The sequence below is a fragment of the Ammospiza nelsoni genome, chromosome 5 (genome assembly GCF_027579445.1).
Source record: "Ammospiza nelsoni isolate bAmmNel1 chromosome 5, bAmmNel1.pri, whole genome shotgun sequence".
NCBI lineage: Eukaryota > Metazoa > Chordata > Aves > Passeriformes > Passerellidae > Ammospiza > Ammospiza nelsoni.
In genome coordinates this window covers 24012582-24156760 of record NC_080637.1, presented here as the reverse complement: position 1 = coordinate 24156760, position 144179 = coordinate 24012582, and the positions used below count along the sequence as shown (strand labels likewise).

The window sequence follows — 144179 nt, the reverse complement described above, 5'->3', positions numbered from 1 at the left end:
GATAGCAATAAAGATCAAGTTTTGAGTAGGAATTCTCAGAAAATGGCTGTAGTGTAGCATACTGTGTTTTAGCCAGTCTATATTAACACTAAGTATTGCATGTCTGATGTTTGCTACTGTTTTATTGTTATAGGTTTAACTACATTTCTTGTTTCATTTGTCTGAGATGATTTGAATCAGGTATGAAGAACAAACTCCCTCTACTGAAGAGATTTGCCCCCCATTCTTGTGGGCCCCACTGGTAGCTAATATTGCTGCAGCACAAGTGTAGCCTCCCTTTTATAAAGTCGTACTGTGAAAGGCATCAGCTACATAGTTCAGCTATATGTCAAGAGATGCAACACAAATTATTGATGGAAGTTATACAAACATTCACAAAAAATTACTACAGCATTTTTTGTGGGCCACAAATAAAAAGAAACACTATTCCTAAACACTAGACCGGGTAGCTCAGAGCCCCATCCAACTTGGTCTTGACTTTTCATGACTTCTCTCAGCATAATCTAATGTAGTATCAGAAGTCATTACTTTTGTAACAATATTTGTGCATTTCCATTTAGCTGCTGTACCAGCAGCATCTTCTTACTCTGCATTGCTGGGTTAGTTGCACTAGAAACAAGGACAAGAGGCTTAGCCTCACTTCAGTTTGTGTTGAAGGAATCACTACTTTCAAGGAATGACATTAAAGTAGAACCAGCAGAACCAAGTCTCTAAAGCTGCTTTCAGCACCTCTACTGAAACTATTTTCTGCTACTTCTATTTTGGTAGGCTCAGGACCAGCCTGTGAAATATAAAATCACCACATGATTCCCCTATTTATCGAGTAGTATCTGTAAAGATGGGGTTTTCTCCAACATTAATTTTCCTTGGTCAAGGTTTGATGTAGTCAAGTTGCCAGTGAAATCACACTGGCTCACAAAGACTTAAAATTAGCTTTTATGAAGTCTAGGCACATGTAATAATCTCAACAGGTCTAATAAAAGGATTGTCTTCTAAATCTTCTAGAAACTACTTAATTTAAAATATTAATTTAAATTTGCTATTTAATTTAAATTTATATACTTTACACTAGACCGGATAGTTTCTTAAAAGTCATAAAGTAGAAGGTAAATTCAGACCAAATTTTATTATTTTGATAATAAATTTACATGAAGATTGCTATGCACTTTCTAAAAGAAAGGAGGGGAAAAGGCATAAATAAAAACAAAAATGACCAGAAATAATCAGAATCACACAAAAAACCCATATGAATTTAATTCAGAAGTTTATCTGTTGATATCTCTACTTCCCCTACTGCTTTCAGGTGATATCTTTCCAATGCATTTGCAAGACTGTTTCAGGCCTGAAGTCTGCTTTTCCATTCCTGTGTCTTTGGTAAAATAATTATGAAGCATTCAAATAAAAATCAGTCTTACTCAACAAAAGAGGAGGGACAGGGCGAAGAAGGAGAAAAAAGGGACATTTGCTTTGTAATATTATTTAACAAAAGAAAAAGAGGAGAAAAAAACCCAATGTAATTTGGCTTTGCCAGCCACAGAAAAAACAAAGGTAGAAGTTCTCCTGCCTCAGTGCCTTAGAGGGTCTCAGGCTTTGCTTCTCTGGGCCATATTTATAGGTACTTTCCTGACATTGCCTTCAACTCAATGTGTACACAGAGGCTGTGTATACACACACAGGCTCCTCTGGATAAGCCACCCTAGTTCCATTAAGTTTACCATCAAGTTTAACCCCAGATTACCACGAGACCACTATGCAGGTAATAACAGTCACAGTTTTTGTCCATGCCCACTGTCTATCAACATCTACTTGCTCTTCTCATTGAGCCTAAAGTAAGCTTTAGAGTGACTCTTGGTACTATTTTTCTATTAAAATCTCCTGTAAGTTAAAATCTTACACCTCCCAGAAAAGAAAAAAACCCTTCAAATTAATTCATTTTCTAATTGCTTCACTTCCTAAGGTTTAGGCTACATAAAGTAATCCATGGCCAGGCTCATCTCTCAGTTCCCCATAACCTTTATAAACCAAACTACATTACCAGATCAGTAGATAAGCCAGCATTTGGTTCTGTATCCACAGCTCCTTTTGCCCATACTGACTGGAAATGCCAGCACTCAGAAGGAGCAAGATGGGCTGTTCCTGGACTACTACTGCTTTTCAAGAGTATTTTGATTTTACAAAAAATGTTACAATGAAGTCTTTATTTCAATGATTATATACTATTTATTTTCACAGGCATTCTGACACATCCAGTGCATGGCGTCCGTGTTGTCCTACGTCAAATGAAGGGTATGAACCCGAGGAAAATATTGCCTTCCCCAACACCTGCCTCTTTCATTCCAAATCTGAGTATTAGCATCCAGAGCTGGGATTGTGTCCCTGCATCTCTCCTCAAGCTCTGCCTGGTGCTGAGAAGGTCATCCAAACCACAGTTTTCAAAAAGTGGCCACAAGTTATGCTTTCTTCATTTTCTGGGTATCTAATATGAAACAGCTGTGGATGAATTTGCAGGCATAGTGAATAGTCACAGCTCCAGGTGGGGGTGGTTCCCACTGCATAAAACTTCATAAAATGGTTTCTTCGCTAAAAAAGTACCCTGGAACATAATTTTCTAGGTGGCTTTCTAAAAGCAGCAGACATCTCTTACAATGGGATTTTAGCACAAACCATTTCTTCAGGAATGCAGTGAAGACAAGTTCACTAACAGTTGTGAATCACTGCAAGTTTGCAGAGATTCTGGCAGTGGAACAGATAACCGTCACAGTATATAAAGGACTCACAACTCTGTTTTAGTTGTCTGCAAGAAACCAGAAGGTTTTGCATAAAACCAGTGCCAAAACTGAACCACATCTTCCCTACATTTATATATAGTGTTACATGCACAAGCACACAAGCAAGGACAGTTGAAGAAAGCAAGAGGAATAAACAAACTTTCCAGGATAAACTATCTGTAGGTATTTTTAAATTAAAACAGTTGTGGCAACACTGCAAGACTCTTTCCAAAGGGTTAGCTTCTACAACATAAGGAAAGAGAGGCATCTCCCAGAAATTCCAGTATGTCAGGTTATTTAATGACAGCATCCAGACCAAGTAAAGAGTGACCACTTTCACATTTCTCAGTCTGAGTACATATCTATGCTGCTTCGGTAGGGCTGGAGTCTCAGCTCTGTGCACACTGTTTCCACAGAGAGGAAGCCCAGCCATGCATCACAGAGACTCTCATATTTGTTTCACAAATGACCAATATTATTTAAGGGATCAAGAGTTACACATAGACACAAGCTAAGCCAAGATAACCAAAAAGATATAGCAAAGAAAAGCTTGGATCAAAATACCCACCTGTCCTAGCAAGGCTTTGGGAGGCTTGGGTTAAATTTCTTTTGCTGCCTGAGGGAAGCTGACCTGGTATCTCCCACTTGGAGGTGAATATGCTGATCACAAAAGGTCGGCTATTTTAAGGCACAAGGGTGAGGCATCCCATTATTTCTGTTCAAACTGTTCCACTTTGCATGGAATGAATATTCATTGGGTTCCTGAGAGAATGGAAGTGAAGAAATGTCTATAACTGGGCTGTTAGGCAGCCTAGTGGGGAAGGTGGGTGAGAGGAACACATCCTTTTGAAATATGTGAGCATTTCTGGCTAAGCAGCAGCATGGACATGGTGTTAATGATATGTGTTTGGGACTGGAATGTTGATACTGGAGACAAAATGGAATTTGAATGTTCAAGTATGATTGTGGCAGCAGCCCTCAGACACCCTACTGAAAAGGCTACCTGGAAATTAATAGTTGTCTATTTAGTGCTGGATAACGTGAGAAAAATATAGTGTGAAACTACTCACAGAATGATGAAAAGACCTCTCCTAGAGCTGCAGGAATAAAATTTCTCTCTCTAAACCAGCCTTATATAGAGATCTAGGAGTACAAATGATGCTGGCAGAGAAGTAATTAAGTAGAATGAGTGCAAAGCCCTGATAATAGAATGTCCTATATTAGGCAAAAAAGTCATTCATCTAGATAGTCTAAAAAGCAGATTAAATAACTGTTCATATGAACTCTTCTATGAAGGTATTTTCCCCTTTAGACTGTTGCTTTAATGACTGTGTAATTATTGGAATTAATTTGGTTTGAAAGAACACTAGTATTTTTAACATAGGCTTTATCAGGTAGTGACAGTATTTTTATCTTATAATAAGTTTGCATTTTCATTCTCAGCTGCCTTACTATTGGATCAAACTGTTCAGCTGCGGAGTTGGTGACAAATTCATCTGTGGTAAAAAAGGCACTCATATAAGTCTGTTTATACTGACTTTGCTGTCTTTCCTCAGGAATGAATCTGCCCCACAAAGCTTATTATTAAATTATTTAGAGAGATGTTGATGAAGTTACACTGTATGAGTAAAGAAATTTCTGCATATTGCCCTGAAATGACTTTGCTATAGAGAAAGGCACTTAGGGATGGCTTCTTTTAGGGACAAAAATCTAAAGAACTTAACAAAAGAGAGCAACACTGTTTTAAGATTCAGCAACAAAAATGCTTTATGGGATTGGTATGTCCTATATATTAGGCCATTTGGAATTATACTTTTAAAAAAATCAAGAAAATATTATATTCCTAGATTGTTTTAGTTCTAATGAGAACAACACAGCATCCAAAAGAATGAGTGCCAGTTAACACTGACTGAGATCAGTGACTGCTCCACTAAGGAGAGGGATCTTCCTGCTCTGAGTGCAGCCCATCCAACTGGAAAGAGAGCAAGGTTTTAGCTAAGGAACACCCAGAGGTGCCTGTGCCTTTTCAGTTTAGTCAAAGTTCATTTCAGATCGTCTGGCTGACAAAAAGCAGTAGGTTTGCTTCTGTATGCATGTATGCAGCTGGTTTGGCACTGCAACTGCATTTTCTGGGGAAGAGCAGTAGCAGCCATTTCCTTCACAAGAGTTTTGCTGTGTAATTAAGTTTTACTAATAAAGACTGAATGTACCAGATTAATAACCTTGTCTTTACACTGCAGACTGGTAAATTAGAGTTGGATTTCTGTCTTTATAAGAATTGTTGCCAGATTCAGAACACAGCTTTGATACCTCTAATTTAATTACCTACAAAAATTTGATGCCATTCATCTTCCACAAAGTGCACACTCTAGCCAATGGAGACACTGATTTACACCAGGTCTGGGGTCTGTGTAGGAAAAAATTAGGTTCTATTTTTTCCGGACACTTGAGAAAAAATATCTGGGGCTTTTGTTCCTGCTTATCCTATCTATAGACTGTGATAATGTGAACCTTTGCCCTCCAAGGTGTGTTCTTTGTTGGAGCCAGAATTTACATTTGCCTGTTAACTCACTTAGAGACTCATTGTCCTAAAACTACAGAGATGCAGATCTGGGAAGGACAACAGGATGCTGTCCTGTGTCCATCCTGTGCACTGTCCCCACCAGGTGATGGTGTGAACTGTCCTTAAACACATCCACACATATTCTTAAATACTTCAGTATTAAATACTTCAACAGTCAAAATACTCCTTCTTAAACGACTGCAGTAATTATGGAATTTAGAAATTACAATACTTAGTTGCAATAGGTTTTTTTGTCCTTCCTTTCTGGTCTTACATAACAAGTGACCATTATTCTATTTACAATTATCTTTTTCAGATACTAGAAGATTTAAACATCCCCTTTTAATGTTCCCTTTTGTGGCCTAAAGGAATGGGATTACCTTTCTTTATGGATTATATTTGCTAAATTCTTTAGCTTTCCTTGCATCATACCGTGGATTTTTTTCCAAGTCATCTTTTTTAAAATGTGGTGCCTAAAAGTGGACACCTGGTCTGAGATCCAGTTCACTCCCAAGTAGAGCAAAACAGTTACTTCCCAAGGGTTGAATACAATATTCCTAGGAATGTATTTCTGACCAAGACTTTTTCTTGGAAAAAATACTGTGTTGTTACTCATAGTTAATTTGTGATTCACCACTATCCTCAGATCCTTCTCTGTGTAAAGTCACTTCTGTTACATGTCTATTTTCACATCTTTGTTGAAGCTCATCTGCTTTTAATTTCAGAGGATGTCTGATCTTTTAGACTCATTATTTTTCAGTTTTGATGCTATCAAAATCAGAGCAACTTCACCATTCATATTGACTGTAGATTTTCTAAACATAATACTTCAATTTCATCATTCAATCATAATTAAAATTATTTAGAAGAAATGGTGTTGCAACATAGGTCATAGCACATGCTGCACCTGAGACAGGTCACAATACACAGAGTATCATCATACAATAATACTTTTTTCATCAGAAAGCTTCAACCCATCAGAGTAACACCAAAACACATCAGAAGGCTTCAGGTGTCTGCCCATACAGAGCAGCATCACACCACTTCAGAAGGCTGCAAGCATTTGCCCTCCTTGTTCTTTAGCCCAACCTTTTATACCCCTCATGTTCATGCAATGGCCCTGTGTGCCCTCTGCTCCCTTTGGTGTTTGGTCAGTGCCCCTGGGCACTCCATGGCTCATGGCTGTCAGTGCTGCTCACCTGCTTTTCACAGCTGTGCCCATTGGGGATGAGGCTGGGCAGCAGCCCCACTCCCAACTACCACAAACTGTGTCTCTACAAAATGGGACTCCACATGAAGCTTCACATTCTTAATGTGAATCACTGAAAATTATTTTTGACAGTCACACCTCAACCACAAAGAGGGGGCTCAGCACTCACTTTACCTGGATTTGGGTAAACCACAACCCCAGCTGTGGCAGTGCCTAGCATTATAGCCTGTTATGATACCTTTGCCCAATATCCACCTTTCCAGAAAAGCTATGCACTGGGAGGAAGTAACAAAGATGGACCCAGACCCTTCTCAGTCATCTCCCAACAGGCTGAGGCAATGACAGCAAGCTGAAATGTAGGAAATTGTACTCAGACACACAAGAATGTTACTCTTTTTTTACCATGTGTGTGGCTGAACACTTTAACAAGTTTCCCAGAAAGTTTGTGGAGTGTTCAGCTTGATGACACTCAAAACCAGAACTGACATAGACCTAAGCAACTTGTGTACTGGCTCTGCATGAGCTGGGGCATGGATTACAGACCTCCTGAGATCTCTTTGAACCTCAAACATTCTGCAATTCTATGAATTTATGAGATAGTACTATTTGTTTTACATCCCCTTCCTTGAATTCAGAAAGTGTTTTACAAGCAGCTTTAACTTTTCATAACAGTAATGTTAAATAACCTGAAGTCATGGTCTGATCTGCAGCTGAAGGTCAGTCTGGGAACCAGGTTAGACATTTTGGTAGTCTCTGCAATATGACATGAATAACATGTAACATTTCAAACAGTATTTGAAATTCTGTAGTTGGCTCCTCTGGATACTGAGACTGCATCTTTTTAACCCTAGATCAAAGTGCTTCTCCCAGCTTGAGCACTGGTAACAAACAGTTTCCCTGTTACAGTATCCCTCTTCCCACCATTCCACCTTTAAAAGGCAGTATGTTATTTTTAAGGAAGTAGAAGCCCAGTGCTGACATTATTAGTAAAGATCTGCATCCAAATTCATGACTCATATGACCCAGGGTAGGCCTCTGCAGTCGAATGGGAGTATTGGCAAGCATCACTTGTGACCTGGACTCCATCCCCTGTGTTCCCAGAACCTCACAGTCACTTCATTAGTGCCCACATGGATGAGTAACATGAATAGCATGAGTCACAGTCAGGGACTGGATATGCCTCAACAGTCTTTCCACTGTGCCTAAGGTTTTTGAATTAGTCAAGAAGCCCATGTCCCAGCAGGATGGTCAGACAGGCAGATGGATGTCTCTGGCCCCAAGACAGAGTCTCTAATCACAGTCATGCACTGAGAAGTTTGTCACTGAAGCAGCACAGCAAATAACAGGATTGTACCTTACTGAAAAGCTGAGCCAAAATGTATTTGTCTTGAAGCAGGAAATTTTCAACATTTATCCTTCCTAAAAGAGTTTACCTTTCTTTTCTGCTGCAGAGGGGAATCTCTGGCATCTGAATTCACTGGGCATGGGACCTGACTCTTAAAAGAACCTACAGCTTTTACCAATTACTGACTTGGAAACTGATGGGGTGGACTAAATACTCTCAGCTAGTCTCGTAACCTGATTTTGATACTTGGCAGGATTTTTTACAGTATTCACTCTCCTTTTTGTTCTCTTATTTAACAGATTGTTTTTAAGCAGTTTTCTACTTTCATGAAAGTTTTTGGTTGTGAAATAATGTAAAATAATACAGGGTTTTAAACTATCTGTTCAGACAGTGTACAAAAACATAGTACAAGCACATGTCCTGAACAAGAGTGCAATAGCAGAGTGAGAAAAACCCCAAGCATTTAATACAACTGTTTCTATGCATATTTCTTAGTTATATTGTTAAAATCCACACTATTTCAGGTATAATTCTGTAATAGTGGCTTTTTTTTTATGTTATGAACACAAGGGTTTTTTTTTTAATTATTGGTAAACCTGCTGATAATTTCTTTAAAAGGCTAAAGGGGACTATTCTGTTAAATCTTCCCTTGGAATTTAGGTGTCCATAAAGGTGTCTCTTCTACTGAGAGACCTTCACATTTCCTTGCTCCAAATGGATGACTCTCCCCAGAAAAGAATTACATATAAAAGACATGAGCACTTTTATCTATGGGTGAGATACAGACAGGAAAGGCCAAGTCGTGCCACAGCAGGAGGTATGAGGTGGACACTGGGTAGTCGAGTATTCCTTGTTTCTGCAGAAATGTAAGAATTTGGGGCAACTTACTACTGGAAACTGAGGTGTCAAGGGATTGTGGATACAAAGTAGCTCAAGAGGGGTTTGTGAAACTCAGTAATATGTGATTTAGGCACCCTGAAAGGCAGCTAGGTAAAAAGCCCTGCAGCAAATCTGGCCTCTTGACCCAGGTATTTTATCATCTTAGCCAGTCTTGAGCTGGATGGGGAAATGGTGAAGCATTACAGCCTGACTGCTGAGGGGAAGCAGTATCCACACAGTATTCAAACCTGTCACTGTTTGTGCCTTCTAAAAATTAATTTTGATCCTATGATCTCACACTTCTACAACTCCTGCGTTCCCTAACAAAGGTTATTGAAATGCCAGTTTTTCAAAAACTGGCTGCCAAGAGCTTGTTTTACTAGCAGCATGACCCTCTAGGGAAGCTAATTCACATGATTTTTACCTGACTTGAGGACATATAGATTCACGTTGTTAATTAATATCATCCACATAGCTAGTTTAGGAGCTTGAAAATGAAACACAAAAGCTTGAGTATTTTTCCCCCTTTACCTAACAAAGCTCTCAGTAACTGTGAAGATAGAAGGGTGTGTGTGGACTAGCAAAAAAAATTAAACTCTAAGAGTAATTCCTATGAATATTTTTTTGTCAAGATGCTTCCGTCTTACTGCAATAAACTCTACAGCTAACTCCTTCTCAGTTCCAAAAAAAAGCAAGCAATCTTGCACATTTCTAACTGCAACTCAAGATTTCCATGAGGCATGTCCTTAAGTGCTCATACACCATTGGTTTCTTGTAAGCTATATTGGGCCAAAGCAACTGCGCATTTCTAAGATAAATCTACTGCTACAGCATTGAAGGCAGAGCCCCCCTATCACACAGACTTCACTTCTTTCAGGAATCAAGAGTTTTTAAGAGCTCCCCAAGGTTAAATACAGCATCCTGTGTGCAAGCCAAGTTGCTATGGTGACATTGCTTTATACTGCACTACTTACTTGTTAACATAGATCTTTGGCCCTCTATTTTCTAATTGCTGATGGATGAACTACCCAAATGTCTTGCATTAATGGTACAAAGGTGATGTGAATCATATTTCAAAACATCAAATTAAACGTGGTGCCATTAAACTTGAGAAAAATGCATCATCTCAAATACAAATCTGTTAAGAGAGATTTTTGATTAAAGCATCACCTTTTAATTTGAAGCAATCGTGTTTCAACCTATTAGACTCAAAATATGTTCCAGGAGGTAAAGATGGAAGAAGGACTTACAGTCAGAAAAGCAAGACATCAAATGTCAGGAAAGTATATTATTGTCATCCAAAAACAACAGCAGGAGAAACTAAATCTTTCTAAAGTTCTGGTCTCAGTCCTGTGCGTTGTCTTGGTCTCCACCCACTGGGAGTTGAATCTCATTGCCTCCTACTGGTAGGCATAAATAAAAATAGTATGTTCCACCAGATGCATTAAATAATAATATTTTTCATTTGCACATTGTTTATATCTTTATTTACAGTTTGAACAATATGATGCTCTAGCAGAAAGCTTTCCAAGAAAGCAATATATTCCTTGTCTATGGCTCTAATAATGATGTTGTGAGAGACAGCAACATTTAATGCCTAATTCTTTAGGCATTAAATAAGTATAAAACTTCTGGATAGGGATCTTAACAGAGATCTCAGCTCTTTTCACAGAGGTGGTTTGGGGTTTTTTTCATGTCTACTAGAAACAATCAAAGATATGTGAAAAGTTAATATATTCAAAAACCATTAGGCCTTTTGTTTTAGAATTTGTATATAGGCAGATGGAGCAATTAAGTAGTCCTAGTGCATTTTTAAGAAGCAAAATATAATCAGAGTAGAAATGCTTCTCAAACATCCTTTTATCCACAGTGAAGGAAGTCTCTGATTGCATTTTTACAAGCTCCAGAACATGCTGCAAGTGAAGGTTTCTCTTCTGCCTCTTTTCAGCGTTTGGGCTTTTCCCTTAAGATTCTCTGTCACTCAGCATCTTTTGATACCCAGTGACTTCTGACTAAATGTACACCAAAAGAGAAAATCTGAGATACATATTTCATTCCTTATCATTTGACAAAAAGTATCCTGAGGCAACACGTTTTTTTCCTTTTTTTCTGACATTCAGCATGTTGAAGTGTCACCATCAGCATTTTGTGTACAACTATGTTTCACCTGATTATATGCATCTAGGCATATTTTTCATTTGTAACAACAAGTACAATGTTCTAAATATTTTTCAAAAACTTTATAATTACCTTTCTTCTGAGGAAGCCAGAACTTAGGCCTAGAACAGTAAGTGCTAATCCTTGGAAGAGGAACAAAATGAGATAATTCATAGAGAAATCTCTTGACTATTCTGCCAAGCTCATTCAGGTGACAAGTTGCCTTAAATGCTGACGAGGTCAATATATTCTTATACTCAGAATACTGTTCATTATTTTTGCTGGGAATACCAAGCTGAAGGTAAGATTTTTAGATTTTTCTTAATTTCAAAGTTTCTGTAGTTAATGGTTATAAGAAAGTAACTTGATATTGTCTATGCTGTTGTGTTGTTGAAGAAGTCTCTAATACTTTTGAAATATTTGGGGGATTTTTATTCATGCATTAAGTAGGAAGTGGATAGACTGAGATAGCTGATTCACAATAGATCAAGAGGCACATTTTTAGGAACGAAATCTTTCAAATACTGCAGATTTCAGCTTTCACAAGAACATCCAGTTTCATTCTTTAGTATATGTTCCTATGGAGACCTGATGAATTTGCAGTTCAAAGACCAGCAAAACATTTTCTGTGAAAAACGTGAGTACATAGATACTAAACAGGAATAAATTTATCCTTTCTCTTCCTTTCCTTGAGAAAGGAAAAGTAATTATGATAGCTACAACTTTCAGCTGCTGTTTTGAGTGTCTGATGCTTGTGTCACATGCTTCAATCTAACACTCAGACATCTGAAAGCTTCATAACCTTGGCTGCATGTACCTTGTATCAGCAAATTGAAAGGGATGCTCAAAGAAGTTGAGGCTAGTTAACTAAGAAAAATGTCAGGCAGTGAATGAGCTATTTCCTGGGCAGGGAACGAGCATGTGTATGCAGATGCAGTAGTATCACTGTACCATTAAGGACAAGGTTTGGAAATTAGCCATCCCAAAGTGATCATCAAACCCTCTAGTCTCTAGAGTCATAGCAATGAGATGCTGCTCAAATCCCATGTTGATCCATGTCCAGAGTAAATTTTAGGTGCTCTGTACACCATGGCTTCAGGATGAATTCTAGAGAATGCCAGGGTAGGAAGAGCATTTTACCTCTCACTACAGTAAAGATTTGCTAGCAGATTAGACAAGCCATGATAAACAAGCCATGTTTACCATAAGAGAGGAGATGACTGTAAAAGGGGTATTAACATTTCCACACAAGGAAAAGCAGGCTATGAGGATCAGGCTCCATATTGAAAAAGTTTAGGATCACTAGTGACAAAGGAGGTAGAAATCTCAGTGGAAACACAGTCCCAGTACCTTGCTGCTCCCTTGTAGGTATCATCAAAAAGAGTAAAAAGAAAGAAATGTTTACCCACTCTTTTACAGTCCAACATTAATATACCATCTCCCAGGAATGCAATATTCGCAGATACTGTGTACAAATTTGATTAATATGGATCATATGGACTTGGCAACTATAAGTGTTTATGGCTTGTGAGCTAAATGACTTCCAGATAGATACAAGCTTAGGATCAATTGATTGTTTTCTTTAACATTTGTAGCTAGGCTGTTATTAAATATTTACAATAGTAAATAGTATTTCTTTGGGTGTTTTTAAATTTAGTACTTTTGTTTATTTGAAATTTTACCTCTCTTGTATTACAAATTCAGAATATCTAGGTAAAACTGAAATATACCAACGTATAAGAATATGTGGCTCATTAGTATCAGTGTCCTGGACAATACTCAGGGAAATACAAATACATTGCTCCAGAATATTAAAAAAGTACCAAGGCATTCCTCTGTTGAAGTATTTTGGGAACTGGATACAAAAAAGTACATTCTCAAGATCATATATTATCCACATAACTTTTATCTTGTACAGTGTTTCCTGGGTAGAGAACTGGAACCTTGTGAGTTAGAATCCTAGATTCATAGAATCATTTGGAAAAGACCTTTAAGAATCCAACCATTACTGTAATACCTCCAGGTCCCACTAAACCATGTTCCTAATTACCACATCTATCTTACAGGAAGGACACATCTGTTGGGCTGAGTCCTGAGAAAGGCCTCCAAGGTGTTAGAGGGATAGAGCAGCCCTCTTATGAAGGGAGGCTGAGAAACTTGGGATGGTCCAGTCTGGAGAAGAGAAGGCTCTGGCAAGACCTTTTTGCAGCCTTCGGGGGCTTGAAGTGGGCCTACAACAAAGATGGGAACAAACTTTTTAGGTTTTCAACTAAAAGATGGTTAATTTCAATTCGATATAAGGAAGACTTTTTCACAATGAGGTGGTAAAACTCTGGTTGCCCAGTGAGGTGGTAGATGCCCCACCCCTGGAAGCATTCAAATTGGATGGGGCTCTGGGAAACCTGATCTCGTTGAAGAAGCCCTGCTCATGCCCGAGGGGTTGGATTAGATGACCTTTAAAGATTCCTTCCAAATCAATCTATTACACAGTTTGAAATACCCCCAGGAATGGTGACTCAACCACTTCCCTGTGCAGCCTGTTCCAGGGCTGGCTGTGAAATCCTGTCACTGCTTCTAGTGAAAATTCTTTCCCAATATCTAATCTAAACCTCCTCTAGTTTGAGGCTACTTCCTCTATTCTATCAACAATTTCTTGGGAAAAGAGACCAACTCCCATCTCAGTACAATCTCCTTTCAGGTAGATTAGGAGAATGCCTAAAGGTAATCACTTTCAGAGTTTGTAGGGAGACTGGTGGGTTGAGCTCTAAGTCTTTTGTAGGGATATCAACCTTTTTCAATTTGATGGGGAGTGTGATGTTAGAGGTTTGCTGTCCCTAAATTTAGGATCTGAATTTTACTTTGGCAGAATTCACCTCTATATTGATTTTACAATTACTAAGGAGAAAATATTTTATTTCAATGGACTTAACAATCTTCAACTCATATCGGTCAAGACAGATATAAATAAACATGGTAGTGTGAGTGTCATTCCAACAAAAGATTACAGCATTTAGGAGCCCTGCAGAACTGTTACTGTTTTTCAATATGAAGTCATGAAGGTTGTCTCTCCTTTTTATGGGTGTGCCTTCTACATCTGCCTGGAGAAGATGGGAATAGAACAATGCAGGACAGCTTGAGCAGTCACTGCCAGCGTTGTACCCATCCAACAGATAAAAACAGGATGCCAGTCTTCAGAGTTGTCAGCTTGGTAACTTTCAAAGGCATTTCAACTCCTGGCCTTTTTCAGATTAATGCCAGAAATCTTGCATTGTGGTGAATAGGTAGTACTAAAATAAGACTCCCTGCTGCCTTCCAATGTAAAAATAACTCAGTATGTCTGAGTACGTTACAGAAGACAAAGCACCCTAACAGTTTTTTTGTATTAACTAGGTAATTACTAGATGTTAGACAAAGATGGTTTTTTAATAGTGTACTTAGAGGAAATGTCATGGGATGGATGTGTACCTGCTCTACATTTTATCTCCCAAAACAACTATTTTTAAAAATTACATGGACTTAACTGATATTCACGTAAGCTCCTTCTCAGTCACACTAACTAGACAGATGCATCTAAAACAAATGAAAATGCCATTTAAAAGCTACAATTAAATAATCACAGTTACACTGCATTAAAATTTTATAGTGGACACCTTATTACCTTGCACTTTGAAAGACATTTCCATGCTTTCTACTTTCTTACTTGCAAGACCTTAAGTAACAGAGGACCCTTCTAACCTGGTTATGTTAGGAAAAGCTCCCGAGACCCATTACTGACTCAAAGGCAACGTGACACATATTTGAAGAATACTATCAGCACAGCAGGACTTTGAAGTCATTCTCATGTACAGTGATAGTCCTTGATCAAAATAATTCTTCTCTAGATAAAAAAAAACACAGGAAAAGAAAATAAGAGATTTACACAGATTTTCTAAGATCACCAAGGAAGACTGGTAAAGACCTTGGAAAAAGACTTCATTAGTCATTACCCCATCCCTCCTCTCTGATTATGACTTTCTGCTGATAAAGTCCTGCTCTAAATTGAATTATGAGTTAATTAGCTTTCAGAAGGCTGGCTGAGAAGCTGCAGCCTACTAATTTGAAATAGAGCTCTTAAACAGAGCATATTAATGACAATACAGAAAGAAAGAAGGAATAAAGATTTTAAAAAACAGCCAAGAGTCTTTGAAATTTCTTTTTTCAAAAAGACTAGCAATTTACAAATGAAGACACGTACCTAGCTTCCAAAGTAACAGGAACTAAGAGAGACCAGTCATAGTTTTTGTTTGCTGTTTGACAACAGGGCTAATAAAGAGAAGCATGAAATACTTTATCCAAACCCACAGCAGGATTGTCATTGATAATTAATAGTGACAATTATTAAGATAATTTCATTAATTTTAAGGTAATTTCATAGTGTCAATTGATATTTGACACTATGAAAGGGGTTGCAAGGATATCGTTAAATTAAAAAAATGTTTGATGCAAATCACTGCTTGGTTCACGTAAGTGTTACAAAAAGATAATGTGTGCTTTACTTCGTTGCTGATATAAATGGTGAAGTTGAGGATCAATTACAGCTTAATATTGACAGGAGCATCTTGGTCATGAACTGCAAATAGTTTCTTATTGATGCTCTGGGAGATCAGGCAAGAGGAGAGTTAAGAGCTGGAAGCAGATCTCCCAGGTATTGCCTGGGAGTAAAAGCTTTCAGTGGAGTTCAAGGGACTCATATCTTGCATGAAAACAAATTTCTGCTGGAGCCTGTCTTGTGTCTTTAGGATGTATGCAAATGTCTAAGAATCCACACTCATTTTTCAAATTCAGAGCAAAGCACTATATCAGCAGGGGGGCTCATGCTTTTAACAGCTTGATGAAAATATTTCTACTGAAGCAGTCTTTTCGCAGAAAGTGATGGCTTCGGTTAATTTTCCAAGGCCCGTTTTTCATGTTCCATTGATTTTTCTATGAAATATGAAAACCTGAAAGACAAAACACTTCTCTGAACCTCAAAATTTTATGTTTGGAAATAAATCAGGTGTCTTGTGAGTTTCATTATCCCTTGTCCTTTCTTGAAATGCTGTCCTGAGAACACCTTCACTAGTGCATTGTTGTCAGGAACTGCAGTGATCAGCATTATTTACCAGTAGGTAGATCACCAGAGAAAGGATAAATGGAAAAACTGGACAAAAAAGAAAATTAATTATTACCTGCAAAATTAAATAATAAGCCACTGAAAAACTCTCACAGATTATTTGTGTGCATGTGTCTGTGTATGGTTCTTTTGAAAAAGTGACTAGCTGTACTTATACCCAACTAGCTATAAAGATCATTATCTATGATATCTATCACTGTCATTACCACTATCCTATGTAGCCACCTAATGTACTGGGCACACAGCTTTTCAAATACGCATGATTTACAGTGGTGATGCAAACTTCTATAAAGAATACTTAAATCACAGAAACTAAAGAAACACTTTCCCCCAGACAACTTGGGAAATTTCATCCACTGCAGAGTCAAGCCAGATAATGGTGCCATACCCCGCTTATTACAGATCTAGCTCCTTGGAAAAATATTAGCTGTGTGTCTATCCATCAAATGAATTACTCAGTCCTACAGAAGCCTTCCAAAACCAAGGGGCTCCTCTGGGGTTTGTGCCAGCTTCTAAGAGCTGTCTGGTCCCTAGTGCCACTAATACCCCATGAGGCACTGCATTCACTACTTGCAGAGTTCCATTAGCAACTGAGGATCTCTCAGGACTTCATAAAGAAGAGTCCCTTGGATGGGATCCCCTTCCCCCTCTTGGATCATAAGCATGATGCTTCTGTTTGCATCCCTTGCCTGCGCCTCTGATGGCTCCACTTTTACCAACAGATTAGCTATCAGAGGGATCAACAGCAAGAGAAAAGATAAACAGGACAAATAACATCTGCACAGCCCACTTTGTCCTAAAAGGAAGTGTCTGACTTTTCACTCCCACTTCAACAGTCCATCATTTTGTTTCCCCAAGCCCCAGGGATGTCATCTTCATAGGAAAGGGGTCTCATGCAACTCTCCTAGTAGGTGTTGTTGCTATGTCTGTGCTGTGCAGGAACTGGTTGGCCCTCAAGGCTCAGTTCTGGAGCTCCTCTGAGACCTGAGCTGTGCAGAAGAAGGGCAGACCTCTCAGCTGGATTTGTGTCAACAGGATCTGCCCATGAGGACCTATCAGACACAAGTCTACTTCTTTTGAGCCTGACACACCAGGTTTGGGGTTTAAAGGGTGTTGATATAGGGACAGGCAGGAGTTACAAGCCCACTCTGTCATGCAAGAAGAGCTCAAAGTTTTAGGGTGTTCCACTAGGAAGCCTCCAAAAACTTTGTTGAAAGTGTTGATGCAGGGGTCCCCCTGATGCAGGTGTGATTAGCACTGACTCCAAGATGCAGAAGACTGAACCATTGCTTTATTCTTCTATACTATATTCATCCTATATTTTTAAGAAACCCATAACACCTTCCAGCCTGTCCAATACAGCTTTGACCTCATTGGTCAACCAACCAAAACACCACCACCCTTTGGTAAACAAATCTCCACAACACATTCCACATTTGCCTAGCAACAGGTGCAGCAAGTGGAGATAAGAATTGTTTTAATTCTTTCTCTGAGCTTTCTCACAGCTTCTCATAGCCTTCCCCAGGGAAAAAGCCTGGGAAGGCCTGTACCTGCTCTCTGTGGCCTGAGAGCTGCTGTCACAGAAAGTCTTATTTTTTCTTAAGCTTAATGCACAATTCTTGCTGGAGGAAACCCCTTTAGTATATCAACATGCTGTATGCCTCATGAAGCCTGTTTAGAGACTTGTAAAGCAAAGAATATTGTTTAAGTGTAACAAAAGCGTTATCGCAGCTATGTACACTTGTGGGACGAAATTAGAGGGAAAAGGCTCCAGGTTGAGGGCACAATAACTTGGTAATTGAGATGTTATGCACAGCATCCTTTAAATAATGAGCCAAATGCTAAAGACTTTATAATAAACACTGCTTATTATTTCCTTTGAAGCAGTGTTTAGAATAAAATACCAGCTGGTAATGTAGGATTTTTCCAACTATTTGTATACAATTTTCTTTTTGAAATACAAGAAGAAAAGGAAACAAAGGTTTCCTGATGGGAACAAACTGAAATACAAGAACTTCTGCAGGGAACCGAAGGAGTAACAGGATTAAAAGCAAAAAATACATGCATCCCACAGACTCCCTTCTTGCCTCTGAGGCCTCTCATTCAAGCACTGACCAGGATCACTGTGGCTTTGTTTATGGCATCTAACAAGCTCTAAGCCTCTGGCTGTAGGACTGCATTATGTACCTTTTAAAGCACTTTTTGAAGCTCTAGGGAACAATAAAATAGGAATCAAATTCAGCTTTTTCATGTTTGTCAGCACTCCATCTATACTGTTAGTGTAGAGGTAAATGTATCTGTAGGCATGGATAGATGTGTGTGTATATATATAGTACGTATGTTGAAATATCTTATTTACCTATAACAGAATTGCTAAGATCTGTCATTTATTTACATTAGAAAACTCCAGACAATTTAAGAAGGACATGTGATGTGATGGCTGTATATTCTTGTTTTATAAAACTGATCCACAATATATGTATATATATTTTTTAAAATTACATTTACAGTCATTCATAGCATCTTAGCTTAAATGAAATAGCTTATTTTCCATATTTAAGGGCTTTAGGGAAGATTTTAAGAATTTGAGGAAGCTAATGGATTTTTAAGCTTTATTTTAGTACCACTAGAGCTAATAATTTCTTATCAACCTTAGCATCTGGAGGACTGAAGTCCCAAAATTCAGATGGCTTACAGCTGTCAGCTTGCCCTCTAGTGGTATTTCTTTAAAGCCACCACTGATGAAGAAAACAGATGGACAACAGTAATTTAAATTTATGAAAAACATAAACTGGCTTATGTTGCTGCTGGAGAAGAAAATAGCTATAGAAATGCCTAACTATTCTAATTTCCCCTAGCACAGCAGGCAAAATAAAGCTGCTACACAAACTCTGAAAACTTCACACGGAAGTTTGGAATTGTAGGTTGGACAACTCAGGTAGCTTGATTTATTTCATTGTTACACAATTCCCCCATTTTTTTCAACTTCTCCAGTATTTCATTGTCCTTCATCCCTGCTAAGAATAGACTACCATTTCATTTCCTGGGTAGGGGCTATGGACTTGTTGGATCACTAAATAGCATGTAGTTTAGCAATGACTGAGAGCGAAAGTTAAAAAAACCATCTTGACTGCAGGAATTTCTGCCTTTGATTTTGTGCAGGTAACTCTCTGGCTTGCTTACAGTATCCATAGAGGCTTAGATTCAAAACCTCCAGTAGAGTGGAGAAGACAGAGGTCTTCCCAGGCTGATGGGGGAAGAGGTGGCCAGGTACTCATAAAGAACTTCTTAGGCTGACCTGAAGCTGATTCACAGCAAACAAAAGGGATGCAGCATTAATCTAACTTATTTCTTACATCACTTCTGCAGTATGTTGCATGCTTATTCTTTTATGGTCTCTACTTGCACTGTTCTGCAGGTAAAAACCAAACCAGGCTGGAGGCAAAATCAAGAGAAGGACAAGTTGCTCTTAGGCACAGAAGACACTAGCCTATAGCCACCTAGGAGTTAAATATCTTTCTTAAGCCTTGTCACATGTTTCTACCTGGTTTTACACTAGAGTAGCATGATCAGGCAGGGTTTTGGAGAGCTGATCTAACTGCAGCCCAACCCAGCACAAGAGCAGATAATTTATTTATAACTAAATCAAGCCTTCAATTCAGGTAAATCACATGATTGATTTAAGAGAGGGAAGAGCTTCCCTGAAAATCCAGACTTTAAACAGCTTCATCTGCAAAGCTGCTGACTGCAAAATCTAGCAGGTCTGTGAGAACTAAACTTGCAAGTGTCTACTGGCATAAGGTATTCTCACTTTTATTGATTGAACTTAAGATAATTAAAGAGTCTGATATTGACAGTGTACTAAGCATACATGCTTAGCAATTCTCAAGCTGGCAACTTAAACCCATTGAGCAATTCCTTAAAATACTTTTACAGTTTTGTCTGGACCACAGTTGAAGTATATTACTGTTGGACACAATGCCAGTGTATGCACTTCATATATATGTGGATGTACATGCATGCCTATTTTATGCCTGAGGTATACATGTAGGTATTATATATGATATAGATAGATATATATTTAGAGAGAGAGAGATATGAACAATTTGTTATGGTCAAAGACATTTCAGTTGTTAGAAAGTTTACTTTTGTTTCCAAGTAATGTAGAATAGTTAAAACATTTTCAAGGACCTGTCCCACAGTGAAGATGGGTCTAGTAATATAAATGGAGAAGAACAGTTCCCAGCATAAGAATTTGCCACCTGGCAGTCTAGCCACTGACTTGATCACAAAGTTTCTTGTTCATACTCTCACCTAACTTGAGCAGCACTAGTACCACTTAAGTAGTACTGGTAGTATTTAAGTATTACCACTAAGAGACAGGAAGTTATCATGCAGTTATCTACAGGCTCTGAATAACAAATATTCTTGAACATACAAATGTAGACACAATTATATATTAACAAAGAAAGAAAAGGAAGGAATGGAAGTACTATGCCTAACATGTTAGAATCAAAAAGGAGAGCTGTAAAAGTCTGGGGTTATGCATAGCTGACTTTAAGAGGCACCCTACAGATGGATGGGTGATCTCTGCAATGAGCTGGATTTCATCAAAAGTGCTTAATATGCTTCCTTTTACCTGAACTGGTAGTGTAGGACTACCTCAATGCCAGGAGGACACTGGCAAAGTCACTTTGGTCAGATGGAACTCAAAGCTCCATGAGTTCAGTGACTCTGAAGGGGAAAGCCTACACAAAATGGAATAATGGTCTTGCTTGGTCTTTGCTGTAGAATAGAAAGGGCAGCAGACTTTATTAATTACCACCTAGCCTTTGGCTTGATTTAAAACTGAGAAGACACCACTGGTCAATCTCATGTCCTGGCCTGAGAGGTGGAGACAGATCTAACCTTTGGCAAAGTGAAGTCTTTAGAGACCTTTGTTTCAATTTTGAGGGCTGTGTTTCCATGGGTAGAAGTACCCATTATATAGCACAGAAGCACAGAATATATGATTACTGTGTGTCAAATCTGTGGTGAGAGGGTGGGAAATGTTCATCTGCATATGCTGTAAGAGTTCATTAAACACAGTAAAATGCCTGAAAAATTTGCATAATGAAAAGTCACCATTTCATTTTCTCCTCTCCATTTAAGACAGACAGAGAACACCAAACATATCTCAGCAGTCATCATATCAAAGGATTCTGTTCATAATAGTACCTGGTAACACTTCAGTGGGGCGCGGTTTTAGCCTTGTGCTTGTCAGCTGCTTTCAGGTCCTTAATTCCAGAAACCAAAAAAAATATGTTCCTAAACTAGAAGAAAATTTCTTTCAAGATTTTATGCAAAAAAATCTTCACCCCTATGTTTGTTTTATATAACTTATGCACTTGTAGAGTCATGTAAATGCAAGAGAAAATATCAGAACAGCAACCCTCAAAATCACTGTGGAAAAAAATTCAATTGTCAAGAAGCAGGATTTCATTAACAGCATCATATGACAAAGCTTTGCTTCCTGTTTGGGTGATCTCAGGTTACCTGTCATTTAACATTTGAACTCTGTCAGGAAACTGACAGTCATTCATATTCTCACTAAGTTACTTCCTCCAAGACAAGTCCTTAAGCGACTGCCTTCTCCTGCATGTATTTGCAGTATATCATGTATTTGAAGTATATAATTATTTTAAACCAGAAAAAAACAGATGCATCCAGTCATCTTGGATTTCAGTGAAAATTACTCAGATTGAAAGGGATGCATTACTGTAACTCAGTCCTGTTTACATGCCCCAAAATATCAGCCATTGTGGGTGGCGGGGGAACCTCCACCATCATGCTGATTTGTTCTGTTACTACATGTTCTTTGAGATTATCAACAGCCTGCAAAAATGAATTGCCATATGTCTATACTCAGCCATTCTCCATTTGGTTGAATGGACAATTCCTATTTTATAGAGATCTAGATTTTACTCTCTTGAATCATGCTGAATGGAGAGACTTAGTACCCAAGTAAATTCAGTGATCTAAAGCCAAGCAGGACAATTACGATCATGTGTCTGACCGTCTGCACCACATAAAATTCTATGTAGTCGTAGCTCAGTCAATTTGTGTTTGAGTCAGGCTATTTTAAGAAGCTATCTGCCCTTTTAGTCAGCTGCAGAGAGCCTGAAAGTAAGGGGCAGAGCATCAAACATTTTTCTAAAGGAACTGGAACAAGCAGAAGACATAGCTATGCAGTCTCACCCATAGAAAATTACATTTTTAGCAATGCTGAGAGAAATCAGGGTTTTTGCGATATTGGATCAAGTTTAGAATACATCCTTAGCTACTGTGCAATGCTGCTGAAGAATTTCAGGTTCTCTGTGTATCCTCTTCTTTTGTCTCCTGCAGTTACACGAAGACATAACATTTTCTATAAAGTAATGACAGGTCCAAAAATGTTTGGCATGTCAATTGAGGGCAGTCAGATCAACTGCCTGCAGGAATACTTCTGGTTCCTTCACTAATTTGTTGGGGAGCAGACTCCCTACAGTCACTGTGAATACTTTTTGTAAAGTACTTCCTGTAACAATGTTACAGGATACACCACATTAACTCTTATTTCCTACCAGATAAGAAAAGCAATAGCCAAATAGGATTGACCAGATCTTAAACACCACCACAGTAGGAAGTCCAGGTTCTGGCACTTTTTCTCAGGGTTTTGTGGCTATCTTTGATGAGATGGGGATCTCCTTTTCTTTTGTTTTTTCCTCTTTTCTTATACCACATCCATCACTGAATGCAATGCAGAATTAGTTTCTTCTCTCAAATCAGGAGAATATCAGAGTCTGCCACAGACAACTATTGTCATTGTGCAATCCCTCCTGGTCACCATGGTGCTAAGACCTGCTTCACTCCAGTCAATATTATCACTAGTCTATTTTCAAGGCAAGTAGTATTCTCTTTTGTGATTCTCTTTGTTCCACACTCATGAAATTCCTTAGGCATCAATATTAACTTGAATGACAATGCCTGCCCTTGACCCTACAAACTGCTTTTGTGACTCACAACGTGCTGCAAAGCCTTTGAGGAACCTCCACCTAGACCAACAGAGATGTGAACAGCAGGCTGCACCTTGGTATGGGCCATGGCCTGTGAGAACAGTGTGTGCTATTTAATGGTGCAAGGCTTAGCTTCAATCTCACCATACAAGGGTGAGCCAGCTAGAAGGAAAAGCTGCACCAGCAGAGCTTCCTCATGGCTGCTGGGGGAGCCAGGGGCAGGGGAAGAGAGATGCTATTTCACTAGGGGACGCTCCATGCACACCAAGCACAGAAGCAAGGATCCACAGGAGAGGGGAAATGGCACCTGTAATACAGGAAACTTGTGGGAGGAGGAGTGTGGTTGCAAGGACTTGGTTAACGAGGGATATGAATAAGCAAGGAAAAGCCAGTATGATATTCTGGAGGTGAAAAGTAGGACACTGCACATGTGGCTTGACTGGAGTGGAAGTCATTTCTGAGGGGAAGAGGGACAGAAAGCATTTTGGCAGAGAGGTGGAACACAGAGACTGAAGATCTGGCACAGGCCAAAGCATATGTCCATTTAAACTATCACAGCAAGGAAACTTGGGAATTGCTACTTTAATAAAGTGACCAAAAAGTAAGAATGACCTCTAATCTTAGTTTAAATACTGATTCAATGTAGTGCCCTCAGCAAGGAATTGGTTAGATAGAATTAATTACATCTATCTACCTATTTCAAAGCACTGCTGCAAGGATTAATTAGTCATTGTTTGCAGATTTCTTTGAAGATGAAAATGCAAAACTGTATAATGAATTGAAATCATTAATCATAAAGTTATGTGACTTTGATGTTTTCAAAAAATACATAAATTAATACCATAACATGTACTTCCATTTCATTCTAAGGCATATTTGTAATCCTGGATAAGAATTAATAGTGCCTGTAAAACATTACTACACAGTGGTAACATGAATGAATTCCATTTTCAAAATAAGGCTAGATTAAATTAAAAAGTTTAAAGCCACAAGACTTAGGTTCATATATAAAGCTTCCTGTTGATATTCAAAGACTTAGTGAATCTGCTGTTTTAAACTATTGTTTCATCTATAGAAATCAAATTTCTGGTTGCTTTCCAACAGTCAGGAATTGTAGCTGATATTCCTCCCAATAGCAGTGAAACCCCACTGAAGAAAGGGAATTACTGATATACATGTGATAAGGATTACAGTCTAGCTTTGGAGTTGTGCCTCCTGGGGTGACACAACAGCCAATGTGCACACATCTCACTGTCTTCTCCTGGACAAGCTGGGGCCACAGCACACAGGGAAGGGTGATAGGTCTCCCCCATCTGACACTTTGAATGAACTGAAAGACAGTGACACTCTGGCACACAGCTTCAGAAAGCATCAACTATGAAAGACCTACTAAGTTAAGCTGCACAATTTTATGTCATCATCTCAGGCTAGATGGGGTAATACCTTTGACATTCAGTGAGGTTTTTTTGGGTTCTGCACACCTATTCACACAAGTATAACAGAAGTTCCTGTGTTTTTTCACCATAGTATCACAGTTCTATCATTGTGATATCACACTGGTCACTTTACACCTATGAAGTCACAGTTTCTGCTGATATTTGAATTTTTTCAACATAAATTACACTGAAACCATCATGGAAAGCTGCTGTGGAAAGTTTCTAGGCTAGACTTGTTACCAAAGAAATTTTACTTTTTTATAATGAAACTCTATGAAATGTTTCTGAAAGGGCACACCAGCTTCTCCACTGTTTGCTTCACTGTAGGTGTTACTTAGCATTCATATAACTACAATGACACACCAAGTTTTGTTTTGAATTGGCTGTTTTCCAAACAGCCAGTGTTTTTGTGCACTGGTTTATTGAAGTTGACAGGCAGGAAGAAGTGAAAGGGAGTGTTAAGACTCCTTCAGGGTCCAATCATCCTACCTAACTTTTCACATCTTCTGGTATCCATACCAGCCCCCAGAGGGCCCATCTGCTGGTAGGAGATTATGCCTAGGGCACTATACTTCTCACTTAACATTGCTGAATAGAAACAGAAGTTACCAAAATGACTGAACACAAACAAAAGATGACTGTTTTTACTTACCTATCTTTAGATCACATGCAGCCAGCTTCCTTTATTATGTCAAACCAGTGCCTTGACCACGAAGCTCAGAATTACGTCCTTGTTTAATTCCATCGTATCCTATGGAAGCAAATCTAAAGAAGATCTCAGCCAGAGAGAAAGTACTTCCTCCTTACCTTAGGACCTGTAGGGATTAACTCTCACCTCTATTGTTTTGTCCTTCTCACCTTGACTCCTGCTCTCCATCAAGAAACGTATTGATTCTTAATTTATTCAGGAGATAACATCAGTACTCACTCCTCTTAAAACTTCATTGCTTTCACCTCATCAAACACACCTTTATAACACAATTGTGTCATGTTTGTATTTCAAGACTTTCAGAAAGTCTTGAAATGTGTTTTAAAAATCACTGTCTGGCAGATTCTTGGAACAAAATTTTCTTAACCAATGGCAATGTGCTGTTTTTCCATACCAAATGCATTTTGGATATTAACAATATGATGAAGTTTTATTAAAAGATCCCCATTATTTATGGAAGTTGCTATTCAAACAACACTGCTCATTTAATCTAAGTAATCACAGCTCCTAGAGTGAAATTGGGAAGTCATGTTGTACAACATCTGAACTAGATGAGACCATATACGTGCAAGAACTTTGCAATTTAATAGCATGCTTGCATTTCTGACAGTGATAATGCTTCCGAGGTACAGAACAGAAATCAGACTCAAATCATCATGGGTATGTACATGAACATAATTAACACTGAGTATGTTCTTTGAGAAATAAACATAACATCCTCTTGCCAAAAAATAGCAACGCTTTTTTAAATGATTTCCTCTTTAACACAGCCCATTTTCCATGTGCAGAACAGATCATCTCCTGTTTAAATACCGCAATCGTGACTACAAAATACCAGAGTCAGCCAAAACTAAAAACACTTACATTCTGTATATGTTCATAATAAAGAGCAAAAACACGAAAGCACTTGCAGAAACAGATTGTGCACATTAGCTTCAGGGCAGCAGAGACCTGCACAGTGACAGCCTTATCTTGCTGCTGATTTAATTTGCAGTGGCCTTCTTTGCCTAAGAATGGTACCTGCCCCATCACTTATTTGGCATTAAGAAATCGCAAACCATTTTGAAAGATTTATAAAGACCCTAAAATGTCATGCCAGTATCACCAGGAATGGCAATGAATATTCTTTCCATTCTAATTATTTCTTTCAGATGCCTGTAATTATCTTTTTGTTTGTTTAATTATTTAAAGTCACACGAGTAGGTGAAGCAGATGATAATAGTTACTAATGTCACATGTAGCATCCACATTCCACTCTGAAACTTCTCTTTGAGGCTGAAAGAGGATGAAGGTGATTAGCAAAGTCCTGAAGTCTCTGGAAAGGACACGAGAAGGGGCAAGATGGGAAATGATCTTACATATTCTGTATCAAATTACATGTTGAGGGAGAAGCAGAAGAGCCTTCATCAAAAGACCATAAGGGTGTTGTAAAATAAACTACTAGAAATTGCCTAGAACATAGTTCAGAAATTTGATTTGTTTTCTATGGGTAGAACAGAGCAGCCCTAGGCAAATTATTTGCTTTGCATTCTCTCTGTAAAATACTATAGAATAAACCAGAAGAGATTATTTTCAGGTGGAAGGGAGTTTTAATGATCATGTAGTCTGTCTAACTACTCCTGGGCCAAACAAAAGTTAAGGCTTAAAAATGGAGACATTAACACCTTCTTCCCTTTCTCTTGACTATTCACTATGCAAAGTACTCGTAGCCAGAACTTTTTCTCTCTTTTCACATGCCTATGTAGAGAGTTTACTGTTATCATCGTAATGCAAAGCTCTCCTACCTTCTTGGTGATTTCTCATGGGCATCTCATCACAGCACTGACTCCTCCCTCTTCACAACCCAACCAACAAACCCCATCCCTCCCCTCACCCAGCTACCCCACTCTTTTGCAGCACTCATCTTCTCATTGGACACAGCTGTGCCCCATTAAGGGCAGGCCTGTTCCTAATCCTTGGTGATTGGTACAGCTGCAACTCCTCAGGTGTGAGACTGCCTTCTGCACTATTTTTATGTTCTTACATTCTATCCCTCCATAGTTTACCGTAATGAGGCCCTAATATTGACTGATGCCTTCTGGAGTCATTGTAATACCAATATTTCAAAAATAGCTAATTTCTATTTATAGTTCCACCACTGAATTCAAGAGAAATTCTGCTATTTCAGTGAACATCTATGTAGTTCAACTTGCAGATTAGTACATGATTAGAATAATATTTACTAATCATTTTGAGATATGGTAATGCTCAAATAAATGGAAAGAATAATTTTACCCTCTACAATAAATGAAGCATGTGAGTCTTCAGAACATTAATAGCAGCACCATATCCAGCAGAAATTGAGTAAAAATACATAAAAAAACCCATTCTATTTGGAAATTTTATGCTTTCAGGATGGGTTCAACATTCAGTAACATATATATTTTTGTCAATGACTATAAAGGGAGTGCTTATGAATTGTATTTCACTCATTCCTCTTGCTATTCAATTAGATGTGGCTGATATATTAAGTGTTTTTCAGTAAAAACATGAGAGACCAGCATGGATGGCTTTCAACAGCATTAATCAATAATGCAATAGCACAGTGGAGGATAATGAAAAGGCAGAAGTTACCAGTGGTTAGCACTGTGCTCTCTGGGACACTGCTCTTCTCTCATGTGAGACACTGTGCAGTGATGGTAACCCCTCTACACCAGAGCCAGGCAAGCAGGTGAGACTCCAACAGAAGGACACTTCTCAAAGCCTTTTGTCATTGCCCCCCTCAGCTCTAACAGCACTACAGAGCTGCAAAACTTGAGTAGTACTTTCAGGTCAGGTGTATGTGTACCAATTCAAATAGCCCAAAAATTTCACAGAGTTTATCTGTGCCACCCATCACTCCAGAGTTACAATCAGGCCTTGGACATGTGATCATGGTAATCTAAGAACAATTTTTTTCCTGCAATTAAAAGGGGGAAAAATCCTTAGCAGTGTGCAACTTGCCATGAAGCTGATCTGCCTCAAACAAAAAGCTTTACCCATGACAATATTTCTTCAAACAAGAAGTTACAACAAAATTCCATCTTGTTCATGATCCCAAGCCCCGGTTTGTTTTTTTGGGATTTTTTTGTTTATTTACAAAGGTGTTCCCCAATTTAGACCAACTGTACAAACAGAAAGCCAACCAAAAGGAGTTTTTCTGCTGTCACTTGCTTTTACATCTATTAATCTCTGCAATCACAGCTCCTCCTTCCCCTCCAGATCCCCCTGTGCTGGCTGCAGCACAGTGTCCAAGGTGCAGCACGTAGAGTTCTCTTTCTCCCACCAAAGGCCTCAGTGCTGAGCCTGCCATTGGTGTCAGCTGCCCACCTGAGTGAATCATGAGCTACCACAGCTGGGACAAGCAAGGTCCTCAGTAAAGCTCAAATATCTCACTGAAGCTGCTTTTTCTCCCCATCCATTAACCAACCTCAGTATCTCAACAATAGTAGCTAAAAAGACTCATCACTAGAAGGTGTCTCAGGTGCCAGCTGAAACATGAACCAGAGGACATGAAGAGAGTGCCTAAAAGTACAAGCACCTACTCTGGCAGTGAACAAGGATGCCAGCTGTGATCACCATGGAGATCATGGAAGTAATAAGAGAAAATACCCATCTGAAGCAGGAGCTTGTAAAATCCTAGGCTAGAAATAATGACAAAACAGACAGCCTGCCTCAAGGCTCTGAAGAAAGAATAGCATCTGCCATCCTTGTGTGCCACCTCTCTTCATTCTGTTGGTGAAATTCTGTTTCTTGTTCTTCAAGGTTTGCTTTTCACAGCATAGCCTACTGATAAGAAAAATAGCCTTCTGCTGCCCTCTGGCCTTATGCCTTTTATCAGAAAAAACACAGTGCCTATTAAAGGAGAGCATCTAGTCCTATTTATCTTCTGCTCCTGTTGATCATTTTTCATTGGGGTTTCCGACAAGGATTCCAACACAGCTTCTAGGCAGGACAAAATCTGCAGTATAATCTTTCTCCACTTTCACAATTGGTTCAAAGGTCCTGGTGCCAAAAGACTGCTCTGTGGTACAATGGATAACCTACTTCAAAAAATAATGATGCTATATAAATTACAAAGCAGAAATATATCGATTTTTTAGTGCAATCTACATTATATCTGGCAGCAGGCAAAATGTAAGTCACCTCTGAACAGAGCCCTTTGACAATGTGCTGTTCCTTTTACATGGTGATTATGTGCCACAGAGCATATGAAACAAGAAGTGGAATGGGGTCAAATGGGCATCTCTGCAGAGTATTAAGATAAAGGGCTTTATAATTAAAACTGGAAGATCTAGTCATCTTAACGCAGACTAAAGATTAGGATCAGTGCTTGTACAGGAAGATGAATTGTACTCTGAGAAACAGGGAATCTATCAGAAGGAAAAGCCTGCTTCATGAAAGCAATTTAGCAAATGCAATTTCAGCTGTAACTGTAAAAATGATTCTATGACATGCTAGTAAATGTTAGTGACTTGAAGCTTATTATTTATTCTAAGTTCAACAGAATTGTCTTTATGTTCTGCTTAGAGCAACTGAAAACAAGAATCCATTAGCTCTGTTATTTTGTAGTAGGTACACAACCCATTACCAATGGCATTTTTCCTACCACTAGTTTGTAACATCCCCTAAAATGATTAGCTAAGAGGATAATGGTACTGAACTTCTACAGCTGCTATCCATTTCTTCAGTTAAAAAAAAAAAAAGGAGGAAAATGGAAAAGAGTTTGTTTTCCTGCCAACAGAAACATGCAAAGTTATTTTTTATGCTAACACATAAAGTAGGGATATTCTCATTAAGATTGCTATGGTATTTTGAATATTTTAGCAAAAATTGTTGGGGAAAATATGCACTTTCTCATATAAAGGAGCACTTGGAATAAATTTTTCTAATGTTTCCCATAGCAGCAGTTGCTATCATAACAAAATTTAGATCAGGTGTTTGTTAATGAATTTCTAAAGATAAATAAAAAGTACTTTGAGACCTCATGCTACAGATTTGTTTCTAATGCATTGTAACATATTCAGTCTACCAACCCTTTTCAGACTGCTAACTTTCTATATTTTCCAGTTGTTTAATTGCAAACCCGTCATTTGATGTAATAATATACATAAAACACATCTCAGCTTAGATTGCAGCTAGTCATGCATGAGATGAGTGAGATTGCTACTTTTCTCCAGCTACCAGAAAAAACCAAATCTATGTCCTCGCATTGCTGATAATGGGCTCTAAAGTATCTACAGATTCAGAGGAATAAAGTGGAGGTGAAGGGATGTTCCTGTTTTTCCTGAACACATAACCAATCATGTTTGCCAGCTTGGGTGTGTATAAACTAAAGACAAGCTAAAGGGTTAAGCTCTTTCTATGAAGTGATATTCTAGGCATCTGTAAGTGAAAACCAGAGATTTAAAACTTTGAGTCTCAGAAAGTACTAGAAAGGTTATCAGATTAAGTAAATTAAATATGTGGGCTTTGGGGATGCTTAGTTTTCTTGTGGAGTACATGCTGCCTGATTCTTCTTCTTCAGTATGCACCACTCCATTATTTCCTACCTTGGGATGCTATTTTTCTCTTGAGCAGCAATCAAGGGATGCAATTCTTGTTGAGCAAGCTGACAGATGTTACTAATTTGGGGAGTTTTGTTAAATTAAATTCTTTAAACCTCCTATTCCCACAGTCATGAGGTGATTATACTAGATTTTCAGATTCCAAGGAAGCTGGAGGAATAAGTCTTGCATCTTTCTCAATCTGATTTGACAGGGACATGGTTTGACATGCCATAGCACAGCAGTGGCAGTCAGGGCCACTCTTCTCCTGAGGCCATCACAAAGCCATTTCACCCTTCAGCATGGCAGGCTCTATAAAACCTGGCTGCTTCTGAGCAACTAGCAGCTAGCATGGTTTAAAACATGTAAAACTGATAAGCATTATAGTGACTAGCAACAAAACTTTTACTGAGGCATTCTACCAGCCTTAGGCTAGATAACAATTCTGCACACAGCTGCTTGCACACACACCTTACAAGTACAATTGCAGGGCTTCCTCCCTGCCCTGGCAGACTTCAAGGAAAGTGTGGAAAGCGGAAAGTGTGCAGGCACTACAGGCCATGATTAGTTGGTCACATATTCTGCAGAAAGCATAACATGGAGCAATCACTTGCCATAGCAACCTTAACGTTTGGAGAAACAACTGCAGAAATAAACTGATTCTAATTACTGGAGCAAATGTAATTAGCAAGTAAGCTATATCTAAACAATGTAAGAGAAAAGGAAGCTTTTTTAAAAGGGTCTTTTGTTTCTTCAACTGAGAGCTTAATGGGCATTATTATTACTTAGTATGTCCCCAAGGCCAGTTCTGCAGCAACTGAAGAGAAGGAAGGGCAAAGCGTCGCTAGTTAGTTTTCTGATCCCAAATATTGCTAATGTTACATAGTCACCAGAAATAAAATGTGTCTGGTCTAATGCAAGCTTGAACCTGTGAAACGTCCCTATGTGAGTTACTCACAGTAGGCTCGCTATGGAAGCACCGGAGAAACACAGGCATCTTTAGTGGGAAACGCAGCTCATTCTCGGGCAGAGCAGGATTTTTCGGCGTGGAGAAGGCGGAGGTGCCTTGCCCAGGCTGAAGCCGGTGGATCCGAGGCGCGGGGCCGCTCGCTGCCCGCCCTCCCCTCAGCGCACGGGCCGCGCGCGGGGCGCCCCCTGCTGGGCACGAGGCCGAACCACAGCCTCGGGCCGTCCCTCATGGATCCGCGCGCTCCCCGCACCGGCCACAACTTCGGCAAAATTACGCAACTTGTGCCTCCAAGTCGTAATTTAGCCTGCCAAACCTTGCTCCTGAAGGGGAGAGGCAGTATATTTTTTTCCCTCCCCAAAAGATACGGGTTTAAATTAGAGCTCTCCATCTCCTCTGTGTGTGGGAGTGTTTTATAAGAAGAGAATAAGAGTGATGGTGGCTTCAAACAGAGGACAGAACCTCAGTCACGGCTGTGGGAAGAAGGGCCGAGCCGCCTGTCTTCAGGGAGAGCCTAAGAGTAAACGAAGCCAGGAATTCTCTTTTCAGAGTTCCTTTATACTGAGGGTGCTAACTGCTTTTAAGCACCTGGTTTGGCAAAGCCTGGGCACCAGACTTCAGGAGTCTGGCCTTACTCTTTGGATTTTAATATTCCTTTGTAAAATAAAAACAGTTTTTTAAAAAGCTCTTCTCTGGTTTTCAGGGACACTTGTAATATAAACAGGTGGATCAGAGATCCTTGACATCAGGTCTTGTGGCAATGTTCTGCAAGTATTTTAAAATTTCATCCTACATCCTTGTATCCCAATGATCTCATGCTCTTGGCCTTTGAGAATGTCTCTTGACAGAGAGAAAGAAGAGTATGAAAAGGAAAATGTCAATCTCCCCCAAAAAAACCCTTTACATGAAATACAGAATAATTATTGCAATCCTGGTCTAACCATTAGTGGAAATTGTTAAGCTTCTTATAATAAAAGCTTAAGAGGATGAGAATTATGTAATGCCCAATTCCAAAAGTATTTTGTTCTCTGACATCTCTTGTCATGTTTCTGATAAAGGCTGAGCCATTGGACAAATTCTTCAGAGACTACTTTGGTGTAGGTACCTTCATAGGTGCCAAAGAACTTCTTTTTTTTTTTTTTTTTTTTCTGGCTAATTTACCTTAAAAAAAATTTTGCTTTCCCTGTGGTTCAGATGGCTAAAGAATGCAAGAAAAAAATTGGCATGTTAGGAGAACAGACAGAATTCTGTTCCCTGCAGAATTAAACCACGGGCTGGACACCAAGTCCTATTTTGGACCTCTTGCCAATTTGTCTCTTTTACTGAAATAAAAGGAAGTGGGACTACTGACAGGGACAATCTAAACTGCGAGGTTGGGAGGAGACACAGCTGGGACAGGTGACCCAAACTGACCAAAGGTATATTCTGTACCATGACATCAAGCTCTGTACATAAAGTGGGGAGGAGGAGAAAGGGGGGATGTTCAGAGTGATGGCATTTGACATCCCAAGTCACCATTAGGTGTGATGGGGCTCTCCTGGAGATGGTGGAATACCTGCCTGCCCATAGGAAGCAGTGACTTAATTCCTTGTTTTGCTTTGCTTGTGTGCATGGCTTTTGCTTTCCCTATTAAACTGTCTTTATCTTAACCCAAGAGTTTTCCAGCTTTTGTCCTTACAATTCCTTCCCCCATCCCACTGACTGGGAAATGAGCAAGCAGCTGTGGGGGACTTGGTCAGGCCTCCTTCCTGCCTACCTCACACCAGCAGCCCACAGGAAACCAAGGAGGATTACATGGCTCCCACACTAGCAAGACTCATATGAATTTACAGGTTGGAAGGGATTTTAATGATCATCTAATCCCAACCTCTCCTGCAATGAGTGGGGACACCCTCCACTAGATCAGGCTGCTAAAGGCCTCACCCAGCCTGACCTTGAAGGCTGCCAGGGCTGGGGTATTCACAGCCTCCCTGGGCAACCTGTTCCAGTATCTCACCACCCTCACAGTAAAGAATTTCTTCCTAATACCTAACTTAAATTTATCCTCTTTCAGTTTGTCCTGTCATTAAAGTTCCTGAAAAGCAGTCCCTCTCTGGCTTCCCTGTAGAACCCCTTTGGATACTGGAAGGCTGCCATGAGGCCTCCATGCACCCTTCTCTTCTCCAGGCTGAACGTTCCCAACTGTTACCCTGTCTTCATAAGGAAGGTGCTCCAGTCCTCTTATCAACTTCATGGCCCCCCCTCTGGACTTGCTCCAACAGTTCCATGTCTTCCTTTTGTTGGTAGAGCCTGTGACACAGGTAGGGTCTCACAAGAGGAGAGGGGAACAATCTGCCCACACTGCTTTTGAGGCAGCCCAGGGTATGGCTGGCTTTCTGGGCCGCAGACGCACTCTGCTGGCCCATGTTGAGTTTTTCATCAACCATGATCCCCCAAGTCTTTCTCTGCAGGGCTGTTCTCAATGAAGTCTCCACTCAGCCTGTAGGTGTGTCTGGGATTGCCCCGAATAGGTGCAGGACCTTGCACTTGTCCTTGTTGAACTTCGTGAGATTCACATGGGATTTCTCTCAAGCCTATCCAGATCCCTCTGGATGGCATCATTTCGATGGCACCACACAGCTTGGTATCATCAGCTATTTTGATGAGAGCAAACTCAGTCTCACTATCCATGTCGCCTATGAAGATGAACAGAGTTGCCCCCAGCACTAGCCCCTGGAAGGACATCACTAGTCACTGATCTCCACGTGGAGAAAGACCGCCTGACCTCAGCTCTTTGCCTGCGGCCACTGAGAGGTCAGTTGCTGCACCAGGCGCTGAAGCCGGGCTCGGCTGCAGGGATGAACCTTCCCGCCCCACACCACACCAAACCCCGCTCCAGCCACTCGGTTGCAGGGATGAACCTTCCCGCCCCACACCACACCAAACCCCGCTCCAGCCACTCGGTTGCAGGGATGAACCTTCCCGCCCCACACCACACCAAACCCCGCTCCAGCCACTCGGTTGCAGTGATGAACCTTCCCGCCCCACACCACACCAAACCCCGCTCCAGCCGCTCGGCTGCAGGGATGAACGGCACCGCACCACGCCACACCACACCCCGCCCCGGCCGCGCCTCCCGGCGTCCCTGCGGGCGGTGCCATGTGCCGCGGAGGGGGCGCCACAGCCCCCCGGCGCGGCTCGTTCCTTGGTACGGCCCTCTCCCACCTCCTGGCCGCCTCCTGCCCCCAGCGCTTGCGCGCTCTCCGCGCTCGCGGCCGGCCCCGCCCCCGGGCTGTGCGCCTGCGCGGCGGGCCGTACGTCAGCGTCGCGCGCCGGCCGTGCGGCGCCCCGCGGAGAGAGTCGGCCGCCATGACCTCCGCGCTGGAGAACTACATCAACCGTATCCTCCGCCGCGGGCCCCGTGCGCCACAGCGCGGCTCTGCTGCTCGGGCCCGACACTGTGCGCGGTGCCGGGTTCCCTCACGGGAGGTTGGCCTGGCAGGCCGGAGGTTCCGCGGAGAATGAGGTCCCCTGCAGGCAGCCAGTGCTGCCGGGCTGAGCTATGCCCGTGAGGAGCGGGGGTCGCGGTGGGCCTGCTCCCTTAAAGGGCTGTTGGATAACAGCTGGGCAGCACTTGCTCAAAACCTGCCAGCTGGGGGTCTTGCAGCGCTTTTGGTGTTAATTTTTCTGTGCTTTTTGTAACCCGTGGACATTTTCAGTTTTATTCACTAACAGTCAGCTAGTAACCCAGAATTAGTCAAGATGATGAATATGTGATCGTCGAATGGGGATAGTCAGATCTTCAGGAAGAAGGGATGCAGAATACTAGCCTCGAGATAACCACTGCAGAGCTTTTTAAGGACTTTTAAAGTTTTTTAAGGCCTTAAAGTGTTTATGAAACGGTTGTTTCCATTTTGAGGCAGTGTAGTTAGTAATGGGAGGAGAGGTGAGCTCAAATCTGTATTCTGTTTGTAAGGCTTTTTCATGTTTGTGTGACTGTCCATATTTGGGTGAAGAAAGACTTTCAAGGAGGTGTTAATGAAAAATACTGCATTGTCACATGTTATTGTCAACCATGCTGCTTTAAAAAAATTGCTGATAGGCTTTTGGGGCTCTGAATGGCTCATAAAACCTGTATTCCATATGAATGCTTCAAAAAATGTTAATGGTTCTATTCCAGATATGACTAAATGTTTCCTTAATGAAATATCAGGTACTGTTGCAGTAATTACTTCTGATGGAAGAATGATTGTGGTAAGACTTGTTTTTTTTAACATTTTATTTTCCCCCATAAAGACTTCCCATTGTGGCAATAAAGAACCTCTGTTAGGATAGTCTCACATATTCACACAACCAAACTATATAGTATAGAATAATTGCCATAAAGCTTAAAAAAATAATTTTATGACTACTTACTGTTTCTTGCATGTCATGTCAGCTTTTTGCCATTGATAAATTTGTGTCTGCAGATGCTCTGGCCTTTTTATCAAATGGCTTTTCCTGTGGGAATGCACCAGAAAACGCATTCCTCTTCTGTTCAGTAATTTAGTTTCTGTCTAAAATGCCCACTTTTTTCTGTATGCTCTTCAACTTTCCTGCTAAAACCATTTCTTCCCTATGGTAGAAAAACATCATCTGGAGAAGTGTTGTGGGCTTCTGTTTGTACCTGAAAACCTAAGGATAGGCTAACTTAATACATTAGACTGTATAATATTTTTGGGTTTACTGCTTCTGTGTTCTGGGGCTTTTTTTCTTGCATTGCTTCCCCCATCTTTTATTCTTTTGTGTTTTGAGTGTAACTCAGTATGATTGTTGCAGCAGGATTGTATCTTTCTGTCTGCACTTAGCTTTGTGCAGCCTCTGGAAAGAGAGAGCAGAAATCTGTTGGCTTCACCAAATCTGCTTGGCTGAAGTGAGTCTGGTAAACTTTGTGTGTGTGCTACAAGATACTTCCTATCAATAAAGATTTGAATGGAGTTGGTGTTTAGGACTCACTGTTAGATGATAGAAATGCAGATTATGGCTGTTTGAAGGGCTGTTTTATGGGAGTTTGAGTTTCTTAAGTAGTGATGGCAAATTTATGTTAAGAATTTTCAAAACATGTACTTAAGTGCCACAAAATACCGTATTTTTAAAATTATTTTTTATATAATTTAGTAAACACAAGGTAATCTTTTTCAAAGAGATACCACTTTAAATTGCTTGTTAGGAATGGTTTCAATATTGTTGACCACAAGAATCCAACTTTTTTGTTCTTTGTTTATTTAATATTTTTTTTTAATTTCTGGAAACATCCATACAAAAAACCAGTGTAGAAATGTTAAAATTGGTTGTCTTGAGGATCATTGATAAAATGAAAATTTATTTTTTTAATAATAAAGCTTAAGCGTATTGTCTTTTAGCATGAACACGCAGTAACACATGGGTGCTTTTCTTAAATTGGTTATTGCTTTTAAAATTTCATTCTTTAGCTTTTGTGTTTAAGCCCAAGAGTAAAACCTGAATAGAACATCTGTTCTCCAGTACCTTTATTTTGCCACTCTGTTTATGATATCCTTGGCAGCAAAGAGGCAGTTTTTAAGGGCAATGGCAGTGTGCTTTTTTGTGGTTTTTTTTTCAGGGAACACTCAAAGGTTTTGACCAGACCATAAACTTGATTTTGGATGAAAGCCATGAACGAGTATTCAGTTCTTCACAAGGAGTTGAGCAAGTGGTGCTGGGCTTGTACATTGTGAGAGGTGATAACGTGTGAGTATGGCATGCTCTTGTTTAAATCTTTCCATGCAGACTTTGTCTGTGGGTGCACATGTGTTTGTGTATATTTATATATCCATAATCTATATAAATTGTGATTGCCCTGCACACCTTGCATCTTTGTGGGTGGCACTGAAAGTATTGTCAAAGCTGAAGGTACTAAAAGGATGTATGGAGGTGACACTTGGGGACATGGCTTAGTGGTGGACTTGGCAGTGTTAGGGCAATGGTTGGACCTGATCTTTCCTAACACACAGCTGTGATTCTGTATTAAATAGCAAATGTCTACACTTCTTTTACAGTAGTGATTGCCTTGCAGTGTTGAGATTGAAGATGATCTCAGTGCTGGAGCATCTCCCCTACAAGGACAGGCTGGGAGATGATGAAGGAAAAGACAGAATAATCACTAAAAAATGAGCTAGAACTTGTGTCTGCAAAAAGTCAGCAATCTGGTATACAAAGTTGACTTGCAACAGTTTTGTTTTCGTTTTTTTTTTTTTTTTTTTTTACTTTAGAGCAGATGTTCACAGAGAGGACTTTATAATCTGGAAAATCCTTGAAGGTTCTGACTTGGCAGTGTAGCAAGTGTTGAAGTCAATGTAGTGATGTGTCAAGTGTATGAGTTGGTGTTTGATGCAAAATTCCTTTACAAAATGAGGGTGAAAGCTCAGTGAATGCAGAGGGAAGTAGCTGCTATGCCAAACCCATGGGAGGGTTACAGGAGAAGTGGAAGAAGGCCTGGTAAGTGGGCCAGCTAGAAGATTACTTTTGCAGCAGCATTGTGAAACCAATGGCAAAAGTAAGGTTATTTTTTTATCACAGCTGGAAAAAGAGTATGTTGCAGTGACCAACACATGAGCCTGGATAGGAATTTTCATCTTTAATTCTAATGAATACTTCTGTACAACAAAATGCCAAGGCTTAAATTGATATCTAGGTGCATTTATCTAATATTGAGAAATTGGATCATTCTGAATGCTTTCATCACTTTGGACTTAAAATTTTAAGAAAAACTAATTGGACACATTGTATGCCACTCTACCAGTAGCTTTTCATTCAGATACTAAAAATGTGTCTAAAACAGCAGATAATGGTTTATTACTTCACTGTGTGATCATACAATTGAAATGTATGATGAAAGATATCATCATACAGCCACATTACTGAAATATATTCAGAATATGCTTCTGTGATGCAGAATTGTTTTTGCAGTCTTAACAAATTCAAGCATATTTAATACAAGTAATAATTATGTATTCATGCAGCTCTTCAACATGCTGAAATTCAGTGTCCTTATAGGAAGAAGTAAAAGGAATCAACAGCTAAGTAACAGTAACTTCAAAATAGGGGATTCTCATGAAATAGGGAAGCTGTTGAAAAATAGAAGGAAAGAAAGAGTACATGGTACAAAGTACTTTGAGCATTCCAGTGTGCATCACTAGAGGCTTTCATGGGATAAACAGCATCTATCAGAAGTTGGTATAGTTCAACAGGATGTAGGGCTTGTTAGAAGATAAAATACAGCTTCTGTTTTAAAACTGTGTGATTTGATTTCTACAATAATAACCTGATTTTTTTTTTAATTGCAGTGCTGTGATTGGTGAAATTGATGAAGAGACAGATTCTGCTCTTGACTTGGGGAATATTCGAGCAGAACCTTTAAACTCAGTTGTGCACTGAAAAGATAAAAATGCACTGGGACTTTGTAAATCTTTGGTTGTACAGACCTATTTAGCAATGTGGACAGTTTTTACAAATTGTGTTTAATTTGTTTAGTCATCAGTTTTTTTATTATGAACATGTTGTAGTTTTGCATGTAAATTAAAGTTTCTACATTTTGCTAAAGATACTTTCATTGCATTTCTTTTGAATTTCAGGCTGCGTAATTTCACTGGGAAATGCAATCAGTATCAGTGATGGTCCTGGTACTGTGTATATATACCTTGTTCTTAAAATAAGATCTCATTCCTAAAGGTAAACCAAGGTTTTTTTCAAGTTAACCCAGGATTATTTGAAGGTAGATGTGTGCCAGTCAGTTTAACCATCTCTAAATGCAGTTGTGGCTGTATGTAGAAAGGTGTTCTTTGTAATTTTTTTTTTGTCTATGTGTGTAGTGCAGAAAGGAAGAATGTTAAAAGCTTTCACAGTCTAATTAATGGCATATGCACATAGTACTTTTTTTTTTTGTGGTGTCAGACCTTGACTCCACTGGAGGTGCAGGAGTTTGTAATGCCTTAATCCTTGCAGACAAATTGGAGAAACAGACTTTTGAGCAGGAACAAAAAACCCAAATGCATGACTTATTTGAAGCCCATTAAATTCCAGACCAACTAATTCTCTATCTTTACCTTTCAGCAGCTGTTGTGTTGCTCAAAATTTGGGTAAGACCTACAGAAAGAGAATTGTGTGTTTGCTAATGTGTAACCATTGTCTTAAAATGTAGTTTAGAAGATACAGAAGTGCTTTTGGTAGGAAAATTACTTATTTTGAAAGAAATTTGGCTTAATATTGGATCTAAGGATCCCGAGTAACAATGGTCACATACAGACCTCTTATACCAAGCTGAGTGGGACAAGCTCTGTGCAGCATAGTGTGTTTGATGCCATATCAGCATGAAGTCTGTACTCTTGAACAAAGCTCTTGTATTCCCCAGTGTCCCACAGGTCCAGTATTTTCCCCTGTCTATAAATGTGCTGTCAAAACAAACAAAAAGGAATTTTAATGTGCATATTAGGGGGTTTTATACTAATTTTACTATTAGATGGGATTTATTTCATTGCAAGTTCACTGTTTGGAAACCAAATACATTGAAGATATTTGTTTTCCATAAAATGTCTCTCAAGTCTTGTAGTTTCCACCTTGTTTTCTAAGATTGTTCTTGGTGGAGCATGTGAAGCCCAGCAAACCTTTTTTTGCCTTTATTCATCTGGTGATCTACTACTGTGTTGTGTTCTGTCCACATTTTTTCTTGGAACTGCCAAGCAAACATTGAATAAGTCAAATAATGTTTTTCCTGTGATTACCAGAAGTCAGTACTAATCCTGGCCATAATTGATTATGTCGAGAGAATCGAGTTTCATTTAACAGGCAAGAAAAAAGCCTTTTTGCTACTGAATTGCTGATACCTTCACAAGAGAAAAGAAAGTATAGGAACTGAATTGTATGGATAAAGAAAAAGCAGATTATTAATTTAGGTGTTTTAGAGCTCAGCAAAAAGTGCAGAGGCAAAGAGTGGAGTCAGGATGCACTAATGCACTACTTATTGTTGGATGTATTAGGAGAGTTATAGTTGAAGCACATGGGTTGAATACTTGTAGTAGCACTGGAAAAACTATGGAAATATGTTGTCTTATAGCTGAGAAATTATGTTTGAAGATTAGTTATGGAATGCTAATGCATTATGGGGACCATTTACCTCAAACACATCATTTGTAATGGTGAAGGGATCAAAGCCAGGAGACCTAGTCAGAAGGTATTTATTAAAATCAAATGTAGGACTTGATAATTCTTTAAAAATTTTAAGATGCAATTAAAGCTTTTTGAACTTTCAGGGACTCTAAGCTATAGTGGCTAACTAGGTACCTGTAAGTATAGAGAAATCACTCAGTAAAATAGTATTTAATGTATGAAGTTGAATTATAACCAGTCTGAAAGAGTATTTTCATTTAATCAAGACTGTAGCACAGTAGGCTAAAAAACAGGTCACCAATGAGAGTAATTTATGTCATTGTTTTCATAAATGAAAAAAGATGGGAGAAATCAGTGCAATTGAAACCACAAAGTGGCCATAGACTGATGGCCTAGTAGTAGTGATTCTGAAGAGAGTGTTAGTCCCCAGAGGAAGAGTGGGGTGGAAGCTCAGCACAGGTAAAGCCTGTGTATGTGTTTCACACTAGGGGAACTCTGCAGTCAGTGTTGCAAGCACATTGAAAGTACTAAAAAGGTACAACAGAGCAAATAAAGCAGAGTTGAATTTTTGAGAGCAAAACCCAGATGCTGAAGAGGTGTGAAAGAACTGGATGGAATGAGAAAAGAGCACCACAGGTTCTCCTGTGTTGAGAAGGGGTATGTTTGCTGTGTGCAGCTGGCTGGGTTGAAGGTTCTCCTGTTTAACACTGATTGCAGAGATGCAGCAAAGCAAATTTCTCCTGGGAGATAAGTAGTATTGTCTGCAAAAAGCCTTTGATTTATTCTTCCTGGAGAGAAAAGTACTCTCAACAAAGAAGAGTAACTCTCTTTCTGGAACTGAAGGTGCTCCCTAAGAGTTCTGACTGCTGGTGCCTTATGGCTGTCAGCTGGTTGCATGGGGTACATGAAGAGCCCTGCTGAGATCATGAATACTTTCTTCCTGAAACTGTCTCCCTGCAGTGAGCCTAGATTAAATATTCAGTAAATAACAAGGATATTCAATAAAATCTAGTGAGTCCTTGCAGAGTAATAAACATGCTATACAAAAATGAGAAGGGCAGAAAAAGGTGATACTAAGGCCAAAAGGAAGTAATGCGGAATTGGAGGTAATTGTCATATGCCATTGAATTTCCTGCATTGTCATAGGTTGGTCACTTCCTCCTTTTGTTTGGTTAATCGAGATCTTGGAGTGAAAGGACAACTCTTGACTAGTGGAAAAATCTTCCAGTGAAATGAATGAGCTGGTTTATGAGGAGATTAAGTAAATTAATTTGGTGTGCATGAAGAAACAGAGAAACTACCTTCTGTGGTCCAATGGCAATTTCTCTAACTGCAATCCACATCAAAGTGCTTCACATATTGCATGGCCTACAAGTGGGTTACTGGCTGTACTGGATTGAACACGGGTACTGGTTTCAGGTTATAATCCCACAGTGGACAATTTCTGTATAACTTGACCTTTCCTATCAACTATAGCCTGTTGTCCTTAGCCCTGGAGGTAGTGTTTATTCTCCACTCCATTTTATAAGTAAACAGCTGAGGTACACATCAAACACTCAGTGCTAGAACTGAAGGTGAAAGTGCAGGTCAGTGGTATTTATCTCATGGCCACTACTACTTTTGTAGCAGATGTACCAAATCTGTGTGCCTGAGTAGGTGTTTTGTACCCATGGCAACATAATTCCACCAATTAGCCTCTGCTGCACTCTGCTAAGAATTTTATTCTGCAGATGGATATAGAAATTATCCTTAAATACCAGAGTTGTATTCTCCATGCATTGGCATGAAAGGATTTAATTTATTCCATTGTTAATATGACAAATAGTAAGTAATTTGCTGTTGCTCCTTTAGGAATTAAATTACCATGACCACAACAGCACTTCTGAAGGAGAAGCCTCAGTTGAAGAGACTTGGAAACTGTGAGTGTGAGTTATGCCAGTTAGAACACCAAGGTGTGTTTGCTAGTTATATTTGATCTATGATACATTTGTGGCACCAGTGTATGCTACTCTACTGATTTTTACTAATGGATTCTTATTTCTACTTTCCATTTGATGGAACTGCAGCTTATTGATAAGAATAATGAAAATTATTTAGTGGATTAAGTGGCACTTGAAGTAGCCAGGAAAACTGTGTCCTATCAATCAGTTTGAACTTCTGTGTTGCTTAAATAATAAGGCATTATAACTTCAAGTATCAGGTATTCATGGACAAATAACTATGAAACCCAGATGTGCCAGAAGTTCAAGATTGTTGAGGTGAGGGAGGGAAAGCTTGTACAACACCTAGGTTGAAAATACATGACAGAAGATAGTAAAGAGCCAGGTATTTGTTCTGGAAATCCTGTTCCTGATGGCCTCTCTCAGAGTGCTGTATTTTGCCTTCAGGTCCTTTTCAGGGGCCTTTTTTTTCTGTAACTTTTACAGTAGTGGCAGAAATGCTGACATTTCTTACATCAGTAGCATTTTCCCTGAAGGAAACAAAAGCTTCACTGACGCAGGTGAAAACCAAAGCTAAAAACGCAATAGCATTCAGACTTTTGCCAAAACCTGCTTACTAGCCATAAAAGCAGGACTTACCTACTTGTTAATGTTCCTTCCTGGAGCATTGCAGCACGTTCCAGGAGCTCTGGAACTTGCTTGGAACAATGTGCTGCTGCCGGTCAGCCTTACATCAGTAACAGTGCCACCGGATGCCAAAAAATTTCACTCCGTGTTCAACTTCTTTCCGGCTCCTTGCACTTTTAGATGAAAGGCTTTCATTGCTTTAGAGAGGACAAGCACATGTGCTGCTTTTGTCTGCTAAAACCTCTTTAATAGCTTTCCTGCCATACTGTTTTATACTCTTGGTTTATTTTATCTGTAGTGTCGAATCCAGTGATGATTACAGTGCATAGAAATGGGAGTGGAAATTATTCAGTGGAGAAATTGAAGAAGTTGGACCTGAAGTACTCTAATGCATAAAAAATAGAAATAACTAGGATGGAAACTTGTTGAATGTGAACAATGTTGGGCTTTACAACAGTGGTCATTGTAGTGAAATTCTCTTAAACACAGGTACAGTTATTGTATCTGTATAAATAATTCATCTTATAAGAAATACTGAGAAATTGTGAGAAACCATTTTCTACTCAGAAGTATTTTAAGGCACTGGAATTTTATATGGAAGCTTCCTATTCTAAAATGGTACTTTTTAGTTATGGTTATTGCTTTTTATTTTTGTGCTTAAATTTTTGGTAATTCTCACTTGTGTAATTTTCAGACTTCAACTCTGTTGGTGATGCAGATGTGTGCACATAAATGCTGTCATGTTTCTGCAAATTGGCCAGAGCTGCAGGGGGTGTATGGCTGGGATCTGCAGCATTCACACTGATGAACATGTGTGATGTAGAGACCTTGGATACAGGGGACAGGCTGTCAAGCTTGTATTCACAGCAGCATGCATGCAAAAGACCAAGAATAAACATGCAGCATTAACCCCCCCCCAAGCTATCTATAAAAGTTTCAAATTTGGTTTGTAGCATTTCCCATTAATAAAACCATTTCTTGCCAAGTGCCACGTAAATACCACCTCATCTGTACCATTTCATGCATACAGACCTAATGTACAACTCTGTTTTGCACTGAGTTACAAGACTGAACAGAAGCCAAGGCAGGAAGTGATTATGGCTAAGGAGCTGAGGCTGATTGAAAATGTGTGATGCTGTGGAGGAAACATCAGACAATAGAACTTCAGTCAGTTTGGAAACAGATTTAAAAACCAGCACTTAGGATGTAAGCAGTCAATAGGACGGGGGCCAGCCTTTCTCCTAACAATCAGATCATTAGCAGTAGGAGCGTGCAGAATGATTTCCATGATTAAAGTGCAAGTGCAAAATCCATGAAGGTGTGTGCTCATCAATGCTGAAGGGAAGCAGCCTTCTTGCTTTTTGCTGTGTTTCTTCTACAGGTTATCCTAACTCATCCTGGATACAAGAGTCAGGCGTGAGGTTTAAATCCAGGAAGGGCAAATGGTCAAGGACTTGAAAAAGAAAGGTTTAAGATTATTTTGTGTAACTGTAGTAAGGTAGGATCCCTCTGGAATTGTGCTTCTGATTTTCAAGACAGCTTCTGTGAAAAGTCATCAGCTCACATTCAGTTAAAATTGTCAGGATCCAAGTGGAAACAGTCTCTGATAAGAATGGAACAGAGCAATTGTTATAATTTAAGTGAAGATCATTACGTGGCTGAATGGGACAGCTTCCTCATTTGTCTAGAGACTAGGTTAACTTCTTGCATTATTTATAATAGCCATGAAGTAATTTTGAGTTTTATGCTAGTAACTTCTGATTTCACCATTTTACAAAAGTCCAGCCAATGCAGAAAGGAGTAAGAAAAGCAAACAATATGTTTGTATTAATTTCATTGATGGATAAGACATGTACAGTGTTTTATAACTACACTGTACATCTCAATAATTTTGAGTGTGGTTCTAATTATGCTATTTCTGAGTTTCAATGGCAAAGTGCAGATGGCAGCAAAATGGCCCTTAGCTAAAAGGGAATTACCAGGCTACCCTACTGTTAATGCCACTCTTCAACACACAGGTGTGCCTGAGCAATGCCCTGTATTGTCTTGGGTCTTTAAGCAGCAGAACATTAGTTATGAAAGTACTGAAAGGACTGAAGTTCCTATGCTCTCTGCCATGGGCCACCTGAGCCTCAGTAATTTAATAAAGTGAGAAACTTCTAAGAAGCTTCTACCACAGGACACATTTGCCTGGCCTGTGGCTGTTAAGTTCTGACCAGTTATTAAAATTATTAGAGACAAGCCTCTGTCTGACTAAATGTGCTGGCGAGACCATATGCCAAAGGCATTAGTACAGATTTTTATTTATCAGTAAATGTGAGGTAGAGAGAGATAGGAAAAAGACAAGTGGAGGAGGAGAGGGAGAGAAGAGAAACTGAAAAACAGAATAAACATCAGAAGTATCACCAACCCGCAGGTTCCAATGACAGCCTCTTGGTTCTCTTGTCTCATTGGCAGCTGCAGTCCTGTTGATGTGGTGGTTGCAGACTGTACCCATCAAGTGGGCAGCAAAGAGCCCCCATAACACCAGGTCCATGGGGTTTATATTAGCTGAGGCTAGGTAGAAAGGCCCCTCTGCTTCCCCTGGATGATGCAGTACTGGATCATGGGACACTCCCTGAGTCATTGACATCTTCTAAGGTGTTGCAGCAGTCTCTTACCCATTGTAGCTCAATAATCATGGCCCACCAGCTGAGATAAATACCTTCATGTTATAGTACTTCAGAGGGGAGTTCTCACAGCTGAGCCATTATGTAAGGGAAGATCTGGCATGGTAAGAAGGACTATCCCACTTTGCAGGATTTGCCTGTTATCAGCCTCTTCCGTTATGTGGAATGCCAGTTTGCAGCCTCAGGTGTGCACACCCACCTGCACTGGGGAGGCCACTCTGTGCACCAGTGGCCAAGCACCCAGCTGACTGTTTGAGCCAGTCCAGTCTCCTGCAGCACCTGGGCAGTTACTGCACATGGTCCAGTGTTTGAGTCACTCATCTGTAGCAGGCCAGTCTCTTATAGAGGGACAGGCAAGGTGCATCTGTGAGCACAGGAGAGTTCTAGAGAGTTCTATGAGCAGGGAAGGGGTGGAAAGCAGTGTCAAGAAAAAGGAACAATAAAACAAAGCCATGCTCTAGACTGCAAAGTTTATTAAATATCAAGTTCAATTAAATACAGTGTAATAACTTCACAAAAATGTATTCATATAAAAAGGAAGTGTTACAGCAGCATTTAATGCTTTTCTCACTATCTGTTAACTCAAGTCCTCAAAATAGTGGGTAAAATCCTAAAATTATTTCAGTCTTGATTCATCTCAGTACAATTATTCTTTCTTTTCCAGACCTGTGACTTTTGCAGATGGGAAATGACAACGCACATCTTAATTTAAAATAACTCTCTGAAATAAGTAAAACTGCGTATATGGTTGCTATCAATTTTCCATCACATCTGTGCTACAGACACCACATCATTAGCTGCTAGCAGCAACAAAAAGATTGGGTATGCTATCACACAAGTTCTGGACAGTACTGAGGAGTGTTGATGATATTAATGTTCCTTTTTTATCCCTCCCACTGAAAGTGTTTTCAGGTATACCGTGTTTAAGCAAGAGTTGCAAAAGTCTGAAGCTGCAGCAATTTTTCATACAGAAATCAACACCAATACCATGAGAGGTACTGAGTTTGAATACCCCTCATGATATTCAAGTGTATTGTGACAGTGACTCATCATGAGGCCAGGTTGCCTATGGAGGCTTTGGAGTCTCCATTTTTTAATTAAAAAACTAACACAGATCTGGGAAACTAGCTAAAGGTGGTCCTCCTGGAGCAGGAGGGCTAGAAAACATAGCCTCCAGAGGTCCCTTCCAACCTCACTCATTCTGTGATACAAAATAAAAATACCAAAAAGACCATAAAACAAGTCTTGGCACTACTACACACTCGGTCATTTTAAACTTATGTTGCATAAAGTGACAACAATGTAAAGTGCCCTTTTCTCCAGCTTGAACACCACTATAAGTTAATTAGCAGAACTTAGTACTGCATCAGGATTGAAGCACTGTACTCAAAGAACATCAAATGATGTCCTAAGCATTGAAATAACACTGGAGAACTTACAAACACATTGGGTGAAAGGAATAAACAGAACAAAGGGAATGCTTTTGTTAAAACACAGAACACAAATAATGCAACATAATGAAACTACTGTAAGAGGAAACATTTCTGACAGTTTTGTCAAGCTCAAGGATCCAGATCAGTCAATCTCCTGGTCAGAAAAAAAAAAAAGATGTGGTTCTTATTGTGAGTGCAAAAGAAACCAGCTATGCAGAAAAACCGAACAGATGGGTGCACCGTGCTTGACATCCACTTAATAGAGTTTATATTCAGTCTGCAATGAAAAAGTTTTCACATCTGAACTGGGGAGAAGGGAAACCATAGATGTGCTTTCTATAAAAGCAAAGTGTTCAGAGCCTTTCCACAGCACTTCATTCAAATCATGTAATTTTTGGTTAAAACATCACGGTACTCCTCTATTGCTCTGGAAAGGGGATCCTGGTCCACATGAAGGTTTTTGGAAGATCCAGCAAATCCAGTTTCAAGTTCAGCAGTGGCTGAGGAGAAAAGAGACAAGATGGGTTATGTTACTTCTACAGGAGACATGGAGAAATAAGAGTCGAGGGCCCTGCATAACTCGAGAGTCTGCAAATCTGAACGAGACTTTAAAATTTCCAAGGACACCTAATAAGGGAAGAGCTGGGCACAAAGGAAGAAACACATTTTGTGCACATGTGGTTATCAGTCAACAGCATTTCTAAAGCTACTGACAGACATTCCAGAGGCTACACCCTGAACATCTTGTGGGACTCCACACGACTCCAGTGGCCCTTAACAGGGCTTCTTAATGGAGCCCCTGCAGAGCTCTTCAACCTGAAGTCTTCGCTTTCCTTAAGTGTTCAGAGCTGTGCTTGATTACAACACTACAACTGCACAGCTGCAGTCCCTGCAAAGCAGTGACTCTGGAGGACCAGCCATCATGAAGCAAGTGGATTTCCTCTTTGGATGCCTGGCCTCAAGTTACAGAGGGTGTTTTAGGCTCCATGTTGCAAGCATTGAACTCATGTTTGCCTAAACACTACTGAACCATCTCTTCCTAAAGAAATGTTGTCTTTTATCCCTGATCAAGTTCTTCTTAATTATTCAAAACAAGACTGCAACACCTAAGCTACAAAGACAAGCCATGAATCATAGCAAAAAAAAAAAAAAAAAAACCAAGATCTAAGAGCAGAGAATATGTAAGGTATGGTTTAGTACTGAATGCAATCCATGTACAGGGAAGAAAGGGAAGGCTGAAGCCTATAAAGATCTGTAAAAGTCTGGGTGCTTCTTTGATGTCTTTGCTGGAGATTAACTCTAGTGAATAGCAGCTTCATCCTAAGCTCAGTGTTTCTGAGTGAAGCAGTGGATGAATTTTCTTTTTGCTTGTGCATGTTATGTTATGCACTCCAAGGCAAGTGCATAACATTCTATGCAATGTTTTGGAAAGCAGGAATTTTTTGCATTCAAGTCTAAACTGGAGAGCTTGCAGAAAAAAATCTCTGTGCTTAGCAGAAGTTGAAAATAATGGCTTGAAAGCTGTTAGAAATAGACACCTTTTCCCTTAATAACCCTCTAAATTGAATGACACATTACCTTCTTTCAGTTCCTTAGTGATTTTTTCATCCAGTTCCTGTCGTACCTAGAATTATACATCAAAAATATAGTTAAGACATAGTATCACCCAAACGTAACTGCTAAAACTTCTAAAACATTCTTAAACCCCATGGACAACATGATTAAACCTAAAAATAGGTTTAATCACCAAATGGAGGTGATGGCCTGTGATGGCCAAGAAGATGCTGAAGGCCACATGAACTATGTGGAAAGGCTGAGAGAGCTGTGACTGTTTCTTTCCTGGAGCAGACAAAGCTCAGGTGACCCTGTCTGTGTGTATTAACTACCAGGGGCGGAGTAACAGAGATGGAGCCAAACTCTTCTCAGTGGTACCAAAAATCCAACTGCCTCCAAGCGGCAATTTTTTTTTTCATGTGCGGAAATATAGCAAACACATGGATTCCTCTGAAAAGGAAGGAAAAGGCCTTTGAATGAAAATACACCTTGAGGACTGACAATGTCTCCACTGTCCTCCTGCCCCCTCTGGAAAAGTCATGAAGTACCAAGGACTGAACAACAGGCCCTAATGAGGCCTCAACAATAGACCTGGAGGCAAAGTTGACCTTAGATGAACCTTCCAACCAAATGTTATCTATATATATATCTGCTCATTAACAAACTATTGTTATATGTGTACATTTACTGGCAGAACATGTATTTACCTTTCCGCTTCTAGAAACTCATCTGGCCTAACCTCCTAAGGGGGTACAGGATCTAAGACTTGATTCCTCCTTGAGCCCTGGCCAGGCTTTGGGAGAAAGCCAACAGGTGAATGAAATTACACATTATGTCAGCTTGTTTGTTTAACAGTATAAAAGCTGGGCTATTTTCACAGCAAAGCTGGGGGAGCCTGGTGGCCTGCAAGGTGGATGCACCACAGGAGTTCCCAGTTACCTCAGTTCTCCAGTCCTTCACTGTGACATCTTTCCCTGACAGCTGAGGTGTCCCAGACTTGGATTATAGCAAAGTACTGGAGTAACTGGTGATGTATCTTTCTTTATCACTATAGGCATTCTTTTGTAGTAATCATTAGCAGCATTACTTAGCTTGTCCTTTATAATTATTTGCTAATGATTATATGCTTTGCTTAGCTTAGCATATCCTTCCAGAATTCAATGCAGTTTTACATTACAGTAAATTCCACTGTTCCTCAAGTCGGTGTCTGTCTCACTGTTTAGCTCTTCAGGCAGTAACATACTGGGTCACTTGCAGCAGTCACCATCTCAGTAATTCTGTTTCAGGAGGTGATATTGACTTACTACTTACCTATGGGGCTTCTTGAGCACAGAGTAAGTTGGACCCTCCAAGACTCTATGAGATGATACTCAGGGTCTAGGAACTCAACTTCACAGCAGCACTGCTACTGCACACACAACTGCTGTTGCTACCCAGAACTTCCTGACTGTCAGAACAGGCAAGGGCAGTAAAGAGCCTTCTCCTCTAGTTTAACCAAGTTCCATCAGCAGAGGTGAAATCCATACATACGGTGTCATCTCACAGAAGCTGAGCTACCACAGAAGCCATAACTTCACAAAGACATAAAGCACAGAACTACTGGGCAGGAGTCACTCTTCTACTCAAGAGAAACCAGCAAGTTCAAAGTGTCCCCAGCTTTAGACCAATGTGAATGCATCAGTAAGTTTGAATCAAACCCAGCAGCATAAATAGACAAAACATTTGCAATAGCAGCCAAGGTTAAATAGTACAGGCTACAAACCTTGTCATATATCTGGCTGCAAAGAAGAGAAAGAAGATTTTTGATTAAGGATCTGAAGAAAGAAAAACAGCCTGAAGTTCAAAGGTCTTCAGTAAGACACAAGAACAAGGCCTACATATACATGAAGCAAGGAAAAAGTGTCAACAGAAAGACCTCTAAAAGTAAAAGGAGGCATTTGGAAAATAAAACCAGAAAAGGAACAGAAGTTGAGAGAGAGTGTAGGGAGCTGACATTCCCTCTCTCACATCATGTAGGGAAACTGGTTTCATAAATCCACCAATTCACACTGGTTGCAGCTAGCAGAGTTCACCATTCTTTTCTACACACCCACATTCATTTGCAGCAGCCTTTGGCATAGCTGTTAGGATGGAAGCTTGACAGTTTGTAAGTATAACAAGTGGCCTCGTGTCCCAGAATCTTCTTGCAATACTTGCAGCAAGTAGTCAGACATTCTCTGCCTTGGGCTATGCACTACATTTCCAAATTCTGGTACACAGACCACTGACAGTACTTCCTATTTATGACTCAGAGAGGGAAGACCAAGTTTTAAGACTTCCCTGAACACACTGAACATTGAGGTACTTGAGGCTACAGGTGATGCCATGACAGTCTCAGTTGTTCCCTAATTGATGATTTCAGGAAGACTTATCACAATAGAATGTGCAGCTCAATTTAGTATGAAGGCAGATAAATTCACAGCAGGAAATCTGAGTCCCAGACACCACCCTTTTGCTTTAATTGAGAGAAATCTGCCATGCTGAGATTTCCATCTTTCTCTTAAAAGAACCTGGTGGAAATGGTAAGAAATAGGTATGTTTTCTGTGGGTATAGCAGTTGCTTGTCTCACCTTTATTCAAGGGAGAAAAGCTTCAGAATTTGATACAATATTAGAGTTCAAAGGGAATCCTAAGAAGACAAACTGTGTATAGTGAGAGTAAATTATCTTCAGCTCCTCTGGTGACAACAACCATAGGTTGTGATCAAGAGCAGAGAGACTTCAGGGGACTAAGTCCTATCAACAAAACTGTACTAGGAAGGAAAAATGTTACTATAAAAGAAAGCCCCCAAATTAAGAAGAAAATACTGGACATCAGTAATTGAAGACTGGGGAAATGTCATACATAATTGTTCAACAACTTCCTTGAGAGTATGCTCAAAGCTGTGAGACACACATGCTCTGGAAAGAAACTCTATGGGTGCTCTTGAAGTCAGGACACAGAGGGAACCGTCTCACCATTCTCAGATCTAATGCAGACTTGTCTTGGAATCAGCTCGAATATTTTTCATAAGTGGATTTGGAAGCATGTTTCAAAAAACACTGAAAAGGCCTGTACAGCAGTTTGAACTATACATCTGTATTTATTAGCAGCTGTATAAAACAATGCCTGAAGAAATTTTTAATTTCTGTAATTAAATTTCCCTACTTAGGGGAAGGCAGAAACCCGTGAAGGTGTCTATCTTGATACTGACAAAACTTTGAGATTCTCAGAGAGTTCCAATGTGTTCTGGAAAATGAAAATGGAAAGCACTACCTGAACACTGTTGCTGTAGTTGAGTTTTAAGAAGCACTGAGTACTTCCACTTTCTTTCCCTTCACTATCTGTTTTCCTCATTCTTCTCCAAAAAAGCCACAACTGTTAAGCTTTTCCTTGTAACCTAGGGCAGCTTTTTTTTGCCAAGAAGAGGAATGATTTCCTCTTTTGCCTTTTTTAATTGTCTTGTTTCCATCTCTCTGTCCTTTCTTTCCCTCTTTTGTTCTGTGCTCCCTACCCTCCTGGTCTTCTCTTTATTTCCCTTTCGCAGTGAGTCCCTGTATTTTCCTTTCTTTCTAGTGCTTGTATGCAGAACAGCCCCTGCAGATGATACAGTATGAATGACTTCATGAGTGCTTCCAGTAATGTCTGTCCACCTCTGCCCTCAAAAGAGTGTTCACAGCTACACAGGCAAGTTCATCTCTGTAACTGCCACAGCTACACATTTCCAATGCTGCTTTGGTTCCATCTGTTGTCTTGGCTTGTTTTTGTAGAACAGGTGCTCTGTGTAGACACATGGTTTAAATGGGTTCTTTCCAATGAGGGGGGACCATCAAGCTGAGATGGACTTAAAAAATGAAGAAATACTTGTCACATTTCCTTCACAGCAGAATACAATAGCTCAACAGAGAAACTCAGCCATGTTAAGTGAGTCTCTCACTGATTACAACTATTGGCGTGGGGTTTCCATGGCATAATGTTCAGCCTTCTGTGAGGGATGTGCTATCACAGGGACTGCTAATTACATGGCATACTTAGACCAGAGGCATTGCAGAGGTTGCAGCACTGCTGTAAAATAAAAAAAGCTGTGAAGACTTGCCAAAGAGCAGGTAATTTTACCATTTCATGAAATAACACATGGCAGAACTACAAGAACAAATGTCTCCTAAGCATAGTATGTATTCTGCAATGAAGTGTGAGAGCAAAGTTATGCCATCCCATTCATATCATCCTATTTTTGAAGCATCCTTTTGTTGGTAGTAACATACTAATGCAAGTTCTGTGAACAAACTGCTGGAGTGAAGATCAAGGAAGAAGAAAAAAGTGTTTCAGAGATGTCTGATTGGATTTGTCACTCAATGTGATGTTAGCCACTTTAAATAGGTTGGCCAAACCATACACTGGAATTTCATGATGAGCTTAGCTGGGAGCTCCATATGCCACAGTAATCCTTGTCACAGTTTTTCTTGTAAAAGAATGTCATGGCACAGTTCACTGCTTTGACTTAAATATTTTATGGCCTTTACCCTCTTGAAAATTTTTACAATCCTGATGGCCAAAAGTCTTCAGCCTTCCAATGTACAGCTGTGCACTGTTCTAATGATTAGCAGTTGCTTTGGCCTATTATGCAATATGGCATGGAACAATAAATGGACTCTAACTTCAGGCTAAAAGGGAGAACCTTGCATATGGCTGCTCTTCAGCAGGAGTTGAGGAGTATTTCAAAATGCTTACCTTGGCCACAAAGGCTGCAACCCTGTTTCTTGAGGATAACGTGTTCTCAGCTGGGGTGAGGAAGCTTCCTCCTAGACTGAGACTTCTGCTCAGTCCCAAATTGTTGCCAAGCTGTCCCAGTGCAGTTGAATACAGAACTGGAGTTGCAGCCAGACCTCCGCTGACAATGCTGCTTGTGATTAACGATTTGCTTTTATGGCGCTCCCGGAGGAGCTTCGCATTGGCTTCCTCAAGTCTCTCATTGGCTCTGAAACATTTGCAAGCACACAAACAGTTACCTTCAGTAGCAACACCGTCCCAAAGTTACTCTCTGGGTCCTCAACTATTATTTCACTTCTGAGATGAAGAGCCTCCCAAAGTAGTACATCATTTGACCTGAGCTTGTTTGGAGGGCCTGTTTCTAGGACGTCACACTCGGTGCAAGGAGCAGTGTCACCAATGCTTAGGAGTGCTCAGCATGAGGGCTTCAAAGCCTGCTGTGAAAGCCAAGTGTTCACAGAGCTTCTTCTGGAAGGTACATCACCTCTGTCACAACTCTGGGCTGATCCCCTTCCCAAGGAAGGCTCAAAGCTCAGAGCCACTGCTTAAACAGAAGCCAAAAAAGATAATTCCTATATTTCCTTCACAGAACAGAAATCTGTTCTCTGAGAGGCCTACTCTTATTCAAACAATAAAGGACATGAAATTATTTTTTTCTGTTGTACAGAGGATGAGATTATAGAAACTGGCAAACAAAGCTGCCAGTTAAAACAACATCAACTTGACAAGTCTCCTGTTCATGCTATGATCAGCTGTATTCCTGTTGAAACACTAGAGAAATGACAGCCTGCTAAATGGGAAGGGTCTTAAGGTACTTTTCCTACAAACATGTCATCATAGGCTTTCAGTGCTGGCCAGGTGCAGAAGATGAATTAACGAGAAATATGCATGAGGAAAAAGGAGTCTCTTATTACCAGTCCAAAGAAAGCACAGACTTACCTTTCCAGCTTCTTTGCTAAGGATCGTCTAGTTTTCACTTCTTCCAGATACAGCTCCTTGTACTTTTCCACTTCTGCCTGTACACATTCTTTTGGAAAAGTACTCTCTTGTTGAGTATTTTTTATCTTGTCCAATTCACATTCAAGATCTCTAATTCTGTCTTTTAGCTGGTTTCTCAGAGAAGCATGATGACTTGCTCTGATGTGTTCTAGTCTGTCCTGGGAGGCTGCCTGTGCCTGAAAGAGACAGTGCACCTTCAACCACCACGAAGACCAAGAGAACTCTCCCCACCTGTCAGTTGCATGCACCCAAGATCATGGGCTCAGCTGAGCTTAGAGAGGCAGCTGTGTCTCTTCATTACCATCAGCAATCAAGGCAGAACCCTGGAGCTACCACCAGGGTAAATAATTCTTTTCACTCAGGATGAAGTCCAAATCAGCACCACTGTTCAAAGCTACTAATGAAAGGGCATTATCTCTGTAGGACAGGGCATGGAGAACAGGATTCCTCAAAGACCTCAGCAGGATGCCTCACCTCCTTCCACACCTGCAACTTCAGTCACTTATTTTCTGAGCACTGTCCCTTGTACAAGGAGAAAACTGGACCTGTAGGTCTGGCTGTGACAGCTGGAAGGTGCACCACCTCTTCTTCAAGCATGAACAGTGAGAAGGAGCAGTGGACAGACACAGCCCAAGCACTGCAAAAAGGAAACCTACCTTGGGCAAGCTTTTGATTCAGGGACCTGCCTTCAGGGACATTGCTCTTATGGTGATAAGAACACTCCTGCCCAGCCATATCCCCTTCTCTCACTGCCCTTTGGCACAGACACAAGTACAGCACTGACACACAGAATCAGGCACCCAAAGCAAAACACTAAAAAATGGTGACCACAACCAAAGTCTGTACAGAGTGCCTACAGACACACATCAGAAAGTCACTCACTTGCAAAAACAGATTGACTTCTTGTAGTTTTTGTCTTATTTCTTGGCCTGCTCGTTCATCAACCTCTCTTTTATACTGCTCTATTTGGCTGTGCTCCACCATGTTAGTCTCTAAGTGATGTTGGAGTTTTGCCACTTCTTCTTTGAGCTGGCATTTGCTCTTCTCCAGTTTTTCACAGTTCCCATGCAGGGTAGATAGCTCTTCTCGCAAATCCCGGTTTTGGGCTTCTAGCTGCATGCTTTTTTTAGACTCCATGTCCAGCTGCTGGGAAAGTTCAGCAACCTGTATGTGGGGGAAAAAAAAAAAAGAAACTCAGAGGCAACTAAAGGCAGTGAATTCTGTTAAAATTGCTAAAGGGGTTGTCCATGGAGACTATTTATCATCTGCACACTCAGCCTTGACCCTCATCCTGGTAGGACAGCAGAACTGCCCATCTCTAAGGCCCTCCCTGAGTATCTGCACTCTTGGCTGACCCTGCCCTGTCCTGTTCTTCTTAGTGAGTGCCTGTGGGACGGCTCCCTGGCCCATGAGGTCATGGACCCTGCCAGCCTTGCTGCCACTCTTGGCTTGCCCTTCCTCTGCATGACAGTCTGCCCTTCTGGTGCCATTGCAGATGCTGCTTTGCACTTTCAGATTGCATCTTTACCCATACTGAACTACATCACTATTAGTTAATAGTCACCTGCTTCTCTAACTGTAGAAAAACCACTGAGAGAGACCAATCAAATCAAACCAAAAATACAGCCAAGGAAAGCAAATCATCAACATGGCAAGAAAAACTGGCAAAGCTTCACACAGGGTTGAAAAGTAGTAACACCACAACCAAACAAATTAAGCAGAGCTCACCTTTGTTCTCAATCTATCAACTTCACTGACCATTTCAGAGTATCTACTCTTCATTTCTCCCTTCAACTTAAGCTCTGATTCCATTTCTCTCTCCTCATACACCTTTATTTTCTTCGTAGCTCTACTGAGAAGTCTCTTCAACCTAAATAGCAAATCAGTTCAGGAAACAACGAAACACAGGAATAAGCAACCTGCTTATATGCTCTCCAGTAAGGCATGGAGAAATAGCTTTCTTCATCTTTAACATACTTGAAAGTACCAAGAATTGATGATGAAAACCTGGTCTTCCTGTGCCACAAATCATCTGGCACATCTAAATTTCAGCTGAAAAGATGAATTGAAGACTATGTTCCCCACCCCCGGAGAACTGCAGGGCCACCTGGATTGGCAATTCTTCTTGCAGCTATAAGTACAGGCTCATGCACAGAGGTACCTTGCAGGAACTAACACAAGACTTCAGTTTGCTTGCAGAGTATGTGTACTTGTTCTTACTTTGCATTGTGATTTCAGGATTTACCTCATAACCTCGGGTTCCTCCCATGACAATTCCCTGCCAGGTGTGTCAGTCACCTCTCCTTCCCCCTCTCTTGCCCCCTGCCAAGTACTGTCTGGAAATCCTGGCATTCCAGAAGGGCATGGAGTGATTGGCAGAATTCAAAAGATGCCATCTACCCCTGGGGGTACACTGGGCCATCCAGGTGTCCTTTGTCCCTTGAGACCTCCTATCATGTACCTGGTTGGTGGGATCCCGACCCCTTCCCTCCCCCTCTGCCCGGGGTTAAAAGAGCCAGCAACCGCATGGTTCAGGGAATTCTGTTGGAGCTGGATTCAGAGGCCTGCGGGCCAGAACAAAGCTTTGGATTGAAACCCTCCATCAGAACCGACTCCTTTCCTTCACCATTGCCTTAAAGCTTCTCCACCAGAGGTAAACCTGAGCTCCTGCATGCCTGGACTTGTCTCCAGGTGCCCAGCTGCAGCATCCACCCAGCCAAAGGCGTCTCTGAGGTGAAACCACCACAGTTGCCACTATTCGGTCAAGCAGCAAGGACCAGACAAGCTCAGGCACGTCCTGTCCGGCTATATTGCTAATTACTCCAATATTCTTACATTACAGTTCACTAAAACTGCACTTCTATTCAGGGATATCTCTCCACCAGATCAAAAAGCCATACCTCTTTAAGTCTTTCTGCAATTCTACATTTCGTCTCATTTCTTGGTCCAGACGGAGTTCAACTGGGCGTTTTAACTCTATCAGTTTCTTCACTTTCTTTCTTTCACTCTCACACTTCCAAAACAGAAAAGACACACAACATACACAAAATGTAAAAACAACAGCTATGTGCAATATGTGTCTCTAGCATTCTCCATGGAGAAGCTGCAGTCCATCTCCATTAGCCCAGTTACATGTTAGGTTTCACAGCAAACTGGGCCAATATCGAAGAACAAAAATAGAAGCCTCCACTGAAGCAAAGGTGGAGAAGATGCTGGACTACTTCTAAGAGTTCTCAACTCATAGTAAGGATTATTTAGGTATGCTTATCATGGGAGAATACAAACTAATCTAAAGCTTTTACAGAATCTTTATTGATAAGCAGGCAGAGGAATTTGATCTTTTGGAATTTTTTCAATAAACTATTCCCTTCCACCCCTTCTTTGTGGCTACTTATGTGCTAGTTGCTTTTTACTTCCTTTATTCCTCTACAGACAAAGAGGGAAAGACTGCCCCATTGCAACTGTCAGTCATTTCTGATTTCCCAAGCACTAGTTCATTCCCCCAGAATTCCTTCACTATGTTTTTCTGCAAGGCTTTTAAACGTCCACTACCCTGAAAACACACTGCTACTACTCCCTGCACTGCACTGGAAAAATGAAATACTTCAACCCTGCCCAGAAAACAAGGGGTCAGAAGATAGCCAGAAGGAATCCAAGAAAGACCTGGGGAACTGAAGCCCTGCTTGATGTGTTCAACTGAGGCAAACCATACTGGGAACTCTTTCAAAGAGAATCACTCCAAAACTTACACAAGATACCCAGATAACTTTCATTTGCTTCCTGGATGATCCACAAATCATGACATATCCAGAGCCTGAATGGCAGGGGTAATAAAAAAATGCTCTTCACCTAAGAACTCGACCAAAAGGTTAATGTGGTACTCTCAGGTACTGGCTCAGGTCTCTGGAGAATTTTCTGGATTTACCTGTTCAAAGAGGTCTGCCTTTTCCCTGTCAAGTTGAGCAACACGCTCTTCAAGGTTAGATCTTGACTTAAACTGCTCTTCCCACATGTTCTGCAAGTCCTTTGATGTCAGAGCCAGCATATTCTGCTTTTGCACCTGTAAAAGCAACAATAGCAGAAGAAGAAACTAAGAATACACTGGAACAGAAAGCTGTAACTTAAATGGAAACTCTCTCCTTCCCATGTCTGTGGTTAATGTTAATGTGGGATGTAGAACACAGCTTGGGAAACATAACCAAGAAGAGAAACTGAAGATGGTAAAAAGAATGAATGCTATAGGGGTGGTTAGATGAGGTGAACTTTGGGGAATAACAAACACACACACAAAATCACCCTGTAGCTTTCTTCCAAAGGTTCTCCAGAGTTCATTACATATTTTCTAATGCAGTCTTTTCTAGTGCCCACCACAGAATATACCCTACCCTCATGGCTTCTGTGACAGATGTACATCTCCTCACAGCAAGAAAACATTTTGAAATTGACAATGGTATTGATGGTTCTATCTGAAGGGACAAAGATTTGCCCAACAGATACATTTGAGTTGAACGCAACTTGCTGATTCAGTTCAAGTATAAAGACTGGAAGTTTACTAGAGGCTTTTAGTGGCATTTTTTAAGAAAAAAAAAAGAAAATTAAAAAAGCAAAAAAGGAAAAAACAAGAGATGCTTACTGGCTACAGAAAGTGACAAAATACTTAACACAAAGTCTCAGGTAAAAAAAAAAATCCTTAGGGTGAATGGCTTTCACAAGTCCTCACAGAGGAGGTAAAACACTGGGGTCTCACGACAAAAACTAACATGGCCTCAAGACAAGCTCTGACAAACTCACAAAGAAAATATGGATCTGTAAAGTCTGCTCTCCTCTCTCAGCTTTCAACCACAGATCCCCATGCTATCCACAACACGCACTCTATCAGTCATCTGCTATGGCTTAACCCTGCTAGGCAGCTAAGCACTTCACAGCCACTGGCTCACTCCCTGCAGGTGGCATGGGGAAGGGAATTCATCAGATAAATCACAGTGATGAACACAACTATCTTGCACACCACAACACATATAAAACACAGCAGTAGGAAAATGAGGAAATTTACAGTCTTTTCCCTTGAGGGTGCCTTGCCCTAAAACCAGGACATTTAACAGCTGTGTGCTTACACAACCCACATGATCTTTTCATCAATTACCTATACACAAAAAATTCAAAGACTGAAACAGTTGTTCACAGAAGCCCATCATGTACCTGCTTGTGGTGGTCCTCTGCAGCTGCCTGTGCTGTCTGTAAGCTCATTATCAAGTCTTCCAGGCGGTTATGAACCTACAGAAGCATTACAAGAAGCAAGAAGGTACACTATTACTTTCTAGATTGAAGTTACACCTCACTGACAAAAGTATTACACAAAACCTCTTAAGCTCTTTATTCCTACACTATTTACACCCAGCAACAATGATCAGAATGGCCTTAGTCTGATGCCACTGTAAAACTGTTAGCAACCATCACCTCTGGCATTTGATGCAGAGTGAGAGAGAGAAAAGACCATGTGGGATATAAAGAATCTTCAGTGAAAACTAGCAGGAGTAGCTTTTCTCATCCCCAGTACACTTCAAAATCATGCCCTATTAATCAAAGTAGAAGGATTTGCCCTTGCTTTCCCACTGGTAGTCACAGTATCAGTACATCACAAAGTTTGATTATCACATGTAATGATTTTCAAAATACCTTCAGCTATAATTGATAACTACAGTCGTAACAAGAACCCTAGTTCAGTGGCTACAATACAAAAAAACAACAATAACAATAAAACAAATCTCTTAATTCAGGCCACAGATGTTAGCACCTTATTGTCGCAGACATTTCTCCACAGAAATCCTTTCTTTCGGATTTCTGTGTCTTCGGGAGGCCAGAGGCCTCCGAAGACAAGGTAAACAATTATTATCAGCTGCTGGGGAATGCAACAGGGACACCTATTTTGATTGGTGATTGGTTCATGTTTTATGTTTATAATTAAGGGCCAATCACCCGTGCAAGCCAGGGGACTGAGTCCTTGGCCACAGCTTTGTTGTGGATTCTTTTCTATCTCTTCCTAGCTAGCCTAGCTGCTCTGCAAACCTCTCTCCTTATTCTTTTTAGTATAACTATAATGTATTATATCATATATTAATAAATCAAGCCTTCTGATTCAAGAAACAAGATTCACCGTCTCTCTCTCACCAGCCGCGCCCACTCAGGCACGGTAATACCTTATCAAAGCTAAAATTAACCACTCTGTAGAAGCTGTGGTAAATTCCAAGGCTGAAACTGAGTTTTGCAGATACCACAAGCAGTCCGCTTCACTGTTTCATGAGAACAGACAAACAGCAAGTAGCCAAAGAAAAAGCAATTCTGCACAGCAAAAGCTCTGGGACATGTAATTCTTGTTTCAGTCTTATGATGTCAGCCAGATCTCAGGCATAAAGGGCTTGGCATCAATATACCCTGTGGAATTTCTACCAGTAAACTTGACGAATACCTTAAATGGAACACACTGCAGTCCCCAAAGCAGCATCTGATGTTACAAAGGGTCTAAAGCAGACAATAGTTACACCAGATATTGCTGTCAAATCCTTACCTTTTTGAGTGTTATGTTTGACTTGCTATAGCATGGAAAAATTTTCAAAGCTGGATGGCTGGAAAGTAGAGCAGGCTGCTTTCTGAGCAGCCTCTATTCAGAAAAAGCAGGCACTGAGCTCCCCTTGGCACTCCAGGAAAACCTCACCATAAAATTTCCCCACAGAAATAGGTAACCAGGCTCAGGAGACACCAAAAGAGAAATTTATGAGCAGCTTACTGAGGCAGAGGCTTGCAGGTCTCTCTGCAGGGCTTCAATCCTATTGCTTTGTTGCTGGACAGTGGCTTCCAACTTGGTGTTTTCAATTTCAAGGCTTAAAAAAAAATACAGGTCGTATTATAAAAAACTGCCAGAGCACAAATTCCCAAAGAACAGTGCAAAATAATAAAAAAGAAGAACACTCTTCATAATCTTCATAAATTGCTGTGACACAACAAAGCTACCTATCTATGCTGTGGTTTCCAGCCAATCCCTGCAAGTGACATATACCTCGCCCCACTGTGTTCTCTTACTGTTGCACGTGTTCTTCCAGTTGTTTTATAGTAGTGTTAGTCTCAGAAGATGCCAACAGCTGGTCCTGCAGCTTCTGGGCAGAAGCTGTTGCTTCTCTTTCCTTACCATCCAAGGCAGCCTTCAAGTCACGAACACAATGCTCAGACTGAAGATACTTTTCTTCCATCTCCCGCAGCTGTAAAATGACAGAAAGAGTCCACAGTCTTCAGTGAGCTTTTATACAGGGCAGTCAGCTGCTGCCCAAGGACTCACCTGCTGCAGATATTGCTCATGCACACTGCTCAAAGAACTGCAATCATCTCAACTTTCAAAGCTTCTACTAGCAAATGAACACAAGCTGTGTTACTTCCTAATCTTCTACAGCAGCCTCTCCCATCCCTCCATGGACTTCCAAGAGCACAGCTCTAAGCACTGACACTGCTGCCCTGACCCTTTTAGGGACTAAGGATGCTCTTTGTAGTCACTCATTTGCTTCTCTGTGAAAACATGAATCAAAAAGTTCACCTGTCTGTAGTGACTTCACAAGTCCCTCATAAGGATCAGATTTTAAATTATTTTCCTTTCAGAACTCCAAGGCCTCTCTACGTCCACACCTTGAAAAAACACTGTGAAAGGTAGTCCCTAACTCAGAAAGAGCTTACACTTCCCTTGCAGGAAAACCACTTAAGGATGGCAAATTATAGCAAGGCCAAAGGGGAAAAATGCAGAATAAGTATAAAAGCATTCAAAATTTGACATGTTACCTGGGGGCAGGGCAGGGTGGGGGAGTGGGGGCAAGGGGAAAGCAAGAGCATAAAAATGTCCAAATACAGCAGTCCAATATTTCTACTGAATATTGTAGGAATTCAGAAATCAGACAATCTGCTTGGCTAAACCAAAGGTAACAAGGCATAAATACAGACACAAATTTATTGTGAAAAGCACCTTTGCAAAAAAAAAATTTGTCCAAGTTAGGGCATAATGTCTGCATGTCAAAGACGTGGACACAAAGTTTATAAAACAATGCAATTGATTCTCACATCATTAAATCTATCCTGTTTAATTTTTTCCTGGGGTTTTAGGATGACATCCAATCCTACTTTTAACAGCCACCATAAGATTTATTCATATAATTACAGACATGATGTACCTTGGTTTTAGCCTTTTCCAATTCCTTTTGCAAGCGCAGCTTGTCTTCCTCCAGGTCACTGCGGTAGCGCGCAGTAACTTCGAGTGAAGCTTCTGACATCGATTGCTTTTTAAGTGCATCAGCAAGCTCCTGCTGCAGCTGTCTGACCGTGCCCTAATGAAACAGTTAAATGAGCATGAATAAAGTTGTAAGAGCATGAAAAATGCCTTTACTTTGACTTATTTCATTACAGAGTTAGACTTGTCTTTGGATTGAACTCAAGTGAAATTGTCTGTCACCAGCAGGCATGTGCACAGACAATCACCTCTCCATCTTCTCAGCTGAGCACCCCCAAACTGTCAGCAGCTGTTCATGAGGATTTTTGTTTCCTAATACATAAAAAAGATCCAGATATTGTTCTTCTTGAAACCACGCATAAGCACACACTGCAATCATGGGAATTTTACTAACATAATCCAAACAAATCTGTTGTGATGCAAGAGCCATAATCTGACTGCAGATACTATATTGTTGACCAAAGCCAGGACTTGATATCACATCATTCTTTGCTCTATTCCTACATTTTACAAATATAATTAAATGAATACCTATATATAAAAGTTCTTTTTTAGATATACTCTAAGAATATGTTGAATCACAACCTCTTACAGCCGTCTTAATAAATATGGTTTATAATAACAACTGCCTTTATACTGACATATTAAGTTTGCTAAAACCTGGTACAGTTAGACAGATCTAGTATTTTCAGAGGGAACCCATTGTTTTTGTATGAAGAATACACAGCAATTCACAGATTAAAATGACTGATAGTATTCCTGGAGTTCTCTCCCCACACACATCTTACAGTAACTGATAAATGAAGAATAAAGCAGTTATCTCACACACGCCTGTATTTATCTCACTCAAAGATTCTGGACTTGTTAGGAATAAGGAAGTGTAATTTTAAACCACTGTTCAAATCATCAAAGGCAACAAACCATACATCAGTGTGTCTAAATACTGACTTTTATTAGTTCCTATTTCTAGAAAGTAAGGGAGATTAAACAAAATGGGTAAGGCACTTTTTAAGTCATTACTCTACCTGAAATTGGCCAGAACAGTCTATCACAGAGTACCCTACCTACTCCTGGGAACATGGATATTGATGCAGTCTCTAGGCAGACCCCTTAGAGCCCCCAGAATATTCATAAATACCTGGACACTAAAATACTCTTCAATTTTGATAGCAACTTAGGGAGAAGCAATGTTTTTCCTCTGTAGGAACTCAATATAAGTCCATCTCACACAATTCACTCATCTGTATTTTCATTTCTCAACTGTCATATATTAGATCATTCTTCCTTTTACATCACTTACTTGTGTCACCAGTGCAATACTAAAAAAAAAAATAAATCATCAAATACCTAAACCAATTCTATAGGGCAAAAAATGGACTAAGGAAAAGAGATGAAGTTCTAGAGAAGAATCACCTTTCTTGATCAAAGCAGACTTGGATACCTTTTTTCTGTTCTCTGCTCAGATCTGAGCAGTAACACCCCATTTACCAAACCCTTCCAGTTTCAAGAGAAACAAACCAGAACAAATCATCATTATTTGGTCCCATGCATATGGCTTATATCTGATACACTTTAGAAACACAAAATAATTTCAAGAACAGCAAAACTTTAAATTGCTGTAAGTCTGTATTTTACCTCTCTCTCTATTTTGTCAGTCTCATATTTGAAGACTTGTTCTCTTAAATCAATACATTTGGCATTTAATTCCTTGTTTCTCTCTTCCACTAGGTAAACTTGCTTTTCAGTATCAGCTCTGAGTTTGTTGAAAATATCATTAAACCGATCTTGCACATCAGTAACTACTTTTTCTTTGATGATCCCCTTGTTCTGCAGATCTTCCAGTTGCTGACGGAGCAAGAGGTTTTCACTCTGGAGCTGGGCCAATCGCTCCTGCATGGATTCCTGCTTTATTATAAGTTTGTTTACTTGGTCTTTTTCAAGCTGTCGAGCATGATCGTATTCCTTTGCCTGACACTGGCTTTGACTTAATTCTTTTTGTGTCATTTCTAAAAGCAATGTTTTCTCTCTGAGCGTCTGTCCTAACTGGTGAACCTCATTTTCTAGACTATTAGCTTTGCTTTCAGCTTTACTCAGCTGCTGGGACAAGCTCTTGTTGGCTTCTCGCACATCTGCGAGGTCGTGATGGAGCTTGTCTTGCAGGCGAAGCCATTCATCACGCTCTCTCTGAAACGCTCGCTCAACGTCGCTTCTCGATGACTGCTGACGTTCAAGCTCCTGAACAGTAGTGTTCAAGCGGGAACGAAATGATTCAATTTCTGTCTCTAGCCTGTCTTTGCTTTCTTTTGTCTGCTCAAGTTTGGAAGTTAGCATTGCAGATTCTGTCTTTAGTAAGTTCAGCTGTCCGTTGTACTGAAAAACTGTTTGCGTTAAGGCTTCCTCATTCAGCTTAAGTTCTTTTTTGAGATCTTCATTTTTTTCTTTCAAGGTCTCATTTTCCTCTAAATATTTTCCTTCTTCCTCCTGGTGTCTAATTCTTATTTGATCAAGTTCTAGTCTTAGCCTGGCAATCTCATCTTGCAGTAACTGATTTTTATACAACAGATCCTTTTCTCTCTCACTGTCGGATTCCTGAAGACAGAGAACATGAATAAATATCCAGAAGGAAAATAAATCTACAAAACCACTTCAGCAATAAACTGCATTTTAATGTTTCTAACACTGCAACATGACTGCAAAGATGAGAATGAAATTTCAGATAAGACATAAGCTACTCTATAAACCAGTGCATGTGTCCAAAGCAGGCATAGAATGAAGGCGTAACACATCCATAAATATACAAGCCAAATACATAATGCCTTTTTTCCTGTAAACTAGCAGCTAAATAATAAAATTATATAAAATACTTCAGGTATAAAGGTTATAAAATAACATTGCTTTCTTATGTGTGCATGCCTTTAAAATATTCCCTTTTAGATTAATTTAGCTGTGTTACTGATCTGATAAAATCTCTGCTTACCAGGCTAAAATGGGTATTTTCCTTTTTAAATGTTTAGTTCTTGACACTTTTTCTGGCATTACTGAAAGCTTGCTATATAGCTGAACCATCCCTGGAATGCAAGAGTCTTGTATAGTGCCTGTTTATTATACAAATTATTTTCCATGTAAACATAATCACCCTCTATTTATTGGGCAGTACAGCCAAGAACAAATAATTCTTCCAAGAATTTCACATTCTTAGTAAATTCATTAAACTTTTCAAGACTTCTTTATTTTTTTTTTTAGTGTCCATGATTCCTTATTCTCCTTCAATTATTTTAACTAGTATTGAGAGTTTTATTGCTGATCTTCCTTCATAAAACTTTAATATGTGGAGGTGGAACAGAACTTCATACTTCAAGCTTGACAAGGGAATAAATAATTTAAAAAACCCCAAGTAATGGGAACACAGAGTGTCAACTTCCTTCCTGGCCAGTCTGGATGTAGGTAGCTAGGTGTTTCACTGCTAGAAATGTTAAAAAGTGGTGATAACATGCCAAGGAAATAAATGTTTTCTTTTAGCTTTCTACTTGCACATACAGCACTGATACTGCTTCCCAAAACTTTTAAAGACATAAGGGAAAACAGAAGAGATGTTTGCACAATAAAATCACACTGTAAATAATCCATCAAGTAGCAAAAAAAAAAAATAAGTTTTATTATAACTTTAGAACAAACACGGTGAAAATGAATCAATTAGAAAAAAAAAATATCTCCTTACATCTGAACTTTTTCCTATAGTTCTTCTTGTCTCTTCTTCTAGTTCCTTTTGTCTCCAAAGGTGGTTGTTTAAAATGCCTTCTTGCAGGGCTCTGGCACTCTTTTCCTGAGAGAGCTGTCTCTGTGTTTCATCACGCTCGTCTTCAACCTACAATAATACAATTAAATACCCTGCACCTTCAGAAAAATCAAAGCTAGCAATATTGTTCCACTCTCCCTTTTATTCTTTTAAATATTTTTGCTTTCCAGAGTTACAATAATCCATCTTTTTTCTTCTGAAAATTAAGAAGAAATACAGAATAATTTAGTTATTTTAATTATTATTTTGTAATAATTCTGAAAAATAACTCAAAGTTAGGCTTTGAAATTCAAACAAAAAAAAGGGAACACACTACTTGGAAACCAGCTGTTTGCAAAATCTGGCAATGGTTACCCAATGCCTCTTCCAGGAACAAAGTACCTCTTCTCTAGGCATACTGGAATACAACATCAATTAAAAAGAAGTAGAAAATAAGAAGACAAGTGTTTAAGTCATTATCTAACATACCTGTTTGAAGAGCTTTCTCAGTGTTACTAACTCCATTTCTAAATTCCTTGATTGTAACTCAAGTTGCTGTTTCTCCTCCATCTCTTTACAATATTGCTCTTCTTTCCTTCTGAGTTTTTCTTTTGTTTTCTCATATAGTGTTTCTAGTCTGAGTCTCTTTTCTTCTTCTTGTTTCAAAGTAAACCTGGGAATTAACAGTATAGTTGAGAAACTAAAGCACTAATAAAAAAATTAGATATTCTACACTATGAACTTGCAGAAACAACTCAAACCATAAAAAATGTTAAATATTTTCAGATTTTATATTTTTACTCTAATTTTTAACTTTTTAAAGAATTCTATCATCATTCCATTATCTATGGTATCACATTTACAGTATATGGAAATAAACTATTGACTGTTTTATCACTTGTAAGTTTATCTAAGTAAATATACTGTTACAAGCTAACACATTATCAGAACACAAGATTACATACTTAAGGCTTTGGATATCACTTTTCCATTCCACTTCTTGATGAGCCAATATGGATTTCAAATCTTGAGTCTCTTCTGCTATTAATTTTGATTCCTCCTTTTCACTTTTCAGTTTTTTTACTTCTCTCCAGACTGCTGCATACCGATTTTTCTCATGCTCTATTATTTGTTCATATTTAAGAAGTATGTTTTGAATTTTCAGTAAAATAGCAGAACCTATTTTGAGATAGAGAAGACAAAGTTGCACATATGCATTAAATACTTTCTAATGTGTAAATTATTTGATTTGGTGCAGGTGATAAAAGTTCTGGTAGTGGGAAGATTGAAGGAAGGCAGTGGGAGTTCTCCATGAGAAGAGGCCAGGGCTTGCCCCATTCCAGACACAAGACAATGGATCAAATGCAAGGGCACAACTGAGCCTTTCAGCCATGCTGGTGACACCTCATAAAAATATATTTAGGAGAAGACAAAACCACCACTGAGGCAAAGGCAAAAAATAGGAAAAACAGCTGCCCTGTACACACATGTCAGCGATGAAGGGGGTGGTGGGGAGGTGCTAACCTAAATATAAATGAACCAAGATATCTAGGAGTGCACACAAAGAAACTTGTAACATCTGAGGAAAAAGTGACTTTAGAACATACCTGTATGATCCACAGTAAGCTGTTCTAAGAGCAACACAGCCTCTTTGTAGGTGGATGTTGGCAATTTGACATCCTCTGATGTTGTGTCAGATGAGTGAGTTAAATCGAGGTCATCAGTTACATCCATGTGTATGCTGACCTACAACAATACAGTATTTTCTGTATACAACTATGTAATATTACAGATGCATGAATGACTGATTCTTTCATTCACAGTCCATATCTGATCAGTCCCATATGAGTGATTAAAAGCTGATAAAACTATTTATCAAGAAACTAATTTTGCAATACCTTGTTCTTTTCATTCGCTGTCTTTGCTGCAGGTCTGGAAAACAGAAATGTATTTCAGTTCTGGAATGTTTATCTTGCATTAAGAACAATAGCTAAAGTTGCTTTGAAAACGTGATTTCAGTAGGGAATTAAAGTAAAATTTAATACAAGAGTATTTTTAGACGTAGGTGAATACTGGAAAAAATTATAATCCTTATTGGAAGATTTTTTTTTTACAAATATTAAGCAAATGGTTGAAATAACTGTTCACTCAAAGTGACAGGAATCATATAGCTACAGACATGGAGATATACAGATACATAGTTATGTGCATTCTCTGTTTAATACTAGAGGTTTCGTTCCTTTCAGTATTTAGACTCTTTCCCTTAAGGTCAAAGAACTGTAATTTTTAGATTCTCTAGTGTACTTAGGCTGACTGGAGTGGAGTTATTTTTCTTCAGAGCAGCCCACACAATACTGTGTGTTACATTTCTGACCAAAACAGCGCTGACAACACACCAGTGTTTTAGCTATTTCTGAACAGTGCTTGTACCCTGTTGACAATTTCTGTTTCTCATTTTGCCCCTCACTGTTAAGTCTGGACAGGCAAGAAGTCAAGAGGATATACAGGTGAAGAAAAAAAAATTAAAAGAAAAAACTCAAACCCTAAGATGCATGTGATGAAATAGCAACTTTGTTCTAGCCTAAGTCTCTCTTCTCCCTTTTAAAAAATATATGTTCACATATGCAGTGACCTTCAGGTAATTTCTCAGCACTTGTGCACATTTGTCTTTATAATGAACTTGGGTAAGATGTTCAAAGCACATAAAGCAAAATGGTTGTGTTTTGGAACACAAAAGATATCAAGCCATATTGTCACATGAAGGAACAAAAACCACTGTGCACATCATGTTTATAAAATACTTACCTTTAGCCTTAGGTCAATTTTTATCACTAAGTAAGTTTTAGTCATAACAGTTCTTATATTCAGTACCTTCCTTCCTCTTGAGATGTTTCACTGGAAGTGCTATCATCTGGTACTCGAAAATGATTCCCACTGGAAGAGCTCATCTGCTGATTGGCCTTCAGCTTTGAAGTCTGTCCTTTATTATTCTTTGCAACATCATGATTCAGGGAAAGTTCACTGCATTAAACAGAAAAAAAATACCACTTGAGTAACTTTACAGAAAATATTTCTTTGAAACAGATGTAAGATGATGTCAGAAACTCAGACCTGTCAGATCTCAGAAATAACTGAGATTAAAAATATCTCTGATAAAAAACAGACTTAACTCCAAGGATTGTGGAGTATTTAAAAAACCTTGCCCTAGGAATGAGGGGGGAATGTGGAACCTGAACGAGATTCAGGCAGTATATTATATTCACATTAGAAGAAGTATTAAGAGCAGAGATCTTTGAAGGACAAACAGAAAAACCCTCCTGCTTAGGACTTCATAAAAATATCAATGCCTCCGTCAAACTTTTAATATTCATTTGGTAATATCTTTTCCCTCTTCCTAAAAAATAGTGTTTTTCTTAAATGTTTGTGAAGCAGTGGTCTGCTCAATATTGCTTTCAGCATCAAAGAAACTGCTTCAACTAGTACAATATTAGAAAATCTGAAATATACTTAAGCATTCCTACAGATATGAATTAGAGATCATGTCTTTAGTTTCTACTTTCATTGGCATTTTAATAATTTCTGACCTTTCCTCAGGTGAAAAATTCTTGTTGGCTTTTTCTTCTGTAGTGTTTTCATCCTCCATTTTCAAAGAGTCATTCTTCTTTAGTGTAAGCTTTTCTTTCATTTGCTGATTAGTAATGTTGGCTGGTGGTGTATTTAATTTATCAACATTTTCCTCTTTCCCCACTGTCTGTGTATTGAAACTTCTTTCTTTGTTTTTTTCCTTCTCAACCTACAAAAATAAAAGTTTCAAGTATTAATCGGTCTTTCCATAAAAGAGAAACACAACATCCAAGACTGAATAATTCAGGGTTTACCTCTGAAGAAGTGTAAAATGAAAAAAAATACAGACAAGTATTTTCACAAAAATTACATTACAAAATGTATTGCTATTGAAAGTCCTTCAAATTCACTCATGATTCTATGATGTAACAGAAACATGGTCCTTAGAAAGAAAACAACAATGTATCTTAAACCATGAACAACAAAAATACAAAAGCATTACTGATGGATTAAAGAGTTAGAAGGACTGCACAATGTTTGTTATAAAAATAGAAATTAAAAAAAAATCAAATGGAAGTGTGCTTGGTTACTGCTTCCCCCATGGAGGGTAGGCAGGGTAGCAGGGAAAAAGATGCCAAACCCACAAGTAGAAACAACTCCACTCACAGCAAACAGGAATTTAAGTGAAGGGCAATGAAGACACACCATGCAGAAATCACAGCAAATGAGAAGTTCAGTCAAGACCCTGTTCAGAAGCTATTTTCATTCTTTGTTTCAGAAACAAAACTGATTTAACTGTGTGCATTTCTTTTAATGTCAATGAAGTGATAACTTCTTACACTGGAACTGAGTGCCACATAGTGTTAAAGTGGAACAACAGTGCATTCTGTGTTTTCTGAAAAAGGGGAAAAGGCAACTCTCCACTGCTGTCTTTATTCATAAGTATTGTATTTTCATTCAAACAACTAATTTGCACAAAGCTTCTTCATTTAATGATGAATAGCTAAAGTGAACAGGACCATTGATATGGAGAAAGACAAAGAATAAGGAGTAGCAGGTGAACTACCTCTTTTTGCAGCTGTACCTTCTCTTTCTCCAAAGCCAGGAATACTGCTTGCAGTATTCCTACCTTACTCTTAAATCTTTCCATATCTCTTTTTAGCTCTTCATCAAGACTCCTTTCCAGCACGTCACACGATTCCTGAGCACTAACGAAAAGACTTTTAGTTTCTCCTATATTACTATTGATACAGCAGTCCTTGGGAGCATCATCATTAAATCCAGAATACTTTTTAAGTTTCGTTTCTGTTATAGAATGTACACTTTCATCACTTGCACAAACAGGTCTTTTCTGAGGAAGAATATTAGAAATGTCACCCAAAATACTTGATTCTAAGCTATGTCTCAGGCAGTAAGCAGGACCTTCCTCTGCACTTTTACTATTTCCATTATCATTCTCTTCTGTTTCCACAGTAGGCATTTTCTTTTTCTCTCCTTTAGCTAGGGACACCTTTCTGTTATTTACATTGTTAATACCAGCTTCTTCATCTGTATTCCAGGTATCTTCTACATTTGTCTTTAAGCTATTTTGATCAGGAAGAACATCATGACTTGGAAATACAATTTCCATTTTGGGTATTTTTCCACCTAGTGTAGTTTTAATATCCCCAAATTCACCTTGGCTTTCTAAATTATTGCTTGATTCTGTCACAGGAGATGAAAAAATGTGAGAACTTCTCAATTCTTCACCAATGTCATCTTCTGGTATTTCTTCCACAAGTGAAGCTGTTTCCCCAGCTTCATTTTCACCAAACAACTGCTTCAGCTCTGCTGTAATGTTTTTGAAATTTGTTTTCAATTCCCTTTTCTCATTTTCAACCCACATTCTTTCATATCTTTCTTCCCAAGGTTTTAGATTTAACTCCTTGTCAGCACTGTGCGATTCCTCATTTTTTGTTAGGGCTTCCTGATGTGAAACTTCTGCTTTGTCAGTCTGATTTTCACATGCTGTTTTTTCTATCAAGTTAGCAGATACTAAAATATATTTATCCTTAAGTAAACAGGTACAGACAAAAAGATTACCAAGAAAAAGGAAGTTAATCTAGGTAATTTCCATTGCAAACTCATCCTGTCACGTAACAGAAATAACAGCATCAAGATATTCTGAAAGCAATTTTTATAATACAAATCAAAGGATACTAAATTAAAGGTTCACTGACTCACCTTTTCCTTAAAAATAAAGGACTTACTAGCTACTAGGACTTATTAGAGATAACAGCTTTTCCAGGATTGGAGTTGTCTAGACGAGGGTTACTTTCACCTTTAGGCCCGCTTGCTTTCTGTAACCAGCAGCCTTTGTTAGCAAGCAATTCATTTTTTCATGTTTGCTGCTTTACTACCACTTTTCTTTGGAACTGCCCATGTTTCCTCACCTTCCTTCCTCCATACTGTCTGACATTTTACAATCCCCTGCCAGCTAAGCTAATACAGTGTAAATGAACATGACAACCTTTTTACTGTCCACAACATGAACAACTGGGCCTATTTCTTCACCCAAGGCACAGATATGTTAAATTTCATTCCAAGATCCAAAGAAAAGCATTTATGAGGGAAACCTGTCCATTCTTTCCCTCATCCCAAAAGTCAGGAACCCAAACTTATGTAAAAACCATACCATGGCTCACTCAACCCCCTCCAGTCTCTGATCCCACACCCTGGTCCTCACAGGCTCCTTCCCCATTGCTTCCTAGTGCCTTCCATACAGGCCTGTGCCTCAGGCCCCAGGGGCTAAAACCATCCACCTCCTCTCTCTCGTTAGCCAAGACTTTCTCTGTGCCAAATTGCTGCTTTCAAGACAGGGAAGGAGCACCTCAGCCAGCTCCCATCTGTCTCAGCCTCACCATCCCCCAGGTTCACTGCCCAGCCACTGCCACTTTCAGTAGGCCTCAGTTCCATGCTCTGCCTGTCAATATTAAGCATATTCCTTTGTCATCATACATGGGTGTGGGGTAGAAGTAATTTGTTCCACTGTCCCTTGAGGTGCTACAGAAGACTCCAGACCCCTCTATCCAGCCCTGTCCCTCTCCTGTTGTAGGCCCAACACAAACAGGATGTCTGCCTTATTCCTGTCTGAAATGCCCTCTGAAGAAAAACATTTCGAACACTTACTAACATGGCCAAACAAGCACATATTTTGCAGAGACAGGGAAAGCATTGGTCACAAAATTTAACTTTTTTATGTTTCTTCTTCTGTTATGAAGTGGAAGGCCAGGCATACTTAATCAAATTGATCAGCATACTGTAGACAAATTCCCTTCTTTACTTGAATGTGCATGTTGCATAGGGAAACAAATAATTTGACTGCGCTTTTTCTCAGCACTGTGCAAAACGAAAAACACTGAACAAAATCTAAGCAAACCAATCTTGAATGTGCATGTTGCATAGGGAAAAAAAAGAATTTGACTGCATTATTTCTCAGCATTGTGCAAAAGGAAGAACACTGAATAAGGTCTAAGCAAACCAGCTGGAAACAAATTAGTGTAACAGCAAGTATACAATATAACAATAAGGATTTTTCCTCATTATAAGAAGACTATTCCATTTTACTTCAGGCTGTTATACAACCTTTATCTACAGAATTCTCCAGAATTACTTACTCCTTGACTGCTAAGTTTCCTCCACTTTACATGTATATAACATAAAATTCTTTGCTTTACAGTGTATAATACAATTTACTGTTTCAGGCTCCTAATTCAAAACCTTTGGTGTTACATACCCACACTCCATAGTTTTCAATGGCATCCTTATCTTCTTTTTCAGCTGCTGATGACATATGAAAAGTAGATCCTGAGTACTCACCTACAATGAGAAAACTACATTTTGATAACCAGCATGACCTAATACTACTTATATTTAGAGTGCATCTTGAATCATATTTGTGAGAAAAATCTTAACACAAAATAATGCATTGCCTCTAATTTGTGAGCTCTTAAAGACAAAAATTACCCTAAAACAGACTGAAGATGTATCTGTGTACATTGCTTTCTTACAGGGCATTTAAAGGAAATTTGCTGAAAATTGCTGCAAGTGGTGACAAATTAACCAATCCTCTTTCTTAAAGGTGCATTATCTTGATCTTTCTCTTTGAAACACTGTGAGCCATACAGTAAATAGTTACATGGCTCCAGCAGCTGTAATTCCCCTATGTGTATATGTGCAGTACACAAAAAATCATGAAAAAAAATATCACAGCTTTGAAATATTTTAAGGCCCTAGCTTTACTCTGTCCATGAAACAAATCTGTTTCTAGACATGGATCTGGACTGAGTATTTCAAACTGCTACCTTATCTGTTGCCAAATGGAAAACTGAAAGACGGACTTGTGTAATGCTGAGAAACAATCCATGATCTGAACACTTTGCTTATATTGTTGAAAACTGGATTCCACTCTTCCCTCTCTCAGAATTTCTATATAATATGGGCAGGTCACAAACTTCTCAGATATATTCACTCAGTCTGGCAGCCTACCCTGAATCTCTGTTACACCAGAGAGCTGCACTCCAGATAATCCCAGACACAATCAAGAAAGAGCACCTCACTGTCATTGTTCTTGTGGAAGTCATATTGTACACTTTCAAGTGACAAGCTTTCAGAAAGAAATGAGTCTTAGCAACTCAACTGGGGAATCTAAAAACAAGAGATGGAGGATTTCACCCATATCACTCTGCACCTCCTGTCTTGCTCCATAAGGTCATGGATTCTACACAATAGCATTTCTATATCCAAAGCTTCACTGCTAAAGAAGGACACAATATCCTTCCTACAAAAAAATGAGCAAGACTGAGAAAAATACATAGGTGTCATCATAAAAACACAAAAGGGCACAACCTCACTTCTTGGCATCTTTGCTTTAGGTGAATACTTTTGCAAGCCTTCCTTAAAGAGTTCCTCACATTTAATACAAGCTCAGAGTTACAACTTTATGTCCAAACTCCTCAGTCAGCCAAAGGTCTCCAGAGGTCAATTCTGACCCCAAGTTACACAGTGTGAAGTAACAACCTTTTCCTCCCATCTCACTGCTAGGTAAAAATTCTGAGATTTTTTGTAGATTTGATTGTTGGATATTTCAGTACAAGGCATTACACAACAGTCATTAGTGGACTGACAGCACTTCTTCCACAGGGTTGCTATGATGATCTCTTGGTGACTGATGCATTTCAGATAGTCTGATAAATACTAAGGACAATAATAACAGCAATAATTAGGGATCATGTTCTACAAAGAACACAGGCATTTCCCCTTTTCCTTGTTTTTCAGCAAGAGGAGCTTTAGACTTTACTCATGCTTATAGATATCCCAGTACCAAGCTATTTGCTGGTACAGATGAAGGCTCCAGCCATCAGTAAAACCAGACAGATGCTGGTGGTCAAGGAACATCTGCAGGTAGCCCCACAGAAATTACTGTGCAGAGGGTATTCTAAGTTACCACTATCAAGACTGCTGTAATCAAAAGCAACTCTAACTCCCATTTAGTCTTGCTCATCAGAGAAGTTTTCAACAGCAACTATGTTGAGTTTGAAGTCTCAGTCTTCAAGAAAGATTTTAGGATCTTTGGAGCCCATAAGATCTGTTTCACATAGTGTTTAACCAATCTTGAAATTTCTGCGTAACTGGCAGAGAACAAGGGAAAAGGCAGGAAAGACACAAGGCATCAATGTTCCTCCATCTTCAGGACTGCCTGAAAAGGGGAATGACAACATGTATGCTGGAGGAAGCCATGTACAGGTGCATATTTCACTAGTCCTTCTGCTTCCAGAACACCTTGTTAGCACCATTCATTTAAAATTAAGAAAAGATTTGCGATTACAATGTGTCTGTCCATGAAAGAACACGACAAAGAGACGGTCATGAATACCTTCAATATCCTCAACATCTTCTACATCAAATTCCTGCAATAGATCTGCAAAACATAAAACAGACGCCTTATTAAATACTCCTAAAAGATTATGAAGCTAAATCCAGAACCACTTAAGGCAAATATTACCTGATTTCTGCTGCCTGTTTTCATGAGAAGTTTTGTTCATTTCCAAAGAAGAAATGGGAGTCTTCAGCTATGAAAGAGAATTCAGTGTTAAAACATCAAATTCAAAGCAACTACTAACTATTTAATGAGCAGAATAAGTAGTCAGTCTTACATGAAGAAATACTTACCTGTGAATTGTTGGGTTTCTCCAAAAAGCCTGGAAGTGAAAAATATTTTGTGAAATGTTATTTTCTTAAATTGTGGGTACATTTTAATCCATTCAATATCAGTAGTTTCTACAACTAAGTATTAGTCACAAGCATCATTTCATCAAGAGTACAATACTGAACATTCCATTTACCTCATCATGCAGCATGTGTCTTAGTATACAAGAAAAGAACAATGCATACTTCCCATCATACACCTTGGATTTAAAAAATTATTATCACAGAACTAGGACAATATAGGTGAAGCAGTAAGGTTATGCTTGTTAACAGAACAAGATTAAAATATTTAGTCCTTTTGAGGAGCTGAATCCTGCTTTCTAAAAGGATTATTTCAAAAGCCAAAGCTGGTCTGCTGCAATAAATGATCAAACAGCCCTATGACTGTGATTATTCTACAAGTGCTTAATATTGAGGAGCATTTTCTTTTCCGTTGATGGAACTAAGAAAGCATGGGTGCAGACAGAGAAACCTCATATATGTCTAACAAGGTAAAATCAAGGCAGTGCTCATCAGATTGTTGTGGTTTAGCTTGCAGGGGAACAACAGAAACAAATGTTGTCTGGTTTTAATCTACATTTATAGTATCGTTCCAAATATTTTTTAAAATTTTGTTCAACATTAAATAATTTCCAAACCCACACAATCCCACCTATACTTCTCAAATCCTCCGCTTAAGTCATGTTATGGTTTGAGTCCTCTCACTAAAGAAGTATATGAAAGGATACTTAGAATTATTAAGAATGGCTCCATGGCAAGAATTCTATATTTAAATAGAATTGTTTATACTTTATATTTTAAAAAATCCAAACCAGCATTAAAAAACAAACAGTATTCAATTTCAGTAAACCTGGTGGTCCAGCAGTGTGGAAAGACCTTAGAAAGATTACCATAACCACCTTTCACCATCTTTTCACACTGATCCTAAACCTGTCTTAGTAGAATTCTTGTCTAAGCAGAATTCCATGACAAATAGTTAACTACATTTGAAACTTCTGGAAGCTTGTAAAGTTTTGCTCAAGACACTCAAGAGACAGTGTCATGAACTTCAGGCAGAAATCCTCAGCAAAAATCCCTGTACTTGTAGTCCTACTTTAGCTCCTAGGCAAAGCACAACATAAAGTTATCAAAATGCTATCAAAGGTTAAGCTAGGGGCAACAAAAATGCTAAGCCAGATCACAGCTGTCTTCTGCTGCATTATCATCTAAGAATGGTCAGTCCTAATAGACATACACTGTCATCACTATGAAACAAGAACCTGAACTAGATACTCACTGGAGGAACACAAGTAATGCAAAGAATTTCCTTTACAAACTGGCCAACAAGTGCTGTGATTACTGGCATTAGTTAACAAACAATAAGAACTTCATACACAATAAGAAGTGTATGGTTCACACTCATATTGTGACAGCATTTCTAGGGCAGACACTGATAAAAGTTTACTTTAAGCTTATAAATGCTTACAGACAAACATTAGCCCACCAGGAAGTTACCATTGTCACTTTCCCCTGAAACAAATTGGGAGCATGTTCCATGTCTCTCTGCAGCTGGGAGCAGCACACCACATGGTATCTTATCTGGCATTTCGGAATCCGCCTGCGTAACCTAAAACACATGAATGAAAATTAGTACAAATGCATTTTCAATGCTTTTCTATATAATAAGTTCCTGCTAAACCAATTCATGTAGCATGGTATGTAAGTATATTCTAGATACAAAAATGTTTTTTAAGGCCCTTGGCAAATATCCATCAGAACACAGTATATTGGAAAATCACAGCAATTGTATTTGTTTTCAGATCTTAAGCAAAAACTTCATGCCACTATTCTGCCACGCTGACAAACCTGGACAGACTGGATAACCACAAACAAGAATTAACATGGTAACTCAAGATACAGGTTGTGAACCAACAGCTACATGTCTGCAGTGGTCCAACATTAGTACTGAACTTGTATATGACATTCAAGCTGGTACTGACATTCCCTGCAGCAGTGAATGAACACAGTGCTGCTCTCAATTGCAAGAGCCATTTAGATTGAACAAAGATTAGCAAGGCAGAGCTTAAAATTACCTTGAAACTAACAATGTTTGAGCCTTGTATTTTTAAGAAGGGGATGGGAAGAGTTCTTTTTTTTAAAAGAAGAACCAGAAGGATTTAGCTACAGACCTTGCTGATTGTCATGGACAGAAAAAAAGAAAAAGGCAAATGGGGCTAGCATGTGCAGTGTGCCTCTGTTAAACATGATTTTAAAGAGGGCCAGAGTAACCTACAAAAGGTGGAGAGGATCTGTTCAGAAGCAGCAAACCATCTAGCTTCTAGAGCCCAAGGGCAACAGCTAACCAGGTCAGCAGACTGGGGCAGTATGATGAAAAAGCAATAATCCTGCCAACCTCTGCAAAAAGGTCAGAATATTTTAAGCAGCAAGGAAATTCACTGTTTCAGGACTATACTAGAAACCAAACTCAGCCAGTTGCTGTGACCCAAGCCATCAGCTCACCCTAACTTCATCCCAATCCTAACCGAGTAGCTGGCCTAGAGCAGAATTATTTCAAGGGCCCCCAGTTACAAATATACAGCAAAAGGAAGAAAAGAGGAAATAAGCCTTATCAACAGTAGTGTCCAAATGAAAAGGAAGCTCTCAAGTGATTCTGGATCTTTCTTCTACTTCCTGCAGTGGAAACCCTTGTGTCCTTCACAAAAAGTACCTCGGAATCCCAGGGAGATTCAGCATCTTCCTCTTGCTCTGCTCCCACTGTTGGAAGGGCACCTACAAATAAGGTAAGAAGTGAGATGCTTGATTGCTTGTACATCCAAAGATGCAGGTTCCACTGATGAGGACAAACTAAGAAGCAAGTTTTATTCAAGTGCTTCTTCCCACCCAGACACATCATGTTATCTCCTCTACACTTCCAGTTTCTTTTGCTTCCTTTCTATCAGAAGATAGCTATGCACAACAGCTAGCAAAGCTACAGGCAATATCCAACATACTTGGGTAACATTCAGGAAGATACTTCAGTATCCTGCAGTTCTGCTGTATACAGAGTTAAGGTCTCCAGCCTACAGCTCCAAAATTTGGCATTTGCTATCACTTTCCATTGTACAGGGGGTACCACAGAAACACTATCCAAAACCTCCTCACACTAACATGCACAAAGTCACCAAGAAACAATCCTCCCTTGGTTGTGCTACTAGGAAAGATCTTCCCTGACAAAGCTGTTACCTGGCCCCTTCCCAGAAGCTACACACCTAAGCATTGCCATTTAAAAATAGAGGCTCACACCTCAAACACTTAACCTAAACACACAAAAGCCATTTCTGTCTTGGGGGGGTGGAATTAAAATCCAAACCTCTTCCCTACAATTTTAAGGGTCAGTCTCAGGAGGTTACTAGCCAGATTTTACTAAAGTATTTCTATTTGAAGCTACTCCATTAGGAAAAATTGATTCAGGATTTAGGATTCAATTGTGTAGACACATACACACAAAGCAGGAGCAAGGACCTGGATGTCTGTGAGGGCACCCAGTCCAGAAGAGGCAACTGCTGGTTCCAATCTGACCTCTGACTACTTACACTATGCCAGATACATACTTACAGTAAACACATAAAGGCAGATGAGCAGGTACAGGCACAGCACGACAGCAGGTTCTGCCAGTGCCCCCTGTGCAGCATCTGAGCAGCAGCTACACATGCTCTAGTAACATCTCTGGAGACAGACAACGGAAATGGTGCTTTGTCTTCCTACTGTCAGACCTCAGGTAAGTACCAAAGTGCTCTACTCTGTCTAGGCTGGTAATGTTTTCAAGCACACACATGTGGTGCTGGAGAGACCTTCTACATTTTGAAACTGGACAAGGTGAGGCACTAAACAGCTTTGTCTCAGCTTGACTCAAATCCTTCCCTGGCTTCAGCCAAGAGCAATTACAGCCATTCAATGTGACAGTACTCGTGATAAAAGGGAATACTGTTGTCACTCAAGACCTTTTAGTCCTCCTTCTCTTTGTTATCTGTGCATTTTGTTCACATCACTTCAGGAAGAACATAGCAACAAATCAAGAATGGCACTTGCTTTGTATTGCATTGCTTCATGCCCAATGCTTCAATTTCAGTTCTTTAAGAATGAATGAAAAGCAACACAATCTGCTTTCCTTTTCTGCCAATGCCCGCTTGAACTCACAGGAAAAAGAAAATTTTGCTATTGTAGGAGACAATCACCATTTTAGCTCATTTACGATGCATTAATATTTGTAGAGGAAGAACTTGGGTCAGGATTTACAAAGTCATTTCTCTCACCAGAATTGTCCACTGAAGCTTTGTGGACTTCGTGCCTATCATTACAAACAGAATTTTTCACATCCTCAGCAACTGTAATTTGTAGCTTTTTGCCAGCACCCTCCTTCTCTTCATGTTCAGATGATTCTTCCTAAAAGAGACCAACCAAAACAGCTGAAAAGAACAGTAACACACATTATCTTTGCTGTTCCTCCATAAGCAATTCCTCATGTCAGTCTAACTCCAGCTACATTTAAGTTCCAACATTCCAGAGCATATTTCTTTTTTTCCTCTACTTTGCTCCATGAAAAATCATTAGTTTCCTGCTCTCAATCTTATACAAAATTCTTTTTGTTTCCTCACTTTCAGCTATCATAACATGAATTTTCCTAAATGGTAGTAAAACTTCATAGATAAAAGCTGTAACATAGAACTTAGAAAAATCTAACTGATTCCAGAGTGTACTGCCTATTCTTTTTCCATACTATAATGTATTACCACACCATAGCAAAGAAACTGTTTTGACTCCAAGTAAGACACTAACATCAAAAATGGATGATCAAAAGACGGATATATGTGAAAAATAAGTATTAAGAGAATTCTGGTTTAGTATGTGTTTCTTACTTATCTGACCCTTAGAAAATACCCTTGTGATTGAATCATCCTTATAAACTTACTTCGCTGCTTGAATGAAATGCTGCTCTCAAATTTTCTTCTTGCTTATTTAAGTGCAAAATTTCACCTTCTTTTTTCAGTGGTTTATAGACTTTATTGTCTACTCCTTCATATTCCTCTTCTTCAGTATCTTCACCATCCACATGTTCAAGTATGACAGACGTTGGTCTTCCCCTTTCAGGTCCCGGGGTTTTTTCTGCTAACCAAGAATTATTGTCACTTTCAGAGCCATCACTGAAGTTTGGCCTTTTCTCCTTAACAGCACAACTATCTGAGAGAGGCTGAGGTATCTCTTTTTTCCAGTCTGTCCTTTCAGAGTTTGGAAAACAGGAGTCAGTGTTTCTGTGAAATTTCTCCTCAATCATGCTTTTTCTGTTGCAGCTTTCTTGCATATCTTGCAGATTATTTAGATTTTGAAAGACAGCTTGTTTAGGCACTGACTTGCAAGATATTTCATTATTCATGACCTTTGGAGAAACTGCTGCTATATTTTCTTGAAACCTTTCACAAGACCCAGCTATGAAAGACACAGGAGTATCAACAGATTCCTCCAGTTTTTCATCATGCTCTTTATTTATTTCATCATCATCACAGACATTTCCTGTTCCACATAGAGCATCCCCTTCATACTTGGCTTTTCTCAAATACTCTAATTTCTGATTAATTTCCCCTTTAGGTTCTGTTTTCTCCTCTTTCAGTATTTCATTAGACTGAGTTTCTTCATCCTTCAACTCCTCCTCCTCCTCCTTTTCATCTTCAGTAAAATCTTCATCATCAACTTCTTCCTCCTCCTCCTCTTCCTCCTCATAATCTTCATCATCATCTTCATTGTCATTTTCATCCTCTTCTTCTTCCTCCTCCTCCTCCTCCAATTCTTCTTCATCCAGGTTGCTTGCAGCTGAGACATCTTGATTAAACAATTCTTCACTGTCCCCTTTGTTCACATTTGCACCTGATGGGATTCTTTGTTTGAGACTTTTCTTTGGTGACTCAGGACTTTCAACTCTAGAACCACCACCATCATCTTAAAGTACAAAAAAAAAGAAAAATGCATGTGATCAGAAAGAATTAGGTAAACAGTAATAGGATGTCGGGAGTTTAGTTCAAGCATGGCTTAAAGGAAAAAGCCATGAAGCCATGCAATTGAGAGAAAAGTAACAGGTAGCTGTGAAGCAGTTCCCAGCCTGACTTCTATAAACAATTAGTCTCTCTCAAGCATCATTGTATAAACAATAAGGTTCTCAAGCAGTCTTCCCATAAAAAGTGTAACACCCTCTCTAAGAAAAGATAGCACCCTGAGAACAGATGTAGAAGTTTTAAGAACCGTTCATATCACAGTGAAAACACTAGTTTTATTTTGTGTAAACAATCAACGGTATTGTAAAACAAAAAGAGTAGTTAGAGTTTTCTCTGTTAACCTATCGTAAACCTAAATTTTAAAATATGCATGAAGTTAATTAACACTGTTATTTAAAGTAACTGATCGATCAATAAATTCAGAGTTCAATGCACAATAGTCATTCTCCCCCTCACTTCAACAATAGGGATGTTCTCAGATTAATGTACAAGAGAGGAGACATTTGGGAATGTCTAGAAATAGAGAGGTTGGGCAGGATGGAGGATGAACTTGACGAAGGAAAGGGGCTTAAGAGGTAATTAACATCTTCATTTTAATGACTTATTTTATTCTGAATTATTCAGTGCCATGTTTACAAAACGCTACTTTTCTCATTTACTATTAAAAAAAACCAAAACACCAAACTAACAAAAAAATCTACTTAGCAAGTCCACGTTATGTATCAATATATCATTCAACCTTTTGCAAATTAACTTACTGTTTTTCCTGAACTGCTGTGATGCATTCATTAACAGTGTGAGGTTTGGCTTCTGCAGCTTCTGTAAATGAAGATTTAAGATTTTTTTTAACAGTAACAACAACAAATCCTTTGTTCACATCAAATCTTGAACAGTAAATACAATCACTGTCCTTATGATAGTGCTGGCTCCATCCTACATTTCTAACTACACAAACACTCCTCTCATATCTAATTCAGTAAGTAAGTGCAGGCACACTTCTGCAAATTGTTTCCAAAAATGCTTATGTGCATAACTGTTCTAAAAATCTGTTTCTAACATGTGCAATACTTAAGTAAAATTCAATTATATTTAAAAGTGCATTTTCAGGATGCTTACTTGCAAATGTACACAAGGTAACTATTAATATCCCCATACTTAATGCATAAATTTAGTCCCTGCAAGTACACTTAAAAAATACCCCTAAATTTCAAAATCATGGCAGAAAAATGTATCATTTCTATTTAAATCAGTGCAAGAAAATAAAATCAAGTTAAAACTAAACATGCTTGCATCTCCAGCATTACAGAGTGGGTTGAACTACCACACTCTGGTTCTGCATCACAGCACAATGCCAATGCAACAGACGATGCTCCAGACATCACTCAGTAGTTGATAATTCTACAGATCATTAGTAAAAACAGTAGGCATAAGAGCTTGTAACTAACAAAAAAAGAGTACTACCCAAGCATTAAAAAAATGAGGAAAAACATGCAGTGTGAGATCACATGCAAGAACTGAATGTCATCTTATAGAAGAAAATAGATGACCCATTTGAGTAACTCATCTGCTCATTGAGTACTCTTGAGGAACCTGCTGAGGAAAGGAGAACTAGGTGATGAGGATTTTTACAGATCTTGATAAATAAATGTCCTTTATCACTTAGGAATCTATCCCCAAATTTACAGAAAACAGTAACAATGATTGGACAAGAACAGGATAGGTTATAATAATAAATTACAAATTTTTGAAGTCTGCAAATATGACTCACATGAACAAGAAAAAATATAAAACTATGTGGTTATCTTGTCATCTACTGCTTTTTGGCTTCAAATTACAAATCTACTACATATTCTGTCACAGCTACAGGTCCTTTAGGAAAAACAGCAGAAGGAAGGCTGGCAGGCCAAAGATTACTTTAAAGAGAAAATAATATTGGCTAGAGCTGCAGTTTCTTTCAGTTCCAAAGAATTTGCCTTCAAACCCCTTATTTTTACAGGATATTTTTCCTGTAAATGCACCATACCTTGGGGGTAAAATCAAGTTCCTCTTCCTCAGAGGTATGCCAACTGTCATCGCTCCCCTCTTTCTCAGAGCTTCTTTAAAAGCAAAGCAAAATGAGTACCGTGTCTCTCAAGTCATTCCTCAGGTAAGTGTTATTATTTTTAAAGTCTCACCTTATTGAGTCTCCTTGGGAGAAGTCATCTATTGCTGTTCAAACATTAATCAACATGTTGAAATTAAATTTAGCATGCTAAAAATTAACCATTTAAAAATTAAATATTTTACATGGACAACTTTGCACATCATAATAGAACAATGCTTTGGGTAGTAAATTCAGTACAAGGTGGTATAAATGACTGCATTTCCAAAACAAAATTGCATCTCAAACAACACTGAATTTTAAAAAAATAAAAAAGGAAATAAGAAGACCAGAGCTATATCTCTTTTGGAGTCTTATACCTAGAAGTTTAAAAAGCATAGAAATACCCCTAAATTAAAAAAAAAAAAAAGCATAACATTAATATCCTACATTAGTAAACAATTAACAAAATGGTGGTGGTTTAGGAAGACATTAAGACTTCCAAAGTCCTCATCTTACACACAATTACACACCACATACAGAGATTTATTATTTTATGCAGCATTATGTCTAACATTATGCTAACATTACACTATCCGCTGCTCTACCCAGATACAGATTGTTTTGCAAAGGTAATGAAAATCAAACTCTAAAGCTCAAGTAGAAGAATCACCAACAGTTCTGTACACTGCAGCAAAAAAGGAATTCAGCAGACAAAAGTGGCAAACCCAGGGCACTCTATAGGACACTCCAAGCTTTCATCAGTGTTACAAACACGAACTTGCATGTAGGATAATAGGATAAATCAGGTCAGAAGGAACCTCAGGAAGTCTCTTAGCCAGCCTTCTCAAAGCAGGCTCAGTTATGAGGTCAGAGAAGGTTGTTCAGGGCTTTATCCAGTCTGGTCTTAAACACTTCCAAGGAGGGAGACCGTACAGCCTCTCTGTTTTACTGTTCCCACATCCAATTTGAAACTATTTTGTTGCCATTTATGCCTCTTATATCTCTGCCTCCTGTCAATGTACCACTGGGAAGCACCTGGCTTTGTCTTCTCACATATACTAGAAGCTGCTGCTAGGTCCCCTGCAAATTCACTTCTCTAGGCTGAAAAATTCCAGTTTCTTCAACCTGTCCTCAAAGGGCAAATACTCCTGTCCCTGATGAATCTGATGGCTTTCCACTGAGCTTGCTCAATTTTGAAAGACAAATCTCTCTTGAACTGGAGGCTCAAATTACACCCAGAGCACTGGACATAATCCAGAGTACCAAGCAGAGGTGGATAATTACCTTCCTCAATCTCTTGGCTATGCTGCTCTTAATACAACTCAGGACACTGTTGTCAGGGCACCCTGCTGCTGGGTCATTCCCAGCTCACTCTGCCAAGACCCATCAGGCTTCCTCAGCAAGGCATCTCTCCTGCCAGGAAGTGCCAGTATGCTTTTAGCAAGGGGTTGTTCTTTTCCATGTGCAGATTTTCCATTTGCCCAGGCTGAATTTTGCTAGAAAGGCCTGAGAGTTCATTTACACAGTATGTCAGAGTAAATGCCTCTCCATGACAGCATTGCCCTGAAGTGCATCCACTGATCCTCCCAACTCAGGGCTATTTGCAAACTTGTTCAAAGTGCACTCCAGCATATCACTGATCCACTAAAGAAACCTGACCTCTAGGAATCCAGCTTCAAGAGTCCTAGAACCTTCTCAACTATCAACAGCTCAGATCATATAAAAGGGCTCTTCAATTCCCAAAACAGAAGGGGAAAACAAACACAATTTCCACAACTTCCAATAGTACCTATTTCGGCGTTTCTCAATTCTTAAGAATTAATTCTTGTCAACTATCAGAACAACCAATCCAAGGTCTTAGGCAGAATCATTAAAGGGAAAAGAAAACAAAGGCATATCATATGCCTGAAGACATTTCCTCCACTAGCAGTAAACACAAAAGAGCATGGGAATTTTGTCTGTTTTAAAGACAGAGTACGTGTAGAAATGCTCATGAATACATCTCCAGACCTGCACTGGGCTTTTGGACAATGAAATACCAGTGTGCATGTCATGTAGAGAAAGCCTAGAAGCTGAAACAAGGACAAGCTAACAGTTACAAATACCAACACAGTCTCTAATTTTTACTGTTTCCTTTTGTAAACACACAATATTTAAATAATATTAATTAGTTGTGCATACCACAGTTCCTGTTAACTCAATCAGTACCAGCAGTCTAACCTACCTCCTAATTTCCCAAGCTGAGTAAAAATGCCTCCACCAGTGTGGAGCAGTGAGTTATCATGCCTGATGGGTGACTTCAATTATATTTTCAATTAGTACTCAAGTAATCAAACAAGCTGAGTAAGTTTTCTGAAATTTTGCTGCCAATGAATAGATTAGCTCAGTTGGGTAGAGCTAGTCACTTAACAGCTGGACTTGATGATCTTTGTGGGTCCCTTCTAACTCCAAATATTCTGTCATTCTGTAAAGTGACTTTAAGCAGTGATCAAGAACAAGTTACATTGTCCTTTAGAAGGCAAGAGAGAAAGTTCATGAGCCACCTCTCAGACAGAACTCTGATTACAGCAGAAATGGGATCTAGAAAAGCAGTCTCTGGGGATTGCTTGTTTCCACTTTAATTCAAGCCCATTTCCATTTCAGAGTAAAAGAAGGGCGTACTGAAAAAAAGATTTACTGTCACGAATGACACAAAGCAAACACTAAATTCAATAATAAAGAACAGGCAAAACATGCAAACAAACAAAAACCACACAAAGCCTGCTCTCAAACGTAGTTCATAAAACCAGAACCATCAAAATAGGAGCCTCCAGGATAATAAACATCATAGATGTGTTGATATCTGTATACTGTACAACAGATTTCATATTCTAAATGCTACTGCACAAAATACCTTTCCTTGATTTTCGTGTTCTTGATGTCTGGTTAGGAGATTGTTGCATTTCTATATCCATTTAGGAAAAGGCATGGAAAGGACAGATGGAACAATGACATCAGAATAAAATGAAATTTCCAGAAACTTGGAAAACATAAGCAGTACATCAAAACAGCTACAGCAATGGGAGAACACACTGTGACTATCAGCCTATTCTACAGTTAGAAGTGCTGGAAACAACCCAACCAGAGTCTAAAGAACTCTGCTCTCAAGGGACAGCGTCAAACAGTAACTTAATGTACTTGCTCCATGTAAAACATCCATATTTCAGTATTTTGAAACACTGAAACATATTTTCAGAAGTATACTCTCCTGACAACTTTGTATTTCCCTCAATTTGACTACTTGTCTAGCAGAGATGCTAATTCAATTCCTTCATGGTTGTAGAGTGCCTTACACATACAGCACACAAAAGTCCTTTTTCTAAGCATCTCAAAAATCCTATGTGTCAAGAACCAAACTTTGGAGACTATCCAGAAGTTTCAAGGAAATCTTGGCTCCCTGTACTCAGACCAGCATGCAACTTTGAGACAGTATGTTATTTACACACACTCATCTTAAGTTACAGTTTTAGCATGTTTATATCCCTTGCTGAAAAAGAAACCCAGTAACTTGTTGCCTTAAACCAGCTTATCTTAAAAGTTGTGTCAGTTGGTGCCTGATACAAACATAGGCCACTTCTACCTCAGTTTGAAGAGTCCTGCTTACATTCATTTGACCATGCTGAACCACTCAGACATGACAAGAGAGCAGCATGCTCCCCCAGGGCTATAGAGCAGGCCATAATTGGACTGAAATGGGTGCATTGACTGGTGTATCACACATGTGTTTGTGTGTGTACATGTCTGTGTGTTGTGGAACACAAGCTCAGAATATAAATCACTATGCATCTGCTCTACTCATCCCACCTAATAAAATGGAAGAATTCATTCTGTGATTGCAGCTAACTGACACCAAATTCCTTCATGATGCAGTATTTGTGTCAGAACAGAAGGGAGACCTGCTTCTATCAATTTTACCACAGGGAAGGAATGTACTTGTATCAAAACAAGATACATTTAAAGAGTTAAGAAAGGACTGCATCATGGTTTCTCATGTGTTCTACATTTCTCAGCTTTCTGAAGGGATAATACAGGACAGCTTTTACTGAACTTGGGAGACAGAAATCACTGAATTCTTTTCAAAGAGCTCTATGATGGAAACCCAACAGTTTCCATAGGGACCCAGGAACACGAAAGGAACAACACATCACACAGTAAGTATCCATATAAACAAAAGCCAACTTTTGAAGTAGGCTGAATTACTCACTAGAGGAGAGTATTTTGAAAAATATTCAACAAGTGCAAAATCAGCAAAAGGAACAAAGACAACACTGAAGATCCCAGAAAAATTGTATAGAAGGGCAACAGAAACAAAATTGATTCCAAAATAGGTTTCTCTGTTCTCCTGAGATCATTCCAAGTTCTCCTCTAAGAGAGGCTTCAAAGTCTGTTACTGCAGCATATGAGAAGAACTCTCATGGTACAGGACCTGTACCTTTTGTGGGCAAGTTAGAGACTGCAGAATTAATGCAGGTTAATATTTTCTTTATGTTACTAATATCTAAGAGACAGTCACAGTGTGCGCTGTTTGGGCAAAAGCAACAAACCACCTGTATCAAAATCTTTAAAGAAGAAAAAGATCTCTGCAAACTATCAAGAAACTTTCCAAATCTCTGACTAGGTCAAAACAAGTGTTCCTAAGTGAAAGCAACAAAACCTGACTCTAAATTAAATTCCTGTATCTAGGAAAGGTCAGTGAGGAAGAATAGCCCATATTTTGCTCTTTTTTCTAGACATATTTAAATATGGAGTAAGGAAGTGTATTTAAAGGAATAATGAATTGTGCTTGAGCAGTGTCTTCTGTCCATTTGCCACACAGTACCAAAGTAACGCCCTTAAAAATTCGGAAAGAATAAAATCTCCCACTTGTAGGGCTTGAAATGTAAAGAACAAGACACTATTTCATTTATACTAAGGCATTCATTTTCTAAGATTCCTCTAGGACTCTGAGCTCATAACCATTGACTGAATTTTTAAAACTCACTGATAATAACTATTTTCTTTTAAAAAATTCATAAAAATTACTGAAAGTGGAAGAAAAGCATTATTTTTATTGTAAATCAAACTATGCTCTACCCAATGCAGCATTCACAGACACTGCAATGTTACTGCCAACAAAGTTACTTTTCCAATATAATATTTGCTAAGTAAGTCTCTACAGCACCTACATGGAAACAGCTATAACTGATTTTGAGAAATAGGCCAAGCAAAAAGGACCTTAGTGCAGATGGAACTATTAACATTAAAATGAAGACACAAACTCCATGAAAATCAACAAGACACATACCTTTCTGCTCATTTCTCTGTTGCTTCCCAAGTACAGAAAGAGGAACAACTACTCAGGTGGAACCCACTGCTTTTGTAACTGGATTTTCACAATCTGAGTTGCCATGTATAGGTAAAAGTATACACTTGAAAAGTAAACACTTTTGCCTAGTTCCTTCCCTATCCTCCTCTCTCTCTTAAGGAAAACCCAAATAGGTGGACAGTCTCACAGACGGAAAGTAACAGCACTAAGAAGTGAATACAGAGTGCAAACCAAATGCTTTCACAGCCTGACAAGCAGCACTTCCAACTATCATCAAATAAGCACATTGACAAAGCTAGTGCTACTCCATCTGATGCCTCCACTAAAGCCAATGGTGAACACAGTAAGCACTAAGAACACAAACCCCTAAGAAAAAGCCACACTGATTATCCTTGTGAGCTACTCCCTGGTGAAGGGTCTTACCTCCTCTGTCCACAGCAGGTGCACCCAAGGTGAAGCCAGCAGCTGCTGCCCTGTGTGGAGTGCCAAGTGCTGTGATGCCTCGTGCACCACCACCTGCAGAAGCTTCTCCTGTGTTTTCCCAGTCTGCATATTCTGCCAGTTGTTTGCTAAGACTGTACAGTAAAGAGAGGAAATGCATTAGGTAAAAAATAATCCCATACCTGCATATACCATTTAATAGAAGAGTTAACAGCCAGTACTTATCCAACCTATTCTTATCCTATCCACAGCCATTTATATTTATATACTCATATGCATTTACTGTGTGACTATTACACACATCAATATTCACTACAGTCATGTTCACTCTACAGCCATATTCAAACCAAAGAAGGTATTAACTCCTGCTTGGTACCTGTCAAGATTCACCTCTGGAAAACTGTGGGATACAGATATATTTTAAAGTTCATATTGCGCAAATGTGAGCTTGGTAATAAAACTTGAAATCTAACAGAGAACTCTGGATAAAAATTTTCCTCAACTTCCAAGTTCACACTAGACACTGGAATGACACATATTAGAAGACAGAAGGACATGACCACAAGTTGTGCTGGGGAAGGTTAAACTGGATATTAGAAAAAATGATTTCAGGGAAAGGGTTATCAGGCATTATAACAGACTGATCAGTGAAGCTGGTGAGTCACTAGCCCTGGAGGTATTTGAAAGATATTGTAGATTGGCACTTAGGGATGTGGTTTAGTGGTGGACTTGGCAGTGTTAGGTTGATTCTTAGGGGCCTTTTCCAATTTAAATGATTCTATGAAGACATCACTGAGAGCAGCTTCGACACAAGTCTCAGCACACTATTAAACCTTGGTGCTGTTATCAAAAATTATCAAAAACCGCACTAATAAATGACAACTTACTCTAATGATAGAGTTTAAAATTTACCTAGAATATCCATGAATAACAGCATAATCCTCAGCTGTCCATCCATTAGTGTCTTTATGGGAAACATCAGCACCATACCGAAGAAGAACCTTTATCACATTAAGCTCTCCACCAGAAGCAGCAGTCATAAGTGGGGTTCTGAAGGATCCAAGAAATATGATATGAAATAGATTGATTTACAGTCACCATAAATATTTTTGTTTCCGTTTGCCCTCAAAAAAGTTTACTTTAAAATGAACAAAAGAAAAAGCATTTTTCATTAAGATAAACAATAAAATGGGAGAGGTCTCAAAACAATTAAATGTTTAATCTTAAAACAAAGCTTTCACACAGACAATACTTAGAAATTCTACTACTATGCAGGAGATGGCTTTTCAATGTGAGGGAATGCCACTGAGCCAGTGGCAGGCTTCCTTCCTGCCAGAAAGGCCATCACACAGAGTAACATTTTGCAATAGTCAATGTGGAAAGCATCGAATGAGATACAACAGATACAACAGCAATCGCTGAAGTACAACAATCTTTCACAAGTCACGCAGAAGGAACTGCTCCTGTGGGGCTCCTTGTTCTGTATTTTTTCAAACCTCACTCCCATGTCTCTCTCCAGCCAAGCTGAAGAATATTAAAGAGACCCATGTAAAGTTTTGACAGCCCCTCACCTTTCACATTGATCTCGAGCATGCACGTCAGCTCCTTTTTTAAGGAGAAACTCCATTATTTCTCCATGATGTTCGGAGATAGCAAGAATAAGAGGGGTACATCCCTCCTGAAAGGGCAGATAAAAGTTAAAAATCAAAGTTAAAAAAACAAAGAAACAAAAAAACCCAACCAAACAAAACTTTATTGTGAATGCAACTTTTGGAAAGCACTTCACTAACAAATATAAAATGTACCTTATTTTGGGCATCAATATTGGCATCATGCTGAAGTAACAGCCCTGCTACAGCAGTATTGCCAGACAGAACAGCCAGGTGAAGGGCAGTGTTGCCATCAGCATCTGCCAGATTGGGGTCAGCACCATGTTCTAGCAGAATAGCCACACATTTTTCCTGCTGGCATTGTACTGCCTGGAAACAAAACACAAAAAACTTCCAGCATTTACAGTTTCACTTTGTAACAATTCCTCCATCTTCCCAATACAGGGAATTAAGAGCACCTTCAACGATAGCTAACATATGCCCATTCCACAACAATCACAATATGCGTGATTTTACAAAAGTTCACATAAAGAATACTGAAAAATACATCATTTAGTTCAAAATCAGTGAGTCTGAACTAAATGAGAATCTCTTGCAAGTGAGATTCTTCAAAATCTCACTTGCAAGAACATACCATAGTCAACGTACCTTCATCAGTGGTGATCTGTTATCATTGTCAAAAAGATTTAGCTTGCACTTGTTTTCTACTAGAAATGTAACTACATCCACGTGGCCATTTGCACAAGCAAGATGCAGAGCCGTCCTAAAAATTAAATAAATTGAATTAGCACAGACAGGGATAATTTCAGGTTTTTTTGATAAACAGACATGACCACAAGTTTGACTTTGCAAATCTCAAGCTTAAGAACCCACTCCATTAGCTGCACAATAGCTGCACACCAAATGCTTGGGAGTTGCTAGCAAATACCTTCCACAGCATCTGCTTAGTAAGGGGACATTTCCTTCAGTGTAGAATATAATCTGCAGAGATTCCTGTGCCCAGGGACTGGGTATTGTCCTCTGTAGTGTGGGACTACATACGTGGCACAGCAACAGAGACCAAAGCCAGGGAATCTGAGCTGGAAAATCAACTTCTAAGTTTTTCTTTGATCATTCATGGGCCAGAAGTGTACTGGAGATGTTAGAGATGGGTTGAATTGCAAGAATATTAGAGCTTCCCCTCACTTTGAGAACTTTTCCTTTTTCTGTAGCTTTTTTACTACTGAAGCAAAACCAAGAACATGTTTTCACCAAAGTGCCTCTAACAACATGTAGCAAATCAGAGAGCAGAACACTCTGATCCTGACTACAGGAAAGTTGTTTTTTACTTTCCTGTAATGTTTAACTATCATAGTCATAAAAAGCCTACTACAGATTAAGTCCTCTCCAAGGAGGCAATGCTGTGTTTCCACAATATATAACCAGCACAGGAAAGCTGAACTTTCTTCTTCAATTTAAAGCCTTGCCAGAAGGAAAAGCAGTCCTTCAAACCACATCTTAGGTCTGATGTCAATTAACCAGTCCACCTGTACATAAAGACACAATCACCGTGGAAGTCCCTGCATGTGATTCCTCCTACAAATCTAGCAGGTGTTTTTAGGGAAATAAAACTAGATGAGCTTTATTGCTGCCAGAAGTCCAGCCTGGAAGCTGAGCTACTCTGCTAAAACCAGACCCTCTTCAGAACATCACAAAGGATTTGGCTCTGAGTCTTTTGAAAAAAGGTGATTCCCTTTCACTTATGATAGATCACCAGGAACTATGCTGCAGCCCAGAGCTTCTCCTGAAGGTAGAACTGTGAAGTGCTTGCTGTGCTTGACTCAAACCCACACACAACACCTGCCTGAAAGCAACAGCTTCTCCTGCAAGTCACTGACCAGATATTCCAGTCCAAGGCACTGATCAGCTGTACCAAAGCCTCAGAGCAAAAAACTAACTGCCACCTAAAACCACACTGTGGCTTAGGCTGCCATATCACACTCAAAAAAGGCTACTATGCGTGCACCATCAATAAACAACATGTTTATTTTGCGTTATAAATCCTTCCTAACTGCAGCATCCACCTTTCTTTAAGTTGCTCCCAGCTGAAGCAGCACATCCTTCGGGCTCAGCTACTGAACCTGCAGGCTGAGCCCTCAGAGGTGCACAGAGATGGAAGTGATTGCACTCAGACTTCAAAGCCTGGCTAGAGAATGGCCACAAGACTTCTCTTACAACTCTTGTTTGCCAGGCTAAGAGCTCGCTTCCACCCCCGCGCCCCTGGGCAAGGACACAGGAGTTCGGGAATAAGAGCACTGAAGAAGCCGGGTCAAAAACTGGCAAGACCGAATTCAAGGGGTTTTTGGCACCTCCAGCTGATTCCCACAGCCAACCAAGGGCTGCGGCGCTCGCACTCCCACTCCTCACAGCGCCGCTGCCGCTCCTCCTGCGCCGGGGAACCCCCGGGGCTCCTACAGCTGCCCCCGGGGCTGCCGAGACCTGGGGCTACCGAGACCCGCAGCTCCCGCCCTTACCGCTCCGCCTTGTCCCGCCCGTCGATGCCGTATTTCTTCAGTCCCTGCCGCACCTGGGCCAGGTCGCCGCTGGCGGCCGCGCGGTGTAGCTTGCCCAGGTCCTTCTGCCGAAGCTCGTAGGCACCGCCGGGGGAGGGAAGGGAGGCGCTGCCGGCCGGCGGCTGCCCCTTCCTCTTCCTCCCGAACCCGAAGATCCTCTTCATCTTGCAGCGGGAACGCAGGCACAGTCCCGTCTAAGGAGAGCGACGGCGGGAAGCACGGGCGGGCTGTATCGTGCCTCAAGCAGGGGCATGGGAGAGGAGCTCCCGGGACCGAGCTCGACTCGATGCGGCTCCCGCGGAGCGACCCCCGGGCGGGGCGGGGCGGGGCGGGACCCCCGGGCAGAGCCCGCACCCACCGCCCCCGGCAGCCCCGTCCCACCACCCGCGCACCGCGAGCTCCGCGCAGGCGCGAGCGGGCCCGCGCAGGCGCGGCTGCGGGAGGCGGGGCGTTAGGGAGGGAATAGTGCTCGGCCGGAATTAATGTCCCGGAGCACTCAGTGCTCTGTGGGCGCCGCTCTCAGGCTTGGGTCAATGGGTGACGAAACAGACAGCAAGGATTAATGAAAGAAGAAAGGGGATGGAGCTGAGCTTCAGACATCATCTGCTTACGTGCCAGATGCTGAGGAATACGTCTGGTCCCGGTAGCTGAGATCGCAAGCTGCTGACTGAGATTAAGCAGGTTAAGCTTTGGGTGGGAGTCCGAGACCAGAGACCGTGAGCTGCCAACCTTCGGGATATCCAAGGGCGCGAAGATGGGTGACGCTAGTCATGTGAACAGACTGGGAGACCCAGCAGGAGCCTGGAATTGCCGACTTTTTGGGTAGCAAAGGAGATGAAGAGCGCCAGCTAAGTCGTTGAACATGGAGAGTGGGACAAGAGCCGAAGACTCGAGCAGGACCGGCTCAGGGAAAGACTGAGGCTGTAGAAACCCGGAGGTTCTTTATGTAGGTGCTCTCCTCAGAGGCACCAGCTCGAGCTGTTTCTGTGTTACTGCACAGGAATAAATTGCTTTATGGAACGAGATATCTGGGACTCTGCTGTGGGAAAGCGGGGTCGAACGGTAAGGAAAGCTGGTGTGACCGTGTGAGAGTCGGGCTGCGGGGAGTTGTGTCCGGCGAGGCGCCCTCACCGCGCTGGAGCCGTGCGGGGCCTTTGGCGCTGTGACACCTTCGGGCTGTGACTGTCAGAGCTTTGTGAATGGTCAGACTGGGAAGCTTCCCTAACATCCATGACAGGCTCAGAAAGTTACTTTCTGATAACTTCCCTAACATCCATGACAGGCTCAGAAAGTTACTTTCTGATAGGTGGGGCTAAGTTGGCACCGACACAGAGGTATACAAATATGCATACAGACGGTCTGTATGAAACTGTAGTAGAGAAAGCAAAATATTTGGTAAGTTTGGAATAATTATTAATATTGTACTGCTACAGTGATGCCACTGGGTAGTTCAGATACCATACGATTTGGGGATGATGCCATGGTACAGTATACCCTAGGGTATATGGCTAATGGAACGCCTTGCCAAAACAATTCTTCATATTTTTAGAAACTACTTTTTGCATATGAATTTCTGAAAAACAGATGGCAAACAAAACCTAATTCAAACAGAGAAATGCATTTCACTATGATAAACAGTAAAAATATTTATTGGCAACTGGACAGGAATATAGTACCACTTTGTAGGGAGGTGATTCAACCCTTAGAAATAGTTTCTTTTCCTTCATCACTAAGAATGGTACATACACTAAAATCTTTATTTTCCTTTCCAGAATGAATCTTCACAGCTTTATCAAATGTTTGCTTCTGGCAATATTCTCTTCTACTGCGGTGACTGATGTACAGAAACTTTCATTAGTTGATTTTCAGTGTATTAGCAGTGTTCTGACTCTAGAAAGAAGACCCAAAATAATAATAACAATAATTTTAAAAAGATGTAAAAATACTCTTTTGCTGAAACCTCAGCTAAGTAGATTCAGGCTGCAAAACCTAACTTTCTATGAGTATTAGGAAATAACTATTAGTAACCATTTTGAGAGTGTCTCTATAATCAATCTGACCATTTAATGGAAAAATGGGGAGCAAAATGCATTTTCTAACTGGATATACTTGTTTTCTTCCAGCCATCTTAGAAGAAAGGCAAGTTTTTATTTACAAGATGGCAACATGGGATAAACATGAGTCATCTCTCTGCTCTTCAGGAGGAAGTATTTAATCTCAACTTTTCAAGTGGACACATGCTCAGCCACAGATAGTTTTATTTTTACAGGTTACTCCCCAGCTAAGACCAGGAAACCCTAATTCTATGTCAAATATTTCAGAATGGTATTAATAAAAAACCCTGTGATTACAATGTCAGTTTCAGTTGGTGACTTTGATAGCTGAATGGGCTAAAATTTGGTTTCGTGCTTTTGAAGATAAGGGGATGCAGATGGGGTCATAGAGTCATATGCGTACAACAGGAGCTGTTCATTCCTTACTAGCCAAGAAAGATGCAAAAGAAATAGCTAGTCTCTGTCACTAAAGCAACTGCCAACTGTTTTATCAATACTACTTCTTTAATTGTGTTGGCTCAGGGTGCTGTTGAAGATACCAAAATATATGTTTTTAGTTTTGATCCATTTCTATTTTAAATTTCATTTTTATAGTTATTTTTTGGATTTAGGTTTGGGGTGTTTTTTTGTTGGTTTTTTTTTTTTTTTTGTTTTTTGGGTTTTTTTTTAATTTTGGTATTTCCTATTCTGTTCAGTGTTCTCTATGCTTATCTGTAGTTTTCTCAGTATCATCTAATAGCAGCTGTTTCTTTTCCTGTCTGCATGAAATGTTTTATTCCTGTTCCTGAATTCTTGTTTCATTACAAGACTTGTGTAGCACAGGGAGATTTCCAAATAGGGCTTAAGTGTGACTTAAGTGTTGCATAAGCACTGGTATTTGGATTAGTCTGCTGTAGGTACACCTTTCCTTCAACATGATTCACTGTAGGTGGGTAATTTAGCTGACAATCTTTGTACAGCTGAGGTATAAAATGACAGTCTGAAACTCCCCTTTGCCAATATGGCTAATTCCCCTATTAGACCACCTGGTGCATTTTGTCTACCAGGAAGGAAAAGTGTCAGTAAGGACTTGGGCTGATAACAATATGCTGCTAAGAATCTGGTTTAGTACACCTGCTTTGCAACTGCTGTATTTATAGAAGAGTGGTACAGCTTAGAAAAGCTGCCTGGGAGGATTGCATGTCTCAGTAATACTGACTCTGAGGCTTTGAAGGGGATGGGGTAGTTAGAACACATCCTGCAGCTAGCTTTCCATTCAGAATGTAGAAGGGATTTCTTTTGGCTTTGTCTAACTGATGAGCAAGAAAATTTATTTTTTTTTTCTATACAGTAGAGGAGTTACTATATGGTGCTAACACCACCAAGGTTATGGGTTCAATCCTTTTATGGGCCATTCACTTAAAAGTTGTACTTGATGATCCATCCTTGTAGGTCCCTTCCAATCCAGAATCTTCTCTGATACTATGATTCAGAAGAGGCTTATTAGAGTATTCAGAACCACAGAAATTCACTGGCTCACACTTTCTGGGCTACCAATATACAGTTATCAATGAATGAACTCTGTGTTATTGTGGCGTCAGGTAGGTCGCAATTGGATTTGTTAGGTTTGGTTCATTTTAGTTGAGAAAAATGCAAAGTAGACCTTTGTCTTCCTTCTTTTTATTAAACTACTTGGAAATTATAAACCACAAGAAAGGGAGAAATGTCTGCTGACAGTAGGACTGCAATGCATTGAGAACTTATTCCAATTCCTAAATGCTGTGGCTTAACCCTAGACCCAAACTGAGGTACCACACAGCTGCATGATCACTATCCCCTGCATACACACCACCATCCCCCCAACCCAGTGGGATGGGGAATAGAATTAGAAAAGGTATCAAAAGAACCCTGACTTGTGGGTTCAGATAAGAACAGTTTAATAATTGATACAAACAAAAAGGTAAGAATTGTAATTTCTAAAAGAGGAAAAATTAAACCCATAAGGAACAAGTGATCCACAATACAGTTACTCACCACCCACTGATTGTTGCCCATCCTGTCTAACTTGACCCAGTTTCTATGGTGTGGAATATGCCTTGGGCCAGTTTGGGTAAGCTGTCCTAGCTTACTCCTCCCAGCTTTTTGTGCATCTCCCCACTGGCTGAGACATGAGACATTGAAAACTCCCTGACTTCTGGTAAGCACTGCTCAGCAACAGCCAAAACAGTGTGTTATTGTGCTGGTGGGGCTGTGGTAGAGTTAATTTTCTTCTCAGTGACTGGTATGGGGCTGTGTTTTGGATTTGTTCTGAACACAGTGATGATGATGATGATGTAGAGGTGTTTTTGCCATTGTTGAGCAGTGCTGTTGGGTCCTAAGAGTGCAGTCCTGGGCCACCTGCTCTGAGACAGACACAAAATGTCAGGTCCTGAGAGCATAGTCACAGACCACCTACCCAGGTAGAAGATATTTGGGATATCCCTGGGCTAAATTAGGTAGAAAAATGCCAAACAATCAAGTAGAAAGCTTTATTCATGGCAGCAATGATGGCAGAACTAATCTTAATTTCCAGCCTTACTCATTCTGAAAAGTGCTGAATGTTCAGAATCCAACTGCATTAAGGCTGTACATTCCTCTTCAGTGGAGAATCTATCAGTGATTCCAGTAATGGCAATGAAATAATTTGAGCTGAAATGCTTTGTAGGGTTAGACCTATGTTTGGGTTTGGTGCATCCAGACAGTGAACTTAACACATCAATTATTCTGAGTCTTCAGTGCAAATATCAGCCCTGCCCAGAGCTGTGCTTGAGTACAGAGACTGTGTGAGAAACATTTTGATGGAGAGGTATGGGAGCCTTCATCCTTCCAGCAGTGAACAACTAATAAGAGAGTAGGCAGAAAGTTAATGATGACATTATTCACTTTGTTGTCTGATGAAATGTTTTGTTGTCCTTACAGTTTGTGCCAGCTGTGTTTAAGATACTGATAAATTCGAGTTTAGAATAGGCTTAGACATGGTTTTCAACAGACACTGAGGGAAGAGAACCATGATTGTTCCCAGAAAAGTCCCCTGAAAACTTCAGTTGGTAAATGATTTTTCTGTGACCCTCACATACTGATTATTAGGCTTTTTTTCAAGTTCAAGTTAGTTTCAATTTCTTGAAAGACTGAGACTTTCTGAAATAATTATGCATACTTGGTGTTTAAAATCAAGCCAGCATCAAACAAAAAGAAATTAGTGCTAAATCAAAACACACATGCAGTGATCAAACTGCTAAATAGCCAGATTTCATCAGCTTACATGGCATCACAGAGTTTACTGCTGCTTCTTACATCATGTGCCTTTACTTAAAGTTTACAGTACGGTTGCTGCTCTCCTCCTCTGAGCAGAGGTCTCATTCTCAATTATGTGAAGAACTCATGCAATGTACTGTTTAATTAAAATTGTTAGCCTCCAAAGGGCATTTGGGATTTACAACTCATACATTTGCTAATAAATGTAACTTTCACAGGGATCATGTGGAGAGGAGGTGGAACATTATTTTAATGCACATTTTGCCAAGTGTACTTTGGTGTATGTTTGGAGAGTGATGTCTCAGAGTTCTAATGCCTGCCTTCATGAATTTGAGGATATGAGGAGTGGTGAGGTGGACTTCCATAGATGTCTACTTCCCAGCAAGACCTGGGAATGGTTTTTCTTCTTGACTTCCAGGTCTCAAACATGTCTCTAAGCATGAAAATAACACTGGAAACATTCCAAACACATTAAGGGAAAGGATGAGAAAGAATAAAGGGAAACTTTGGTTTAACTTTTGTTTAAAAAAAAACAGAACACGAATAATGCAATATAATGAAGCTACTGTAAGAGGAAACATTTCTGACAGGTTTGTCAAGCTCAAGGATCTAGATCAGTCAATCTCCTGGTCAGAAGAAACAGATGTGGTTCTTATTGTGAGTGCAAAAGAAACCAGCTATGCAGAAAAACCCAACAGATGGGTGCACCGTGCTTGACATCCACTTCATAGAGTTTATATTCAGTCTGCAATGAACAAGTTTTCAAATCTGAACTGGGGAGAACGGAAACCATAGATGCTCTATAAAAGCAAAAAGTCTTCAGAGCCTTTCCACAGCATTTCATTTAATTAGGTAATTAATTCATTTAATTAGGTAATTTTCGGTTAAAACATCATGGTACTCCTCTATTGCTCTGCAAAGGGGATTCTGGTCCACATGGAGGTTTTTGGAAGATCCAGCAAATCCAGTTTCAAGTTCAGCAGTGGCTGGGGGGAAATGACAAGATTCCTTATGTTACTTCTACAGCAGACATGGAGAAATAAGGCACTGTAAGAAGATTTTACATTACTTGACAGTCTGCAACACTGAACAAGACTTTAACATTTCCAAGGACACCTAATAAGGGAAGAGCTGGGCACAAAGGAAGAAACTCATTTTGTGCACATGTGGTTATCAGTCAACAGCATTTCTAAAGCTACTGACAGACATTCCAGAGGCTACACCCTGAACATCTTGTGGGACTCCACACGACTCCAGTGGCCCTTAACAGGGCTTCTTAATGGAGCCCCTGCAGAGCTCTTCAACCTGAAGTCTTCGCTTTCCTTAAGTGTTCAGAGCTGTGCTTGATTACAACACTACAACTGCACAGCTGCAGTCCCTGCAAAGCAGTGACTCTGGAGGACCAGCCATCATGAAGCAAGTGGATTTCCTCTTTGGATGCCTGGCCTCAAGTTACAGAGGGTGTTTTAGGCTCCATGTTGCAAGCATTGAACTCATGTTTGCCTAAACACTACTGAACCATCTCTTCCTAAAGAAATGTTGTCTTTTATCCCTGATCAAGTTCTTCTTAATTATTCAAAACAAGACTGCAACACCTAAGCTACAAAGACAAGCCATGAATCATAGCAAAAAAAAAAAAAAAAAAAAACAAGATCTAAGAGCAGAGAATATGTAAGGTATGGTTTAGTACTGAATGCAATCCATGTACAGGGAAGAAAGGGAAGGCTGAAGCCTATAAAGATCTATAAAAATCTGGGGGCTTCTTTGATGTTTTTGCTGGAGATTAACTCTAGTGAGTAGCAGCTTCATCCTAAGCTCAGTGTTTCTGAGTGGAGCAGTGGATGAATTTTCTTTTTGCTTGTTTTTTCCTAGGCAAGTGCATAACTTTCTATGCAGTATTTTGGGAAGCAGGAGTTTTTCACATTCATGTCTATACTGGAGAGCTTTCAGAAAAAAATCTCTGTGCTTAGCAGAAGTTGAAAATAATGGCTTGAAAGATGTCAAGACTTAGAAATAACTCCTTTTTCCTTAATAACCCTCTAAATTGAATGACACATTACCTTCTTTCAGTTCCTTAGTGATTTTTTCATCCAGTTCCTGTTGTGCCTAGAATTATGCATCAAATGTAGTTAAGACATAGTATCACCCAAACGTAACTGCTAAAACTTCTAAAACATTCTTAAACCCCATGGACAACATGATTAAACCTAAAAATATCATCCCAAATGGAGGTGATGGCCTGTGATGGCCAAGAAGATGCTGAAGGCCACATGAACTATGTGGAAAGGCTGAGAGAGCTGTGACTGTTTCTTTCATGGAATAGACAAAGCTCAGATGACCCTGTCTGTGTGTATTAACTACCAGGGGTGGAGTAACAGAGATGGAGCCAAACTCTTCTCAGTGGTACCAAAAATCCAACTGCCTTAGAGCTGCACATGTTTTTCAAGCATGGACAATAAAATCCTGGGGAAGAGGGATCCCTCCAGAACATGAAATTAGACATGGGTAGTGGAAGGAAGTAGGAAATCTCAGGCCTAGACCAAAAGATGACCTAAACAGGCCTAATCCTAAGCAAAGCCATAGTAGTTGAGCTGTTGGAAGAAAGCACTTTCCCCAGTTTATGAAGCCTTCACAATGACCAGAAGAGGTCCACAGGACCCTCTGCTATATGTGCAGATTAATCAAGAGAAAGGTCTTTTTTGCCTCTTATTTATTTTAGTAACCAGCAAGTTCAAAGTGTCTCCAGCTTTAGACCAATGTGAATGCATCAGTAAGTTTGAATCAAACCCAGCAGCATAAATAGATAAAACATTTGCAATAGCACCCAAGGTTAAACAGTTCAGGCTACAAACCTTGTCATATATCTGGCTGCAAAGAAGATAGAGATTTTTGATTAACAGTCTGAAGAAGAAAGAAAAACAGCCTGAAGTTCAAAGGTCTTCAGTGAGACGCATGGCCTACATGTACATGAGGCAAGGAAAAAAGCTCACAATAGAAAAACCACTAAAATACAAGAAAGCAGGAAAATAAAACCAGAAAAGGAACAAAAGTTGAGAGAGTGTGTAGGGAGCTGACATTCCCTTTCTAACATTTTGTAGGGAAACTGGTTTCATAAATCCACCAATTTACACTGGTTACAGCTAGCAGAGTTCACTATTCTTTTCTAGATACCAATATTCATTTGCAGCAGCCTTTGGCATAGCTGTTAGGATGGAAGCTTGACAGTTTGCAAATATAACAAGTGGCCTTGAGTTCCAAAATCATCTTGAAATATTTGCTGCAGAGACACTCTCTTCCTAAGGCCCCATCTTTCAAATTCCAGTACACAGACCACGAACAGTACTTCCTATTTATGACTCAGAGAGGCTTTAAGAGTTTAAAATTTTTACAACCCTGATGACCAAAAATCTTCAGCCTTACAACATACAGCTGTGCACTGTTCTGAGGATTAGCAATTGCTTTGGCCTATTATACAATATGGCATGGAACAATAAATGGATTCTAACTTAAGGCTAATAGGGAGAACCTTGCATTTGGCTACTCTTCAGCAGGAGTCAAGAGTGGTATTTCAGAATGCTTACCTTGGCCACAGAGGCTGCAAACCTCTTTCTTGATGATAAGATCATCTCATATTGGCTTAGGAAGCTTCCTCCTAAAATAAGACTTCTGTCCAGTCCCAAATTGTTGCCAAGCTGTCCCAGTGCAGTTGAATACAGAACTGGAGTTGCAGCCAGACCTCCGCTGACAATGCTGCTTGTGATTAACGATCTGCTTTTATGGCGCTCCCGGAGGAGCTTCGCATTGGCTTCCTCAAGTCTCTCATTGGCTCTGAAACATTTGCAAGCACACAAACAGTTACCTTCAGTAGCAACACCGTCCCAAAGTTACTCTCCAGGTCCTCAACTATTATTTCACTTCTGAGATGAAGAGCCTCCCAAAGTAGTACATCATTTGACCTGAGCTTGTTGGGAGGGCCTGTTTCTAGGACGTCACACTCGGTGCAAGGAGCAGTGTCACCAACGCTTAGGAGTGCTCAGCATGAGGGCTTCAAAGCCTGCTGTGAAAGCCAAGTGTCTATGGAGCTTCTTCTGGAAGGTACATCACCTCTGTCACAACTCTGGGCTGATCCCTTTCCCAAGGAAGGCTCAAAGCTCAGAGCCACTGCTTAAACAGAAGCCAAAAAAGATAATTCCTATATTTCCTTCACAGAATCCAATTCTGTTCTGCCTATTCATATTCAAAGAGTAATGGACATCAAATTTATCTTTTGTGTGGTCCACAGGATGAAGAGATTATAGAAACTGGCAAAAAAAGCTGCCAGTTAAAAAATCATCAACTTGAAAAGTATCCTATTCATGGCATAATGTTGCTACTGTGGTGTTGCTGTTGGAACACTAAAGAGAAATGAAGAGAAGGCTGATGAAGAGCAAGGTCTTTCACCAGAATTATGCCATCTCATGCTTCCACACAGGACTCTAAGCAGGTGGAGAAGAGTGATTTGGAATGAAGATGCAGGAGGAAACAAGAGCCACTTTTATTATCACTACAAAAAATATGGACTTGCCTTTCCAGTTCCATTGCTTGCCATTTGCTAACATTCACTTCCTTCAGATACAGCTTCTTGTACTTTTCCACTTCTGCCTGTATACATTGTTTTTGAAAAGTACTCTCTTGTTCAGTATCTTTTATCCTGTCCAATTCACATTCAAGATCTCTAATTCTGTCTTTTAGCTGGTTGGTCAGTGAGTCATAATTGGCTCTGCTCTGTTTTATGAACTCCTGGGAGGCTGCCTGTGCCTGAAAGAGACAGTGCACCTTCAACCACCAGAAAGAAAAAGAGAACTCTCCCCACCTGTCAGTTGCATGTACCCAAGTTCAAGGGCCCAGCCTGGCTCACAGAGGCAGCTGTGCCTTCTCGCTACCATCAGCAGTTAAGGCAGAACCCTGGGGCTAATACCCTAAGTCTTTTCACTCAGGATGAAGCCCAAATTAGTACTACTGTTCAAATCTCCTAATGAAAGGGCACGATCTCTGTAGGACAGGGCATAGAGAACACTCAAAGGCCACTTGCTATGAAAGACAGATAGGACCTCAGCTGCTTTCTGAGGAGCCTCTATTCAGCAGAATGCAGGAACTGAGCTCCCCTTGGCTCTCTGGGAAAACCACACTACAAAATTTCCCCATAGAAATAAGTAACTAGTCTCAGGATTCATCAGTAGGGAAATGTATGAGCAGCTTACAGAGGTAGTGGCTTGCAGGTCTCTCTGCAGGGCTTCAATTTTGTGGCTTTGTTGCTGGACAGTGGTTTCCAAACTGGTATTTTCAAATCCAAGGCTTAAAAGAAATATAATTCTTACTATAAAAATCTGCCACAGTACCAATTCGAAAAGAACAGAGTAAAATATTGAAAATCAAGTACATCATTCAAAACCATAATGATTTCCTCTGATGCAACAAGGGCTCTATTCTGTGGTTTCCACCCAACTTCTGCCATCACCAGACACTTTGTCCCACTGTGTTGTTCTCTTACCATTGCACGTGTTCTTCAAGTTGTTTCACAGTCTGCAAATATGCTGACAACTGGTCCTGCAGCTCCAGGACAGAAGCTGTTGTTTCTCTTTCTTTCTCATCTGAGGCAGCCATCTGGTTCTGAACAAAAGACTCAGAATTTTGGTATTTTTCTTCCATCTCCCGCAGCTGTAAAATGACAGAAAGAGTCCACAGTCTTCAGTGAGCTTTTATACAGGGCAGTCAGCTGCTGCAGATATCTGCCCATGCCCACTGCCCAAAGAACTGCAATCATCTCAAGTACCTTCAAACCTTCTATAGCAAATGAACACAAGCTGTGTTACTTCCTAATCTTCTACAGAAGCCTCTCCCATCCCTTCACAGATTTACTAGAGCACAGCTCTAAGCACTGACACTGCTGCTCTGACCCTTTTGGGGACCTGTGCTGATGCTCTTTGTATTCACTTTATTTGCTACTGCAGGAAAGCATAAACTGAAATGCTTTTAGTCATAAAGAAGGAAGGAGTCTTGCAAGTGTCAGAGGAAAACTGCTCCAGTGGACCTACTCTGGAGCATAGCATGGCACCAGGGAGAGTTTTCTGAAGTGGCAGAGACCTCAAATGCAGCACTGAGAAAGATGCCCAGCTCCCACTGAGCGGGAAGCAGTGGATTCCTGAGGAATGGCAGCTCTGCCTCTGTGTGGTAGGGCCGGGAGGGATGGCAGCAGTTCTATCCTGGTGAGCACCATGTCAGCAAAGGCTCCAGGTGAACTAAGCCATAGACCTGCTCTGGAGTTGGGAATCATGCCAAGGTGCTTGGGGAGTCTTCTTAAACAAGGAAGACCTCGAATGTAGAGCAAAGAGAGGAATCCCACTGTCGCAGATATCTTTTATGAAAAATCCTTTCCTTAGGATTTTTCCTCCTGAGAAGCTAAGAGGCCTCAGGAAAAAAATGTAAACATTGATTATCTGCTGCTTTGCAATGCAATAGGTGAATCTTTGATTGGCCCATGTTGGATGTTTGTAATTAATAGCTAATTGCAGCCCAGCTGGCTTGGATACAGAGCCGAGCCACAAACCTTTGTTATCATTTTTTGCTATTCTATTCTTAGCTAGCCTTCTGATAAAATCCTTTATTCTATACTTTTAGTGTAGTTTTAATGAAATATATATCAGAGAATAATAAATCAAGCCTTCTGAAACATGGGGTCAGATCCTCATCTCTTCCCTCATCCAAGAACCCCAGTGAACACCATCACAACCCACACCCCTGAGTGAGGAGTGTGGAAACCATGAGGAGAGGCAGCTCTACCTCTCCATGGTTAGAGGAGGAGGCAGGAGGGACAAAGGCACATCAAAGCTCAATGTAACCACCACTTCCTAGGTCTCTCTCCTTCCCCCGGGAATACTGTCTTGCTCTTTTTCAAGATGTATTGGAAGAGAGAGGCATGCACAGCTTGATTCTAAAGGCACAGGCTTTCCCTAACTCTGCTCAAACCCTAGACAACTCCTTATGCAAGTACAGGCTGCCCTTCTCCAAGTCAGCCGCAAGGCTCTGACAGTAACTGACAGTGAAGCTTTGGATGTAGATTGCTCTAGAACTGCACTGGCAACCTTGTGCCAATGAAAGTGCAGGTGTGAAACGGAGTCCTCAGGAAATGGTGTTCAACAAGCATGAAGTTTTTGCTGAGCATATTATGGGTGCTTTTACTTCTTCAGTTGCAGAATTACACCTGTCTTCAGAGTGAATTCAATTAAGAAATGCTGCTGGCCACCAGTAGGTAGCCAAAAAACACTAATGAACTCTCACTTCTCTTTTTCCAGCCAAGCAGCCCAATGCTGCAGGGCAAAACAGAGAAAACTTCACTGCTTCTATTCAAGAAGAACAGAACTGCCACTCAAAGACCACTTGCTATGAATGTCAGGTCCTCAGCTGGCTTCTGAGAAGCTTGCATTCAGGAGAATAAGAACACAGAGCTTCCCTCAGCTCTTCAAGAGTAGTCCACAATACAATTTCCCCATGGAAATAGGTAACCAGGTTCAGGAGTCTCCAAGAGAGAAATTTATGAGCAGCTTACTGAGGCAGAAGCTTGCAGGTCTCTCTGCAGGGCTTCAATCCTGTCGTTTTGTTGCTGGACAGTGGCTTCCAACTTGGTATTTTGAATTTCAAGGCTTTAGGAGAAATAGAGGTCTTACTGCCAGAAAAAGCACCAGTACAAGCATCAGTCCCAGCATGAAGTAACAGAACTGAAAAGGGCCCTTTACAATCAGAGAATCTATTCTGTGGTTTCTGCTCAGCCCCTGCAAGCAACACACACCTCACCCCACTGTATTGTTCCCTTACCATTGCACATGTTCTGTCAGTCCTTTCACAGTAGTCTGGTTCTCCAAATATGCCAAGAGCTGGTCCTGCAGCGCCTGGACAGCAGACAGCTCTTCTCTATCCTCCTCATCTGAGGTAGCCATCAGGTTCTGAACAAAAGACTCAGAATTTTGGTAATTTTCTTCCATCTCCCGCAGCTGTAAAATGACAGAAAGAGTCCACAGTCTTCAGTGAGCTTTTATACAGGGCAGTCAGCTGCTGCCCAAGGACTCACCTGCTGCAGATATCTGTCCATGCCCACTGCCCATAGAATTGTAATCATCTCAAGTACCTTCAAACCTTCTACTAGCAAATGAACACAAGCTGTGTTACTTCCTAATCTTCTACAGCAGCCTCTTCCATCCCTTCACAGATTTCCCAGAGCACAGCTCTAAGCACTGACACTGCTGCTCTGACCCTTTTGGGGACCTGTGCTGATGCTCTTTGTATTCACTTTATTTGCTACTGCAGGAAAGCATAAACTGAAATGCTTTTAGTCATAAAGAAGGAAGGAGTCTTGCAAGTGTCAGATGAAAACTGCTCCAGTGGACCTACTCTGGAGCATAGCATTGTGCCATGGGAGCAGAGGGAGTTTTCTGAAGTGGCAGAGACCTCAAATGCAGCACTGAGAGAGATGCCCAGCTCCCACTGAGCGGGAAGCAGTGGATTCCTGAGGAATGGCAGCTCTGCCTCTGTGTGGTAGGGCCGGGAGGGATGGCAGCAGTTCTATCCTGGTGAGCACCATGTCAGCAAAGGCTCCAGGTGAACTAAGCCATAGGCCTGCTCTGGAGTTGGGAATCATGCCAGGGTGCTTGGAGAGTGTTCTTAAACAAGGAAGACCTCGAATGTAAAGCAGAGAGAGGAATCCCATGCCTCTGAGTGAGGAGTGTGGAAACCATGAGGAGAGGCAGCTCTACCTCTCCATGGTTAGAGGAGGAGGCAGGAGGGACAAAGGCACATCAAAGCTCAATGTAACCACCACTTCCTAGGTCTCTCTCCTTCCCCCGGGAATACTGTCTTGCTCTTTTTCAAGATGTATTGGAAGAGAGAGGCATGCACAGCTTGATTCTAAAGGCACAGGCTTTCCCTAACTCTGCTCAAACCCTAGACAACTCCTTATGCAAGTACAGGCTGCCCTTCTCCAAGTCAGCCTCAAGGCTCTGACGGTAACTGACAGTGAAGCTTTGGATGTAGATTGCTCTAGAATTGCATTGGCAACCTTCTGCTGTAGGTGTGAAACGGAGTCCTCAGGAAATGGTGTTCAACAAGCATGAAGTTTTTGCTGAGCATATTATGGGTGCTTTTACTTCTTCAGTTGCAGAATTACACCCGTCTTCAGAGTGAATTCAATTAAGAAATGCTGCTGGCCACCAGTAGGTAGCCAAAAAACACTAATGAACTCTCACTTCTCTTTTTCCAGCCAAGCAGCCCAATGCTGCAGGGCAAAACAGAGAAAACTTCACTGCTTCTATTCAAGAAGAATAGAACTGCCACTCAAAGGCCACTTGCTATGAATGTCAGGTCCTCAGCTGGCTTCTGAGAAGCTTGCATTCAGGAGAATAAGAACACAGAGCTTCCCTCAGCTCTTCAAGAGTAGTCCACAATACAATTTCCCCATGGAAATAGGTAACCAGGTTCAGGAGTCTCCAAGAGAGAAATTTATGAGCAGCTTACTGAGGCAGAAGCTTGCAGGTCTCTCTGCAGGGCTTCAATCCTGTCGTTTTGTTGCTGGACAGTGGCTTCCAACTTGGTATTTTGAATTTCAAGGCTTTAGGAGAAATAGAGGTCTTATTGAAGAAAATTCTACAAGGAGTGATCCAATTCTAGATAAACAGTGTGCAGTAACAGAATCAGAAACAAGAATGCATTTCAAAATGAGAGATTGTGTGCTGTGGAAGCCCCTGTCCCAGCCCCTGCAAGCAACACACACCTCACCCCACTGTATTGTTCCCTTACCATTGCACATGTTCTGTCAGTCCTTTCACAGTAGTCTGGTTCTCCAAATATGCCAAGAGCTGGTCCTGCAGCGCCTGGACAGCAGACAGCTCTTCTCTATCCTTCTCATCCAATGCAATCTTCAAGTCACGAACACAATGCTTAGACTTAAGATAGTTTTCTTCCATCTCCTGCAGCTGTAAAATGACAGAGTCCACATTCGTCAGTGAGCTTTTATACAGGGCAGTCAGCTGCTGCCCAAGGACTCACCTGCTGCAGATATCTTCCCATGCTCACTGCTCAAAGAACTGTAATCATCTTAATTACCTTCAAACCTTCTATAGCAAATGAACACAAGCTGTGTTACTTCCTAATCTTCTACAGAAGCCTCTCCCATCCCTCCACAGATTTCCCAGAGCACAGCTCTAAGCACTGACACTGCTGCTCTGACCCTTTTGGGGACCTGTGCTGATGCTCTTTGTATTCACTTTATTTGCTACTGCAGGAAAGCATAAACTGAAATGCTTTTAGTCATAAAGAAGGAAGGAGTCTTGCAAGTGTCAGATGAAAACTGCTCCAGTGGACCTATTCTGGAGCATAGCATGGCACCAGGGAGAGTTTTCTGAAGTGGCAGAGACCTCAAATGCAGCACTGAGAGAGGTGCCCAGCTCCCACTGAGCGGGAAGCAGTGGATTCCTGAGGAATGGCAGCTCTGCCTCTGTGTGGTAGGGCCGGGAGGGATGGCAGCAGTTCTATCCTGGTGAGCACCATGTCAGCAAAGGCTCCAGGTGAACTAAGCCATAGGCCTGCTCTGGAGTTGGGAATCATGCCAGGTTGCTTGGGGAGTGTTCTTAAACAAGGAAGACCTCGAATGTAAAGCAGAGAGAAGAATCCCATGCCCCTGACTGGGAAGTGGTGAAACTCTGAAGAGAGGCAGCTCTACCTCAGCATGGTGGGGCGCAAAGGCAGAAGGGACTGAGGAAGATCAAAGCCCAATGTAACCACTACTTGCTTAGGTCTCTTTTCTTCTGGTCCACAGGATACTCTTTTGTTCTTTTTCGTGATGGACAGGAAAGCTTCAAGCACCCCATGTTTTATTCCTGTAGGAACAGGCTTTCCATACCTCTGCTTCAACCCTCTCCAACTCCTCCTGCAAGCGCAGATTGTCTTCATCCTCATCAGCCTCATGTCTTGTAGTAACAGCAAGAGCAGCCCTAAAGCATCCAAAATTTGATAGGAAAGGTCCAATTTGGCATCTTTTTTCCCTGCCTGCTCCCAAGTCTACTCCTTCCCCTTTCCTACAAGAACAGTGAAAGGACAGCCAAGTACATGGAAGTCTAGAGAATTCAGCTTAGAAGGAACCTCAGGATGACTCCAGTCCTACTGCCTCTGCAGTGCAGCCTCGACTATGGGGTAAGGCCATGCTGTTTAATGGTCCTTCAACTACTCTTTAAAATCCCCCTTGATGCAGCTGCATGTACTCCTGGAGCAAGCTGTTCAACTGCCTGACCATCTACACAGCAAGATGTTTTCTCTTCATGTGTGGCTGGAATCCATCAACTGTGGTTGGAACCCATCAGTTCCCCTTGGACAAGTTTCTTCTCTTTTTCCCAATGCTCCCATTCATAGCACTTAGTTCCTTTGCTTAAAACCCTCTCTACTGCAGAGCAACCTTGCTGCTGATCTAATGGCAAGTTTCCCAGTGAGTTGGGCTCTGTGTGAGGAGAGTGCACCACAGACAACACGTTCTGGCAGTCCTCAGCAGACAAAATACAAGACAACCGAGGGTCTAAGAGCAGCTAAGAGCAGATCTGCATTTACCAGTCACACTGGAAGAGCCTCAGGGCACAAGAGAATGGGTGAGGTCTAAGCAGCTGTGAATCAGCCCTGCAGAGACAGCGGCAAAGCCGGCAGCATGCACTTCCAACAGTGCTCCAGCTAACCAGGCCGCTCCAAGCCGTGAAAAACCCTAGAGTTCACTCTCCAGCTGACAGGACAAATCCCGCTTTTCAAGCCATTCGCTTGAACGCCATCCCACACAGGCCTTAAGGGCGAGGGCTTCCATGTGGCATCGAAAGCTGCAGAGGGGTGCTGATCACACCATGCTGATATTCTCGTTCTGCCTTTTTCTGAGGAGAAGGCTGCTGAGGACTAGTGGAGCTTGGCTCACAAAATGCCGCGGCAGCGCCTGCCAGAAGCAGCCAAGGTGTCCCATCAGTGGCCCACAAACTGACCGCCTCAGCTGCACTCGCGGCTCCATGCCGACTCTCTTGAACCCCCAGCGCCACGGCCTCAGCCATGCCCGGTCGCGGCGGGCGGCCGTGCGGTGCAGCCGGCCCTGGACCTTGTCCCTGCGCTCGGAGGCACCGGCGGCGGCACAGGGCTGCCCAGACGGGCTGCTGGATGGCCACTGCCGCCGCCTACTGCCGAACAGCCACCCGACTCTCTTCTGCGGGGCGTGCGACGACATGGCCCTGCTGGGGGCGATCAGCAGCTGGAAGCACCCGGGGGGCTGATTGGCCCCGGGTGTGGATGGGCGATGAAGGACAGGGAAGCGAAAAGGACCAGAACAGGCGCTCGGCACAAGGCAAACAAGGTCGCCCCGCGCAGTGGCGGCGGTCTGGATCCCCCGAGAGGGCGGCAGGGACGGGCAGTGCTGCGGCTCCCCAGCGGTTTAGGCAGCTCCGACCGCCCGCTCCGGGCACCCACAGAACCTGCGGCGCCACAACGGCCGGCGGCACGCGCGGGGAGGCACCCGGGGCGTCACAGAGGCCGGGCCGCTCCGGCCGGGCCGGGGGCTGCGGCACGCGCTCGAGAAACTCTCGCCTCATCCGCCCTGGAATCTGCCCTCAGTGCATGGCCGCGGTGCCGCTGGACTCACGGCCCCGAAATGAAGCTCAGGTGGGGTCGGATCCCAGTCCGAGCGGGCGGCGCCACCGGAGCTCTCAGGCATCTCGGAGGTGATCGCTCCGAGGCTGCAATGCCGGAGTTCCAGGACAATTCCCCAACTCTGTCTTGTCCCTCTTGAAGAGCAGACAGAACCTTTATCCCCCTACACCATGGTAACTGCTGGCACTTGCTGCTATGCCAGCTGCTGTGGGGGCCTGAATATATGTATTGTTATGGAGAGAGTCCCTGTTAAGATCCATGTATTGTAAGATCTGTGTGGGTCCGAGTTGCTCCAAACGAGCTACAGCTGCAAAGTCCTTAGTTGGGCAGCAGCTGTAGCTCGTGAAGGTAACTGGAATAAATAGGGGCGGGTTGAGAGCCCAGGAGGAGCCCCTGAGAAGACAGGAAGGACTGTGCTGCAGAGAATGGAGTAGAGCCCCAGCAGAGAGGCAGGAACAACGCTGCAGTGAAGATTACCACAAGCTGCCAACGCTGGTTTTGTGTTTTGCTGCTCCACCTGCCAAGTGACAGCCCGCGGCCTGCTCCAGACACGCTTGAAAACACATCCCTGTTGGTCCCAGTCACAAGAGAGTGTGAATGCCCAGAGGTTCTGCACTTGCTTTCTGGGCGACTTCAGTTTACTCTTTCTTGAGTCATTGTGCTTTGCATGGTGTTGTGAAGTCTTCTAAACTGAAGAAGTGTTGGAAAGGTGATTTCGATGTGAAGAAGGTTAGTAGATGCAAAAAGGGGATGAATGGACTTTGTCTGTAGCACTGTGCCAGAATAAATGAAACTTGCCAGTAATATGGTCCTTTGTTGCAGACTTGCCAGGATGTATAGCACAAGTTCTTGCTGCCCTATTAACCTGTGACCCTTGCAGTCATTCAGCTCTCAGGGACATGTCAGTTTTTATTCACAAAGATGCAGTGACAGTAAGAGTCACTTCCCAGTCTAGTGTTAAAAGGAGATGATGCTGTGTAGATGAGGGAAGTATGCTGGGGGATCTGTCCCCCAGTATGTTTGGAAAAGAAAACTTACACCACTATCAGTGTGATAATTAGTGTTTGGTCCCAGTGCTTTCTCAAGTGACTCCCGCAGTGTTGCCTGTCCCCAGGCCTAGTGTAGGTGAGATAACTTTGTAATGTTTAAGTCTCTGTTCATATCGTGTGGCATGTCCCATAATCACTCCAACAAGACTTCTGGAGTAAATCCTTTCAAATGGCTCAGGAATTTCCTATGTTCCCTCCTCTTTCACTATTCTCCCAAATTCATAGTCTCTTGCAGCCAGAGTTCTGAACTCTATTGTGTTCTGTCTTTAAAGCTTCCCTGAACAGCCTTTGGGGCTTCAGCTGCAACTTTGTTATTGTATTTGTTGTTGTTAGCTAGCTTTAAAACACAGCTTGATGGAATGGGAGGTGAAGTATAAGACAGTGTTGGGATACAATACAGCTTTTCGAAAGGAACAGTATATACTCGGGCAGGGCTTTTGTGCTGCCCTGTTGCCTTCCTACCTCTGTTTCCCTATGTCGGAGAATACTCCTCTAATTAGTTGTGCTCTCAGAAACGCGTTACTGCTTTTCATGGGCACTTTATGCCATCTAGTGGCAGCCCGTATGTCTTCGTGTACTGTTTGCCTCACAATTTTACTTTTTGGGCACGATACAACTTTTTTGTGTGACTCCTCCATCAAGCAGCAAGGTGCAACCCTCCATCCATGCTACTGACTGTACTGCTGTGGTGAAGGGTCAGCAGACTCGATGGAATGGTCAGATTGGGTGAAGGATCCAGTGTCAAGTAAAACCACAGGAGTGCTCAAAATCAGTGCTTTTCTGAAGCTTAATGGACTTGTGAGTTAATGAACCAAATACTCATTATGTGATTGTATGGAAGCCTGGTTGCTGATTTATGGGTGTATCCTGGAAGCTAACAAATTTTACAAAGAATGACTGAGGGAACTGGGGTTGTTTAGTGTAGAGAAAAGGAAACAGCAGGGAGACCTTATCACTCTCCAGGAGGATCTGAAAAGGAAATTGTAGCCAGGTGGGGCTCAGTTTCTTATCCCAGGTAACAAGTCATAGGACAAAAGGAAATGCTTCAGGATGTACCGGGGAGGTTTATGCTGGATAATAAGAAAAAAATTCTTCACAGAAGGGTTTGTCAAGCATTGGAAGAGGCTGCCTAGGGAAGTGGCTGAGTCACCATTCCTGGAACTATTTAAAAGATGTGCAGAAGGGGCACTCAGGGACATTGTTCAGTAGTGGACTTGTCAGGGCTGGCTTAACAATTGGACTTGACAACCTTAAGGATCTTTTTCAAGCTAAACAATCCTGCAAGTCTATGACTGTAGAGCCTCTAATATGAAAAGCTGTATTTTGATGGGAGTGTGTGTTTCCTGAGTGCCTCCCATAATCATTAGGTATGCTGTGTCTCTGAAATGCAGCAGTTGTGTAGGACATGTAGGCACTTAAAACAGCTCCACAACAGTGATGCCAAGTTGCTTTAGAGGAATTTGCTTCACTGAAATACGGTTCTGCACACCTGTAGGGATTGTATGTGGTCATTTTCCTGAGCTTCCATCCACTTTTGAAATGGTATGAACTGGAACTAGGGTGTCTTTATTGATGACTTCTTCTAGCACCTGATATGAGGCTATTAAAATATGTGTCTTTTCACATCCAGAAATTAGAGACCTGCTATTGGTTTCTCCATATCTGAAACATGCTATAATCCCACCAGTTTGCAAGTGATAGGGATAATATCCATCCATATTACTGCTGAGGAACTGAGTCACTGGCATGGGTGGTACATGCAAAAAGTCCATAGCACATAAATTTGTGGTTCTTTGGGATAGTTGTTTCACACAGGAGTAGACATGGCATAAAGTGCATATATTTGTGGATTATTTTAGGCACGTTCTGATTTCCCCAGAAATAACTTTGGAGCATTCCAGATAAAAAAACAAGGGGCAATGCCTAGGAGCAATTTTGCAAAACCTTACTGAAATTGCCAAATAGTCTCCAGGAGGTTATAATGTCTCAAAAGTACTATGCAAGACCTCCCTTTGGTAAGCAGGCATTTTAGACAATGCACTTGGCTTTAAACCAAGCATTATTTCCCAAGATACAGAAACACTGTGCAGAATACAGTCCAGTCAAAAAGGAATATTCAAATCACAGCTCAAAGTTGCATTGCACTGGGAGGGAAACTAAGGTTTCTAATCTAAGGAAGTGGAGGGTTCTCATCTACATTCCATGCTAGGGGAACTTTCTTAGCACAATAAGATTATGTTGTTGTAGCTAGATCTGCACCCATAGGCATGTGAGCTTGTTTAGCAGTATCTTCAGCCTTCACCAGGACAACGTGAGGACAAGACTCTTATCCCACCATGTTTGCTGTGTGACTACAGAGCTGTTTCCTCACTCAACTCTAGTGGCTTGCTTCTCCTACGTGTGAGACTTGTTAATTTGCTTTACCCCATGGAAACTTCACAGATGGCTACTCCCCAATTACTAAACTGTTTGCAGGTGTTTAGTTGATAAATGTTTGTTTTGCAAGCATATGTGGTGATTTAGGATGATCCTGCGCTGTGCTTTTGCCATCCACTCAGAACGAAAGAGGTTGCCCTGATTCCTTCATGGGCTTTCCCTTTTAAAGTGATTGTCTGCATTCCACCTGAAGCATTTTGAACAAACCCAGCCAAAACAACCCACAGGCTCAGGGTAGTAGCTTTACATATGGATATTGGTGGCTGTTTGCAAAGTTAACCTGCTTCCACCCAAACGTGGTAATTTGTTCCCCCATAATTCTGAGACAGTGCCGCTAACCAACACCTCAAATCAGCTTTTCCAGTCTGGCTGAATGCAGGGGGGTGTGAATGGTCCAGCCCAAATGCTGCACAGTATAAAGGACTCATATGTTTTCCATGCATCTTCTTGGAATGAGCATTTTATTTATAAAAATCTATTATTCAAGACAAGAACTTGAGCTGAAGTTAAGGAAGGCTAGCAAATTAAAAAAGAATACCAATAACAGATATATTGAAGGTGTATTTTGTTATTGGGTTATTGACTGACTTTTTCATAATAAGTCAAAGACTTGATGTGCTGATACATAAGGAGCCCAACAAACATGGATGTTACAAATGTACTCACATAAATAGTCCCAGTAAATAAGCCATTTTTTTTTATTTTTTTTTGATGGGAGGTGTGGAATGGCTAAGTAGTGTACCAATCTGGGGCAGAGCCCTTATCTCAAAGAAGCTAAGAAACTGTATCTGTAAGAATGATATAAAGAAGTGGCAAATTCCTCTCTTGAAGTGATATTTTTGATTAAAAGATAAGTAGCTAGAAATGGTGAAACAACTGTCCTTCTGTGGTTAGTGCTCAGTTGGCTGTATTTGGTATTGTACAGTAACTGGACAATTACTCTGTTTTATTGGTGTGTATTTGGTATTGGATAGTATGCTGAATGCAGTTAGCTCTTTCTTAACACCTTTCTCCATATTTTCAGTTACTTAACCACTCCGTGTTTCTCACTTCATGTTTGAATGGCTATGTGGCTCACTATATCTGTACAGAGCTTGCTGCACAGGGCATTGAGTGTTCCACTGCTATTGCAGAGTTATAATAGTTTAGGTTTTACAAGTCTAACCTGTAACTAGAGGAAAAATGGACATTTATCATTTTATTGGCCTACCAGTGATTACTGGATGGACAACAATCTTTTCAGTAACTGGGGTAAGAGGTAAATAAACAACAAATACAAAGGTGTCTAATGAAATATAGTGCAGCATTTCCACAGATTGCAGGTTTTTGATTTGCCATTACGTTTTATTAAAATGTAATTAGAAGGCAGAAAAGAATAGAATCACCTATACAGTCTACAAGCTAGGAAGTGTAGATGAATTTATTTTTCAGCATCACATTTCTAAAAACACTGGCTTCTCTATTTTACACTTGAAATAATGTTGTGTTATTGAAAGATAGGGTATGAATTTTACATAAGCTAATGAAAGAATTACTTTTGATGATGAAAATATTAATTGTGTAAGAAAAACATTTTATAAATGTTGTGAAAGAACTGGGTACTGTTTTATCTCTGGGTACTGCTGTTAAGCCAGGTATATACTCTTATTTGGTTGGTTTCTATTAACAAGATATTTAAGTTAGGAATCACAAATCAGTCATTTTCTTCATATTTACAAAGACTGGAGCTTTCCTTGCATGTTGCTATAGATTTCAAATTACAGTGATGTATTGTATACACCTTGTACTCTTTGTGTCTTTATATACATAATAAATATGTATGCATGTAGTTGAGTAAGTACGTATATAAAATACAATTGATAGTCTGCTTAAAACTTGTAGCTAACTTTGGAATACAAACCTTGTTGTTTTCAGAGGAATTGTGGTGTTAGGCTACTTGGGAAAAATCTCCTTTGTTTTGTTTATACAGGATACAAGCAAACAAAAAAATCCCAACAAAAATGAAATTCAGTGTTGTGATAATTAATTCTAATTCATCAGGGATCAAATTCAGAAAAGGATATTTTTTTCCTTGTTCCAAGAGGGGATAAAGAAGGATAGAAAGAAGTATATTTTCTTATATAAAAGCTAAAGAGATATATTTGAAGCGCCTTGTTTGTCATATGTGTAATACCACATGTCAGAAGGCTCTCCTCTGCACCTAGCAGCTATGTGCAACATAGAGTGAGTGGGTCAGTAGTGAATACTTATGCTGTTCCCAGAGATATCTGATGGCTCTTGCTCACCTCTTTACCAGACTGCTTTTGTTTGTTCTCAGGGAAAGATTTTGATTCTACTCAATCTCAGTAATATATCTCTAGGCTTGACCACAATGAAAAAAAAAAGTAGTATTACTATTATGGTCACTGTCCTCTAGGGACAGCTTACCTGTCTGTTCAGCACTTTGTCTGTGAGAGGCTTTGGCTTAGTTGTGTCCCACCCTAGCAATCAGAATGCTAGCTAGGTAGCTGAGTTCCTGCAGTTCCCACTGGAGATTTTTATTTGTATATTGTGCATTCCATTGTTTTTGCAAGTGTTGATGAGCTCCAGGTATGGATGAACATGAATGTTTACTGAAGAACCACTAGATTTCCATTTTATTTGGCATTATCTTAATGCATCATTCTGTTTCCTGGGTTTTATTTGGCTGGCCACTTTTTTCTCACAGAAGTACAACATATAAGCCTTAGTAGAGTACACAAATTTAATTATTTCTTCCTGATTCATTTTTTTGCACAGGTCCCCAGGGTCTGTGATCTACTGAACTACTAGCTGTGCTGTGTCTGTCAGACATCTTGGGAGTAATGGTAAGATAACAAGCTGTATAGCAGATTATTAAGATTAACAATACTGGCCTCTCATTCCTTGTATGTTCAAGTTCAGTTTAGTGGCAACACGAATTAGCAGGTGCACTGATATGAAGAGAGCAGACAAAAACAGGTGTAAAGAAAGACTGTAAGAGAGGAAATTACATATGGGCATACTCAAGAGAAAAATATTTAAAATAGACGAGTACATACAGCCTGTAAAATGTTCATAATTTGGATCAGTCTTAACTGTAAAGATGAGGAACAGTGTGTCTGTGTTTCCACACAGAGCACATGTTCCGAATTTTAAGGGAACAGCAGCCAAACTACTTTGAGGTTAACTACTTTTGAAGTAAAACCTCAGGCACCCCAGACACACAGCAATTGGATGCAGGCTCAATGTAGGCTTCAAAAGTCCTTGCCTCAGTGGGCTCAAGGACCATAATTAATATGTCTAGGTCAGTCAATTGCAGAGTAGAAAGTCATTGCCCATAGACAGCAGGGATAACCAGTGCCATTACTGGTTATCCCTGGATCCCCGAGATCTGAGAGACAGGCTACCCATCCTGTTTTCATTGGGATAGTTGGGGTAACAGGTCTCTATGTCCTGGTATTGGTTGACATGCCTAAATATTAAATCCTCCAAATCAGCCCTAGCATCCTCTCTTTCTCCAAGATGGCCTACCTAAAATCTGCACAGTACCTCTGGTACAACCACAGGAAGACAATCTCCTTGGTCACCTGGTGATGACCAAGATTCTCACTTGCTGTGGTCATGCTTTTGCTTCCAGAAAGCAGTGACATCCATGAAGCCCTGCAAGGCTCCACTTCCCCCTTCACTTCTCTCCCTCAAGATCCCTTCAGGGCTGTCACTGACAGTAAGATGTATGACATCACTGAACAAAACACCACTCAAAACACAGCAGTCAATGTGATCTCCAATCTCCTCTGCCTTTTCTCTGTCTAAAAATGGAGCAGAAGAGTTACAAGAACTCCTATGTCAGTATTGCATAAGGGGTCTTGTTTATAACACTGAACAGTCCATGGAAGAGCTCTGACTTTTTAACAAAACAGTTATTGTAAGACACTTTCTGACCATTTCCACAAGTCACTGGTCAAAATCTGGGGAAGGTTTTGTCCAGGACAAAAAGACCCATGCCCTTTTTCATGTATGGAGAGAACTGTCTTATCTTGAGAAGATTATTTGTAACACAGCTTTGGAACAATTTTCACAGCAGCTTTATTGAGTAATGTTAAAAGGTGCTTGGAAGCAGACAGCTATCCTGAGACCTGCATCACCCATTATGTGTGAATATTTAGAAATCTCTGCAACTGGGTTACTAAAAAGGCAAATCTGCACATTCATTCAAGGTGTTTCACTGGAGGAGAATGGAAACAGAATTTCCATGTGAAAAATAATGACCAAAAGTTAAATATTTCTAGAGTAGACTGTTGCTAGCAGGAGGTTGGGCTCTGTCACTGTGATGGTAATTTTCCCCAAACATGTGATAAGGGCTGAGATCTCATCTCTGACCCTTTAGCTCAGTTTTTTGAAGATCTCAGATAGTTAATTACAAGTTTTTTTCTGCATCAGTAGATCTCATAATGTCTCATGCAGCAACCAGTGGTAAACTATAGAAAAGTTGTTCCACAAACCTATTCCTTGTAGCCAGAAAAGAGGGAGGATGGCCACAGCTGATCAATTGGAAGGTGAGAGAGGTTAATTATTTTTGCCTGTTTGCTCAATACCAGCCTTTTCAGGCCTCTGGAAGGAGAGGCTGTAGAAAATTAAGTGACACAGAAAATAATTTCCCTGGTGAATTAGTTTATTTACACTCTGTGCATATGCTCTGTAATGAAGAGAGAGGGGTGAGGCTCAGGGGCACTGCTTTGTCTCAGTGTGAACAGTGTGAAGCCTTGCTGTCCATGGGGACTGTTTTCTCAGGCTGGGGAGCACCACTGGGTGACCTGTGAGCCCAGGCAGAGCACCACAACGTTGGCTAACACAGTGCTGTCAGCAGCAGAGAAATCCCTGGCAGGAGATGTAAGCCAAGCCAGCCTGGGGCACCATTCCTGTGTAGAGTGACACAGCCATGTCTGCTCCCACTGGCCACAGGTCTGCATTTAACAAATATGGTTGTGTGGTTCCTGGGATGAGCCTGTTCATGGCTCAGTGGTAGGGCATAGGGGAGAGAAGCCCAAGACAAGTCCATCTGTCTAGACATTCCCCACTTGATGTCCATGGGCTCAGCTTTCACTGAGAATTTCCCTTTCTTTGGTGTGTTTCTATAAGATATAGCTGCTAGAAGAGCAGGTAAATTCAGTGGTGCATTTCCTTTAGAGAGAGTTATGCAGTGATCATTGGAGCTCAACATTCTTATTTAATTAGCAGCTTTTGGCTTCTTATTTTATATGTATAGTCTCTTTTCTGCCTTTTTGTTATCATGGCAGATTATCAATCATATTTTGGGAAGAAGTGTTAAAGCAAAATTTTACAAACTTGCATTTTATTAACGTTTTGCATTTTTTACATACAAGTGAGTTTTCTTCTGGATTTCCTTCATATTCAAATCCCTCTGGAAGATATATTTCCAATAAATACACTATCTGGAAGGTAACACAGATGCCTGATGCCAGATGGGAGCTGTTGCCTGCTCCAGTATATCCTTCACTATCCAGCTGGTAATGTTAGGGATACTCCTAAGGGAGAAATGTAGAACACAGCCACATGAAGAAAATTCAGGTTTTCTACAATAGTAACTTTTAGTTTGAATTTTAGGGCTTAAGTGTACCATTATTATTGTAACACATCATGCATGGCAGCTCCTGAAATCCTATCATTTAATGAATTAAACAAAAAAGGAATGGATTTTCAACAATTTCTATGGAAAAAGAATTAGATTAGAATTCTTCAGTTTAGAGAAATGGTAATTAGCTACTCTGCTAATTTTAGAGTGGATGAAAGAGTCCTGATCAGCCCTATGGGCAGTACAGTACATGGGGCCAAAACAGATGTGAGGAAATCCTGCCATCATTATACACACATAGTTACAGTAAAGGGATGCAGGAGATGCTTCCAGGCCTTCCCTAATCTCTGCTGGAGGCTTGATTAAGAGCTGCCAGGCTGCTGGTTGTCTCTTGGCATGAGAATGTATGGCACAAGGCTTTTTTGAACCAGCCAGGTTGGGAACCTGACACTCTAAGGCACTCAGAATTGTTCAGGCTAATGTGCATGAGCAGAGGTTTGTGTAAGTGTGGGCTGGGTACTGCATATGGGACCAAGCAAAAACCTGGGTAACACTGACCTCTGCTCTGTGGGAGCAGCAGTTTATCTGAGATAGACTCAGTGTTTCTGCCTGACACTCATTTGAACAAAGCAGTGTAACCTCTGGTAGGATGCCAGAGAGATAGGGAGGTGTACACCTTTTCTCTGTAAATTTTTTTTCTTGCATTCAGATGTTACTACATGATGTCTCAGATTTAAAAAAATGGCATTTGACACAAGGAAAGTTTTTTTTTTCAAATAAATAAAAATAATTATAAAAAGAAAGTTATAATTAACTGATCATAAATCCTTGCATTAAAAATGAATGAAACTGTTCTGAGAAAACATTAACAGACTTTTGTTGCTACATTGACTTGCTTTGTTATGTATTCATCCATTAGTCACTAATTTGATCCTCCTAATCATTACTGCTAATTAATGAGGTGGGGCTGTTTCAGAATGTCAGAGAGATGTAAAATTTATAATTTATAATTGGTGAACAACTACAGGATATTTTCAGCAATACTGAAACTCTGTTTTTATAGAATCATATAATCAGAATATCCACAATCCAGCATTCATCATGTTGATAAGCTGTACTGTCTTCTTTTTATGCCAAAACACAATGACACAAGTCATGAAGGCTTTTTACCACAGATGATGTGTATGGGAGTGGAATTTTTTTCTGCCTTTTAAGTCATTAAAAAGAGCAGTTTTATAACTTCATCACAGGTGATAGGTGAGTTTTGAGACAGAGAAGGAAAGCAGAAAATAAGGATGACATCTTTCTCCATCTCTCTTTTGGGCAGTTACATATCAGCTACTAATCTATAATAAGCAAAATTTTATGCTTCCTTTCTCTTCCTCTTGGTGTGCTCCACTGTATTTTTTCAGTTGGGTTTTCATTATCTCAGGTGATGAAAAGCAGGTAAGATAAAAACAAAGGCCTTGATGTTAATATTTCTGATGCTGTAATTTGGTTGCATAGTAAAGGCAATGCAAAGTTATTTGCTAATGTGGGAGGACTCTAAACAGAATTGAGTTCTTTAGATTCTCAGTCCTTTTTTTAGAAGGCATATGAGTGGAAGTTCTCAGATTACATTTTCAACTTCAGTAACTTGCAAATGACTCCTGAGAACATTGTAATGTCTTACACAAAAATTGATGGATAGAGAGCACAACGAAGGCTTTGACAGAGGTCAGGAAAGTGCACATGGGAAGACAGTGGGAATCAGGCAAGACCACTATCTGAGATTTTAGGAAGTTTCCCTCCAGAAAGTGATTTTTTTAAGGTGACAGAGTAATTTACTTGAGAATGGAGACATTTTAGGATTTGCTAATATTGGGAGTGATTCATTTTACAATAAATTTTTCTATTCAGACTGCTTCTTACATTGATGCAGTTAAATGTTTTGATTCTTGTTAAATAACCCTACTCAGTATTAGCTATCTCTTTTATTTCAAGCTACAAAAGCATAACATGGAACATGTGCCCACAGGACAACTTCCTAAGATGGAGAACAAGATTATATTATGCACCCTTCAAAATTCTGTAGTGATGTGATTTATGATGCAAATTAGATTATTTGCAGTACTCTAATGATATGAGTCTTATTGTTGCCTTCTAGTGAGCAATGTGTTTCTTTCTTTACTTATAAAATCTTCTGTATAGATCAATTTTGTCTGATTTGGCAGACAAATAATATAATTCTATTCCTTCTTTACTCCTGCTGTGTGTAAACTATTAACCCTAGCAGTATACAAAGGCAGATTTTTTGCATTTAATTATTACTTAGTTGCAGCCTGGAAACAGTATTAATCAAGACAAAGTCTGGTATCACTCCTTTCAAATGTATGTATTTTGTGTGCTGTATTGTTGAGATTAGGATTATATTGGGATAGTGCTTCTCTATTAAACTCTTATTTTGCATCATCTTCTGTATTTCATGGGATTATGAAGAAACTTACTGAAGCCAGGCAATCTTAAAGAGAATATGGTCTAGGTGTGCTTCACTGTGATGCATAAAGAATTTTAGCCCTCTTATTAGCCCTTGGTCCTCATTTTCTGGTTTTTCTTTGCAGTGCTGACAGCTGACCCAACCTTTGCTGCCCCTCAGGGTGAGCCTTTTCTTTAGCTTCTCTTATGTGGATATGCATAAGTGGATGGCATGGCCCTCTTTTGCTGGGTCTGCTTCTATCCCTGCATTCCAGTGAAAGTGGGGAAGGGACCATGTGCAGTGCAGGAGATGGGTACTTGGGATGGGTTGCAGGATTGATACACTTCTATATAAAAGAAGGATGATGTAGTGGTTTAAAACCTAGCTGGAAAATTAAACACACTCAAGCTTCTCCCTTTCCCCTTCTCCTTCTGATAATGGAGGAAAACTAGGACACATTATGAATAGGAATAACAATTTACTGAAAATCACAATAACCACAACAATATTAGTAACAAAAAGTGTACAAAAGAGAGAGGGTGCTTTACCCACAAAAGGATATTCACCACCAAGCAAACAAGAGCACTTCCCGAAGGTAGTGCCTTGTGTGGTTTCCCAGATAAAGACAATATGGCAACTTGCCCTGTGCCGGGGCCACGTGGTATTTGGGAAGACAGGAGCAATATGGCTAATGAGAGTTTCCACAGCTTAATGCTCCCGCTGCTCTGACAAGGCAATGGAGATCTGGGGCAAACAAACCCCCTCAGAAACTAGATCATCTGCTCTGTGCCATGCTGCAGCCTCAGACTGTTCTGAGCAGCTGCCCCCAGCACTGGTGTCACTCCACTGGGGCGTGTGCTCTGCAGGGCTTGGCCCTGTACGGGCACCACTCTCTTGCTTGGGGCAGTGTCTTGGTTCACTATCATGCAAATGCTATGTATAGATCATATTAGAGCAAAACTAGCTTGGAGGTTAAGTGTGTGCAAATAAGTGTTGTGAAAATCTGTACGTTTCAGAAATAGATTTCTCATTTCAGTTGTCTTATGTCATGACTTCAAATACATTATATTGTACCAACTTTTGGGAGATGGGTAAATATTGCAAGAACCCATACCTCTTAGTCATGACAAATTAATTGCATAAGATGTACGTGAACAACAGGGCAGATGAATTTGTCGTGTTGATATTTCTGTGGAAATCCAAGTAATAACCAGACATAGGTATAGCAGCAGGGATGAAGCTTTATTCTTTCCATTAGGATCAGCTGACACAAAATATATTTTTCCATTGATGTCTGTGCTGTACAGCTGCGTGGCTGCCCCCTCCCATCTCCCTCCCCCTGTTTGGATCAGGACTCTTTCCATTCCTTTTATAATGCTGCAGGCTGCCATGGCCTGTGCTGAAGTTAAGCACACTCTGGCATCAAGTGTGAGAAATGGATGAGGATACTGTCAGACATATTTAATTTAAGACATTAGTATTATCCATTGCTGTAATCAATCTGCTGGGTTGGTTTTTGTTATGCTGCAGTTTGCTGCTTTTATTCACTGGCCCAGCATAACGTTGGATTTGGTGCAGGTGCAGAGCCCTGCTGCATTTCCCTCACTCTGCCACTCTGACATAAATTGATGGATGGCTTGGAAGACATTTTAAACAGCAGGGAAAAGGCAACAGCTACTGCAATTTAGGAGATATAAATGGGAGAAAGGGGCCAAAATATAATATTCTCCTGTGAGAGGGGGGAGGAAAGGAGATACTGTAAATTGAAAGTAGTCAGGGAATATTAAACACTGTACAATTATATACAGTATATTTAAGCTGGTAGGCTGCAGTTAATGAAGAAACTATTTTGGTGGGGACAGGAAAATTTTAAAACTATTATCTATCAAAAGTAATAAAAATTAGAAAAGCAAATACTTTAATATGCTATCAGACATCAGTGACAATCACTAGGTTCAGTAAAACTCTCGCTGATTCACAAATTAGGCCACTGAGAAATTTGATGTTGGTGATTTGCATGAGCTTGAAGCAGATCAATTCACCAGTGATTTTGCCTTTGTTGATTCCTACAGCTGAATCAGACAGAGTAATACACTGAAACAGGCAACTGAATGAAATTGGATTGCCAAGTTATGTACAAATAGGACTATTTTGAAGTTAACAGATTTAGAATAAGCTAGTTTTAATATTAAACAGTTTCTTTTAGTTACAAAACAAGCAATTTTGTTCCTTTGTAACAGCTGTGAGGCTAGGAAGTGACAGCAATATTCTTCCACAGATTTTCATACTGTAATTACAGAATGTTCATACATCTGAAACATCACAGACATGCATTACAAAGCTACTGACTACTTTGAAGCTTAAGTGAGAGAAGAGTAATAAAAAAAATCCAAAATCTTTGTTCACACAAAACAATCAACACAGGTCTTCTTTTCTGAAAATCCTTGCTCCTAAATTACTGACATGAACCTTCACTTGACACTCTGCTCTTCCTGGGAGCCATGAGTTGCCGGAAGGCTCAGCTAAGCTTGATCACCTCCCACCTGGCAAAGGCCCCCTGACCTACCTCTGAAAACTTGTGCTCAGATTTAGCCCAGTCCCCCTATCTGGCTTGATTTATTCTGAAAATGCTTAGATCAGTTTTAGATTTAAGCTGCACTTAGGAAGTTTACTAAAGGAGGTTCTAGATGACATATATAATAGTGGTGGGCAAGTGTTCTCAACCAAGCTAAAAGGAAGAATGTTAAATTCCTCAGCTTCTTTATTAGAGACTGTCTGGATCTCAAAGAGCCAGGAAGCGTGTATTTGCAATGTTAAAAGAGGATTGACTTATACATTCAGGGCAGATAGAAGTCGTTTTTCCAACATAGAGGACTCAGAGAATTTAAGTACAGAGCTCTGTGGCTTCTTTTTCCCAGAGCCAATAGCAAATGCCATAATGAGACTTTGTGTCACTGACAAAACACCTTTCAAGTCTGATGTCCTTGTTCCTATCTATACTAATGATGGTTGTTTTTCCCCATAAGTAGTCCCAGGAAGGCTTTCAGGGCCACAAGGGGCCTTTCTTCCCTCCCAAAGGCATCAGGCCCAGCACCATGTAAGCAAAGCACAGCTGTGCTTCAGCAGCCCTGTCTTCCATGCTGCAGTTTGTTTCCTTTGCCTGTAATGGCTCTAAGATGTGTGCTTGCTGCACCAGCTGCAGCAGGATGAAAGAAGTAGAAAAAGCTTGTGCTGAACCTGCCTGTATCCCAGAATTGCTTTGGGGAAGGTGCCTGTGTAGTTTCAGGACACATGCACTCAGCAGTGTGCATCAGAGTCCTTGTACTCTTACTCCATTTTATTTGGGGTAAGCATTGATTTCAGTACTTTAATGGGTTTTATCCTGTCTCAGCCCTAGAACTTCTGTCCACCAGTGGAGCGCTGATGGATATGCCAGGGACCTGTGGAAGAGAAGACTTTGTTCTGCTGTAATGTGGTTTGTGAACTCGTTAGGCATGCATGTGCCCCACATCAGACTGATGCTACCCAGGCACTGCCCTGCTTTGCTTGTTCATCAGTGACTTTGAGAGTTCAGGAGTTGTTAAGTTGACTAGAGTGTTTGTAACTCAGACTTAAACTGTAGAGGAGCAGTTCTTTGATCCTGAGCAAATGATTTAAAATACTTGTGTCTCATTCCACCCACCTGTGAGAATAGGAGCAGTGCTAGTTTTCACACCACAAGACTTTAAGAGTACATGTTCCTCAGATTAGAAACTATATCAGTAGGAGCCAATAAGTATGTTAAATAGACACTGAAGAGATTGGACTAAAAAAGTGCTGGTGGACCCAAGACCTAGCCTGGCAGCTCAGCATTTTCTGTTGTAAATATAATCTTCCTTCCCTACAGGAGACAGGCCAAAGACTTGCTTCTTCTCAATGGGTGACAGATAAATCACATAAAGGAATGCTTTTTGAATAAGCCAGATTATCCAGTCATCTGTAGTGATCTGAATAATGCTGACCTGAGGGGTACATTTCTCCTGTGCTTTTCATGTTAAGTAATCAAACTGCATTTGCAAGGTACAGTATAACTGGGATGCATATATCTTGTTTTCTGTAGCCATGTCATCTGTTTCACATGGATTTGTGAAAAGGGGTGCTTGCTTCATGTAAAGAAATGTTCTTTCACTAGCAATAAATCCTCAATGGGCTGAGACTAGGTGATGGAGAAGAATATAGAAAGGAAAGAAAAGTAAATTAAAGGAAAAGAAAAATTCTTAAGAGTGCAAATGCAGTCATTGCAGAGTTTCTTGCATATAAAATTTCAGATAGCAATAAATGGAAGAATGCAGTAGATGAACCTAAATGAGTCATAAAAAGCAATCTCAGTGACAGGAATGCATTAAAAAATTTATAAAAGTAACCAGTTACTTACCCTTTAACAAGACAAACTAAGACATGCATGAAAAGCACTTAGTTTCACCTAGCCATGATTCCAAGACAAAAGAAGGAAAAAGGAATTCTTGAAATTGCTTAGTTTTTATCAAACCCCTGTATATTTTTCTATTTTATTTTTTCCTGGTACTTGTTTTATAGTTTAGTCAAAATACTGGGCAGCTAGAAAAAGAAAGCAGCATGTAGTACTTGAAAAATGCTTGGTGACATGAATTCCTTTGTTCTAATGCTTTCTGTCACAAAGGACTGCAAACACCTTTTATGTTTTATTACATTTTCCAAAGATTAAAAAACTATCTTGCTGTAACAGCTCATTGACCCATTGCAAGTGAAGTCGAGATCTGGATGTTTCAATAGCTCAGTTGGGAGAGCATTAGACAACAAAAAAAAGACATGCTGCATACTTCTTTCAGCATGGTAGATGCAAAACTGAGTTCTTATCTAAATGAGTTTATTAACGTCAATTTGATTTTTATAACTCAGTAGTTTATAATGTTATTGCATTTATAATTTTGTCAGCATTTGTTGGTTAGGTTTAAGTCTTGATGTGGTAAGTAGCTATTTAAATATTCAAATGATCTTTTCAAAGTTACTTGGACTGCTTGCAGACTTTAGATTAAGAGGAAGAAGCACTTGGGCTGGTTTTAGCCCCATTCCACCGCAGTAATTTCTCAACATGGAAAGAATAACTAGATTATGTTTTGCAGTTTCTTTCCAAAGCACTTAAGGTTAAATACTGCAAAATGTCTAAGTTTCCAATTATAAAGCTAAAGTTGCTGTTAGATTAAAACATTACATGTTCATTGACAAAGGCATACAGAAAAGTTGCTGTTCATGCATTTCGATGCTGTTTTATTTTTTCCTCATTTTTTTTAAGGTGCATGATATTCTGAATTATTGAGTGGAAGTCTATACAAAGGATTTCCATTATATTAGGTGTTCATACACTTAGAGCTATTTTAAGATGCTTTATGGGTTTTATTACTTCTGTTCTTACCATTATTTCTTTTTCCTGAGTATTTACTCTGCTGTCTCTCACTGGTGCCCAGGGAGACCTGTAACCGACTATTTAATATTTGTTGCACTCTAACAAGAAAGTTGTCAGAAGCTAAATTCATGATAGCTACAGCCTGAAATTTGTCTTGCCACTATCATTTGAGGAAAGACTAATGCAGAATGTCTTCACTAGATTTATAGACTCATGTTAATCTCTCTTACTAGTGTTTCAAGATTTCTAGGAGTATAATACTTCCCTGATAACCAGAGAGTGGTTATTGCCTGTCACAGTTTGTAGTTAAACACACTCCATTATTGCCTGTCATAGTCTGTACTTCAAATATATTCAGTTCAATACTATAAAACAGTGAATTATAACACAGAGAGATAGATCCTGAACTCAACTCTTCAGGTAATGAAATATAGTGTCATTTCTACAGTGTTATGATTAAGTGTGAATTCTTGTTAAAGCCATGACTTTACCAAACATGTATTTTAAATTGTCGGTGTATTTTGTAGCCAGCTTGTAGCTCAGTGTGCTGGTTTTGACACCAGTAGGGAAATTAAACTCCAGCTAAGCCATTCCCTCTGCCCCTTATTTGTAAGTAAGGGACAATAAATGAGATCATGAATTGAAATAACAATTTACTAAAACCACAATAGCAAAATCATTTAGTGTACTTGTATTCCACACTCCAAGTGATAATTTTGCTTGAAGATAAAATTTCCCTACATGATGAAGGGTAACACTGTGTTGAATACACTGTAAGGACTAAACAACAATTTCCAGTATAAAGCTTCACACTAAAAAATATTTTTTGGGGAAGTAATTTAGGCAGGTGGAGAATTAAATGTACAAAAAAGGCCAGATTCTTATTTTAAAAAAAGTATTATTTCCTATTTTATATAACTCATGGTTTAAAAGAAAAAAATGTGCATGTGTTTCTGGACATTCAGCTGATAACTAATTGAGATGGAAGCTGCAGTGTGATGTCATCTACTTGCAAAGTTTCTGGCCCCTACAACTGCTTGCCCATTTCTGAAAATATTGTGAAATGTTCATGACTAAATGTCTGGATTCAGTAGTGCCTAGTTAGTTGCTGTTGCAGGAAACATCATCCATTGTTCACAGAGATAGCAAAGAAAGTGCATTTCATTCCTTCCAGGCACAAATCTTGCCAGTAAAAGGTCCCTTCCATTCAGTTCTCTGCATGTAGATGGGTCATGTTACAAGGGAGATGAAAGGGACAGAAATGAAAAACTGTTTGGGATTTATAACATCAAGCAGTGTGTCCCCATCACTGTATTGCCCTTGGACTAACATCACGTTTTCTGGAAAACCTGATAATATTTTAGATTTCAGTTAGAAAATCCATTTAACTGCCCCAGACTTTGTGTACTTCTGTCATTGGAGTATCAGAGTGCCTCCCAGGGATTTAAAAGTAGTAAAGGTAATGATCAGCTGACTTTCCCAGCCTCAAGAAAAAAGTGCTGAATTAACTGATGTCATGGTTTAACCCAAGCCAGCAACTAAGTACCATGCATCCATTAGCTTAGCCCACTGCACATGCCCTCTGCTGCAGTGGGAGGGGGTGGAGAATAGGAAAAAAAGTAAAGCCTGTGGGTTGAGATAAGAACAGTTTAATAATTGAAATAATATTTATATTAATATTAATATAACAAAAACCCAATGATGATGATGATGATGTAATGAAAATGGAGACAACAAAAAGATAGAAAGGTTGAAAAAGGGATGAACAATACAATTGCTGACCACCTGCTGATGGATGCCCAGCCTGTCCCTGGGGAGAAGTCTGGGCCAACTTCCTCCAGCTTATATACTGGGCCTGGTGTTTTGTGGTGTGCAATATCCCTTTGTCCTGGCCATGCTCTCTCCCAGCTTCTTGTGCAGCTCCTCACTGGCAGCACATGAGACACTGAAAAGTCCCTGGCTTAGAGTAGCAACTACTTAGCCACATCTAAAACATCTGTGTATTATCAACATTATTCTCATACTGAATACAAAACACAGCACTTTACCAGATACTGAGAAGTAATTCTATCCCAGCTGAAACCCACACATCTGATGAGTTTATTTTATTTTAATTACAGTGATGCTTAAGTAGATGCATTCTTGGACCTTTACAGGTCATCTAGTCCCACCACCCCTGCAATAAGCAGGACATCTTCAACTGGATCAATTACGCAGAGCCCTGTCCAACCTGACCTTGAATGTTTCCAGGGATGGGATATCCACCACTACTCTGGGAAACTCATGCCAGTGTTTCATCACCCTCATAAGTAAGAAATTTCTTTCTTACATTTGGTCTGATGTATGCATGTACATAAATTTAGGAGACTTCAGTTATTTGTGAGTTCACACACTATTATTCCAATATCATCAGAGCTGTGTTAAAATTTTCAGAGTCTTCTTTTAAATTTGATTATTGAGCTTAAACTGACTTCACATTCAAATCTGAATATTATCACTTTTCATGACTGTAAAGCATGTTTCTCTTTGACTGTAAGTGAAGACAGTTTCTCATTGTTGCCTGGTGTGAATTTGTAAACCAAAAGGGAACTGCAAAAAATTTGTGAAGCTAACAGGAATTCTCTGTATCCATACTGATTCCTCAAATCTTGAGAGCATCTTATGAACAAAAGTGTATTCCCTGCTGCAGATCTCTACCATGTAATGTTCAGCATGGTGTATTACAACTGTGAATACAACCTGTATTCTAGAAGCAAAAATAGAGATTGTAGTAATTATGTGAGGCCAATATCAGGTGTATCTCTGAGGAACTGAATAGATCACATAAATAATTCTGCAATAACATGTTTTTCCCATCTAAGATACATGCCAGTGCAATGTGCACCAAAATTTTTTCTGCTTTTAATGACATGATGCAACAGTTAAAGTGTACATGCCAGTAGTCACTGCCTAAAAGGCTTTAAAGCCCACTGCATATTGCAGCACAGCAGCTATATATGATCTACTGGATGGCAGCCAAGAGGAACTTGGAGGAAATGGTAAAATGTGTGCTTTACAGTAGTTCAGTCAAAGTTGTCTTCTTTGTAGGAAGATAAACCTTTTCAATTATGTTGGTAGCTGTAAGAGTTTAACATGGGCCCCAGTGGTAAGATTTTGTTCCAGGGCTTGGCAATAGAGATGTTCCTATTTTAAAAAAATGTTGTTCCTTTCTCCCCCTTCACCAGCACTAAGGGCTGGAGCTTTTTCCAGTTGAAACATTAGCAATTTACATAGCAATAAATGTGAAAAACCCCTGAGATTTAAATCTCAGTTGATGCTGATTCTGTAATAAAAGCATAGAAACATTTCTAAAAGGCAATTTCTTCACTTACTTGATTTCCTCTTCTGTAACTGCATTGCAGCGATGGCTTTACCAATTATATTCATTGTGACCTTCAATCTCATATTCACTGAAGAAACCTTTTCTTCTCTTGTATTTTTCTTTATAATTGTTTTTATCTTCTTGTAATTGTTATACATAACACTGAATCGTAAATTATGTTCTCTTCAAATTGACATAGATGAGTGCAGTGTTGCTTGTGCTTTTCCCCATTCTGACATCCCTGTGTCATTTACCATCTTTTGGATGGAATGCCAGTTTTTATTGTTGCCTCCTCCTCTGAATTGTTTGTAGTAAATAGACTGACAGGGACTGCAAGTTTATGACCTGTTTTCTCAGAAGGGTCATGTGTGACCTACAAGATTCAGTGTTATCTGAGGATTTATAACATCTCTGTTGAGAATTGAATCAAGAATTTTAACTTCAGACCAGTAATAACCAACTTGGTTTGATAAAGTAGAGCTTGGGTGTAGTGGATACCAGCAGAATTGCATTATACAGACAATTTGCAATTAGACATCAAAGAGAGAAGTGTTGCTGACGGAACAAATGAGGGAGAGTAGGAGGCATGCATGCTCAGACTTCCTTCTAAAAATTACACAAAAGTACAATGTGACCTGTTTCCATAACTCAGCACAGTAAACTTGTGACTAGTATATTTGATTAATACATTGCTTGTCACATTTGATGTGGTATGCCAAGTTTTTTCCCAGTTAGGTTCTTAATTTTTGATGTTTTCTTAATTTCTGATGTTTGTATAGCCAAGAATATTGCCTTACAGAGTCCATTTATTTCTTCACAGAGTCTACCACTCTAGTTATTTGTAACAGAGATGCCTGAAAATGATGCATACAGTAGACACAAAGTGTAATCAAAGCCAAAGACACACCTAAGCAATATGCAATAAGCAATATGGCTTATTATTGTTTGATGTATTTGTCCAGTCTTACCTGGATTCTGTTTGCATGTACTAAAGTAAAATATCAGTAATGTCACTGGTTTGTTTATTATGGAAACTTGATGGAAACATCATGGAAAAGAATAGTTATAGTTCCAAATCCACACATTTTTCAGAGCACACATAGGTAATATATTATATATATAGACAGAACTAAAAATCTTTTAATATAAATAGTTTTCAAATAAAAAGAATTCTAAGGCTATCCTGTGTCCTTGTAGTATAAGTGAAGGGATATCTTTTGACATTTTTGAAGCTAGCTAAAGTAAAACTTAGATTTAGGTATATGGGTACCTAGAAGCAGTATATCTAAAGGTAATGATTTTTTGGGGTGTTTTTTTAGCAAAAAGAATGAGTGTAGTATTTTGAAGAAATGAACACATTATTTTGGAAAATGTTCCTGTTAGGTCTTGTAGTCAAATAATCACTAATTTAATGAAGCTCAGGGAATTTTTTTTTTTTGTAATACCATCTCTGTTATCTATTGTATTTTGGATGTGGAAAGAAAATCAGAAAATTCTTGCTTCAGAGATAGAGTGACAAAAATACTCCTGAAGGCTGATGTTAAGAGATTTCCAATAAAGAATGGCAAGTAAACACAAAACCTCCTACATGTGGTGTCTGCCAATTCAGATGGCAAAAGAGAGGTTTGGGGTTTTTTGTTTCTAGTGTGTAAACTTCAGAGTAGTCATTAATTTTGTGCTCCAAAGGCATTTTAAAATTAGCAGGGATTTTTCTTTCTGCTTATATACATTGGAAAGCCAAATATCACAATCTTTCTCTAAGGTAAAAAATGAAATAAAGACTTTTTGCAAGCAAACATTAGTAGCCCCTGTTTAAATATCCTAGAACTTTGGCTGTTAAGGATGAGAATAAGTATTTTTGTGGGCAGATGCATTGCTGAAAGTCCTGGTAATTGTGAACATGAAAACTTCTCCAGTTTCTATTTCCTAATTTTTAAACTTTAAAGGTCTAGAACCCTGGCCTTGAAAAAACCAGAAATCAACTATAAGTGATTTGTAAATCACAGCATACAAATTGTATTACATGAGGAGCTGAGTTATGCCGACCTATAAACACCAATGTCCAATAAATAATTAAGTAGAGTCTTCACCTATGTTCTTAGCAGTTTCTTGGTCACATCACATCACACTCATCTTCAGGGATATAACTAGAACAGAATAAGTCTATGCCATCTCTAATTTAGTTTTTTTTCCTGGTATTAGATCTGTTTCCTCCCTGGTGCCTAATTGCTGTTAGAATAAAAAGGCATGATACATAATGAGGTATTGGAAAATAAGTCATCTGAGCTTTGCTAAAGATACTAATATTTATTAAAATATGCTTTATTTTTTCTAAATTATGTAAAAGTATCTTGGAAAGTACCTAGGCTCTGTACCACTGCATAGAGAATGAGTTTTACCTTGTAGAAGTACCCATGAAGTCTGATAATGAATGCATTATTGCTCTAAGCACAATTTAAAAGAAGATCCAAAAATAGCCTCCATATTCCCCTGGAGTGACAGCTTTAATATTCAACCCCTTTTTCTTCAACCTCCTACTATTCTGTTCATGCCACTGTTAATGCATGGGCTTCATGTCCTCTGAGAAACCAACAGCAGTGCTTTAAGTTTAGGGACACTTACCATATACCATAAAATAAATCATTGACCTTGTCATTTAAAATGAGCTATTGTATGTTAGCTGAACAGTAGTGTTGGTGGAGCTCTGAAAACCCTTTAAATATATCTTTCCTTAATTTTATGCTTAGCACTTCAGATATAAAATAGCACTGAAGATATACTTTTCTATAACTCAACAGAAATAGGACTGATTTTGAGGAAGGTTTATATTCTCAGGGATCCACATCCTGTCATTTCAATTGCTTCCATGGGAAATGTGTTTCCAGAAAGATGGTTTAAATGGTTGACAGCAAAAATTTTTTTAAAATGTAGACTAATTAAACAGTTCTTTGTCATAGATATTCAGCTTCTGTTCTCTACAGAGTGACATGCTTACAGGCATATTGCCCCACTTATAGTCTGGTGATAAAAAATGCTTTTAAAACAAGTTACAAGGGTCGGTATTTAGAAGATACTTCAATTCATCAAGGATTAATGTTACTTTAATTTCTTAGGGAAAACATGAACTGTGTTCCCAGGCTGGGCACTGATGGTTCTATTCACATGTATCAAATGACTATGCTACAAGTGATCTGTGGGTGGTTCTCAGTTGTTCTGAAATAGAAACTACATTGCTGTATCTTCTTACTTTCCCTCTTCTGTGAGAAGTACAATAGGAAGTCAACAGCTGAACTGAAGTTTTTGTATTTTACTTTTGTTTTGCTGCATTTTAGGATCACAAGGCCTCTCCAAACATGTGGTGCATTTCTGCTGGAGGATGTTCTCTTGCTGAGCAATAGGCACCATGCTTCACTAAACAGTTGTAACATTTTCCTAGCAGTAGAGCCATAGGCAGTTTCCAGGAACTGTGCTTTACTGACCTACAGAGTGGGCTCCTAGGCTAAATTAGGATCACACAGTTGGATGCTATGGATACCCTTTCCTAATACTTTTATTTCTGCATTCACAAATCTCATAAGAACTGGGACTCTCCTTTTGTCATCGTACTACATAACAGTTTGTACATGCTGCAGCTCATTAGCAGTGAAAGAAAACTGGATAAAGATACACAAGAACACAGGAAGTCAAGTTTGCACGTCAAGCCATCACCAGAGCTAGTTTGATTCTTAATGCAGTATATTGCCTGCTAAAGTGCCTTATACAGAACAATTTATATTTACAGAATTTAGGTTATGTGGTGAGACATTAGGGGTTGAAATAAATTCTATTTTTTCCTTTCAGTATGTTAGCATTTTGTACAGACTTAAAACCCTAAGATGGGCAATTTGGGGCCACTGAATGTAAGCCCTTATCTCCCATCTTGAATACATTCCTTGTTCCCATAGAAGAATCAGTGAAATCTGTAAATATGTTTGTCAATAAAAAAACCCCATTAGGCTGAATTATTTGCCCTCTTTCTTTATTTTCCAGTCTATCTAGGCAGAGTTGTTATTAAATAGCATGTTTTTCCAGTTCTTAATCAAACTAAATCAGGATCTGGACTGAATATGCAAATGCAAGTCATGGGGAAAAATGTTCAGTTTGAGCCTGGATCTGAACATATCAATTAAATTCTTGCTTCCAGCTAGTAAAACAGCCCACTGCCTGAAGTCATGCCCAGCTGATCTAAGGCAAGAGGATGAAGCTGCTTCCTTTCCACCCTCTTCCTTCCCCTCTCCTTGTACTGGATAAAGGACTTTATGATCCTTCATTTGCTCTCTCTTACCAACTGGCAAGAAAGATGGATTCAGACATAAGCAAAGTATGTGCTTCAATGGCCAACCTACATATGTCCTTAGTTTTAGCTTTTAATTTAGAAAATTGTAAATGTATTACCTTTAAATAAAATGTAGCATTAGAACCTCTACATGTTAATGCAATATACCCATGGATGAGGTTCTGACATTACAGAATAAGAGCTGTGTTGAACTTGAGGGCTTGTGGGACATGGATATTTTTGAAGTTTAACCTGACTTGTGTAGGGAATATCTGACAGTATCTCACTAGTGGAGCTTTTAAGCAGCACTGCAGTTTTCTGTTTGTTTACTATCACCCCAGAGATCCCTTGCTTCTGTGCTTTCTACTCTTCAGCATGTTTTCTCTCTTTAATATGACCTGTCAAGTTTTCCTTTTTCTACTTCACTTTTACCATTTTTTGTGATTACTTTTTTGTGTTTTCTTTATAGGGTGGTCCTTGTTTATCCCTAATTTCTATGTCTTGACACATATGCCAGGAATAGTTCAATCAAATACTCACAGGGATCTATTTTCCTTTGAAATATCCTTGGAAATCTTACCCTGCAAGTCCAGGAATGCTCACTTGTGTACTGTATTTCAGCTGCCAGTCCCATGGAGATGTCTAAAGTACTATAGAGGATCTCAAATAACACTAAATACCTCTCTTTCAGGAACTGAATTGTACTTACCATTTCTTTCTCATCCTGCTGTGAATTCACCACTGTATTCTCCTCCTCTCCTAATCTTTCCCAATTTTTTCTGTTTCCTACAGTTCCACCTTAAATTATCTCATCCTCTTCCTCAAAGCACTCCTCCTAGCACAAGTGCTTCCCTCAGGACCTCATCTCAGACTTCTGCCAACAACAGTCTTTGTGCTAAGAACCATCATCTCCAACTTCTTCCTTTCTCAGACAGTCCCTCAGTAGTCATCACAGCTGTGTGCTCCCATCAAACTTCTGTCTCCATGCAACTGGAGACAAATATAGGACAGAGAAAGAGGATTAAGATTTTGTTCAAAGTACAGAGGAAGCTGAGATTTTGAAAAAAAAAAAAAATTAGTGTGTGGAAAAACATGAGGAGGATGCCAAGTGAAAAGTAATCTTTAGTTACACAGCCATACCCACTTGATAATTCTCTTTTGAAGTCTGACTGGAGGAAAGTGGATTCTTTAAGGAAATTCAGACAAGCAGCCTGAAATAGCATAGCCACAGGGGAATAGGAAGCAGACAACCAGTTGTTTGCTTTAGGAAGGAATGGAGGACAATTAAAGACAATCAAGTTTGATACTGAGAACAACAATCTAAAAACACATTCTGCCTCCTCTCCTCCAGGGATTAACTGCCCTTGGCTGAAAATGAAAAAGAGGCCTGTAAATGTTTTAGACCTAAATGTACACAGCACTTCTTTTCACTTCAGGAGCACTGAGCAATCAATGAAATCTGCTAAATGCAGCTGTTGTCCATATTTAGCATGCATAAGGGGTCAATTCATACAAGTAGAGTTATGACTTCCACTGTGCTTAATGAATGAATGAATGAACTGCTAGTAATGGGCTGTTTCAGTCTAAAAAACCCCAAAAGATATTTTGCAATATGCAACTCTGCTGTTAACAGGAACCAGATAATGTTCATGAGGAAAAGATTATGCATTTGTTACCTTTTCCAACATTTCTTTCCTACAATGATGTTTTTGTGATTTTCCGTTTAGGTCAGTGCAACACTTCTGCATAGTCAAGGGAGGTGTTGAGGGGGAAATTTTAGCACAGACATTTGGGGGAAATAAATTTGAATCTCACACAATTTTAATTGCCAGACTGGGCACACCCAGTCTGGCAATTAAAAAAATGTAAACCAGAAAGAAATATCTTGGCTGTCTTAGTGTGTCCATGAAAAGTATGCAAAAGGAAAACTCATATGCCTTGAGGTTAAATCTGGTTTTATGCAGTTTTCCAACAAGTCTTGTTAGCAATTTTTAATAAGCTTTGCCTGCGACATGAGGACAGAAAGTTGTTAGGCCACAGCTGGGCCTTGTAATGAGCCTGCACAAGACTCACTTGTACTATGTCACAAACTCATAGCTCAGGGTGGCTATTCCAATGCATTATTGCAAACAAAGCCAAAAATAATGCTGATAGTAGCTGTACTGAGTATGGTGTAAAAATTACTCATTTTTGGAAGCAAAAGGCACCTTGATTGCTTGGCCACAGTGTTCAATATCATCTGAGTCCAACTTGCTTACATAACTGAATGTTCTTTTTATTTGCAGTGACCAAGATAGCAGCCTGTGTATTAATTTCAAAATCTAGGGTAAATTTTATAACTGCTATGTTTGTTATGTGTTTTTATAGTATGAAATATATGAGTCAATTAATAGCGTAGTTCTTCATCTCTCCCAGCCTGTTCTAAATCCTGCAATGTATACCTTTGTTATAATTAATTAAAAATGTAATTATTTCTTGGACTATATAATCATTATATAATAAAGAAAATTTTTTACTTGACTATAAAAGAGAAATTGAGATACTAGGTATAATCCGGAAAATTTTAATATTACACTTATTACTCTGCTTGGCTACATGTTTTCAGCAGATAAATTTACATTGCATATACATAAATAATGCTCTTCTAACTCATTCTTATGACCTTTTATTCTCTGCTCATATCCATAATAAAAGGAACAAGAAGTTAGGCTTTAAAAACTGTTTCACTAACTTTAAATTCTAATGCACATCAAAACTCATGAAAAGTTCCCACTAACTTCAACACCATGTCCCTTCAGTCAGGTGGCCTTATACTTCAGGTAATTACTTTTCTTAGCAGAGCTTATTAGGGAGAATGAGGGTGTATATGCTGAGCTGGCTTCTGTGGAACTGGCTGTGGTGTTGTGCTCTGTACCAGCACAGTGGTTTGCACTGGCGCATGAATGCCCAAGCACAGAGGTGCCATTGGCTTTGTGCCAGTCATGGACTAACTCCACACAGAAATTTTTAAACAGAAACATACAATAAGCAAATTGTCTGATAATAATGGAAAGTTTCCATTTGCGGTCTGGAAGGAAAATATGAAAAACCAACTGAAACATTTCACTGTCTAAATTATGTCTCTAAAGATTTTGTATGCTGATGTCCCTCCTGATTCTTCTGGCAGGCAGCTTATTTAAAAGCATTTGAGACTTTTTAATTCTTAGTTTATGGCAGCACTTGAGACAACAACCATAAGTAATTATGCTCACATACATGGATAAAGGCAATTGCCAGTCCTATTAGTGTCAGACAGTGATGCACATTTGAAAGAAAGTGGTGCTTTAGTTCATCTCATTTATGCCACTGACAAACTGAGAAGTTAATGGTTCCTGGGAAGTATTATGAGGCCTACTAATTGAGAACTCTACCAAGCTTTAGATAATATTATTATTACTGTTGTTAGCATTAATTATAGTAGTAAAAACCATAACAGCAGCCAGTCAGGAGGAATGGCTGTATGTGACTAAGTAGGGAACCATCGTTGGATCCCCCTTCAGAGCACCTGTGCTCATGCTGAATAAGAAACAACATTTATTGCAAATGTCTTGTGGTTTGCAGGTCTTCTAACTCTGAAAGCATCAGATTTCAGTTATAGAGATGCCCCTCAAACCTTTATTTTACCCCCACCAACTTCTCCAATGCATCTGAGATATTTCAAAGAATTATCAGTAAAAGACAATTGAATGAGAAATGTACTGCTGCTACTATTACTACTGGCTAATTGAGATACAAAATGAGACAGCCTGCTGACCTGAAGGAGGCAGAACTGATGCTCAGGTTCTTAACAATGCATCAAAAAGAAAGAAAATGAAACATTTTGTTATTTGGAGTGATAGGTTTTCTCTCCATTATGGCAGGGAAAGTATTTTCAAAAGGAAGAGGAAGCTCTCAGTTTTGGGGTGTGGTAGGAACTCCAGGTGAAACCAGATCCAGACCTGGATCTCTTATGTTCTTACTAGCACTGTGCCCCCAGACTTTTTCTATACCTTCACTTCCTGGCTGAGGGAAGGCAGAAGAATCTCATAATTTTTCATGGACTTAAGACAAATTTTACTGGGGATTTTTTACAGATGTGGATGTGTGTTTGCATGTTTATCTGTCTGCATGTGGAACTTAGAGACATGGCTTAGCATTGGACTTGGCAGTGTTATGTTAACAGCTGGATTCAATGATCTTAGAAGTCTTTTCCTACCTAAAAGACTTTATGATTCTATTATCTGTTTATCTTTGTTGTATTCCTGATTTTTTGCTATCTTGCATGAGTGCATCCATGGCAGTGATGAGGAAGATAGCTCTTCTGGGCTGGGAGCCAGAAGCTTTTGGTACACAGTGTCTGCACTAACTTTTGAGGTGAGTTTCCATTAGGCAGAAGAACAAACAGCAGGAGGGGTCTTGCATTAATACCAGTGCACTGAGATGGGGACCTGCTGAGTGTGCCTGGCATTTTTCTGCCATGCTGCAGGGAAAGGAGTAGAACAGCTGACACCAGGAATGGTGCACCCCCAGCTGCAAATCCCAGGAACATGGTATTTGACTCTCTGTGGCCCCATTTCTGTTTTGACTGTGTTGTTCCCCATCTCTATTCCTTCTTTTCCTCCCCTTATATCCCTCTCTGCCCACTCCCTCTTGTCTTTCCACTGTTCATCCCCTGTTAGCCCTGCACATGCCACTGTGCAATCACACTGTTTCTCCTGTCAGGAGGAGAGGATGTTCCTGAGATGCTGGCCCTAGTGTTGGTCTTCATCTTACTGTCTGCCATGAGTGCAAAAGGCTGTAGCAGCATTTGGAAAGACATTCAGAGAAATGGCTGGAGGCTGAGACAGCTGCAGTCTTTTCTGTGGGACGTGCTGTGCTGGTCATGGAACATGCAGCTGGCAGAGGGTTGTGGGGTGAGATGCACAAAATGAGTCCCCTATTTACTCAGTGGCACACATGATGAAAGGCTGAGTGGACATAATTCCTGCACTGCAAAGACTCAAGCTCTTTTCTGTGTGCATGTCACTGGAACATGCCAGTGTTTCCAAGAACAGATATACCTGTGCAGGTTTTGCTGGTACAGAGAGACAGATAGCTTTTGTGAGTACCCAGTTTCTCCTCTCATGTTTTTTGACTTTTGACCACAGTGAATGAGATTTAGCTGGGCATTCCCTACCTTTTTGACACTGATCAAACATAAGTTTCAAAAGTTATTGTTTAATGAATAAAACAAGAATACACATTAGACAGAATGGAGTATCTTGCCTCACCCAACTGGTAATAAATCAGTGTACTGATAAGATACAGATAAGATACACTCCAGATAACATTTCTTACTGACACAGTGTTTGACATCCCAGAACACTCTTTTTGCCAGAATAATCATGATTTTTTATTCTTGTCATGTGCATGATGTACAATGCCAGTATGACTCATTGCACAGTTTTTCTTTGAACATTTTTGAACAGAGTGTTTAGAAAGTGTCAAATGGCCATATTTTTCCCAGAAGCAATAGTGCATATAAATTGAAAAATGATTTTATCATTTCTGCTAGAGGTGGGGAATATGATCTGCTTTGACACTTGAACAATTTTGCCAGCATTAATTAAAGAGATTTTAATTAGATTTTTAGGAATTACTTCAAGCTATAAGAAAAATGTAATTTCTTGATTAAATTTTGCATAATTAAGTTCTATTTTGCAAATCTTTGTAACCTATACCTCTTCACTTGTAAGCTAGAAGCATGGAGAAGTTGTACAAATAAGAAACTGAATTGGCTGTTGAAATGGTCTTACTAGTTTTGAATGTCCAGGAACCTGAAAGTACTACACCAAATATAAAGTCTAATCCTAAATGTATTCTGTTGTGTCCCTAAAGTCATTATAATGCTTTGGGAAATAAATGAATCAGTTCTGAAGAGCTAGTCAAGAGAAATTAAATGGCAAAAGGATTATTAGTGTAACATGTAGGCGATGTAATTCAGGACACAGATTGTTAACAGCACAAAGCAGAATTAACTTTATTATCCTTGTATACAATAATTCAATCAAAAGTAATTTTAGTGACATCTTGAGAGGTACAAATAACTGTAAGAACTCAAATTTTTGTGGGCATCCAGTGGAAGTTAACCACATCAAGTTAACCACCCCTTTATGTTTTTGAAAGATTCCCACAATCTTATAGACAAATCTGCCATCAGGAAGCAATAAAAGACGGGAGAAGCTGAATGGGTGTAGCACTAGGCAGTATAACACTTTCTCCTGCATTATTCCATATGACCCTGGTTTTGGGGATGAACAGCCTATATATCCATCTGGCCTATCAAGTAGGACCGAAGTTGTATCAATCTTTGGGACATTATACTGTAGCTATCATTGTGGTAATTTGGAGCTGTGTGTCTGAGTATTTCATTTTTATATTGTATCTGGCAGATCCTTGTAGTGCAAAGTTCACTTGTACTGCAGTGTTTTTGGAAGGACTCAGCAGAGGTTGTTCTCTGAAGCTGGTCATCCTGAGTGCTGCCTCTGAAGTAGGATGGGGTGCTTGGCTGCTAGCAGGAAGAAAAACCTTCCCTCTCAGTACTACAAGAACCAGAACCGTAGTGTACTTGAAAGAATTATTTAGTATTTTGTTGAAGTAGTCACACAACCTGTTCACACTGCAACCCTCTCTGT

At 40.0% G+C, this 144179-nt stretch overlaps 3 protein-coding genes and 2 long non-coding RNA genes across 7 annotated transcripts; 2 read left to right on the top strand and 3 right to left on the bottom strand.

Annotated features, from left to right (window-relative positions):
• Positions 1-35026: 35026 nt before the first annotated feature.
• LSM8 (LSM8 homolog, U6 small nuclear RNA associated) lies at positions 35027-39366 on the top strand. Its single transcript, XM_059472426.1, has 4 exons — positions 35027-35163; positions 35977-36017; positions 37384-37511; positions 39107-39366. The coding sequence occupies exons 1-4, from the start codon at positions 35133-35135 to the stop codon at positions 39195-39197; spliced, it is 291 nt and encodes a 96-aa protein (XP_059328409.1). The 5' UTR covers positions 35027-35132; the 3' UTR covers positions 39198-39366.
• Positions 39367-46614: 7248 nt separating this feature from the next.
• Positions 46615-95194, bottom strand: LOC132073273 (ankyrin repeat domain-containing protein 26-like). 3 transcript variants are annotated; one of them, XM_059472192.1, is made up of 37 exons: positions 94798-95194; positions 92933-93047; positions 92480-92653; positions 92246-92352; positions 91587-91724; positions 90657-90808; positions 84981-85014; positions 84830-84902; positions 83565-83625; positions 81732-82753; positions 81076-81205; positions 79491-79552; positions 78278-78389; positions 76748-76776; positions 76581-76647; positions 76452-76496; positions 74313-74395; positions 70558-70766; positions 69845-69994; positions 68872-68905; positions 68581-68719; positions 67939-68152; positions 67463-67646; positions 66917-67063; positions 64834-65787; positions 63143-63295; positions 62013-62188; positions 61720-61813; positions 60135-60209; positions 58861-58995; positions 57836-57948; positions 56664-56805; positions 55818-56099; positions 54876-55111; positions 53898-54144; positions 49173-49218; positions 46615-48094 (listed from the first exon to the last, which is right to left on the bottom strand). In XM_059472192.1, the coding sequence occupies exons 1-37, from the start codon at positions 94998-95000 to the stop codon at positions 47973-47975; spliced, it is 6459 nt and encodes a 2152-aa protein (XP_059328175.1). In that variant the 5' UTR covers positions 95001-95194; the 3' UTR covers positions 46615-47972. The 3 variants fall into 3 exon arrangements, with proteins under 3 accessions (XP_059328175.1, XP_059328176.1, XP_059328177.1); XM_059472193.1 differs by having other exon boundaries at positions 84830-84899; XM_059472194.1 differs by lacking the exons at positions 46615-48094; positions 49173-49218; positions 53898-54144; positions 54876-55111; positions 56664-56805 and having other exon boundaries at positions 55823-56099.
• A 123-nt stretch (positions 95195-95317) lies between these two features.
• LOC132073677 (uncharacterized) lies at positions 95318-97189 on the top strand. The gene is made up of 2 exons (XR_009418516.1): positions 95318-95898; positions 96960-97189. It is a non-coding gene; the product is annotated as an uncharacterized LOC132073677 (long non-coding RNA).
• Positions 97190-100810: 3621 nt separating this feature from the next.
• On the bottom strand, positions 100811-104142 carry LOC132073973 (uncharacterized). The gene is made up of 3 exons (XR_009418551.1): positions 103745-104142; positions 102224-102269; positions 100811-101149 (listed from the first exon to the last, which is right to left on the bottom strand). It is a non-coding gene; the product is annotated as an uncharacterized LOC132073973 (long non-coding RNA).
• A 348-nt stretch (positions 104143-104490) lies between these two features.
• LOC132073464 (ankyrin repeat domain-containing protein 26-like) lies at positions 104491-112227 on the bottom strand. Its single transcript, XM_059472556.1, has 9 exons — positions 112202-112227; positions 111091-111181; positions 109989-110164; positions 109707-109800; positions 108015-108190; positions 107749-107842; positions 105694-105860; positions 105404-105497; positions 104491-104960 (listed from the first exon to the last, which is right to left on the bottom strand). The coding sequence occupies exons 1-9, from the start codon at positions 112225-112227 to the stop codon at positions 104619-104621; spliced, it is 1260 nt and encodes a 419-aa protein (XP_059328539.1). The 3' UTR covers positions 104491-104618.
• Positions 112228-144179: the final 31952 nt, after the last annotated feature.

Coding starts and splice junctions, on each gene's coding strand:
- LOC132073464 (XM_059472556.1), bottom strand. CDS start 112,227: ATGGAGCCGCGAGTGCAGCTGAGGCG. Junction 110,165..111,090: donor TGGAGAGGGTTGAAGCAGAG/GTATGGAAAGCC, acceptor GTCATTTTACAG/CTGCAGGAGATGGAAGAAAA. Junction 105,498..105,693: donor CTTGAAGAACACGTGCAATG/GTAAGAGAACAA, acceptor ATTTCTTTTAAG/CCTTGGATTTGAAAATACCA.
- LOC132073273 (XM_059472192.1), bottom strand. CDS start 95,000: ATGAAGAGGATCTTCGGGTTCGGGAGGAAGAGGAAGGGGCAGCCGCCG. Junction 83,626..84,829: donor AACTTGATTTTACCCCCAAG/GTATGGTGCATT, acceptor CTTCATTTACAG/AAGCTGCAGAAGCCAAACCT. Junction 76,648..76,747: donor AGAAACCCAACAATTCACAG/GTAAGTATTTCT, acceptor TCTCTTTCATAG/CTGAAGACTCCCATTTCTTC.
- LSM8 (XM_059472426.1), top strand. CDS start 35,133: ATGACCTCCGCGCTGGAGAACTACATCAACC. Junction 36,018..37,383: donor CTGATGGAAGAATGATTGTG/GTAAGACTTGTT, acceptor TTTTTTTTTCAG/GGAACACTCAAAGGTTTTGA. Junction 37,512..39,106: donor ATTGTGAGAGGTGATAACGT/GTGAGTATGGCA, acceptor TTTTAATTGCAG/TGCTGTGATTGGTGAAATTG.